This window comes from Bufo bufo, chromosome 2, assembly GCF_905171765.1.
Source record: "Bufo bufo chromosome 2, aBufBuf1.1, whole genome shotgun sequence".
Taxonomy (NCBI): Eukaryota; Metazoa; Chordata; class Amphibia; order Anura; family Bufonidae; genus Bufo; species Bufo bufo.
In genome coordinates, this window is record NC_053390.1 from 389,719,937 (window position 1) to 389,864,115 (window position 144,179).

Consider the following 144,179-nt stretch of genomic DNA (forward strand, 5'->3'; position numbering starts at 1 on the left):
GTATGTGAACCCTTTGGAATGATATGGATTTCTGCACAAATTGGTCATACAATGTGATCTGATCTTCATCTAAGTCACAACAATAGACAATCACAGTCTGCTTAAACTAATAACACACAAATAATTAAATGTTACCATGTTTTTATTGAACACACCATGTAAACATTCACAGTGCAGGTGGAAAAAGTATGTGAACCCTTGGATTTAATAACTGGTTGAACCTCCTTTGGCACCAATAACTTCAACCAAACGTTTCCTGTAGTTGCAGATTAGACGTGTACAACGGTCAGGAGTAATTCTTGACCATTCCTCTTTACAGAAATGTTTCAGTTCAGCAATATTCTTGGGATGTCTGGTGTGAATTGCTTTCTTGAGGTCATGCCATAGCATCTCAATCGGGTTGAGGTCAGGACTCTGACTGGGCCACTCCAGAAGGCGTATTTTCTTCTGTTTAAGCCATTCTTTTGTTGATTTACTTCTATGCTTTGGGTCGTTGTCCTGTTGCAACACCCATCTTCTGTTGAGCTTTAGCTGGTGGACAGATGGCCTTAAGTTCTCCTGCAAAATGTCTTGATAAACTTAGGAATTCATTTTTCCTTTAATGATAGCAATCCGTCCAGGCCCTGACGCAGCAAAACAGCCCCAAACCATGATGCCCCCACCACCATACTTCATAGTTGGGATGAGGTTTTAATGTTGGTGTGCTGTGCCTCTTTTTCTCCACACATAGTTTTGTGTGTTTCTTCCAAACAACTCAACTTTGGTTTCATCTGTCCACAGAATATTTTGCCAGTACTGCTGTGTAACATCTAGGTGCTCTTGTGCAAACTGTAAACATGCAGCAATGTTTTTTTCGGACAGCAGTAGCTTCCTCTGTGGTATCCTCCCATGAAATCTACTGTTGTTTAGGGATGTTAGCATATGCCAGAGACATTTGTAAGTCTTTAGCTGACACTCTAGGATTCTTCTTCACCTCATTGAGCAGTCTGCGCTGTGCTCTTGCAGTCATCTTTACAGGAAGGCCACTCCTTGGGGGAGTAGCAGCAGTACTGAACTTTATCCATTTATAGACAATTTGTCTTACCGTGGACTGATGAACAGCAAGGCTTTTGGAGATACTTTTATAACCCTTTCCAGCTTTATGCAAGTCAACAATTCTTAATCGTAGGTCTTCTGAGAGCTCTTTTGTGCAAGGCATCATTCACATCAGGCAATGCTTCTTGTGAAAAGCAAACCCAGAACTGGTGTGTGTTTTTTTATAGGGCAGGGCAGCTGTAACCAACACCTCCAATCTCATCTCATTGATTGGACTCCAGTTGTCTGACACTCAATTCCAATTAGCTCATGGAGATGTCATTAATCTAGGGGTTCACATACTTTTTCCACCTGCACTGTGAATGTTTATATGGTGTGTTCAATAAAAACATGGTAAAATGTAATTATTTGTGTGTTATTAGTTTAAGCAGACTGTGATTGTCTATTGTTGTGACTTAGATGAAGATCAGAACACATTTTATGACCAATTTGTGCAGAAATCCATATCATTCCAAAGGGTTCACATACCTTTTCTTGCAACTGTATATTGCTTCTTCTCTGTGCTTCCATATATATACTGCCTCTTCAATGTGCCCCTTATGTACACTGTCTCTTCACTGTGCCCCTTATATATAGTCAATTCTCTGTGCTCCCTCATATGAACTGAATCTTCTCTGTTTAAGGATAGAAATGAGCATGTGAGTCCACCTAACTGAGGTGGACAGATAAATTAGAAAGAAAACAAACAGGTGGTGCTACATGGATGTATTTCATTAGTTATTCAAAACTCAGCAGCTATGAGAGATTTTTAATTGCGCGCAATTACAAAGGTATTCAGATCCAGGTGCTGTTTCGAAGAATTGAGAATATTTTTCGTGAGACAACCTCTTTGATTTAAAATACAGCAACAGAAAGAAACTTAAAACATAAACACAGGACCAGAACCAAGTTCATAATGCAAAAACACCACCTGAACCAAGCTAATAATGCAATACTGTTTGGCTATTAGGGATGAAAGCCCAGGGCCAGCAACACTACAGCATGGCGTTTCTCCTAGCAACCAGGAGGATGACCACTGCAGGAAGGAAGGGAAAAGAAGTGTAGCAAAGGTCAAACATTTGCTGGTGGTAGCGGACTGTATTATTAGGAGGACAGACAGGGTTATCTGTCTCTGATACCGTGAATGCCAAACAGTGTGTTGTCTTCTGGGTGCTCGGGTTTGGCATATTGCAGATCGGATTGACAGATTGCTGGGTGGGGCTGGGGAAGACCTGGCGGTCATGGTACACATTGGCACCAATGACAAAGTCAGAGGGAGATGAAAGGTCCTTAAACATGATTTTAGGGAAGTAGGAGAGATGCTCACATCCAGGACCTCCAAGGTAATGTTTTCAAAAATACTTACAGTGCCACGAGCATCACCAGACAGACAACGGAAGCTTAGGGAGTTAAATAAGTGGCTCAGAAGCTGGTGCAGGAAGGAAATGTTTGGGTTCATGGAAAACTGGGCCGACTTCTCGGTCGGTTACAGGCTCTACAGTAGGGACGGGCTGCACCTTAATAGGGGGGGTGCAGCGGCTCTGGGGGAAAAAATGGTCAGATGGCTGGAGGAGCTTTGAAACTAGGATCTGGGGGAGGGTGGGGGGTCATACTAATAAGGGGGTAGATAGTGTAGATAGAGAGTGGGATACAGGAGGGGACATTGGGGATTTAGTGGGGGCTGGGGTCAGTGAGGGAAGTAGGGAAAAGAATGGACAGAACAATATACCGATGAAAAAAAGAACTGCTGGTAACAAGAACCCGTTACATACAAACCTCAACCAAGGTAACCCAAAAATTCCAAATATTCACTTTACAGGTATTAGCAATTTTAAATGTATTTTCACAAAAAATGCCAGAAATCTAGCTAGCAAAATGGGGGAGCTGGAGGCTATGGTACTAGAAGAACACATAGATATAGTTGGTGTGGCTGAGGCATGGTTGGACTCTTCGCATGACTGGGCTGTTAATATTGAGGGTTTTGCACTATTTTGGAAAGACAGGGTAAATAGAAAAGGCGGTGGCATGTGCCTATATGTGAGTAGTGATCTGAAGACAAGTGTGAAAGAGGCAATTGTGGGTGAGGATGGTGAGGATGTGGAAACCATATGGTTGGAATTTCAAAGGGATATAAACACTGAAAAAATAATACTTGGTGTAATCTATAGACCCCCTAACATCACAGAGAAGACAGAAATACAACTGTATAACCAAATAGAGAAGGCTGGTACAGTGGTTATAATGGGAAATTTTAACTTCCCAGACATTGACTTCCCCAATGTCCGCAAAGGGAAGAAGATTTCTCAACTTGCTGCAGGACCACTTTATGGACCAGTTTGTAGAAGCTCCCAATAGGGGCAATGCTCTGTTGGATCTGGTAATTTCTAATGATGCAGAGCTTGTTTGAAATGTTACTATTCGAGAAGCACTAGGTAATAGTGACCACAATATAATTATATTCCCCCTAAACTATAAGAAGCAAACTCTGTTAGGCCGAGCAAAGACACTGAATTTTAAAAAGGCAAATTTCCCTGTTGAGGGCAGCATTTCAGGGGATAGACTGGGTGCAGCTACTGTCACATAATAATACTGAGGATAAATGGGAGAACTTTAAATCCACATTGAGTAATTGCACAAAAAAATATAATCCTTTAGGTAACAAGTATAAATGGCTAAAATTAAACCCCCATGGCTGTAAAAGGGGCAATAAAAGACAAAAAAAATGGCATTTAAAAATACAAATCTGAGGGATCAGCTGTAGCATTCGAAGTTTACAAATGGCTTAATAAAATCTGTAAAAAGGAGATAAAATTAGCAAAAATACTAAATAAACAGCAGGTAGCAAAACAAATCCCCAAAAATTATTTAAATATATAAATGCTAAAAAAGCTAGGTCTGAGCAGTTAGGTCCCTTAACCCCTTAAGGACTCAGGGCGTACCGGTACGTCCTAAGTTTAAAACGCGATTGCGGCACGGCGGGGGTTAATCGCAACAGGATGTCCGCTGAAATCATTCAGCGGGCATCCTGTCACAACGCCGGGGAGGGGGGGGGGGGTCCCGTGACCCCCCCGTGTCGGCGATCGCCACAAACCGCAGGTCAATTCAGAGCTGCGGTTTGCGGCTTTTACCTTATCCGGCGGTTGCGGGCGGCGGTGCCATCGGGTCCCCATGCGGCTGTAGGGGGGACCCGATGGCATGGAAGGCAGCGCGATATCTAAGGAAGGCATCGCGCTGCCTTCCGGTGATGAGCCTGTGAGATCCAGCCCCCTGGATCTCACAGGCCGGAAGCTGTATGAGTAATACACAGTGTATTACTCATACAGCCAATGCATTCCAATACAGAAGTATTGGAATGCATTGTAAAAGGGATTAGACCCCCAAAAGTTGAAGTCCCAAAGTGGGACAAAAAATAAAGTTAAAAAAAAATTGAAAAAATAAAGTTTTCCCCCCAAAAAAATTTAAAGTTTCAAGTAAAAATAAACAAAAACGTCATTTTCCCCAAATAAAGTTAAAAAAAATTGGTAAAAAATAGGGGGAAAAAAAGTATACATATTAGGTATCGCCGCGTCCATATCGACCGGCTCTATAAACATATCACATGAACTAACCCCTCAGATGAACACCGTAAAAAATTTAAAATAAAAACTGTGCTAAATAAACAATTTTTTTGTCACCTTACATCACAAAAAGTGTAATAGCAAGCGATCAAAAAGTCATATGCACCAAAAAATAGTGCCAATCAAACCGTCATCTCATCCTGCAAAAAATGAGACCCTACCTAAGATAATCGCCCAAAAACTGAAAAAACTATGCCTCTCAGAATATGGAGACACTAAAACATGATTATTTTTTTTGTTTCAAAAATGATATTATTGTGTAAAACTTACATAATTTAAAAAAAGTATACACATTAGGTATCGCCACGTCCGTATCAACCGGCTCTATAAAAATATCACATGACTTAACCCCTCAGATAAACACCGTAAAAAATAAAAAATAAAAACGGTGCTAAATAAACCATTTTTTGTCACCTTACATCACAAAAAGTGTAATAGCAAGCGATAAAAAAATCACACGCACCTCAAAATAGTGCCAATAAAACCGTCATCTCATCCTGCAAAAATCATACCCTACCCAAAGTAATCGCCCAAAAACTGAAAAAACTATGGCTCTCAAGCTATGGAAACACTAAAACATGATTTTTTTTGCTTCAAAAATGAAATCATTGTGTAAAACTTACATAAATAAAAAGAAAGTATACATATTAGGTATCGCCGCATCCGTGACAACCTGGTCTATAAAAATATCACATGATCTAACCTGTCAGATGAATGTTGTAAATAACAAAAAATAAAAACTGTGCCAAAACAGCTACTTCTTGTTACCTTGCCTCACAAAAAGTGTAATATAGAGCAACCAAAAATCATATGTACCCTAAACTAGTACCAACAAAACTTCCACCCTATCCCGTAGTTTCTAAAATGGGGTCACTTTTTTGGAGTTTCTACTCTAGGGGTGCATCAGGCGGGCTTCAAATGGGATATGGTGTCAAAAAAACCAGTCTAGCAAAATCTGCCTTCCAAAAACCGTATGGCATTCCTTTCCTTCTGCGCCCTGCCGTGTGCCCGTACAGCGGTTTACGACCACATATGGGGTGTTTCTATAAACTACAGAATCAGGGCCATAAATATTGAGTTTGGTTTGGCTGTTAACCCTTGCTTTGTAACTGGAAAAAAATGGACAGATGGAATCTCCAGCACAGGAGCATAACTCCAGCACACACCAAGGCTGGAGTACAACTAAATTCCTGCTACCAGCCACAGGCAATATAAGCACCTAGTGACCACACCCAGCCAGGTAGTTAACCCCAAACACTCCAGACAGGGAAGGGAAACCAACCATTTTTCAAAGGCTTTTGATACTGTCCCTCATAGACGTTTAATAGGTAAAGTAAGGTCTATAGGCTTGGAAAGTATAGTCTATAGGCTTGGAAAGTATAGTCTGTAATTGAATTGAAAACTGGCTGAAGGACCATGTCTAGAGAGTTGTGGTCAATGATTCCTATTTAGAATGGTCCCGGTTTATAAGTGGTGTACCCCAAGGTTCAGTGCTGGGCCCTCTATTATTTAATTTATTTTTCAATTATATCGAGGACGGGATTAATAGCACCATTTCAATTTTTGCAGAAGACACTAAGCTGTGTAGAACTGTACAGTCTATGATAGATGTCCATAAACTACAAGCTGACTTGAACACTCTGAGTGATTGGGCATCAACTTGGCAAATTAGTTTCAATGTGGATAAATATAAAGTTATGAATCTTCGTAGTAATAATCTCTGTGCTTCATATGTCCTAGGGCAGGGATGCTCAACCAGCGGCCCTACAGCTGTTGCAAAACTACAAATCCCAGCATGCCCTAATAGCTGTAGGCTGTCCAGGCATGCTGGGAGTTGTAGTTTTGCAACAGCTGGAGGGCCGCATGTTGAGCATTCCTGTCCTAGGGGATGTAACACTGGGGGATTCATTTGTAGAGAAGGGTGTCCTTGTAGATCATAGATTGAATAACAGCATATAATGTCAATCAGCTGCTTGTAAGGCCACCAGGATATTGTCATGCATTAAACGAGGCATGGACTCACAGGGCAGAGATGTAATATTATCACTTTAAGAACCGTTGGTGTGGCCTCATCTGGAATATGCAGTTCAGTTCTGGGCACCAGTCCATAGAAAGGATGCTCTGCAGCTAGATAAAGTACAAAGGAGATCAACTAAACTGATAAGGGGCATGGAGGGTCTTAGTTATAAAAAAAAATTAAAATAATTTTATGTATTTAGTCTTGAGAAGAGATATCTAAGAGGAGACATGATTAACCTATACAAATGAATAAATGGGCATACAAAAAATACTGAGAAAAACTGTTCCATGCAAAATGCCATCAAAAGACAAGGGGGCACTCTCAGACTAGAGAAGAAAAAGTTTAGTCTCCAGAAGCGTCAAAACTTCTTTACTGTAAGAACTGTGAATCTGTGGAATAGACTTCCTCAGGACGTGGTCACAGCAGGAACAGTGGACAGTTTCAAAAAGGGTTTAGATGAATTCTTAAAAGTAAAAAACATTAATGCTTATGAAAACGTGTAGAAATCTGAGTCTCATTTCCTTCTGGGATTCGCGCCCCCACCTATCTCTTGGTTGAACTTGATGGACGTATGTCTGTTTTTCAACCGTATTAACTATGTAACTGTGTAACTAAATACAACACCAGAACCAAGCTCACTATATAAATACGGCAACAAAACCAAGCGCCTACATAAATATGGCACCATAAACAAGTCTAAGTCAAATACAGCACCAGAACCAAGTTCATGCCATAAATACAGTGCTAGAATTAACCTTAGCACATAAATACAGCACCAGAACCAAGCTTAGGCTACTTTCACACTCGCATTTTGTGCTGATCCGTTCATATAATACAATCGTCTGCATCCGTTCAGAACGGATCCGTTTGTATTATCTTTATCATAGCCAAGACGGATCTGTCTTGAACACCATTGAAAGTCAAAGGAGGACGGATTCATTTTCTATTGTGCCAGATTGTGTCAGTGAAAATGGATCCGTCCTCATTGACTTACATTGTGTGTCAGGACGGATCCGTTTGGCTCAGTTTCATCAGACGGACACCAAAATGCTGCAAGCAGCGTTTTGGTGTCTGTCTTCAAAGCAGAATGGAGACTAAATGGATGCAAACTGATGCATTCTGAGCGGATCCTTTTCCAATCAGAATGCATTAGAATGCAATCGGATCCGTTTTGGATCTCACAAACGGAAAGCCAAAACGCGAGTGTGAAAGTAGACATCACCAGTTTAAAAAAAGTGTTTTTAATAATTAGGCTAGACCTTGTCATATAAGCTTATACAGTGTGGAACTACAGCTCTCAGTATGGCCTGAACAGTTGTAGATGTATGCTGGGAGTTTTTTTCCATTAAGCAGAATGCTACCACCTATCATCAGCAGTAGATCATACAAGTGATCAGACGCAGTCAGTGGCAGATTAAACATTTGAACTAAGTGACTTATAGGTGATATCTTCCTGGGGACACAGCCATGATTGAGGGCATCATCCCTGGAAACCGGGTAAATCGACCTTGTGAGTGGAGACCCACCTCCAAGTAAAGGTGTAGAACGGGACCTCAGTGGCTATTCAAAATTTTTAATTGCATACAATTACAAAAGTATTCAGATTCATGTGTTGGATTAAAAAAAATACAATATTCATGGAACCTGGGAATCCTGTTAAGGGGATATCATACAAAATGTATGTCTATGCAATAAATAGGGCATTTTAGAGATGGGACGGGGGATTCGTCGAATCCACGAATCCATCGAATCTTGCCGGATTCGTGGGATTCTTGGACTCGAATCCCGCCGAGCCTGCGACGTCATCACGTCCCCGCGCCTCGCGAGAGCAGTGTCTGCCGCTCGCCGCCAGAGAGAAGAGACGCCAGCAAGCCCCGGACTTCCTGCACTGCTGGAGCCTGCCTCAGCCTCACTGAGCACCCCAGCCACACATACGAAGGTACTACAGCCTGGAGCGGTAGCTTTTCAAGTTGAAGGAGTGTAGTCCGTAGTCCGCCTGCAGGTTCAGAGACTTCACCGGCACATGGGGACACTGTACGGCACATGGGGACACTGTACGGCACATGGGGACACTGTACGGCACATGGGGACACTGTACGGCACATGGGGGCACTGTTCAGCACATGGGGGCACTGTACAGCACATGGGGGCACTGTATGGCACATGAGGGCAATGTGGGGCACTGTATGGCACATGGGGGCACTGTATGACACATAGGGGCACATGGGGGCAAGGAATGGCACATGGGGCACTGTATGGCACATTGAGGCAAGGAATGGCACATGGGGGCACTGTATGGCACATGGGGGCAAGGAATGGCACATGGGGGCACTGTATGGCACATTGAGGCAAGGAATGGCACATGGGGGCACTGTATGGCACATGGGGCATTGTATGGCACATGGGGGCAAGGAATGGCACATGGGGGCACTGTATGGCACATGGGGGGCATTGTATGGCACATGGGGGAAAGGAATGGCACATGGGGCACTGTATGGCACATGGGGGGCATTGTATGGCACATGGGGGCAAGGAATGGCACATGGGGCACTGTATGGCACATGGGGGGCATTGTATGGTACATGGGGGCAAGGAATCGCACATGGGGCACTGTATGGCACATGGGGGCATTGTATGGCACATGGGGGCACTGTATTGCACATGGGTGCACTGTATGGCACATGGGGGCAAGGAATGGCACATGGGGACACTGTATGGCACATGGGGGCATTGTATGGCACATGGGGGCTAGGAATGGCACATGGGGGCTAGGAATGGCACATGGGGGCAAGGAATGGCACATGGGGCACTGTATGGCACATGAGGGCACACAAGGGCACTGTATGGCACATGGGAGCGTACATACAGGGGTCGCAGTTGCAGTGGGGGGGTGGCTTTGACGGGGAAGAGGCACCATGGATCAGTTTCGCACTGGGGCCCCATGGAATGTGTGTACGCCACTCGCCTGGGCTAACCTATACTGGGGCACTATACCTGTCTAACCTATACTGGCTAACCTATATTTATTGGGGTACTATACCTAGCCAACCTATACTGGGGTACTATACCTGGCTAACCTATACTAAAGCACTATAGCTGGCTATTGTCTAACCTATACTGGGGCATCTATATCTGGCTACCTAATACTGTGGGCAACTATACCTGGCTACTTATCCTGGGGGCAACTATACCTGGCTACCTACAAATGGGGGCATCTATACCAGGCTCCATATACTGGGGGCTACTATACCAGGCTACCTATACCAAAATTCAAGTGATATAGCTAAGCTTGCTGTTGCTAACTGCACTATTCTCAATTGCATATTTTGACATCTTCTGTGCAGGGCCCGCTCAAGTACCGCTGTTGCCTGCAGTGGAGACCAGACCTTGTTTGGAGCCGCCGAGCAGGACATTAACCTTGCCTGGAGCAACACAGCTGGTCCTTCTGGTTTGTTGTGCAGGTAGGTACTTTTGACAACACCAATGCCTGGCTACCTAATACTGTGGGCAACTATACATGGCTACCTAATACTGTGAGCAACTATACCAGGCTACCTAATAGTGTGGGCTACTATACCTGGCTACTTATCCTGGGGGCAACTATACCTGGCTACCTACAAATGGGGGCATCTATACCAGGCTCCATATACTGGGGGCAACTATACTAGGCTACCAATAACAAAATAAAATTCAAGTGATATAGCTTACTACTGCACTTGAATTGCAAATGCACCTCTTCTGTGCAGGTCCTGTTTAACTACCAGGGTATATCTTATGTGTTTTAACTGGGAGGTTTATATTGCTGTGTTACTTACTAGAGGGGGTTCTATACTGAGGGGCAGTATCTAGTCTACTAAGGGGGCATTATATTGAGGTGGTAGGCATGAGAAGAAGGGAGCAGTGACATGGAGCAATACAAAGTGTAGGGTTAAAGACTTTTTTTTTTCATGTCACTTTCAGGCAGAGTGGGCAAATAGCACCCCATATGATGGCATCATCTCAAGCAGCATCAAACATCTAGAACTATTTCAAAATATCACTGAATGAAAATTATGCAAATTGCAACCTGTGCCCGGCTAAAATATCCAGAGGAAAAGACTCCCATACCACCTCAGCTATGTGGAAACATTTGAAACAAAACATTTCTCCAAATTTCAGGAACTCAAAGGCACACGTTCACCATCCCCTCTATTGCCTCCAACTCCACCCTCAGCCCCTCGGTCTGTCAGTGAGGATTTAACATCCGAAGACCTAGATGAAGAATTAGCTTTTGTTCACAGTCCGGCATCAACGTCTAGTCCAGCTCCTAGTCCAGGATCAGCAGAGTCATCGTTTACTGAAAGTCCGTTCAAACCACCCCCGGTGAAACGCAAATCAGTAACACCACCTTCTCAGCAATGGACTATGCCAGCCTTTCTAGACAAAAAGCACATTTTCAAACCAGTAGACAAAAGAGCTAAAACAGTTACACGATTAGTCGCTGAAATGATCTGTCAGGACAACCAACCACTATCCATAGTAGAGGATAAAGGTTTCAGAAAGATGATAAACCACCTAGAGCCAAGATATGTCATCCCAAGCAGGAAACACATTGCAGAAAAGGTAATTCCAGAAATGTATGAAGAGGTAAAGACAAAAGTTCAGGACCTTCTAGAGAAAACCAATTTTATTGGAGTAACAACAGACATGTGGACATCTACATCTTATGATGATTATCTCAGTTTGACAGTTCACTTCATAGATGACAACTTTCTGTATCATCACCTGTGCTTGGAATGTATTCCCTTTCCTGAGGTTGCACATACAGCATCTGCCATAGAAGCTTTCATCACCAGCACTATGACAGAATGGAATCTGTCACAAAAAGTTGTCTGTGTCATGAGAGACAATGGTCCTAATGTGGTAGCAGCTTTACAGCGCAGTCCGTTTCACCACTTGCCTTGCCTGGCTCATACCTTTCAATTAGTTCTGAAAGATGGTTTATTGAACAAGAGTGAAATTAAGGAAATTATGGCATCCTGCCGGAGTATTGTAGGACATTACAAACACTCTTCAAAAGCCATGAAAACCTTACGATCCGCTCAAGACAAGTTAAATCTGAAACCTCATCGTCTCATACAAGACGGACCAACTAGATGGAACTCTTAGCTGCACATGCTAGCTCGTTTCCTGGAACAAAAGCCAGCTGTTTTACTATCTGCTTCTGACCTAAATTTTCAGGTAGATCTTAGTGCTCGGCAGTGGACAATTATAAAAGTGATACGAATCCTTGATGTGTTTGATAGAGCTACTTTTGTGGCCAGTTCAAGCCAAGTGACAATCTCTGAAATAATTCCTTTAGTCAACAGTACAATTTGTGCTTTGCAGAATTTCAAATCCACTATAGCTTCCATACAGGGATTCAGAAATGATTTGCTTGCATCAATGAAAAGGCGCTATCACTCTGTTAAGTCTGAAAAATTCTATGCTCTTGGTACTTTACTGGATCCCCGATTCAAGGGAACTGTGTTTATCAATAGAGAAAAACTTGAGGAAGCTAAATCCACACTGGCCATTGAGATTACAGATTCAGATCTAAGTATGCAAGGCGAGGACACTGATCGACATTCATCAGCACAAGGACTAGGAGCAGATAACAGTCAAACATCACAAACTGAACAACAAGGAGGTCATAGCATGTGGAGTTATTATTCTCAATTGATGGTGGTACCATCTTCCAGCAGCAGCGAGCATTCTCTATCTCCGGAGGAAGAAATAAATGCCTACTTAGCAGAACCACTGATTCAACCATCCTCTGATATTTTCAAGTACTGGAAAGAAAACAAAAAATATCACAATTTGAGAACAATCTCTAAAAAGTTCTTAATTACACCTCCTTCCACTGTAATTTCAGAAAGACTATTCAGCACATCAGGCTTCATAGTTGATAGGAAACGAAGTAGACTGGACCCAGAACGAGTTCGTATGCTGGTTTTCCTGAACAAAAATCTTCCTTGAACGAACAACTTTAGTAAATTGGGATATGGAGGAGGGTGCATTGTTTTAGCTTGAGGCCGGGATATGGAGTGTGCCATGTTTATATACGGGTTGCCTGTTGTCCTGTTGATCTTTCCTGCATCTCTTAATTACATACCAGTAGGTGCAAACATGATCTTTAAAATTCCTGTAAAACTTCAGTCTCAAGTAGATAGAAAATCCAACTGCCTGCTTCCTCAGGGCCTATGTCTAAATAGCTGAGGTGGTATGGGAGTCTTTGCCGGGCACAGGGTGCAATTTGCATTTCAGTGAAATTTTGAAATAGTTCCAGATGTTTGATGCTGCTTGAGATGATGCCATCATATGGGGTGCTATTGGCACACTCTGCCTGAAAGTGACATGAAGAAAAAAAATATATAAGTGAAGTCTTTAACCCTACATTTTGTATTGCTCCCTGTCACTGCTCTCTTCTTCTCAGGCCTGCTACCTCAATAAAATGCCCGCTTAGTAGACTAGATACTGCCCCTCAGTATAGAACCCCCTCTAGTAAGTAACACAGCAATATAAACCTCCCAGTCAAAACACATAAGATATACCCTGGTAGTTGAACAGGACCTGCACAGAAGAGGTGTATTTGCAGTTCAAGTGCAGTAGTAAGCTATATCACTTGAATTTTTAGCCTGGTATAGTAGCCTGTAGGTATAGATGCCCCCATTTGTAGGTAGCCAGGTATAGTAGCCCACACTATTAGGTAGCCTGGTATAGTTGCTCACAGAAGCATCACAGGCAGAGGATCAGATGGACAGTCAGGCAACTGGTATTGTTTAGAAAACATGTCAGCCTCCAAATCCCCCTAACTTCAGGTGCTTTAAAGGACAACTGAAGTGAGAGGTATATGGATGCTGCCATGTTTTTCCTTTTTTAAACAATACCAGTTGCCTGGCAGCCCTGCTTGTCTATTTGGCACCAGTAGTGTATGAATCACACCAGAAACAAGCATGCAGGTAATCTTATCTGATTTGACAAAAATGTCTGATAAACACCTGATCTGCTGCATGCTTGTTCAGGGCCTATGGCTAATGTTTTCGAGGAAGAGGATCAGCTGGACAGCCAGGCAACTGTTATTGATCAAGTAATGGTAGCCTCCATATACCTCTCATTTCAGTTGTCCTTAAAGGGAACTTGTCACCTGGATTTTGTGCATAGAGCTGAGGACATGAGTTGCTAGATGGCCGCTAGCACATCTGCAATACCCAGTCCCCATAGCTCTGTGTGCTTTTATTGTGTAAAAAAAATGATTTGATACATATGCAAATTAACCAGAGATGAGTCCTGTATGTGAGATGAGTCAGGGACAGGACTCATCTCAGGTTAATTTGCATATGTATCAAATCGTTTTTTTGACACAATAAAAGCACACAGAGCTATGGGGACTGGGTATTGCGGATGTGCTAGCGGCCATTTAGCAACCCATGTCCTCAGCTCTATGCACAAAATCCCGGTGACAGGTTCCCTTTAAGGCTACTTTCTTTCTGTGTTGACGAATACTTTGTTAAAAAAGTAAGGACTCTTTATTTTTTCATATTAAAAGAATATTGAGTTTGGATCAGTTTGTTTCTTACACCGTTCACACAATTCTTATGTACAGGATTCGTAGGATTCGAGATTCGAAAGATTTGAAAGATTCGAGAACCTTTTCGGATTCGGATTTGAAAAAAATTGGATTCGTCCCACCTCTAGGCATTTTATTTTAATTAAGTACTATTGCAATATACATACAATAAAATACTGTAAGTTTTTTATAATGTACATTGAATTTCCCTCTCTGGTAGCTCCACATGTTGTCTATCCTTATGGTCCACCTTCTCCTGCATTTAAACATGGACTAGCATGCTAATTACCTTCCTGGCTCCCTTCCTCTCCCCTCGATGCTGGAAGGTGAAGCTGCCCAAACACTTTTTTATTCATTCATTCCTACTTCTAAATGCATAGAAATATATACAGTCAGGTCCATAAATATTGGGACATCAACACAATTCTAACATTTTTGGCTCTATACACCACCACAATGGATTTGAAAGGAAACGAACAAGATGTACTTTAACTACAGACTGTCAGCTTTAATTTGAGGGTATTTACATCCAAATCAGGTGAACGGTGTAGGAATTACAACAGTTTGCATATGTGCCTCCCACTTGTTAAGGGACCAAAAGTAATGGGGCAATTGGCTTCTCAGCTGTTCCATGGCCAGGTGTGTGTTATTCCCTCACTATCCCAATTACAATGAGGATTGGGCATTATGAGGAATGAGCATTAGGAATCTGTTGCTGTCAACTCTCAAGATGAGATCCAAAGAGCTGTCACTATCAGTGAAGCAAGCCATCATTAGGCTGAAAAAACAAAACAAACCCATCAGAGAGATAGCAAAAACATTAGGCATGGCCAAAACAACTGTTTGGAACATTCTTAAAAAGAAGGAACGCACCGGTGAGCTCAGCAACACCAAAAGACCCGGAAGACCACTTAAAACAACTGTGATGGATGACTGAAGAATTCTTTCCCTGGTGAAGAAAACACCCTTAACAACAGTTGGCCAGATCAAGAACACTCTCCAGGAGGTAGGTGTATGTGTGTCAAAGTCAACAATCGAAAGAAGACTTCCCCAGAGTGAATACAGAGGGTTCACCACAAGATGTAAACCATTGGTGAGCCTCAAAAACAGGAAGACAAGATTAAGGTTGGCCAAACAACATCTAAAAAAGCCTTCACAGTTCTGGAACAACATCCTATGGACAGCTGAGACCAAGATCAACTTGTACCAGAGTGATGGGAAGAGAAGAGTATGGAGAAGAAAAGGATCTGCTCATGATCCTAAGCATACCACCTCAGCAGTGAAGCATGGTGGTGGTAGTGTCATGGCGTGGGCATGTATGGCTGCCAATGGAACTGTATTTATTGATGATGTGACTTCCGAAAAAAGCAGCAGGATGAATTCTGAAGTATTTCGGGCAATATTATCTGCTCATATTCAGCCAAATGCTTCAGAACTCATTGGACGGCGCTTCACAGTGCAGATGGACAATGGCCCAAAGCATACTGCAAAAGCAACCAAAGAGTTTTTTAAAGGGAAAAAAGTGGAATGTTATGCAATGGCAAAGTCAATCACCTGACCTGAATCCGATTGAGCATGCATTTCACATACTGAAGATAAAACTGAAGAGAAAATGCCCCAAGAACAAACAGGAACTGAACACAGTTGCATTAGAGGCCTAATGCATCACCAGGGATGAAACCCAGCGTCTGGTGATGTCTATGCGTTCCAGACATCAGGCTGTAATTGACTGCAAAGGATTTGCAACCAAGTATTAAAAAGTGAAAGTTTGATTTATGATTATTATTCTGTCCCATTACTTTTGTTCCCTTAACAAGTGGGAGGCACATATGCAAACTGTTGTGATTCCTACACCGTTCACCTGACAGTCTGTAGTTAAAGTACATCTTGTTCGTTTCCTTTCAAATCCATTGTGGTGGTGTATAGAGCCAAAAATGTTAGAATTGTGTTGATGTCCCAATATTTATGGACCTGACTGCATATATTTCTATGCATTTAGAAGTAGGAATGAATGAATGAAAAGTGTTTGGGCAGCTTCACCTTCCAGCATCGAGGGGAGAGGAAGGGAGCCAGGAAGGTAATTAGCATGCTAGTCCATGTTTAAATGCAGGAGAAGGTGAACCATAAGTATAGACAACATGGGGAGCTACCAGAGAGGGAAATTCAATGTACATAAAAAAAAAACTTACAGTATTTTATTGTATGTATATTGCAATAGTACTTAATTAAAATAAAATGCCTAGAGGTGGGACGAATCCAATTTTTTTCAAATCCGAATCCGAAAAGTATTAAAAAGTGAAAGTTTGATTTATGATTATTATTCTGTCCCATTACTTTTGGTCCCTTAACAAGTGGGAGGCACATATGCAAACTGTTGTGATTCCTACACCGTTCACCTGATTTGGATGTAAATACCCTCAAATTAAAGCTGACAGTCTGTAGTTAAAGCACATCTTGTTTGTTTCATTTCAAATCCATTGTGGTGGTGTATAGAGCCAAAAATGTTAAAATTGTGTCGATGTCCCAATATTTATGGACCTGACTGTAGCTGTATATCTTTAGAACATAAAGAAAGAAATTGTGAGGGAATTATTATTATTATGTGGGCTATTATTTTGCATGCAGGGGAGAATGTAAGGCATCCTGGGAGATGCAAGTGGTTTATTGTCTCATGTGATCTCCTGCCCACCCACAGAAAGGGAAGAAAATCTTTTAGATTACTGAGCAAAAAAGTTTTTAATTGGTGGGATAACTCCTTTATGCTTTATTTGTATCAAACTCTGTAGCAGAAGATTATTTATTTTGTGCAGCCAGACTTAGAGCATATAGCTATGTCATATGACATACTATAGAAAATAAAAATGTAGATAGCTCATAGAAAGCACCTTACGCATTAAATGCTACTATTGATCTCATGTGTGAATAGCAGAGAAATTAAACCAAGAGTGCTGAAAGTCCTGTATTTAATTTTCCATTCCATGCCAAACTCAATTGGCTTGATTTCATGATAGAAAATAGATTGCTAACTTCCATTCTCATTCCATCATAATTTACTTTAATGTTGTGACTAAGGAAGATGAATCACGTTCCCCACCATTTCAAAGAATGCCATTTCCTCTTCTTTATTTCTACTGTAATAAATCTCAGTATTAATATATCCACATATCTTTATCTGGATAAATGTAACACACTTCTCATTTTCTGTAATTTCTTGGGTTCAAGTGTAGTAAAGAGTTTGTAATTGAAAAACAAATATCTATATTGCAGTTGCTTTTCTTAAAGTGAAGCTGTCACCATGAAAATGCTACCAGCAGCATGTTGTTAAGCAAGAGGATTGGAGCACATTATAAGAGGAAATTTATCATTCCCCTTGTGCCTTTTTTTTGGTTTAAAAATGCCATCCAGTTTTATAACTTTTTAAATACATCGCAACTTTTTTAGTTGCAACTGGCATTTTTACACAGCCTCCATTGGTTTCCAAAGAGGGACATGGTGAGGAACAGGTGTGGGCAGCCAAGAGCCTCGCCCCTGGTACCTTGGAACTAAACCCGAGTTCGGGAAATGATTTTTTACAGTACAAATTAATTTATAAAGTTATTGCGCAAAGTCTCATGAGACTTCGCGAAGCAATGACTTTGGCTCATCGGAGCAAGTACATTCTATTAGAACAAAGTTTTATGCAAATCAACTTTGGATGTTTTATCCGAAGTCGATTCGCTCATCCCTAATGGTCAGTATACTCTAAAACTTTTAATATTTGACTTTTTTGGGTATTAAGTTCAAGGATTAATTATTAAAAGAACATTATTTTTAATGTGACTAATGCACCAGACTGTACTAACGCATGCAGAGGGAATAGTAGGCCTGATATTTTGTGGGTTCCTATATTGCTTGACTTGGTCCTGTAATTGGCTTCTGAGGTCCTCAGAACTAAGTCTTCTTAATTTTGAATTGTGAAAAATTTAAAGGACATTGTGTACCAGAAAAACAAAATATACTGTAATTGCAATTATACACAAAAAAATATTGTGTTAAAATTTTAATACATTATTAAACACAATAATATGAATTATTAAAATATCTTAATCAGTTTATTACATATAATTCTAATTTCAGGTTACATTCTGTAAAATATTGATCAATCTTAAACTGGTTTAGAAAGTTGGATAACTTATTTCAGGGTCATTAAGTTACAAATGTCTCTAAATGATATTTAATGTACCTTTTTAAAGTAATTTAAAACCTCAATTTACTCATATGTTTGGAGATGTTTTGTAGAACTCATTGTATTCTAGAAGACAATCTTCCTCCATGAACAAGTGCTCTTTAGAAAGCTTCTTTTCCTGCTTCATACGTAATGACTCAGTGACCCTTCTCTTAGCATTTCAATGAGCGCTCCCTGCCTCTCGGTATGATGTTAAACCACAGAGTTTAGCATATAAGAATAAAATAAAAAATTCTTCTTATGCATGACTTTGGACAGAGGTGTTATGGAAAAAAATCTTCTGGCTGAACTGTACTTCCTAATCAAATGGGTGTAACAGATGGCTGCTGGAGGAACCCATCACAATGGAAATATCTCCAGTTCTCATGGTAACGAAATCTGTCAGGTCTGAGGGATTTGCAGTTTTTTTTTTTTTCCAGAACATCTGAAATGCAATCGCTTTAGAGCTGTCTAGCAATCATTCTCCTTTTACACCTCCTATTCAGCTTCATGAGGACAAAGATGAGATGCTTTCTCAATAAAGAAAGCCATACAGAATGTAATTATATTATAAGCACTTAATCTAGCTTGAGTGTGAATATGTGGGAACATCTAATTATGCTACCACAAAACAAATATCATAGTTCATATTAAGCTTCATCTCGTGACTATGCAGATTATTTTATCTAAACATATTGCTGCACATGCTATGCTAGATAAGAGATGTTCTGTCTGTAGATTTCTCTAACCCAGAGGATGGAGCATGGGTATTAGGGGCACATAAAGGTTTTTTAAAGAGAGGTCTCCAAATGCTTAGTTCTTAAGCCAAATTACAAAAAAATCCAAACTAAGCATACAGTTTACACATCTACTGCACAGAAACAATTTAAGGCAGTGTTCAAATCTGCATTGAAGGCTCTGTTGCAGATTCTGTCAACAATGCCAGATAAAATAGATCATTATGTTGTTCTATTTAATCCCATAAGTTTATGGACACCATGGCAGACACTAACAGACTCCAAAATAGTCAAAGGCATCCACTGGGTGCCATTGGTGTCTGTCATGTGGCAGTATGACACACTCATACTGCATTGCTGTTGTTATCATTGTTCTGCTCCTGTGACAGAGCAGACTAATGGAATTGACCGTTGCTGATGTGAACAGGGCAGGGCACCTCCTGGTCAATCAAAAGTCAACATAGTAAATTTAGTTTGTAAGTATGAAAAAAGATAGATGCCAATATATCTAGGTCAGCCTGTTATCCTGCAAAATTGATCCAGAAGAAGGCAAAAATAAACCATCATCAGGTAGAGGCCAATTTTCCTCATTTTCGGGGAGAAAATGTCTTCCCAAGCTGCAATGTTTTTGATTGAGGTTTGGTGTTTCAATAGTTACTATAAGACAACACCCTGAGTTCCACACTGTTTCTCGGATAGTCATATTCATTGTCAGTGCTCTTCAGCATAGGCATATTGCTGAAAACAATAGTAGTCATAGGTCAATAGTAGCTGAATCTGTGTAGTCTATTATTAAAGAAATGTCAATACTGCACATGGACTTTGTTTAGTATTGCAGCTCAGCCCTAATCAAGACAATGTGGGTTAGCTGCAATACCTTACATAGCCCGTGAACAAGATTAGTGTTGTTCCTGGAAAAATCTTATTACCAAAGGCAAAATTGAAAATAGAATGGAATTAATGCTGCCAAGAAGCTTTTCTCCTTTGCTGGCAGCACAGAAACAGTCCTTTTACCCTCTAGGGAGACATTGCTTCACCAACCGTTCTTTAGAGGTGTTGCCAGACAGTATGTCTAGATCAATTGCTCACTGCTCAGGAATTCAGCTGGAGGGCAGGGAGGAAGTATGAAGTAGAACTGCAGTACTGGAAACACACTCATACTGCCAATAATATTTTATGGTAAAATAAATCTAGGTGGAAAATGCATGAAGTAGTATAGATTTACTTCACTTTTTTATGCATGATTTTTTTTAACTAGGAGATATTTTTCAAGTTTTTGTGGCAACAATTCCATTCTACATTCTAGTCCAATGAACTCTTCTAATATTTCATTCAAATCAGTAGGGGTTTCACAAAGAATATGAAGTAAGGGCAAAACACCCAGGCATTTTGCCCCATAGTGCTGCACAAATGTGTTTTTCAGAGCTTTAGTTTCTGATGCTGGCTCAGAAAGTGCAAGAATAAAAGAGGGGAAGGCAGTGTAGCATGTGTCCCTGAGTGGAGTGCCAGTAGATAGTGTTGGGCACTACATCGTGGGACAGTGATATAACATGTGAAATTAGTGTGACATGACGGCTCTCAAATCCATTTGCTTGCTCCCTAATTAAACATTGAAGGTACCTCTGCATGATATCATGATGTTGTGCAATGTCATGATATCACAAAATTTAAGCACCTGTAAAAGTACATCCAAAATTATAGGTGCACATCCATAAAGCTAACATACAAACAGCAAACAAAATATGGCAGCACACGGTTATACATGCAAACAATAGAACTAGAGATTAGAGACTATTCTGGACTACAGAGATACTATATCTGCTACACATGAAAAATAGAAGCTCTTTGCGCACATTTTTGATCATACACGCGTTGGGCCCATCTACCAACGTCAAGGTAGCTTCTAAAGATAGGTACCTAACACTAACAGAACTGTCTCTCCTGGGCCTAACTTAAGCCTAGTCGAGAATAGTCCCTAATCCCTAGTTCTATTGTTTGCATGTATAACACTGTGCTGCCATGTTTTGTTTGTTGTTTGCATATTAGCTTTATGGATGTGCACCTGTAATTTTGGATGTACTAGTCAAAATTTTCTTGCAATGTGTTTGGAGGGTAGCTACCTCCTTATAGATTAAGCACTCCTCACGTATCTGTCCAGAGCTTCTAAGCAGAGTATAAATATAGCTGGTTACAGGCTTAAGTTAGGCCCAGGATGGAAAGTTATGTTAGTGTAAGGTACCTATCTGCAGAAGCCACCCTGATGTTGGTAGATGGGCCCGACACGTGTTTGATAAAAAAATGTGTGCGAAGAGCTTCTAATTTTCATATGTAGTAGGTATAGTACTACTGTAGTCCAGAATTGTCCCTAATCGATAGTTCTATTGTTTGCATATATAACAGTGTGCTGCTATATTTTGTTTGCTGTTTGTTATGTTAGCTTTATGGATGTGCACCTGTAATTTTTGATGTGCTAGTCTAAATTTTCTTGCACTATTCTGAGAATAGGTCATCAGTTGTAAAGTCTTGGAAAACCCCTTCAATTTCCCTGTAACTGTCTTTCTAAGCTTCAGATAACTTCCTTATCCTATAACTATATTGGAGTATAACAATCAATACAGTTCCCTAATGTATATTTAAAGGTCTCCTTCATAAAGATATCCAGTCAACAAAGACACTATTAATTTGCAAGGTAATCTTAAAATATCTTCTGTGCTAGGATAATTCAAATGAAAACTGTACAGTATGAACAGCATAAACATTGAGGTCTGTAAAATAGCACTTTCAATACATAGATACAACAACGACTAGTGATACCTGAACAGAATTAGAGGATATATGGATATAGACTGTAAACTCTGAATTTTGCATCAGTCCTCTCTTATACAAATTTGGTTGATGCTTTCTGTATATATGAATTGTTAGCATGATCACATTTTGGTGGAAGATTACAATGTGTGAAAGTTACCAGGTGTATTACATCTATTGAAATAGTAAAGTGTTAACACATAAGATTTCCCCGGCAAATAAAAAAAAGACTTTGAAATTGATGATGAACTTTATCCAGCATGTCTTCTTCTTAAATCTCATTACCTCTTGGGAACAATTGATTGTAAAATAGGTTTTGATGCCACGCTGAAAAGAAATATCAATGTGTTTAAAGGGGTTCTCCGGGAATTAAGAAAATGAAAACACATAAATATTACTTTATTATAAATATATTCCCAAATACATTCATTAGTTATAATGGCTCGTTTTGTCTGGGGAGCAATCATCAGGAGAGATAAAATGCCGGCTGTCCTAATCACACAGGAGGACAAGTTACTTCAGAACACTGAGCTAAAAAACTGCCTCATCCTCTGCTCTGCTTGTCAGGGATTATGATCCTGAATACAGCTGGTAAGATCTTCAGCTGAATCTCTGAATGGTGTTCATGAGGAGACCTGAAGTAAAGAGAGGAAGGACAGGACAGACTGTGGTAATGGAGACTGTATACAAATGCTGCTGCTCATTACCACATCCCGACCCTCTACATCATCCCCATCATCTGTATTCAGGATCACAATCCCTGACAAGTAGGGGATGAGTATGAGGCAGCTCTTTACCTCAGTGTTGTGAAGTAACTTGTCCTCATGTGTGAATAGGACATATTTTGTGTGTACTAACAGGACAGCGGCCATTTTGTTTCTCCTAATGATTACTCCCTAGACAAAGCGAGCCATTATAACTAATGAAAGGTAATTGGGAATATATTTATAATGAAGTAATATTTAAGTATTTTCATTTTTTCAATTCCCAGAGAACCCCTTTAACTATTGTAATAGTAGAATATCCTCTGTTGTCTTCTTTAATTAGATGGTAGCAAGTATTCTAAAAGCTCAATCTGTAGGAAAACCTTAATATGCCTTTCAGGATACCATAGTCAAATGGCTGAATGGGAACTGGATACAACAAATATATGCTTCATTACTTATTACTTATTTATGCAAATTACCAAAATGTCTCCACTGCAGCCATCCCAAGTAATACAAACTAAAATAGTATTTAACTTCTTTAACATAGTATTGTAAGCTTTATATCTCTGTAGGATGGGATTTACAATTTAAACCATTTTAGGGCATTTTCATTAGCGTGTTTTACTTTTTAAAGTTTAAAACTAGCAAGCTATTGAAAAGTCTACATACACACTTACACAGCATTTTGATTTTGGTATTCTTGCTGCATTTTTGGGTCATCTGTGTTTTTGGTTTTTGGTTTTCAAAATGCAGTATGTTGCGAGTATTTTGTGTTTTTCAGGCATTTTCCCATATACTTTTCTATAGAACTTTAAAATGCTAGAGAGAAAAAAGTTAAACATACAAAACATACTAATGTTTTAAAATGCTGAAAGAAAGTGCGTGTGTGTATCAATTACCCCTCATACTGTCCCGAAGGTATACAGAGAATAAAATTGGAAAGGATTCACACTTTCAATATGTTCCAGAAAAGAGAAGATTTCGAAGCAGAGATGTCATTTCTATTTTACTACATGAAAAATATTCCTTTTTACATGTGAAATTTTTTGACCACCTTTCCAATTGATCCATAATTTTGTAAGGTCTTAGAACTTTATTAACTTGCTAGGGCTCTTGTCTAGACGTTAAATCATTTTGTGATAATTTGGGCCACACATGGTGTTGCTTTTATACTCTTACACACTTACCCTCAATGGCCTTGACCTCTCTATAAAGCTTACTGAGCACTGAAAACAATGGTAGCCTGCTTTCACAAAGCTCGAGAAGCTTATAAAAATAGTCAAATGTTTCTTGCATTCAATTTCTACTTTCTGGAATGTCATTCCAGAATTGATTTCAAGAGGTGATCTGCTACACCAAGAGAAATTACTCATAGACTGGTCATCAGACAAAAACCTTCACTGTGCTCTGTCCACAAAGCTTTTCAAGTATGCCACATTAAAGTTGAATAAAGTTGCTTTGATCCCTTGAAACTCTTTGCCTATAATCAGGGCCGGTGTGACAGGTGGAAGCGCTCATCAATATATTATTAGAGGAGGTCCAAGGAGCATTGAGTATGTGTAGTGCCCTGGAGCAAGGGTACTTTGGACTATGGAAGTTTGTGGCCCTATTACTACTATGCAAAGCTATTAACTCACTACTTTAGTGCACTTCGAAGGATTAACTTGCATTATGATGTATGTCATTGTTTACATTTTACTGTTTTATATTATTGAACTGCATTTTATGTTTATTTTAATATATCCTGTTCATTTACACGGTTATTGCATGATATCTGCACTGCACTGTTAAAAGGGTTAATGTATAGCCAGCTAACACTGAGAGACTTTGAAGCTTTCTATCTATGCACTGAAAAGTTAGAAATCTTCCACAGTTACTGTACTATGCAAAGTTTCAGAGGGGGGAAAAAACAGACACAGTGAACTTTTGATTGGTTTAGCTTTGTTGTATGAAGAAGTGTTTTTGTCTGGAAAAACTGCTTTGTCAATCCCATAGACTTGTATTAAAACTCCAGACTATACAAATTTATAACAGACTGAAATTGCAACACTGTTTTCATTTAGGTTGTGTTTCTCCTCTCCACTTCTCCCACTAAAATGTTTTAGTTCAGGTAGAAACAGTATATAAAGAGAGGAATCAGAAAGTTGTCTGTGGACAGGAACTAATGTTTAGTAGAATAGACTCTGCCAGACTGCCTAAGTGACCAGAAGACGCTGAGATGGTCATACTGAGCCACAGACCCGGGTAACCAGCCAATTGACCAGGGAGCCAGCCAGATGACTGAGCCACAGACCCTAGGCTACATCCTTTGTCCACAGTACCAACCTTCTGAGAGAGAGAGAGAGAGAGAGAGAGAGAGAGGTGGACAGCTACGTAGCTCAGACTCAGACTGAAGAAGCCAGCTTAGTGCCTTGCCTGCATTATTTTTCACTTGAGAAAATATGCACACTGGTTTACTGCAGTCCATGACTTTATGGATTTATTTCCCATTGGGGTATAGCATACCTTACCATCCCTTTCGAGGGACCCAGTGTAGCATTAAGGCCACCCCAAATCCAGCCACTGCATATGGTGCTCCTAACGCTGGCATTACTCACCACTCCACAGTCTTATGGGCGGCTGCACTGTACTGCACTGTGTCCTAACCGCAAACTGACGCTGTGGGAAATCACAGTGCTGCACCAAGAGTGTGTGGATTGAGAGTGGGGGAGGGGAGAGGGAAGTATTTATTTTGTCTGGTAAAAGGTCTTTATTTAGAAAACGTAGGGGTGAGGTGGGGTTATATGGGCAACAAGAGCCTGCATGAATTTGGGGTCTGTATACATTTAGGGTCTGACCTGGGTCTGTATGAATTTGCGGGCTGATCTGAGATCTGTATGAAATTGTGGACTGATTTGGGGTCTGTATCAATTTTAGATGTGAATTCCAAGACTGATCTGAAGTCTGAATGAATTTGGTAACTCATCTGAGGGCTAGCCTGGGATCTGAATAATATGAGAACTGATCTGGGGTCTGTATGAATTTGGGGGCTGATTTGCGGTCTGCATTATATTTGGGTTCTGGTCAGGTGGTCTGTGTTAATTTTTTACTTTTAAGGTCTGTTTTAATTTTGGGCACTGTCTGGAGTCTGTGTATTAAGAAGGGGTTGCCCAGCCATGTAAAAACATTTTTTTAAAACAATGGTGACACCTGTCTGATGCCCTGCTGCTTTCCTTCCACTGATTCCCATGTGCTTGCTAGTCTCTGCACATACAAGATTCTCTCAACTTGAACATGTAACCACTTGTAAGGTATCACTACTTTTATTAAGCAGTTTTAAAAAAACTGAATGTGGGCTCATGGGGCAGCAGCATACACAGTATTGGTGGAAGCTACAGGATCAAAGTATTAAAGAGGGCAGCTAGATAGAGGTTTCTTTGCTGTAGAGGGTGGGGATAGACTGCAGAAGGAATGAGTCGGAGGTGTAACCTGAATCTCCCGGGGCCTAATGCAAAATCTGTAATAGTCCCCTATCTACCATGTTCTATTTACAATACTGGCGTCTTCTTGGCAGAGGGGACTGCACAACACTGGCCAAAGATGTCTGTGCAGTAAACTCTGTAGTCGCCAGAAGAAATTGTCATGATGGTCTGGAGAAGAGAAGGAACGTGAACAACTGAAAGCAGTGGAGACGTCACCTATGAGTGACTGGATTTGAATTTGTTCTGTCTGTGACTGCTTCTTTTAAAATGTGGGCCAATGTGTATATAAAGGAAAAATGGATAGTACAAAACTTCAGAAAAACCATGTAGCCATCATCCCAGTCGAGAAGGCTAATTGTACAGAGGTTGTGTTAACTCCTCATAAATTAGGAAATCATTAGAATGTGTATTTTGTCAAGGGGTAGCCAAAACCTATGCACTAGACTTTTATTCCCACTTGTTCTTAAAGCTCCTGTGATGTGTCTGTTTAGTAAATAACTGCATGAATTATAAAAAAAAACAATTCTGGAGCACCTTCTCTTTACATTGTGCTGTTCCTCTGGTATTCTTCCTGGAAATGTATGAATACATTGACAATTGTGTGTTACCATTCCCCTAAATTTAAATGTGGGCCCTACACAGTTCTCACCGTCAGCACTGAATGGACAGAATCAGACTGAGTAGTGAGAGGAATGGTAACATCTAGTTTCTTAAATTATTCATACATTTCCGGAAGGAATAACAGAGTAATGGTACAACATAGAGTTCTAAGAAAATGTGCTCTAGAGTTGTCATTTTATGGCGAATACAAGTATTTACTAAAACATTCTACTTAAAATCCCCCTAACTAGTCATACATTTATGTAGGAAAAATTTCAGAACACAGTGCTGGTTAAGTGTCATAACCTTCATAATATTTCCTAAAACTTCTCTAAATTCATCTGTGAAAACTAATGTACAATGTAGTATTCCTAGTGCCTGTTGTGTTATTTTATCAATATCTAAATTAGCTGTTCTAGATCTATCAAACATTGCAACTATGACTGCCGGGAAAATGAAAGATACAGGTCTTCTTTCTAGTTATCATTCTAAATATTTTGTGGCTGGAAATCATGTTGTAATAATCTGAAACCGTCAGAGATTTCAGTCTAATTTCAGATTACTTGAAACCTTCTGAAGAGCTGCCATCTGTTCTTGCACAATTCAAGACATAGTTTTGTGTAAGCCAAGTGTCCATATGGCTGAGTCTGGAGTAAAGTATGAATGCTCAGCTTGCTACAGTTCTTGATGTCATGCAGTCTTGAAATCGAAAACCAAACTACTATTTAAGGCTTTCTTAGCCCTATTTCCGTATCACTAATACATTTCAATGCATGCCATTTTACTTTTGTTTCATATATGTTTTCCTCCTTTTTACATGGTTGTCCATCAAATGGATAATATGTAATTGGGTAGAAAAGTGTAGTGATGTCTCTACAAAGTCTTTACAATGACCAATAATGCAATTGACATAGGATATTAATGTACATTTTTCCAAATTCAAAAGAATTGGGTTAGTTTAGCAGAGAAATTGGTTGAAAATGTAGAAACATTTAACCTCTTCAGGACACAGAGCGTACAGGTACGCCCTGATGTCCTGGTACTTAAGGACACAGGACGTACCTGTACGCCATGTGTATTTCTGATCACCGCCGCACGGCGGGCGGTGATCGGAAGCCGGTGCCTACTCAAATCATTGAGCAGGCACCTCGGCTAAATGTGTGGCGATCGCCGCAAACCACAGGTCAATTCAGACCTGCGGTTTGCGGCTTTTACCTATTGCGGTGGCGGCGGGGAGCGGTGCCATCGGGTCCCCATGCGGCTGTAGGGAGGACCCGATGGCATGGAAGGCAGCGCGATGCCTAAGGAAGGCATCACGCTGCCCTCCGGTGACGAGCCGAGATCCAGACCCCTGGATCTCACAGGCCGGAAGCTGTATGAGTAATACTCACTGTTACACAAAACAAGCAATGCAACAGCTCACTGCAAACCAAATAAAGTACAAAATTGCATCATAATTGCAAATGCTGAACTAATAAGTTAGAGTTACTTAAATTTAAAGAGACAGGGGGCACACCATATACTTAAAGGAGTGCAAAGGGTGGTAAAACTACATATGACACATGATCTGACCCAAGAGAGAGTCAAAAGCGCCACCCCATAAATGCACATCCAACCATAAAGAATATAAAAATATATATAAAGTTTATTAGACACAACAACACACACGCATTAAAAAATTGTATACAATATAGAACAAAGTGCGGTATGCAATAAAATATATGTAACCGACACACACAGGTCCACTGAATTGTCACATATAAATGTATGCGTTATCAACCAGTATATAAAGCAATACAATAAATCACATGTAGCAAATGTAAGGTAAGGTAAGACCACTAGAATAAAAAATTCAGACAGACCAACATAGGATCACATGTCAAGCGCCAAACCTACATAGCCAGCTGGTGCAGTGGACCTGGGCACTTTTTATGTTTCCAGGTCCACTGCACCAGCTGGCTATGTAGGTTTGGCGCTTGACATGTGATCCTATGTTGGTCTGTCTGAATTTTTTATTCTAGTGGTCTTACCTTACCTTACATTTGCTACATGTGATTTATTGTATTGCTTTATATGCTGGTTGATAACGCATACATTTATATGTGACAATTCAGTGGACCTGTGTGTGTCGGTTACATATATTTTATTGCATACCGCACTTTGTTCTATATTGTATACAATTTTTTAATGCGTGTGTGTTGTTGTGTCTAATAAACTTTATATATATTTTTATATTCTTTATGGTTGGATGTGCATTTATGGGGTGGCGCTTTTGACTCTCTCTTGGGTCAGATCATGTGTCAAGTTAGTTACTTGGCAAATCGTTTTGTACAAAATTATTTGAGCCCGTCTGCCGAACGTCAAGGCAATCTCTAGTTAGACGGGTTCCTAACACTAAATATACCTGTTATGTGCCATAGCGGCTATCATATAATTCAGAAAGTGCATTTGCAATTATGATGCAATTTTGTACTTTATTTGGTTTGCAGTGAGCTGTTGCATTGCTTGTTTTGTGTAACAGTCTTGTTCTCAGCCATAGCAACGTGTCCCTGCGCTTTGGGATGTGCTGACTGACCCCCTTTTTCTTTGCAGTTTGTACTGGAGGTGTGGCTGCCTCCCCAGTCGTGCACTCCTGACCAGCTCGTCTGTCCCACAGGTTGATTTTAATTAGTGTTAGTATATAGCTTGGCCCGCTCCCCCTCACTTACTGAAGCCATCTGGCACCATGAGAGAGTGTGTGGACTCTCATTGCAGTCCTTGGTGACCATGTGGAGCCGGGGGTGGTGTGGAGTGGGCCCAGCGTGCATGCTGGTAACTGCTTTCCCTGGATATAATGGAGGCCATTTTGGCACCGAAAATGACAGATTCAGGCGGATCCAGCATGTAAGTAGAACCTGCACTTTCTGAATTATATGATAGCCGCTATTGCACATAACGGGTATATTTGATGTTAGGAACCCGTCTAACTGGAGATTGCCTTGACGTTCGGCAGACGGGCTCAAATAATTTTGTACAAAACGATTTGCCAAGTATCTCTAACTTATTAGTTCAGCATTTGCAATTATGATGTAATTTTGTACTTTATTTGGTTTGCAGTGAGCTGTTGCATTGCTTGTTTTGTGTAACAGTCTTGTTCTCAGCCATAGCAACGTGCCCCTGCGCTTTGGGATGTGCTGACTGACCCCCTTTTTCTTTGAGTAATACTCACTGTATTACTCATACAGCCAATGCATTCCAATACAGAAGTATTGGAATGCATTGTAAAGGATCAGACCCCCAAAAGTTCAAGTCCCAAAGTGGGAGAAAAAATAAAGGGAAGAAAAAGTTGAAAAAATAAAGTTTGTCCACCAAAAATTTTAAGTTTCAAGTAAAAATAAACAAAAACTTCATTTTCCCCAAATAAAGTTTTAAAAAATTGGTAAAAAATTGGGGGGGGGGGGGGGGGTAAATAGACATATTAGGTATCACCGCGTGCATATCAACCGGCTCTATAAACATATCACATGACCTAACCCCTCAGATGAACACCGTAAAAAATAAAAAATAAAAACTGTGCTAAATAAACAATTTTTTGTCACCTTACATCACAAAAAGTGTAATAGCAAGCGATCAAAAAGTCATATGCACCCCAAAATAGTGCTAATAAATCCGTCATCCCATCCCGCAAAAATCATACCCTACCCAAGATAATGGCCCAAAAACTGAAAAAATTATGGCTCTCAGAATATGGAGACACTAAAACATGATTATTTTTTTGTTTCAAAATGACATTGTTGTGTAAAACTTACATAAATAAATAAAAAGTATACATATTAGGTATCGCCGCGTCCGTATCAACCGGCTCTATAAAAATATCACATGACCTAACCCCTCAGGTGAACACCGTAAAAAAATAAAAAATAAAAACGGTGTAAAAAAAGCCATTTTTTGTCACCTTACATCACAAAAAGTGTAATAGCAAGCGATCAAAAAGTCATATGCACCCCAAAATAGTGCCAATCAAACCGTCATCTCATCCCACAAAATATGAGACCCTACCTAAGATAATCGCCTAAAAACTGAAAAAACTATGGCTCTCAGACTATGGAGACACTAAAACATGATTTTTTTTGTTTCAAAAATGGTCATTGTGTAAAACTTACATAAATAAAAAAATTGTATACATATTAGGTATCGCCGTGTCCGTGACAACCTGCCTTATAAAAATACCACATGATCTAACCTGTCAGATGAATGTTGTAAATAACAAAAAAAATGTAAATATATAAAAATGGTGCCAAAACAGCTATTTCTTGTTACCTTGCCTCACAAAAAGTGTAATATAGAGCAACCAAAAATCATATGTACCCTAAACTAGTACCAACAAAACTTCCACAATATCCCGTAGTTTCTAAAATGGGGTCACTTTTTTTGAGTTTCTGCTCTAGGGGTGCATCAGGGGGGCTTCAAATGGGACATGGTGTCAAAAAAAACTGGCTAGCAAAATCTGCCTTCCAGAAACCGTATGGCATTCCTTTCCTTCTGCGCCCTGCCGTGTGCCCGTACAGCGGTTTACGACCACATATGGGGTGTTTCTGTAAACTACAGAATCAGGGGCATAAATATTGAGTTTTGTTTGGCTGTTAACCCTTGCTTTGTAACTGGAAAAAAAATATTAAAATGAAAAATCTGCCAAAAAAGTGAAATTTTGAAATTGTATCTCTATTTTCCATTAATTCTTGTGGAACACCTAAAGGGTTAACAACGTTTGTAAAATCAGTTTTGAATACCTTAAGGGGCGTAGTTTCTAGAATGGGGTCATTTTTGGGTGGTTTCTATTATGTAAGCCTCACAAAGTGACTTCAGACCTGAACTGGTCCTTAAAAAAGTTGGTTTTTGAACATTTCTGAGAAATTTCAAGATTTACTTCTAAACTTCTAAGCCTTGTAACGTCCCCCAAAAATAAAATGTCATTCCCAAAATGATTCTAACATGAATTAGACATATGGGGAATGTAAAGTAATAACTATTTTTGTAGGTAGTACTATGTATTATAGAAGTAGAGAAATTGAAACTTGGAAATTAGCAAATTTTTCCAAATTTTTTTACTCCATTTTACCAGTGTCATGAAGTACAATATGTGACAAAAATACAATCTCAGAATGGCCTGGATAAGTCAAAGCGTTTTAAAGTTATCACTACTTAAAGTGACACTGGTCAGATTTGCAAAAAATGGCCTGGTCCTTAAGGTGAAATAAGGCTGTGTCCTTAAGGAGTTAAACCATTACATTTACTAAACATTTTATCTTAAGTGGCTGGTTATAGAAACATAGGGGCACATTTATTTAGACTGGCGTTTTAGACACCAGTCTTAATAAAGCCCTAAGCTGTCAGTGGTTCTGTTGAAGTTACAAAGAGGCGCCAGCCTCTTCATAACTTTGGCAGATCCTCCACCAGTTCTAAATGTAAGACAGCTTCCTAGCTTTCTTAAATTTAGACCTTTTTCTACACCTAAGACAGGTGTAGAAAATGGTAACTAAGATGGGCCTGTCCCCATCCACACCACACCCACAATTTTAAACCTGGCGTGAGGGGGAGAAGTCGCAGATTGCAGATGAAGTCTGTGATTGTGCTAACTAGTTACATACAAAAGAAACACAATTGTATATGATTATCCCTAGTTAGTGTTCAATGTGTATAATACATTGCAAATATGACTCATTTTTATTATAGCGATCACACATTATACTTCATTTTCCTTAATAACTTACCTATAAAAGAATAATTAAACATAGATACATCATCAAATCTATTGTAAACTAAACAACCTATACTTGGCTACTTAAAAAAAAATAATTGCGCTGCAGACCCCACGAACCGCCGAAGCTTGGTGGATGTCTCGCCGTCTCCTACCCACCCTGGACCTACGACAAGGCTCCAGGCTCCAGTGAGTAAACCTCTCCTAAATGCAGAGAGCAGGAACCATGAACAAGCTCTTACAAGAGCTTATACTCAGGGGAGTATTGTGATATCCAAAAATCACCCAGATCCGAGCAGTGGTTCCCGAATTCCATGGAAGTCTTCTCCTTCAAAGTTAGTATGGGCCATAATCCTGGGACAAGAGGCTAGTAGCCAGGCCCCTCCAAAACCCAGTGGCGAGGTTGGTTTCGCCACACATGTCCCCCTCCCAGGGAAGACTAACCAGATACCTGACCTCACGGTCAGTACCTGAGTTAGTCTGGCAGTCCAACCACAACCCAATACTGGACCTGTTGAATTTTGGGGCCTGGCTCTGTTCTGTATTTCCCCAGCTGTTGAGTGGGCATCTGCGACTCCTTGCTTCCTTGTGGTTCTCTAGCTTGGAGCTGTAGGTACTTGGTGGGCAGAGGCCGACTGCGCTCTGCCCAGGTGCCAGCTCTTCCGCTGGGGTAGCCAGTGGGGAGTCAGCCTCTGGACAAGAGGATAGGGGAGGGCAGAGGCCGACTGCGCTCTGCCCAGATGCCAGCTCTTCCGCTGGGGTAGCCTGTGGGAAGTCCGGCTCTGGAGAAGAGGATAGGGTAGGGCAGAGGCCGACTGCGCTCTGCCCAGATGCCAGCTCTTCCGCTGGGGTAGCCTGTGGGAAGTCCGGCTCTGGAGAAGAGGATACGGGAGGGCAGAGGCCGACTGTGCTCTGCCCAGATGCCAGCTCTTCCACTGGGATGGGGTCAGGGAATCCTGCCCCCAGGACCTTGTTGCGGATCAGCTGTGGAGAGGAGGGATCGTTTACCTCCTCCTCCTGGCATTCCTGCAGGGTTGGTGGGGGATCCGTACCGATCAAAAAGTCATATGCACCCCAAAATAGTGCCAATCAAACCGTCATCTCATCCCACAAAATATGAGACCCTACCTAAGATAATCGCCTAAAAACTGAAAAAACTATGGCTCTCAGACTATGGAGACACTAAAACATGATTTTTTTTGTTTCAAAAATGGTCATTGTGTAAAACTTACATAAATAAAAAAATTGTATACATATTAGGTATCGCCGTGTCCGTGACAACCTGCCTTATAAAAATACCACATGATCTAACCTGTCAGATGAATGTTGTAAATAACAAAAAAAATGTAAATATATAAAAATGGTGCCAAAACAGCTATTTCTTGTTACCTTGCCTCACAAAAAGTGTAATATAGAGCAACCAAAAATCATATGTACCCTAAACTAGTACCAACAAAACTTCCACAATATCCCGTAGTTTCTAAAATGGGGTCACTTTTTTTGAGTTTCTGCTCTAGGGGTGCATCAGGGGGGCTTCAAATGGGACATGGTGTCAAAAAAAACTGGCTAGCAAAATCTGCCTTCCAGAAACCGTATGGCATTCCTTTCCTTCTGCGCCCTGCCGTGTGCCCGTACAGCGGTTTACGACCACATATGGGGTGTTTCTGTAAACTACAGAATCAGGGGCATAAATATTGAGTTTTGTTTGGCTGTTAACCCTTGCTTTGTAACTGGAAAAAAAATATTAAAATGAAAAATCTGCCAAAAAAGTGAAATTTTGAAATTGTATCTCTATTTTCCATTAATTCTTGTGGAACACCTAAAGGGTTAACAACGTTTGTAAAATCAGTTTTGAATACCTTAAGGGGCGTAGTTTCTAGAATGGGGTCATTTTTGGGTGGTTTCTATTATGTAAGCCTCACAAAGTGACTTCAGACCTGAACTGGTCCTTAAAAAAGTTGGTTTTTGAACATTTCTGAGAAATTTCAAGATTTACTTCTAAACTTCTAAGCCTTGTAACGTCCCCCAAAAATAAAATGTCATTCCCAAAATGATTCTAACATGAATTAGACATATGGGGAATGTAAAGTAATAACTATTTTTGTAGGTAGTACTATGTATTATAGAAGTAGAGAAATTGAAACTTGGAAATTAGCAAATTTTTCCAAATTTTTTTACTCCATTTTACCAGTGTCATGAAGTACAATATGTGACAAAAATACAATCTCAGAATGGCCTGGATAAGTCAAAGCGTTTTAAAGTTATCACTACTTAAAGTGACACTGGTCAGATTTGCAAAAAATGGCCTGGTCCTTAAGGTGAAATAAGGCTGTGTCCTTAAGGAGTTAAACCATTACATTTACTAAACATTTTATCTTAAGTGGCTGGTTATAGAAACATAGGGGCACATTTATTTAGACTGGCGTTTTAGACACCAGTCTTAATAAAGCCCTAAGCTGTCAGTGGTTCTGTTGAAGTTACAAAGAGGCGCCAGCCTCTTCATAACTTTGGCAGATCCTCCACCAGTTCTAAATGTAAGACAGCTTCCTAGCTTTCTTAAATTTAGACCTTTTTCTACACCTAAGACAGGTGTAGAAAATGGTAACTAAGATGGGCCTGTCCCCATCCACACCACACCCACAATTTTAAACCTGGCGTGAGGGGGAGAAGTCGCAGATTGCAGATGAAGTCTGTGATTGTGCTAACTAGTTACATACAAAAGAAACACAATTGTATATGATTATCCCTAGTTAGTGTTCAATGTGTATAATACATTGCAAATATGACTCATTTTTATTATAGCGATCACACATTATACTTCATTTTCCTTAATAACTTACCTATAAAAGAATAATTAAACATAGATACATCATCAAATCTATTGTAAACTAAACAACCTATACTTGGCTACTTAAAAAAAAATAATTGCGCTGCAGACCCCACGAACCGCCGAAGCTTGGTGGATGTCTCGCCGTCTCCTACCCACCCTGGACCTACGACAAGGCTCCAGGCTCCAGTGAGTAAACCTCTCCTAAATGCAGAGAGCAGGAACCATGAACAAGCTCTTACAAGAGCTTATACTCAGGGGAGTATTGTGATATCCAAAAATCACCCAGATCCGAGCAGTGGTTCCCGAATTCCATGGAAGTCTTCTCCTTCAAAGTTAGTATGGGCCATAATCCTGGGACAAGAGGCTAGTAGCCAGGCCCCTCCAAAACCCAGTGGCGAGGTTGGTTTCGCCACACATGTCCCCCTCCCAGGGAAGACTAACCAGATACCTGACCTCACGGTCAGTACCTGAGTTAGTCTGGCAGTCCAACCACAACCCAATACTGGACCTGTTGAATTTTGGGGCCTGGCTCTGTTCTGTATTTCCCCAGCTGTTGAGTGGGCATCTGCGACTCCTTGCTTCCTTGTGGTTCTCTAGCTTGGAGCTGTAGGTACTTGGTGGGCAGAGGCCGACTGCGCTCTGCCCAGGTGCCAGCTCTTCCGCTGGGGTAGCCAGTGGGGAGTCAGCCTCTGGACAAGAGGATAGGGGAGGGCAGAGGCCGACTGCGCTCTGCCCAGATGCCAGCTCTTCCGCTGGGGTAGCCTGTGGGAAGTCCGGCTCTGGAGAAGAGGATAGGGTAGGGCAGAGGCCGACTGCGCTCTGCCCAGATGCCAGCTCTTCCGCTGGGGTAGCCTGTGGGAAGTCCGGCTCTGGAGAAGAGGATACGGGAGGGCAGAGGCCGACTGTGCTCTGCCCAGATGCCAGCTCTTCCACTGGGATGGGGTCAGGGAATCCTGCCCCCAGGACCTTGTTGCGGATCAGCTGTGGAGAGGAGGGATCGTTTACCTCCTCCTCCTGGCATTCCTGCAGGGTTGGTGGGGGATCCGTACCGGCCGTCCAGCATCCCGGTAGGCCTGGTGCAGAGACTGCGGTCCCATCTGCACCATTGGAGTTAGGGGTGCTGTCCCCCTGTGGTTGGGGAGAGAGACCGGTTGTCTCCTCTCCCTTCAAAGTACACTGCCGCTGGGGAGTGAGACCGACTGTCTCCACTACCCGTGATGCTGGTTGTTGCAGGGGTGAGGGACCGACCATCTCCTCCCCCTGGACTCCCAGTGGCAGTTGGGGATCTGGGCCGCCTCCCCAGCCACCCTGTTATGCCGGTGGAGTGACTACGGTCCCATCTCCACCTGCCGACTGGGGTTCCTCCCAGTACCAGTCTATGAAGTCCCCTACCTCCACAGTTGGTGAGGAAGTAGGGGATACCTCAACTGTGACTTGCCAGGGGAAGGGCTACAGGTCTGGGCCTGGTATCCAACTGTCTTGTATCTTGCGCTGGGCTTGAATGGAGCGAAACAACTGTTGATAATCCTGCTCCAGCTCCCTCTCCCTTTGGACCAGAAAGGTCAGATCTGCCCTCACCCCACTAGTTGTAGGCCAATTGTGCAAGTCCCACCTGTAGTCAGTAATGTCCCAAAATCTAGACTCTTCTGTGCTCCCAAAGTCAATGTCTTCAAAAGACTCCCACAATAACCCAGGGAAATTATATTCCTCACCTTCGGGCTTGGCGTACTCCTCCATCCATGGAGACTGTCGTACTGTGTCACACCATAGTGCTTGGTAAGCGTCATCCAGCCAGGTTTCCTGCCATACCAGTGTCTCAAGCTCTGACACCCACTCCGTCAATGGTTGCTCTCCCAGTAGAGGTAGTCACAGCGCCAATCGCATTCGCAATCTCTGCTCCTCACTGGGAAGACTCTCACCCCTCCGACGCTGCACGTCCTCCTGGTGCCATACGCCTTTCCGCTCGGTATCCCTGTAATCCGGGTGATCTTCCTCATGGAATGCTGTGCAGGAACCAACGGCATCCATATTTCTGTATCCAGGGGCGCTGTACGGATACTAGCATTGCTCTCAATATACTCCACGAACGGTGTCTCCGAGTTGCTTCTCCTCACACTAGGACGCCATCCCACTGCTTGCCACCAATGTAACGGAACGCCTAGCACCCCGACCGGGTACCTCCGTCGATAGATGCTCCTAGTGCTTCCAGAGGACTCCAAGCACTCCACTTGACACCGTCAGCGCTGCAGACCCCACGAACCGCCAAAGCTTGATGGAGGTCTCGCCATCTCCTACCCACCCTGGACCTATGACAAGGCTCCAGGCTCCAGTGGGTGAACCTCTCCTAAATGCAGAGAGCAGGAAACATGAACAAGCTCTTACAAGAGCTTATACTCAGGGGAGTATTGTGATATAGCAATCCCCAAGAGTGTAGTTATCCCATTCCCCAAACATGAGCCAAAACTTCATGAAGGTATAAAAACAGGAACTCTCTTTATTTGAACACACAAGCATTGATTTATACACATCTTCCAACAAGGTTACCACCCACAGGGTTTTGTAAAAACAGGCAATCACATGCATTTACAGTATTCAAACCTTCCCAGCAATTGTACACAAAATCCCCTTTCCTCTGTCTGTAACGCAATCAACAAAATACAATAAGCATTGTCTGTGACGCAATTAACTAACACACTGCATTGTCTGAGACGCAATCCACAAAATACAATTACCAAACATAATGGGCTTACTTAATCACTACCAGACAGAAAGCACACATTTTTCCCAACACACAGAAAACACCTCAAAACCCCACACATCCCCATAATGTATACATCCATGGATAGCTCTGATCTGGGTGAACAACATATCCAAAAATCACCCAGATCCGAGCAGGGGTTCCCGAATTCCATGGAAGTCACATTTGGCCGGCCGCAAGCATGGCTTTCCTGCCCAAAACAGTTCCACAGATTTAAGCTGTGCGGCCGGTCTGTCTTCTCCTTCAAAGTTAGCATGGGCCATAATCCTGGGGCAAGAGGCTAGTAGCCAGGCCCCTCCAAAACCCAGTGGCGAGGTTGGTTTCGCCACAGTGCTCCACCACCATTTTTAACCAGTTTTTCTTCTTCTCTGGAGATCGAGCATAGGTTAGTCAAAGGGTTCATTTTATATTTCCTGGAGATCTAGGTCAATGAAGGGTCATTGGAAAATTCAGGTTGCTTCTTGGGTCCCATTCTCATGAGGCTCACCAAGAGAAGTTTGTCTCGGCAACTGCAATTCACTTATAGCACAAAAAGTCAAGGAATTGAAGTCTGTTATAAAGGCACATCAATTTTAAATAACCACTTCCAAACCGGGCCATTTACCCCCTTCCTGACCAGGCCTAATTTTGCAAATCTGACATGCGTCACTTTATGTGGTAATAGCTTTGGAACACTTTTATTTATCCAAGTCAATCTGAGATTGTTTTCTCGTGACACATTGTACTTCATTATAGTCATAAATTTGAGTCAATATATTTCACCTTTAATTAGGAAAAAATCCAAAATTTACAAAAAATTTCGAAAAACTAGCAATTTTCAAAATTTCGATTTCTCTGCTTTTAAAACAGAAAGTGATACCTCATAAAATATTTATTACTTAATATTCCCCATATGTCTACTTTATGTTGGTATCATTTTGTAAATGTCATTTTAATTTTTTAGGATGTTAGAAGGCTTAAAATTTTAGAGGCAATTCTTAAAAATTTTCTGAAAATTTTCAAAACCCACTTTTTAAGGACCAGTTCAGGTCTGAAGTCACTTTGTGGGGCTTACATAGGGGAAACGCCCCATAAATTATCCCATTGCAGAAACTACACCCCTCAAATTACTCAAAACTGATTTTACAAACTTTGTTAACCCTTTAGGTGTTCCACAAGAATTAAATGAAAATGGAGATCAAATTTCTAAATTTCACTTTTTTGTCAGATTTTCCATTTTAATCCATTTTTTCTTTAACACATCGAGGGTTAACAGCCAAACAAAACTCAATATTTATTACCGTGATTCTGCAGTTTACAGAAACACCCCACATGTGGTCGCAAACTGATGTAAGGGCACACGGCAGGGAGCAGAAGAAAAGGAGCGCCATATGGATTTTGGAAGGCAGATTTTGCTGAACTGGTTTTTAGATGCCATATCCCATTTGGAACACCTCTGATGAACACCTACAGTATAAACTCCCAAAAAGCGACCCCATTTTGGAAACTAGGGGATAAGGTGCCAGTTTTATTGGTACTATTTTGGGGTACATATGATTTTTAATTGCTCTGTTATATTTTTTGTGAGGCAAGGTAACAAAAAAAATGCCTGTTTTGGCACTGTTTTTATTTTTTATTTTTTTTACAACATTCATATGACAGGGTAGATCATGTGCTATTTTTATAGAGCAGGTTGTTACAGACACAATGTATTCAAATATGTCTACTTTCTTTGATTGTTTGTTTCAGTTTTACATAATAAAGCATTTTTGAAAAACAGATTTTGTTTTTGTGTCTCCATTTTCTGAATGCCATTTTTTTTATTTTTCTGCCGATCATCTTGTGCAGGGGATCGTTTTTTGCAGAAAGAGTTGACATTTTTATTGGTACCATTTTTTTGTACATATGATTTTTCGATCATTAATTATTACACTTTATGGGGCAAGGTGACCAAAAAATTTGTTGTTCTAGCACAATTTTTATTTATTTATTTTTACAGCGTTCACCTGAGGGGTTAGGTCATGTGATATTTTTATACAGCAGGTTGTTACGGATGCGGAAATACCTAATATGTAAACTTTTTTTTAATTTTACTTTAACACAATAATAGCAGTTTTGAAGCAACAAAAAAAATCATATTTTAGTGTTTCCATTGTCTGAGAGTCATAGTTTTTTTTATTTTTTGGCCAATTGTCTTAGTTAGGGTCTAATTTTTTGCGGGATGAGGTGAAAGTTTGATACTATTTTGGGGGCATGCCTTTTTTGATCGCTTGGTGTTGCAATTTTTGTGATGTAAGGTGACAAAAAATTGCTTTTTTTGGCATTGTTTTTACTTTATTATTTTTATGATGTTCACCTAGGGGGTTCGGTTATGTGAGATTTTTATAGAGCTGGTTGTAACAACCAGCTCTATAAAAATATCACATGACCTAACCCCCTAGGTGAACATCGTAAAAATAATAAAGTAATAACAATGCCAAAAAAAAGCAATTTTTTGTGGCGACACCTAATATGTATACTTTTTTTTAATTATTTCACTTTAACACAATAATAGCATTTTTAAAACAAAAAATTTATGTTTTAATGTCTCCATGTTCTGAGAGCTATAGCTTTTTTATTTTTTAAATGATGTTCTTATGTAGGGGCTAATTTTTTGCGAGATGAGGTGACGGTTTTATTGCTACTAATTTGTGGAACATATGCCTTTTTGATCACTTGGTGTTGCACTTTTTGTTATGTAAGGTGACAAAAATGGTATTTTTTTTACACATTTATCTTTTATTTTTATGGTATTTATCGAAGGGTGTGGATCATGTGATATATTTATAGAGCCGGCCATCACGGACATGTCATTACCAAATATGTCTCTTTTTTTTTTTCTATTTTTAAATTTTTTTTTAAATTACTTAATTGGGGATTTTTATATTTAACATATGAAACCTTTTTTTATTTTTTTTTATAAAACACTTTATTTTTTATTTTACATTTTGCATCCCCCATAAGGTCATACAAGAACTCTGGGGGACATTTAACTTCCCATTTTTTTTCACTATTGATTTTTCCTGTAATTGGGGCCGACATAGTAGCCCCAGTTACAGGGGAAATACAACCCCCCAGAGAGGCTGTACAGCCTCCCCCGGCCCTGGCGGTCACATGATCACCGGGCCGGGACAGGAAGCGCATAGCATTTTCTGACCTGTATACACAGTGCTCGTTGAGCGCTGTGTATACAGCGATCTAGAAGGCAGGGACACCTGGGAACTGTCCCTGCCCTCTCTCTGGGGTGCCCTGCTGTCACTGACAACGGCACCCCTGCTCTGCAGCTGCACAATTAGCGTGCAGCTGACATCTCTGAAAATACGTTCTAAAATGTCCATTTAGAGATAAACAACCGCCCATAGGACGTTTATAGTCTATGGGAGGTCATGAAGTGGTTAAACAGTAATTATTCCTCAGAGTAAGCAATCTTGTAAGACAGTAAATTTTATGTTTGTTCCAATGTATGTTATGGTTGGCAAAGTATGAGTTGCTGTACTTCCATGCTTTTAAAGGGTTATCTGCATTAGAAAACCCATTATAAAAAGCTGGCAATTAGTAAAAAAATGGAGTAGGGTAGACAATGACTAGAAAGTGCATCTCTTGCTCTGGAGGACCCACCACATCTGTGCATTACATTACAGGGAAAGCCCATTTCAATGGAAACTGTATAAAACTTGCTAAAAGTTCCATCATGTATTCTACAGGATATCCTGTGATCAGCTTTTTATCAGAGAACTTTTCTAGCAAAGTAAGATTGTCCTAAGTGGACAACCACTATATATAGCAGATTACCTTTACTATTATCTATTTACTAATGGATTTACTAGATTTTTTTGTTTTTTTGTTTGTTTTTTGGGGTCTTTTATTAGAGGTTATTTGATTGACCAGCCACATGTGTCCCTTACATTAGAAAGTTACTTGTATCATGTGAACCTTTTATTTTATTTCAAAAGTAAAAGAAGGAATTGAAAGATGGCGAATGAATAAAGGTTTTCAGCAAGCATCATGTTTTAGAAAAGATCAGAGAAAAATTCCACTGACACTTATTTTTTACTTGGCTATCAGAATTATAAGTGACATTCTTTTATAAGATAACAACTGTATTTTATAATAGTCATGTTAAAACTGAGTAGATTTACAGAACCCTCAACATACAGATTTGTCCTTCTTTACCTTTCCTCTTGCCTCTACACATCTCAAGATGAGCAGTGTATGACGCAAAGTTGATCTTTTTCCAAAAAGAAAAGAAAGCTAAGACCTGTTTAAAAAGCATAACATGACTTATAGGATAGCTACCTTATATCTGGTAGCATTAGAGGTTTAACTTTTATAAATTTTTAGAAATAGAGCTAATTTGCCTGGCCTATACGTATTGCACGACTTATAAGGCTCCTAAAATCTACTAGGCACTCTCCGTAAAGAGAAATGGTACCCTTTAAATCCAAACAAGGGCCTCTCATCCAGTTAAACCAGCTTTCTCTGTTCTGTACTGCTAAGAGACAATCCCCCTAAACAGCTTTCTGCAGATGAGGTACTGGCTTAGCTATAATATACTTATAGCATAGCTACCTTGCATCTAGTGATATCAGAAGTTCAGCTTTTTTCTTATTGGAAAGAGAGGTAATTTTCATATATTTTTCTCGGAGGAGCATTGTCTGGCCTATAAGTCTCTTTATGCCTACTAAGGGTTCTCCATATGGAGAAATAGTACCACCTGAATCAGTGTGAGACGATAAGCTTTGAAAAAAAAATCACAATTTCACATTACTTTGTTTGGAGATGTGTCTCTATATGTGACCATCCAGTGGTTGTGATGTGTGTTTCAGTCTGTTGTGTTTTTTTTTTTTTAGAATTTCACAATATTGTTAAGTTAGTTTTAGTTAAGGTTGAACATATCTGTAGGTCTACAATGAGAGTAGTTAATAGATAACATAACTGTCACAAAACCTCTTCTCAAACATATTACTCATACAGGTGCATCTCAGTAAATCATCAAAAAGTTAATTTATTAACTTTATTAACAAAGTGATCTATTTCAAGCGTTATTTTTTTAATGTTGATAATGAAAACCCAAAGTTAGTAAAATTTGAATATTGCCAGAAACTTTAATATTGTAGACTCTTGGTGTCACACTCTAATCAGCTAATCAACACAGAACATCTGCAAAGGATTCCTAAGGCTTTAAATGGTCCCTCAGTCTGGTTTAGTAGGCTACACATTCATAGGGGAAGACTGCTGACTTGACAATTGTCCAGAAGACGGTTATTCATCTTCTCCACAAGGACGGTAAGCCACAAAAGGTCATTGCTAAAGAAGCTGGCTGCTCACATAGTGCTTTATCCACACATATTAATGGAAAGTTAAGTGGAAGGAGAAAATGTGGTAGAAAAAGGTGCAAAGGCAAAAGGGATAACCGCAGCCTTGAAAGAATTGTCAAGAAAAGGCCATTCAAGAATTTGGGGGAGATTCAAGAGTTAACTGTGGCTGCAGTCAGTACTTCAAGAGCTACTACACACAGTTGTATCCAGGACATGGGCTACAACTGTTGCATTCTTTGTTTCAAGCCACTCATGACCCAGCGACAAAGTCAGAAGCATCTTACCTGGAGTAAGGAGAAAAAGGACTGTGGTCCAAAGTCCTTTTTTTAAATTTCATTTGGAAAACAAAGTCCCAGAGTCTGGAGAAGGAGTAAAGAGGAACACAATATGAGTTGCTAGAGAACCAGTGTGAAGTTTCCACAGTCAGGCTTGGGGAGCAATGTCTGCTGGTGTTGGTCCACTGTGTTATATAAAGTCCAAAGTCCGCGACACCATCTACAAGGAAATTTTAGAGCACTTCATGCCTTTATTTGTTGACAAGCTTTATGGAAATGCTGATCTCATTTCCCAGCAGGACTTGCCCACACTGGCAATACCTGGTTTAATAACCACGGTATCACTGTGCTTGACTGGCCAGCAAACTCGCCCGACCTAAACCCCATAGATTTTATGGGGTATTGTCAAGAGGAAGATGAGAGACACCAGATCCAACAATGCAGACGAGCTGAAGGCAGCTAGCAAAGCAACCTGGGCTGATTTTCCTTTATGCCACACCACATTAATGCAGTAAGTATTGAGTGCATATACTGTACATACTTTTCAGTAGTCCAACATTTCTACAGGGTGGGCAATTTATATGGATACACCTTAATAAAATGGGAATGGTTGGTGATATTAACTTCCTGTTTGCGGCACATTAGTATATGTGAGGGGGGGAAACTTTTCAAGATGGGTGGTGACCATGGCAGCCATTTTAAAGTCGGACATTTTGAATCCAACTTTTGTTTTTTCAATAGGAAGAGGGTCATGTGACACATCAAACTTATTGGGAATTTCACAAGAAAAACAATGGTGTGCTTGGTTTTAACGTAACTTTATTCTTTCATGAGTTATTTACAAGTTTCTGACCACTTATAAAATGTGTTCAATCTGCTGCCCATTGTGTTGGATTGTCAATGCAACCCTCTTCTCCCACTCTTCACACACTGATAGCAACACCGCAGGAGAAATGCTAGCACAGGCTTCCAGTATCCGTAGTTTCAGGTGCTGCACATCTCGTATCTTCACAGCATAGACAATTGCCTTCAGATGACCCCAAAGATAAAAGTCTAAGGGGGTCAGATCGGAAGACCTTGGGGGCCATTCAACTGGCCCACGACGACCAATTCAACCTAGGAATGCTCGGACCTGACACTCATAATGTGGTGGTGCACCATCTTGCTGGAAAAACTCAGGGAACGTGCCAGCTTCAGAGCATAAAGAGGGAAACACATCATCATGTAGCAATTTTGCATATCCAGTGGCCTTGAGGTTTCCATTGATGAAGAATGGCCACACTATCTTTGTACCCCATATACCACACCATACCATCAATTTTTTTGTTCCAACAGTCTTGGAGGGATCTATCCAATGTGGGTTAGTCTCAGACCAATAGCGGTGGTTTTGTTTGTTAACTTCACCATTCACATAAAAGTTTGCCTCATCACTGAACAAAATCTTCTGCGTAAACTGAGGGTCCTGTTCCAATTTTTGTTTTGCCCATTCTGCAAATTCAGTGCGCCGATCTGGGTCATCCTCGTTGAGTTGCTGCAGTAGCTGGAGTTTGTAAGGGTGCCATTTGTGAGTAGCTAATATCCGCCGAAGGGATGTTCGACTAATGCCACTCTCCAGTGACATGCGGTGAGTGCTACGCTGTGGGCTCTTGCTGAATGAAGCTAGGACAGCCACTGATGTTTCTTTATTAGAGACAGATTTCATGCGTCCACATTTTGGCAAATCCAACACTGAACCAGTTTCACGAAACTTAGCAAGCAGTTTGCTAACTGTAGCATGGGAGATGGGTGGTCTCGTAGGGTGTCTTGCATTGAAATCAGCTGTAATGACCTGGTTACTGCGTTCACCAGACATCAACACAATTTCTATCCGCTCCTCACGTGTTAACCTCAGCGACATGTCAATGGCTGTAAACAAAGAGAAACTTGTAAATAACTCATGAAAGAATAAAATTACGTTAAAACCGAGCACACCATTGTTTTTCGTGTGAAATTCCCAATAAGTTTGATGTGTCACATGACCCTCTTCCTATTGAAAAAACAAAAGTTGGATTCAAAATGGCCGACTTCAAAATGGCCGCCATGGTCACCACCCATCTTGAAAAGTTTCCCCCCTCACATATACTAATGTGCCACAAACAGGAAGTTAATATCACCAACCATTCCCATTTTATTAAGGTGTATCCATATAAATGGCCCACCCTGTATATTAAAATTTATTTTTTAATGGGTAATATATAGAGATAAGCGAAGTTTTCAAAAATTAGATTTGGTCACTGAAGTTTTCCCAAAAATTTGCTTAGTTATGCGTGCTAAATCAGGTTTATCCTGGCCTGCAGTTCAACTTTAGGGAGAATGTATCCTGGTGTACATCACTATGCAGTGCAGCAACATGATTAGGTAGTCTTTTCTGGTAGCGAAACAGTTACTGTGCGTCAGAATAACAGGCAGGTCACATATATGGACATGTGCATCGTGCAGGCCACCAACATTACTAGCTAAACCCTAGCTAAACAAAAAAAAAGCATACAGTATCCATCAATAAAACAAAAACAAAAAAAACACTCTGTGCACCTGCAGGTTTCCCAATGACTCTTTAGGGTCCATTCACACAACCATAGTGTATTGCGGATCCGCAAATTGTGGATCCACAATACATCTGGCCGGCACCCCCATAGAACTGCCTATTCTTGTCCGCAATTGCGGACAAGAATAGGACATGTTCTATATTTTTCCAGAGCCGTGGACCGGAAGTTCGGGGCCGCGCTCCGTAAATGCGGACAGCATACTGTGTGCTGTCCGCATCCATTCCTGCCCCATAAATAATGAATGGGTCTGCTCCCGTTCCAGATAATTGCGGAACGGGTGCGGACACATTCTACGGACGTGGAACCCTTAGTGGAACAAAGTAAGGACATGGAGGTAGCGCCAATAAAGTAGTGGAGATTTTTATTTTATTTTAATCTATGTTGTTGCAGGGCAAACACATGCATTTGAATCCCTTCTGTCAGCTGTACAATGACTGTAATGACTGTGTGTCACTACTGGGCTTCGTTCACACTCAACTTACTTGGTCAGTTATTCTCATCAGATATTGTATCCCCAAAGCAGGTGCGGGTCAAAACCACAGAACAGGTGCAGATCTATTCATGATACCTAATCAGAGAGTAGGCTTGGCTTCTAAAGTGATGGAAATAACTGACCAAATAACAGAAGTGTGAACTCAGAGTCAGCTGTAATTTATCTGCGTGAACTTAACTGTGCAGTGGCCACAGATTCGAGTACTAGCCCCATGACAGTGGGGAGGGAGTCAGCAGTAAGGCTGTGTTCACATCACTGTTAATTTTTCCATTCTTCTGATCACTCAAAAGAACAGGCTTTCAAACCATCAGTATTTGGTCAGCATTTGATCAGTATTGGTAAGGCAAAAACAGGAGTTAGTTTAAAACAGAGATAACATGCGATGGAAATATTTGCATGTCTTCTGTATGTTGGACCAACTCCTGCTTTTGTCTTCCAAATCATGATCAAATCCTGCTGAAAAATACGGACCAGCCTTATGGATGCTCAAACGAAGGATCCTTTTTTGGTTATTTTTCTGTTCTTCTGGCGGTTTAGAAGAATGGAAAAATAAATGGTGATGTCAACACGGCCAAACAGAAACACTAGTGGCCCTTTAAAAGACTGGTGAGGGTGGCAACAGCATGAAGAGTCGCAATAGTGGTCCCGGAACAGACTAGTGAGGGTGGAAACAGCATGAAGAGTCATGAGGATTGGACCATGGCACATTCAGGCAGTGACCAACCGAGTACAAAGTATGTCTCAATAGTAGTTGTGGAGAGCCAGTAGTCATCCCTTTGCAGAATGGTGATAATGCGGCTGTCACTAAGCAAGCAACTCAGCATGCATCTGGCCAATTGTGCAAGGGACTCAAAGGGACTCCTGGCTTCCATCTCCACTGCATATTGCCATGGTCTGTCAGGATCATCTGCTTCATCTTTGTCATTGCCCTCTAGATCCTCATGCTCTCCTCCTGTTGCTTGGGCAGATAAACCACCTAGTTCTATATAGAATTCATGGGCATTTATGTCCTCCTCATCTTCCTCCTCATCCTCCTGTGCCAATTTAGCCTCCACAGGGCTCAGCCCTCCCTGACGCAGCACAGAAAGAATGTTCTTCCTGTTATCAGTGACCATGGTTCCTATAGCAGTTGGATTCCATTTCTTGCTTGATGACACGGAGCAGTTCCTCCCCGGTGTGACTCTGTTGCCCTGCTTTGTATAGGTGGTATGCTTTAGTACCACTTTGAACTCTGCCTACAGTGGAAGCTGAGGACAAGTTGGAGGATGAGGAGGCAGAGGAGGACATTGACGCAGAAATCCCATGATTACAATGTGGAGGTGGCATTGCCATCACCTGGCCAAGTTGCTCGTGTGTCCTGGCCAGAACCACATTTACCCAGTGGGCTGTGAAAGACATATATTGTCCATGACCATAGTTACAGCTCCACATGTCAGCACTGGCATGAACTGTACCAGACACCGACAGGCTTAAGAACTGGGCTACCCTCTGCTCAATTTACAGTACAGACCAAAAGTTTGGACACACCTTCTCATTCAAAGAGTTTTCTTTATTTTCATGACTATGAAGGCATCAAAACTATGAATTAACACATTTGGAATTATATACATAACAAACAAGTGTGAAACAACTGAAAATATGTCATATTCTAGGTTCTTCAAAGTAGCCACCTTTTGCTTTGCACACTCTTGGCATTCTCTTGATGAGCTTCTAGAGGTAGTCACCTGAAATGGTCTTCCAACAGTCTTGAAGGAGTTCCCAGAGATGCTTAGCACTTGTTGGCCCTTTTGCCTTCACTCTGCGGTCCAGCTCACCCCAAACCATCTCGATTGGATTCAGGTCCGGTGACTGTGGAGGCCAGGTCATCTGGCGCAGCACCTCATCACTCTCCTTCATGGTCAAATAGCCCTTACTTTCAAAGTTTTCCCAATTTTTCGGCTGACTGACTGACCTTCATTTCTTAAAGTAATGATGGCCACTCGTTTTTCTTTACTTAGCTGCTTTTTTCTTGCCATAATACAAATTCTAACAGTCTATTCAGTAGGACTATCAGCTGTGTATCCACCTGACTTCTCCTCAACGCAACTGATGGTCCCAACCCCATTTATAAGGCAAGAAATCCCACTTATTAAACCTGACAGGGCACACCTGTGAAGTGAAAACCATTTCAGGGGACTACCTCTTGAAGCTCATCAAGAGAATGCCAAGAGTGTGCAAAGCAGTAATCAAAGCAAAAGGTGGCTACTTTGAAGAACCTAAAATATGACATATTTTCAGTTGTTTCACACTTGTTTGCTATGTATATAATTCCACATGTGTTAATTCATAGTTTTGATGCCTTCAGTGTGAATCTACAATTTTCATAGTCATGAAAATAAAGAAAACTCTTTGAATGAGAAGGTGTGTCCAAACTTTTGGTCTGTACTGTACGTGTGCAGGGCTAATACAGCTTTTTGGGTGGACACAAGCCATCATATTCAGAGTCCACGATATGGAAAGGGTGGGACTGTAGTACTAGCTACTTAGCCAGGAGCATCAGGAGCAATAGATGATGAGAAGGAATGACAGCTTCCTTCGCCTGAGGTTGAGGAGCCCTGACTGCTTGAGAAGGGGTGCAGGCTGCTGGGATATACAGCATTTGCTGCATTAGGCTGTACCACTACATTAGTGCCACGTTTTCCCAGGCCACTTTATGGTGATGCTCCATGTGCTGACGCAGGGCCATGGTGCCAACATTAGCACCCTGACTGCCCTTCACCTTCTGCCCACATATCCTGCATACCACCACGCTAGCATCCTTCAGTGATTTGATTACAAATTCCCACACTGCCGAGTATAGCATTTTACCCCCACCATTCCAGACTGACTGCCTGCCACTGCCTTTATGAACCAGTGCACTGCTAGTTGTTTCCTGAGACGTAGCCGCCTGAGTGGCATACAGTCTACCCTGGATGCGTTTGACTCCAGATTTCCTACTGCTTCCACCCTGCTGTCTCATGGGTCTGCTGCCACCCTCACCCACAGATGATGTCTCCTCTTTACTCGTATGATTACCCACATATGATTGGCTACACCATCATCCACTACTGTCTGTTCGTCACTTATGTCACCCTCACCAGTCTCATGGCCACGTCCGTGACCACTCACAACACATGCTTCCACACGGCTGTCATCATTGCTAGTTGCGCACCTAAGGGAGGACACAGTATGTTTTGGCCTGTTGCTGCTGACTGTCCTCACTAAGCTCATCCTCACTGAAAAGCGGAGCAGACGCAGCTTCATGCATTACAGGTGAGAGCACCGAGGTTGTTCCTGGGCCATGCCAACTAAGTGTGGAGAAATCCACCAATTCCTGGCGAGTCAACCATTACAGTACAGCTGGAATGTTGGTCAAAACACGACCAGAGGATAAAAGTGGCAGCTCTGGCCTGTTGCTGCGGCTGCTGCTATCACCACTTTTACATCTGCTGCTACTTGTGCTGGCTACAGCAAAATTTTTGCCACTGCCCATTAATTTTGAGGGCCCAGGCAACTGTCTGTTGGCCATACTGTACAGTAACTGAATCGGTAATATAACATATTAAGTATGAATGATGCAGCAAGGGTCAGATCTCATTCCTGGGCTTCTTGCTTTCACTTTGTAACACATTTAGCCACCATTTTAGGAAAAAAAAAAAAATTTGTTACAACGAAGCGAGAGGAAATTCGTATTCATGGTGAATCTAACCTTTCCTGAAATTCATATTGAATTCAATCCATTTCACTCCACTCAACAGTAGTGATATACTGTGTCATTTTCAAATTTTCTGAGATACTGACTTTTGGGTTTTCATCAACTGTAAGCCATAATCATCAACAGTAAAAAAAATAAACACTTGAAATGGATCAGTCTGTATCTAATAAATCTATAGAATATGAGTTTCACTTTTTGAATTGAATTACTGAAGAAAATTTGCTTTTCAATGGTATTCTAATTTATTAAGCTGCCCCTGTATACCCTTATTTTAGACACCATTTTTTATTTAATTTCATTTTTAGAAGAAAAAAAAAGCTATATTTTGAATAATAGTTACTATGAATTGCTATTGAGTCATTCTTCAGAAATCAGGTATGGTAAGCTATACTTTTTCAGTGAAGAATAGATGTAGCCTTTTTCACACTTTGTCTATGTGTGCTACAGATTGATCTTGAACTGACAGTGCATAGTACCAATTGACTTGTTCTTTTTGATTTTACAGTGTATTTCAGTAATTTTGAGTAAAAGTGGACTGTTAAGACTTTGATGGTAGTTTGAATGAAAAATATGCAAAGAAATTGATTGTTAATGACTATAAAGCTAGAAAGGAAAGTACAATTAACAAAGCCTCAGAAAAACCCATAAATGTTTCACACAGGGCTTCATTATTCTTCATGCCTTTAGGCTTTGCAGTTATGTAAGGAGAACCTGAATGTCTCGAACAACATGAAAGCCATTCTGGCTTTTAGCTGTGGAATTATGGCAGAAACATATTCTGTCCCTGCCTTTCACAAGATTAAAAAAACAGAAATAGAACAACATGCTCCAAGATATCATAATTCTGCATGCACGTGCCATGTGCTAGTTTTTAGTTGTATATTTGCTTCTTTTTTTTTTACAATTAATTGATTCAGTTGTTCCTCCTCACTAAACCTGCATAAACAGAGGACAAAACAAAGGATGAACAAAATCTTAAAATGTTAAAGAAAACAATGGGAACAGTCTGAGATAAGAAGCTATCATTTAATGAAAAGCAGGAATAGTTTTGTAGGAATGGTGCAATTTGCTAAGCATGCCTGATCTTTACCTGTCCCACATGAATAGCAACGTACATTGTTGTAGCTCACAGGAGGCCTCTGATTTCTGCCAGCTTAAACAGAATGGTTTGAATCATTTCCGGCAATTTAATTCATAGCTGAATTCAAGGTACAGAAAGATAAGGTCATACAGACAACGATCTGTCTCCAGAAAGCTATCAAAATCGTAATGCTGCTATAGGAGGAAGCTTAATTGAAAGAAATAGGTTTTGTTACTGGGATGAGACAAGACTGCAGAGTTGGTGAAGGCCAGTAGCCATTGTCCACTGGTTTTGTAATGTAGTTATGCTGAAATTCTAATAATAAACTATGCATTCATACTGTTTTATATGTATATGTATTGTACCGAATTAGATCAGAAGAACAGCTGCAGACTGAAAGCTTCTGTGCTGAAGAGGTAATTTGAAGCTCAAACTCAAAAGAGCCTCTAAATGAGGACATTTGAGGAACATCGATGTATAAAACATCTGTCTAGTGCCAAGCACTGTATGCAAAATGTATCTGCATATTATTCAACTGCTCACATAACAATGTCTACTATAATATAAAACATCAGATGTAATAAAGAGCTTGTATTATTTATTATGGACTAAAAGTAATATATAAAAGTTTTCTAACTGTATCCGTAATATACTTAGGTTACTTTGTATGTTGGGGTTACTGAAAAATACATAAAATACATCAGACACCATGTTAAGCTTGGTGTGTAAGCTGCAGGAAGCATGTTATAAAGCAGGAGGAGCTGAGAAGATTGCTATATAGTTTTGTAGGGAAATATTCATAAAAATTTATATTTCATTTACAGTATAAAGCGACTGGTTAAATTTAAAATTCACAACATTTTTCATAGATCTTTGCTTAAGAATTATGTTTCACCTATCATGCCACCACAGACTCCTCCTTCTCCCAATGAGGTGCGGGGACAATTGGAGGATGAGATTTAGAAAATCCTAGACTCTATTTAGTACCTTGTGCAGTGGAAGAGATATGGCCCAGAGGTTTCTGCTAAAGATGGTCATGCAGATAAATTGTTCAAAAACTTTCATGCTATGCATTCTGAGAAACAGCCCCTAGTAGAAGGGGGTACTGTTATATCCGTACCGGTGGGCGCACTTTTTTACTGGCAGCACCACTGGCATCAGTTGCTGGCGGTAGCAAGGCTGACCTCCACAAGCAGAAGAGCTGGCCGCGTCCGGCGTAGTGACATCAGGGGTCATGCGAACCCGGCCGCATCACGTGACTGGTAGCACAACCTATTTTAAACTGGCAACTACAGGCCACCATTGCCTATGATTGTTTTTTTTTCTCTGGAAAATCAAAACTAGCCTTGCTAAGCTGCTCAGGACTATTGGATTTTGGATCTTTGCTTTGGATTCTGACAATTCTTTCCCTTTTTCTGATGCTTTGGACCTTGATGTGACTTCCTGGTATCAACCCCTGGCTTGGTATTGTTTCTGATTATTGTTCTCTAATTTAGTCCTGTCTGTCTCTCCTGGTATTGACTTTGATGTGAGTTAGTTACCGATTTATGTCTTCTGATTCAGTGCGTTTTTGTCTCTCCTGGTTTGAACCAGCTTCTCTGTTTCAGCTTTGATTCTACTCTGTTTTGGATGATCAGTTACTAGTTATTTTGTCCCCATTGTACCTTCCTGTATAGGCATTTAATTAAGGAGGGACTGTTGACTAGTTGTGGGCTGTCAACTAGGACGGATCATGCCACCAGGTAGGGATGGTAGTTGGGGTAGATCAGCATCTCACTTGTCCCCGGCATGACATATAAGTACCTGATGCTTTCAGCATTGGAGCATCAGATTATTATGTACCCGGCCAGCGGCAGTGAAGATGGCTAGGGCGGCCCCCTGGACATTGGCCCACCAAGAAATTTTGCTGTAGGATCTAAGGTCAGTCCACCCCTGCCTTTAAAGTTACTGCCACGCTGTCTAAACTAAATGAAATAAACTACACATCACTATTGAGGTTCCTCTGAGTAAAATTAGAGGAATCGTCTAAGTACCTCCTGGCTTGGCCAGATACAAACTTTAAAAATATCCCATCTTCAAAAATGTTCTACATATGCCCTAGATCTCCTCTTCAAAACTTTTAAACTTCATTGGCCACCTAAGACAAGACTCCTCTTCCCTCCTCCTTTCCAGTAACCCGGTTATCCCCAGGTTTGCAAGCTCCATCCTAGTTTATGTGATTTGTTAAAAAAGCACTCCCACAATAATTTTAAATCTCTGACGTGTTATAAAGGTGCATGATGTAAACTGTAGTGAAGGTAATTTTCTTTTGAGGTTCTTCTGAGTAAAATTAGAGGAATCATATAAGTAACTGCTGGCTTGGACAGATAAAAATGTATAAACTGTAGTGAAGGAATTTCCTTACCAGTGACTTAATATTTGTTTTATGCACTCCCTTCTGATCTTCAGCTGCGTCATGTGACCAAAATTCTGCCTGACACAGGACAGGAAATCAGTTACTTCTCTAATCATTCCTATGAGAGTGAAATAGAGGCTCCCATATAAATACATAGAGAAACTAGCTTTCTGTCCACACATAAGAGGCTATGTTATTTGGCGAGTGTTGGTCACATGACACAGCTGAGGATTAGAAGGGAGGTTATAACTAGTGTTGATCGAATCAAGCTTCAGATGCTTCCTCCGAAGTTGCTGTGTTCAAAACTTTGGAATAATACTGTACGGAGATTCGTCTCCGTACAGTATTAGAATGTATGGGCTCCGATGAGCCGAAGTTAGTTATTCACGAAGTTGCACGTGACTTTGTTGAATAACTTTGGTAATTGATTTTTAAAGTGGAAAACCACTTTAAAACTTGAAACCAAACTGGTTTTTGGTTCCGACTAGTACCTCGGAACTGAAGCCAAGTTCGGTTTCAAGTTTTAAAGTGGTTTTCCACTTTAAAAATCAATTACCGAAGTTATTCAACAAAGTCATGCATGTGAATAACTAACTTCGGCTCATCGGAGCCCAGACATTCTAATACTGCACGGAGACGAATCTCAGTACAGTATTATTCCGAAATTTTGAATTAAGCGACTTTGGATGAAGCATCCGAAGTTTGCTTCGCTCAACACTGTTATAACTCACAAATACAGTCACTGTTAAGAAGATTACCTTCCCTACACTTTACATCATGTACCTTACTAACAGATCAGACAATAAAAGTTTATGTGGGAGTGCTGCTTTAATTTCTTTTATACATCTTCCTCTTTTGGATGCATCTTGATATTGCTATACCCATACTTGTCTTATCTCTTTATTGGGTAGCTTACCTCTTTTACTTGTTTGAAACCTATGAAAACTCAATAAAGACATTGTACAAAAAAAAAAAAAAAATCTAACTTAACAACTTTACAAATCCAAGAGATTTCAGCTGGAATTGTGTCTTACCATGAAGCCAAGACTGACCAGTGTTTGTTAAGGATAAACTTTCCATACTTGCTGCATGGAGTTTGTATGTTCTCCCCGTGTTTGCGTGGGTTTCCTCCGGGTTCTCCGGTTTCCTCCCACACTCCAAAGACATACTTACAGCGCATCGAGGCCTGAAGGGTAAGACTGCGTGTACACAAGACTATACATCATCATCATCATCATCATAAAATCTCATAAACCCATAGTCTTACTATCTACTGTACATATAGAAACATGCACAATGTTGTCTTCTAAATAAAATTCAGCTCAGATTTGTGATCTATCAGAATTTTTCCATTATTTTTATTTAGAACAATAAGCCTGTATTGGGTTTCCAGTCAATAATATGTGTCTTTAAAATCTTCCACCACTGCAAGACTATATTGCTTATTTTCCAAGGCTGAGCCGGAGGGATGCAAACACTAAGATCTTTGTCTCATTTAAGGGAGAATGCAGGATCAAGATACCATGCCAGTAATCTTACTTGGATTAATGGTTTCTCTTTTATCTTCTGTATTTCTGCTTAGATGTTTCTGCTTTCATTGAGTCAGAGGAATGCAAATGATGACTACAGTCACTCTGGAAATATTTAAATCTCTCCTTCACTGCATTGCAGGGTTCCTGAAAAAAAAAAAAAAAAAACACTATACATGTTAAAGAAAACAGGAAAGACCAAAAATGTCTCTATAGAACTATTTATCTCATTTCATAAAGCATTGACTGCAGATTGAGCTATAATAGCAGAAGACATTCTACTATAAATTTGGTGCATTGTCTCTGTCATTTTTTTGCCTTTTCTTGTCCTTATGACTTTTCATTTCAAACCTGTTCTCACTGGGAATTTCTGGTTTACCATTATATATTATGGATAAAGAATGTACAGCATTAGAAAAAAAATAAAAAATATATATTTTTTTTTCTCACAAGACAGCACCGCTCCTGTTTGTGGGTTGTGTCAGGTATAGCAGTTATTCTTTTGCATGGGAATAATCTGTCATACCAGGTACCAGGGCTGGCCTTAGGTTACATGGTACCCTGTGAAGGTGTCCATCCACACTTAAAGGACAGTGCACAGGGAGCAGCTTTGGTTACAGATACAGCATACCAAACAGAGGAAATCCAACAGCACGTTCATAAAATCTTCTGCTTTATTAGATCACATTAAAAGCATTACATCCAAGTAGTACATCATGGCCTATTAATTTCAGACACATGCTATCCTTTGTTATGGCATAACCACTGGCATTATATCATGACTAAGGATATCATGTGTCGGTGTAAAACATATAGGCCAGGATATACTACTTGGATTTTATGCTTTTAATATGATCTAATAAAGGAGAAGATTTTATGGATGTGCTGCTGGATTTCCAGCATGGTACATAACTTAAGCGCCAGAACCAAGCACATTACATATATACAGTACCAGAACCAAGCTTATTAAATAAACATGGCACCAGAGCTGAGCACATCAAATAAATACAGCAGCAGAAACAAGCTCATTACATAAATACAGCGCCAGAACCAAGCACATTACATACACACAGCACCAGAACCAAGCTTGTTACCTAAATACAGCACTAAAACCAAGTACAGAACATAAATACAGCACCAGAACCAAGCTCGTTATCTAAATACAGCACTAAAACCAAGTACAGAACATAAATACAGCACCAGAACCAAGCTCGTTATCTAAATACAGCACTAAAACCAAGTACAGAACATAAATACAGCACCAGGACGAAGCTTGTTATCTAAATAAAGCACTAAAACCAAGTACAGAACATAAATACAGCACCAGAACCAAGCTCATTACATAAATACAGCACCAGAACCAAGCTCATTACATAAATACAGCACCAGAACCAAGCACATTACATACACACAGCACCAGAACCAAGCTTGTTACCTAAATACAGTACTGAAACCAAGTACAGAACATAAATACAGCACCAGGACCAAGCTCATTACATACACACAGCACCAGAACCAAGCTGGTTATCTAAATACAGCACTAAAACCAAGTACAGAACATAAATACAGCCCCAGAACCAAGCTCATTACATACACACAGCACCAGAACCAAGCTTGTTACCTAAATACAGCACTAAAACCAAGTACAGAACATAAATACAGCCCCAGAACCAAGCTCATTACATACACACAGCACCAGAACCAAGCTCATTACATACACACAGCACCAGAACCAAGCTCATTACATACACACAGCACCTAAAACCAAGTACAGAACATACACACAGCACCAGAACCAAGCTCATTACATACACACAGCACCTAAAACCAAGTACAGAACATACACACAGCACCAGAACCAAGATTGTTACTAAATACAGCACTAAAACCAAGTACAGAACATAAATGCAGCACCAGAACCAAGCTCATTACATAAATACAGCACCAGAACCAAGTACATTACATACATACAGCACCAATACCAAGCTCATTACATACAAACAGCAGCAGAACAAAGCTCATTACATAAATACAGCACCAGAACCAAGATCATTGCATAAATACAGCACCAGAACTAAGCACAGTATATAAATACAGCCCTAGACCCAAGCCCATTACATAAATACCACACCACAACCAAACTCATTACATAAATATAGCACCAGAACCAAGCAGATTGCATAAGTACAGCACAAGAAGCAAGCATGGTACAGTGTGAAACTACAACATCCAATATGTCCTGAACAGGTGTAAAGGTTTGCTGGGGGTTGTTCTACAAAAGAGAATGCTACCAACCATCATCTTGCTATAGATGACACAAGTGACTACGGAACTGATCAGACACAGTAATTGACAAAATAAACATTTACATTTAGTGACTAACAGGTGACGTCTCCTCCAGAGGTCTCCTCTTTCTTTTTTTTTTCCATCCAGTTCAGACCACCATAGTTGGCTTCTCCAGGCCACAAGTCATCTATGCAGAGTTTGCTGCCCAGATGTCGTCAACTTCTCGCTTTATCAACACATCAAATGCACCCTATGAACTAACACACGATGTTCCTAAATATATTCGCAGCATATACTGTGCCATTAATGGTAGTGCCCCCTGTAGATAATGCCACAGTCTGTGTCCCCATAGTGACACATGCTCTGTGCCCCCATACAGAGCGCACATATGCTCTGTGCCCCTTATATAGTGCTACATGTTCTATGCACCCTTACATAGTGATACATGCTTTATATCGCTCTATACATGCTTTATAACACATGTTCTATGCCGCTCATGCTCTGTGCCCCTTATGCTCTGTGACCCCATGCTGTGTGCCACCTATGCTCTGCAACCCCATGCTCTGTGCCACTTATTCTCTGTGCTACCATGTTCTACTCCATTTATGCTCTGTGACTCCATGCTCTGTGCCCCTTATGCTCTTTGAACTGGCCCCATGCTCTGTGCCCCTTATGCTCTGTAATGCCATGCTCTGTGCCTCTTATGCTCTTTGACCCCATGTACTGTGCTACCATGCTATGTGCCCCTTATGCTCTGTGATCCCATACTCTGTGTTATTGTGCTCTGTGCCCCTTATGCTTTGTGACCCCATGCTCTGTGCCCCTTATGTTCTGTGCCCCATGTACTGTGCTACCATGCACTGTGCCCCTTATGCTCTGTGCCCCCATGTACTGTGCTACCATGCACTGTGCCCCTTATGCTCTGTGCCCCCATGTACTGTGCCACAATGCTTTGTGCCCCTGTGCTCTATGTCCCTTATGCTCTGTGCCCCATATGCTTTGTGTCATGCTCGGTGCTACTTATGCTCTATGCTCTGTGCCCCATGCTCTGTAACCCCATGCCGTGTGCTTCTTATGCTCTGTGACCCCATGAACTGTGCTACCATGCTTTATGCCCCATGTACTGTGCTACCATGCTTTGTGCCCCCATGTACTGTGCTACCATGCTATGTGTCCCTTATGCTCTGTGATCCCATGCTCTGTGCCCCCATGATCTGTGCTACGTATATATACTTCTATATACCTTCCCCTGTCGTATGTCCTCCAATGAGGCTGGCATCAGTGTAGCATCGCAGGTGGCACATAAGAGAAGTTCCTTTGTTCTGCCAGGCCAGTGCTGAGGCGGATGTTCAATTGTATCTGTGTCTATCCTGTGGATGCATAAGAATTGAGTGCAGGGACACATGGAAACCGGGTAAATGGACCTGGTAACCAGGTGCCCAGGAGAGGGGGCCACCTGGGACCCCCTTCAGGAGTGTGGCCACTCAGGTTACACACCCCTAAGGCCAGCCTTACAAGGGACAGCCCAAACACAAGTGTGGCACTGTTTCTGGAAAACATGAAAGCAAATTTTCGAATCCTAGACAACTCCTTCATACCGTAACACACATAAACTGAATATCTCCCATAACCGCTGCTACCATTATTATTATATATTCAAGCTTGCCGTTAGGTAAGTCATTTTCTTAAATATCTATCTTTATTGTTAATATTTTAAGATTGGAATACATTAAAAATGCAAGAAAAATGGGTTGTCAGTCTCAATGATTCAGGGACAGTACCTGTCTTCATAGATTTGGTATATTAGCCATATTTTTCAAAGGACACTAGCTAGAGGTAAACCTCAAACAGCACTGAAGACATGCTGCTTCTTGTCTCTAATCAAGACTCGATCTTGCTATCAAGAGGCTTTATAAGATGTTACAGCAATAAGCTGCTCGAATGTTACTGCCATGGCAACAAGCTACCATGACGTTCAGAGAAACCAAAAGATCTTCTCAAATTTAAAGGAGTGTTGACACTTCTCCTAAGGATCTTATTGCATTTACAATGCACTGGAGATGGATGTCCATCTAATGCTATTTCTTGTAGAAAAGAAAACAATCAATATAATATCAATTTTTATAGCCATATCATTATTTCGTACAATAAAATCTGCAGATAACCCTTGTATTTCAGCTAAATAATATGAAAGAACATTTTAGTAAGTTGGATATGGGTATAAATAAAAGATCTATACAATGGACTCATGTGAATAATATGTACACTTCCAGAATTGTACCTAGACTCCAGCCAGTTGACATAATAATTCTAAATATACAGTAAACATACAGTACAAAATGCAACCACTTACATATACTTACATACTTCAACTGGTTGGGACTAACATCCATGATTACACTTTAGGTTTAATGTAAATAACTTCCTGCTCCATTGAAGAATATTATTTCTTTCTTTTCTGATCCTCAAGAAAACATCAGTGATTCATGGTCATCATAATGAACATCTTGGCTAGCTGTCCAAGGAATCGATACTGACATAGCTGTTTTATTGTTTATTGTTACTGCACAAATTGTACATATTTATTATTATAGCATGTAGGAACCTCCTTCACATTATCTAGTAGGATATGATAGTCGTAGGGATAGAAACTTGAAAACATACAAACACATTATTGTAGTTTATCAATTATGAATCTTAATATGTAATGAGACACAACATAATCCACCATGTATCAGCCGTTCCTAAAACAATTAGCAATTTCATTCCACCTCTGGAAGACAATTCAGACAATGTCACAGTGTCTGCATTCTAATGCAGAGATGGAAGTGCAGGAAAATTATCTCTTTTATTTTTTTATCCAAGGGACACATGAAGATATAATAAAGAGAACAAATTGTAGCTGAATTTCACCTCAATTTAATTTAACAGGGACATAGACATGATGAGAATTGTCTGGAGGAGCTCTCAAAAAATCATTTCACAGAGGCGATTGCAAAAAGTTCATAGACAAAATGCTTCATCATTGTCTAGCCAGGTCTGCAACATTTTTCTCTTGGTCTCAGACACACCTACACATTCCACAGTGAAGGCGTATTGCCCTCTGGTGCTCGTTTTTTTGTGTGAATCTGAAAATACTGATGTATACTTTCTTCTTCCACAAATGAAAGAGTAAGCTTAACCTTCCATATACCTTCATAGTACAGACGATTTCCAGCCTGAAAATACAGGGAATTATTTAAGATCCACAGTGTATAATATTTTACATTGAATAACACATTGAAGACTGTAGTGATATTAAGTGATATGTGATATAGAGAAACAAAATGCTGAAAGCCAAATGTTTGGATCACAGCCAAAGAACCTAACATCACAGAACCAAAATGTACAATTTTTACTCTTCAGAGGTGGTTATGCTTCAATTTTAGCTTTTTGTTACAGTAAATAATGTTCCAAGTCATTGGCAGAAAACATTTGAGGGATGATATATCTTGCCCTGTCAAGCATGCAGGAGCCAGGCCTGTAGTACTTATGTTTCTTTTGATAAGATGGTGTATCCTTAGACTGTAACTGGTTTTCTGTTGGTTATACTCCAGTGCAGAGTCTAAGCGATGTCCTGGGCTTCTTCCTTAACCACCACAAGAAATGTTGGACTATGTACCTGTAGGATGCACAGGTCATGGTCACCAGAATACTTCCCAGTTGGCAGCTAAAAACAGGAGGAAGGACAGGAAAAAAACAGATGTGTAGATTGAAACAGGACCATACATAGATGTGGAGCAGGACCAGAGCAAACTAGGAGCAGGAAGCTGGAACATTATGACCAGGAGCACAGCAGGGGCAGGAATGAGGTCACAGGAAAGGAATGTGGTCACAGGAACAGATTACGACTCGAGTAGTCCTACAGATACCAGGTGGTTTGAGGCAGTACACAGAACAGAAACTGAAATGGAACCAGATGTAACTGCACTGAAACTCAGGCAATGGATGAGAGATGTGGCTGAGTTTTAACAGCTAACCTTTATGATCCCATGACAGAAGGCACTGCTGCTAACAGAGCTTATTACCAAAGGACTGATTCAGTGCTTTGTGGAGTGGTCTCATATCAGACATATAATAAACAATAACATCTCAGCATTGCTGCAGGATCAAATGATGTCCTTCAAGCAATAGTAGCGCTGCTCACAAACTGTCTAGCAATAGTGATGAGCGGCATAGGAAATATTCGTGAATTGTGAATTCTAGAATTCGAGATCTCCAGTCATTATTTTCGCGATTGCGCAAATAGGCACTAATGATGCGCATATTTTTTAAGCAATACATGCAACTTCACATTTTATCAGGTCTGAGTAGATATTACTGATTGGTGCACTAAGTATTGTTGTGACATCACAGCACTATGTCTGATGTCTGTAGCATGTATGTATGGACAGCAGAACCTATCACACTACTTAACACCTTGCACTGGAACCTATCAGCTACACCATATCAGTATATCTATCCTACACTGACTATCTCACACTAACTATCTGTTTTATATATATAAGCTAACTAACTATCTAATGTAATTGGATACAGAATAGGTAACAAAGGTAACAAAGACAAATAGCTTGGTTAATTTTTGATTAGCTAGCCTTCCTTTAAATCTTCTGAGTTTCTGAGCTTTTTTTGCTGGGTATACCGAAAGCTCTGTGCATTTGTTTCCAAATTCTTGTATCACAGTCTAGTCCAGGGATCAGCAACCTTCAGCACTCCAGCTGTGGTGAAATTACGAGTCCCAACGTGCACACTTGATTGGCTGTTCTCTGAACTCCTATAGAAGTGAATAGAGCATTCTGGAAGTAGTAGTTTCACAACAGCTGGAGTGCCAGAGCTGACCCCTGCTCTAGTCTATTTGTATTGTATCTGTGTAGCCTGGGACCTGTTGTTCTACTTATCTTTCATTAATGGTAGCATAGTAGTTGTGTTTCTTGTGGATTCTGTTTCCATTTTCTGTTTTGTTTTAAATTTGTCTTGGCTGTCATGCAGGGATGTATTGCAGAGCATGATTAGTTCAGCTTTGTCTTTATTTCTGCTCACTGTCATTGATTGCTTTCTATCTGAATCCCATTACCATCTTCCATCTGTTCCATTACTGGACTACCATCTCCTTCATCTGTTACAGAGTTATTTGTCTTTGTTGCCTGTCAATGTGAGCTCTGGGGAACCTGAGTACCAAGAGACACTATGACCAGGGAAAGATGACTGCTATAGGTGAAGTCCAGTTCTGCAGTGAACAACTGATTTCATTACAGTGGGTTCATCTCTACAAATCTAGAAAATGATCGTGTATTAATCCCTTTCCCACTTTGAGAATATTAAACTGGTTGAAAGGTCAATGCATATTTTCTGCTAAAAATTCAAATATTTTATAGGGGCTGCAATATTGTATGGATAGGAGATCAATATCTTGGAAAGCCTCATTTAAATATGACTTCATAAGGTATTTTTTTTTACCATACATAACTTTGGAATTAAAACTATGTAAACATCTAAAATAATAATAATAATAATAAGAATAAGAATAAGAATAACAATGTAAACATCTAAGTGCAAGCGCCATATTGTAATGGCTTCACACTTCAACAGCAGTACAGCATACATCATATATGACACATCAGGGAGGAGGGTCCTCTTGGAACTTAAGTGAATAAGGCGTTAGCTGAGAGCTGGAGGATATGGGGGCCATCTTACTTAATCAAGAATGATATCCACATCTCTATCCCTCTCCCCTTTGAAGCCATTTCAATTGGCCGAACGCTGTCCCTAATCTAAGTAGGTTCTACAATCTGTTCCATTGTACCTGTTGGTTGTTTCACCACTTTGGAGACAACCTATCCCTATTGGATAGGCTCTCTCGTAATGGACTTATACAATGGGAATCAGATTCTCACCTATCCCTAATACAGAATATATGGGGGTGATGTTGAGTGGTGGATGTTTAGTTGGGTTTCAGTCTTCAACTTCTTGATTATTGTGAACATAAAAACTATTAATACTGGGAATCTTTGGGTAATACTATCTATGGGTCACTGGGCTGGAAGTATCGGACTGTAACAGCTTTGTTCTTCCTTTTACACAACTTTTTCATGGCCCAGAAACCTATTTTTACTATCTCATTTGAAATCCATATTCTTTGAGTCATGATCAGCAGTCACACAAGGGAGAACAAGAAACACCATAATTTCAAGTCTCCAGAATCAACATTTTTTGCAATGACTGGCGTAGATCCAATTGGGCTTTCCCTTAAGCTTTACTGATGTGCAAGTGGGTGGGTTCCTGGTACTTTATCAGGATCTGGAAGTAAAGCAAAAACTCGAGAATGTATTTTTGTCAAATGCTTGTGCAAACTGATCACATAATCTGTCAGACAACCATGTTGCATCTGGATCTGGTGTGGAAAATACAATCCTATCCTAGGGGCTGACCCAGAAATGACCATATAGGGACTAAGGCCTGTCTTACGGTTAGGGGTATACCTTACTGAAAAGAGGGCTACCAGCAGGCACTCTGTCCTTGGCTTACCAGTCTCTGCCATGGCTTTTTGAATCTTTAACTTCAGTGTCCTTTAGTTCCTTTTTTCCAACCCTACTGCTGCCTTGTGGATGGTCCGAAGCATGTAAAGCCTGTTCTACACCCAAACCCTTCATCATCTCCTGCATCACTTCACCTGCGAAGTGAACACCTCTGTCACTTTAATGGTCTCAGGTACCCCATACCTGCATACAACTTCGTAACAGGCTTAATCTTCTTTGCTGTTGTCTTGGTTGTGGCCTTAGCTATCAGGTATGCTTCTGGCCATCCTGAAAACAAGTCATCACATACCAATACATACTCATACACACCCACCTTGGGTAGTTGAATGTAGTCTGCAAGCGTTGAAACAGATACAAAGGGCAAGATGAGTGTTTCTGGAGTACCTTAACCACCTTGCCCACGTTGTTCTGGGCACAAATCATATATCCTTGAGTATATCTGGCTGCTACAGTGCTGAACCCTGGGGCGTACCATGTACTAAATCACACAAAGCAGTTTTTTGACTGGTGCGTCACCCCATGGGTTGCCTGTGCCATCGTGGATTAGAGGGACCTGGGAAGGCAGAGTTTCCCTTGAAACTGTATTAGGCCTTCCCCCTTTTTACATCCACTAGTCCCTTTCCTCCTTCCCCGCCTGGTTCTGTAAGGCCTTAAGAACTTCCAGGGAGACAGGAGGAGTTATTTAAGGGACCTCAGCTGTGTCCACTTAGGCTTTGGTCTACCTAGGCAATTTGGCAGCCATTGTTGCTGCCTGATCTGCCTTGGCTTTTCTCTTTGCCTCCTCTGAGTCTGTTTTACAGTGACCTTTGTTTTCATCACTGCCACCGAAGTAGGCGACATGAGGGCTTCCATCAGAGACCTCACTGCTTCCCCATTTTGATGGGTTTACCTGAAGCGGCCAGGAAGTCTCTGGCTTCCAAATGGGCCCATAGTCATGGGCTATACCTGGAATCGGCGTAAATGTTGGCTGCTTTTTTCCTCTGCCTATCTGCAAGCCATCTCCAGAGCCCTTAGCTCCGCTTCTTGGGCAGACATGTGTGGTGGTAATGATTATGTTTTTTTAGTGCCATGTTTAGTCACCTCTGCCCAACCTGTGTAGTACCTGCTATCCTGGCCATACCTCGTTCCATCCACAAAGAGTACATAATCTGGATTTTCTAATGACTGATTTACCATATGGTCCAGCAATAGAATTAAACCTTATAAAAAAAATAGGTACTTTTATTAAAGATCAAACACATATGACATACTCCACTAAACTGTTTAAGGTAGATCCTCCAGTGGCTGGGTAAGCTGATAATGGGTGGGGAATCTATCCCTACGCTGATACCCTAAGCTATAACTCAGCCCAGGGACGCCCCCTGATGGTGGGGACTCCCTGTCCTCGAGCTTAGACTACCACCTCCTACTATTCCCTCGATACGTGACAGGTAGTGGATTCTGGCTATGTGGGGGGCTACCAAATAAATAGACAGACCAACATATATATAGAGAAGGTGCCCTATGTATACAGCCCTGTTGATGTGGTAACACATCAAGAGGTACAAGGTGCACCAAAAAAATCTAAAAACACCCAAAGAATTAGTGTGATAATAACAACGGTAATTTGAAAAACCCAGACGCGTTTCCCCCACGGTGTGGGATCATCAGAGGGTGAATGAGGATAGATAAATAGGTAAATAATGAAAACAGATAGAATTAGATAGTTAGATGGCGGAGAGCAGGTATATAATCTGAACTCTGTAGAAAGGGTGTGGAGCACCGTTATTGATACCACGGTGTCGTTACATACTATATTGGACCCAGCAGTATTATTTAGAGGAGGAGGAGGCACACCCGGTCCATTGACCACTCAAAGAGCGGATAGTAGTCTCGAAGAGGTCATACATTCAGGGAGAGCCTCTGTGGAAGAAAAAGACATATATATACAAACTCATATATTGGTAATGCTGACTGTGATTGGTACACTTAAAGTATGGCCGTCACCGATAAGCACCATGGTCAAAAAGGCAACTTACTGTGTCCACAGAGTGCCCGATATCCAATTCAATGCAGCATAATAGACAATTGATAAGGTGGAATGGAGTAACTATGATGGTCGAATGGCATCCATTTATGATGCCCTGCGGGTCGGTTTTCAGACCAAGTAGCGAGATTAAGAATTATGGCTGTAGAATGAAAGCATATATACTTGCTAGTACAGCCAGTACATACATCCAGCCTGTGAAAATCACTACATCAAAACAAAATCACAAAATCACAAAAAGCTACCTTGTAGTGCGCCCCTCAATGGGCAGAGTCAGACCGATGCAGGGCAGCTGATTGCGTTATGTCGCCTGTGTTACAAAAGGTGCCCGATTACTAATCATCTATATCCTTAGAGTAAAAACGAGGTGCCAAAAGCATACTTACATTCAATGTTTGCACAGTCTAGTCCTCCACAGAGTATCCTCCTCTGGGTCCAATACTCTGTTCACCAGCACTCTCCCCGTTTAAATATCCCTCCTATACTGGTTTACTTCCGCTTGCAGGCGATGATGCTAGATAGACGCATGCGTTCCACTGTGGGACGCACGCAGAGGCGCCTACTTCCGGTTAGTGAAACCTATCTGTCACATGCCGTGACGTGTATCAGGCTGTTGGACCGCACCGCACTTCCGGTCTCTTATCGTATGCGCTCCATCCCTAAAGCAGAGGGCAGGTCTACCGACGAGTGGGCGTTGTCGACTAAAAAGAGAAAGTTTATCACCGAAACAGAGCGGCAGCATTGTCCTCTCATGGGGCAGAAGCAATTTTTATATGGGAGGTGTAGTAGGAGTACCTGTGTGTAGGCCAGATGGGAGGGAGATAATAGAGAGGGGGGGGAGGGGGCTAGTAATAGAGAGGAGAGCATCAGGTTCACTGATACATGCTGACCCTTCATGATAAGAAGGGGGCATACTAGTGCAAAATGAACCAGTTCATGTCCATTTTTTTAGATAGTTAAACATTAGGGTGCTTCGCGCACCCAGGCTAAGTTAAAGGGGCATTGCATTCCTGATGGCCTCACACGCTGACGGGACTAAGGGAAGAAGGGAAGGGGGAAGAGGGAAAGGGAGGAGGGGTAAGAAGGGCAGGGATATCCCGCACACGGGCCAATGGTCAGCCACAGAGAATGATGGTTGATAATAGGAAGATGTGGGGGAAAGGGGGTTAATTTAGAAACAGATATGTGAATGGACCGGAGAGAAGGGGGTCAAGGAAGAGGGGGAGGGAACTTAACCCCAGCCTTAATCGTCAGAGAAAACACGAGAATGTAAGTCTCTCATTTAGGCCGCGGGGGGACTGGGACCGGAATCTATGGATCCATTCGCTCTCCTTCTGTAGGATCCTCCTGTCCCAATCACCCCCGCGAGGGGAGGGAGGTACCAATTCCAAGACTGTGAATTGGAGGGACGTAGGATCACCCCCATGCAGATCATTAACATGGGTGGCTACTGGTGTAACCTCCTTCTTGATCACATCATTTACGTGCTCAAGTATCCTCCTTCTTAACTCTCTCACGGTTTTCCCGACATAGTCCATTGGCATAAATACACAACACCTTTTGACCTACAGTTGATAAAGTCTCGGACATGAAAAGTTTGCCCCATCGCAGAGCAGGTAATAATTTTGGCAATGGACATGTAGTCACACGCCTTGCATCTGCCACATTTAAAAACACCCACGGGTTTACGGTCTAGCCAAGTACACGTTTTCGTGGGTGGTGAGTAGTGGCTACAGACGAGACGATCCTTCAGGCTCCTGCCACGTCTATAGGAAACAGCGGGGTGCTCAGTGACTATGTCTGAGAGGTCTGGGTCCATACATAAAATCGGCCAATATTTGTCAAGCACCTGCCTGACTTCACGGTTAGCGACATCAAAGTTGGAGATGATCCGTACCGGCTGAGGGCAGTCCGCGGGCCTGCGTCTAGGGACTAAGAGGTCAGTCCGAATGCTTGCCGATGCATACTTAAATGCGTCCCGCAGTACTGGTTGTGGGTAACCCCTGGCCCTAAATCTCTCCTGCAAACTCCTTGCCTCACTGAAGAACGATGCATCGCTAGAACAGTTCCTCTTCACCCGGAGGTATTGGCCCCTGGGTATGCCTCATTTGAGAGGGGTCGGGTGGTGACTGCTCCAGTGAAGCAAGGAGTTTGTGGCCGTGGTCTTCCTATAGATGTTTGTGGATAACTTATCCCCTAACTTGGTGACTCTCACGTCCAGAAAGGTGATACTCTCCGAATCAAGTTCGTAGGTGAACTTAAGACCTATCTCGTTTTTGTTGAGATCCGAGACAAACCGCTTGAAGTCTGCTTGTACACCCTTTCATACCACGAACACGTCGTCAATATAGCGCGTCCAAAACTAGATGTTATTAGACCACCAGACGACGTGATCGGGAAAGACGTGGGTGTCCTTTCACCAGCCCAGGAAGAGATTGGCATAGGTTGGGGCACAAGGGTTGCCCATTGCCGTCCCCCTGAGCTGGTGGTAGAAACGCGCGTTTTAAAGGAAAAAATTATGGTTCAGGGTGAACTCCAGCAGTTTCAGAATGAAGTCATTGTGTGAAACACACTGTATCCCCCTGGTGCGGAGGAAATACTCAACGGCTCTAAGTCCACATTTATGTGGGATGGAACTATACAATGATTCGACATCAATACTGGCCAACAGACACTCTGGATCAAGGTTAAGGGTATCAATTTTGTTGAGGAAGTCCATTGTGTCCCTCGTGTAGGCCGGGAGGGACACAACGAACTCACCCAACACCCGATCCAGATACACCCCGCAGTTCTGGGTTAGGGAATTAACACCCGAGACTATTGGGTGGCCTCTAAGGGGGGCTGTACCCTTATGTATTTTGGGAAGCCCGTAAAAGGTAGCTATCAGAGGTTTAGCCGGTAGAAGAAAGTCGAATTTGGTCGTACTGATGACTTTATTGTTTAAGCCGGTTTGCAATATCTGTCTCAGATCTTCTAAAAAGGACTGAGTCGGGTTAGTAGGTAAGATCTCATAGCCCTCTTTGTCCTTCAGGAGATCCAGGCACATGCGCATATATAGATCGCAGTCTAGGACAACTAAATTGCCGTCCTTATCCGACGGTTTGATGACGATGGTGTCGTTTTTTTCAAGTGACCTCAGTGCCTGCATCTCCGTGGCGGAGAGATTAAAGGATTTGGGTCCCATTTGTCCTAGTTGTTCCAGTTCGCTCGTGACCATCTGAAGGAAGATATCGACGTGTTCATAGTTGGCTGGGGGTGGCATCCTTTTACTTTTGGATCTCAATGTGGTGAAAGGGCCCGTACCAGGGGCACGATTATGATCCCTACTCAGATCAGTAATTGTTTGCAAGTCGCCAAAATCCCCTTCGTCCAAACCCAGCCTATTACACGTCTCCCTATTTGAAACCCTGAAGAACTTGTGCCACTTAAGTCTCCTGCAGAAGAGGTGGAGGTCCTTAGTCCAGGTAAAGAGGCTGAAACTCGCAGTCGGTACGAATGACAGTCCCCTCTTAAGGACCCCCACCTCTTCCGGACTGAGACTCCTGGAGGATAAATTGACAATCTGGAGGTCGGCTACTGCCCCCTGTCTAGACGGTCACGATCCCGAAGTTGGTATGGGATCACGCTCTTCTCTAAAAAAGAAGGCTGTTGTTGCGGCATGGTGTTGTTGAAGGGACCAGAGGGAGGCGAGGAGGAGGAGGAGGTATTTTGATAGCCCGGTCCTCGTGTTGCTCGTCCCCTGCCTCTGTAGCCTCCGCCTCTCGGCCATCCTCATCAACCTTGTCGTCTAGAACCAGATCGACCCCGGTTGGACGATCCTCCGTATGATTTAGAATACGAATCAGTATCAGATGAATCAATCTCAGAGGAAGAGGGTTCCGAGCCCACAACAGGTCCCTGGCCTACCGTATATGCACGGTTTTCCTTAAATTCACACAGGTCCCTAACAAACTGTCTGTGTTTGCGTTCCTCTATTAGCCCCTGAAATCGATCAACAGAGGATTGTAGTGACGTCTTGCGTCTTGCAAACTCAGGATCTTCTCTGAGCTTCAGAGCGGCCTCAATTTGTTCCTGTAACTTCTTAGAGGAGCGATCAAACACCTGTTTCTCCTCCTCTAATAACAGGCTCATAAGAGCTAGTGAGCTCTGGTCAAATCCCACTGTCTCCATGAGCCTCTTCCTCTGGATCTGGAAGAAAAGTTTTTTAAGTGCCCTAACTCTTCCCTCCCCCCTTGCTCCAGAGGCAACAGAGTTACTGGATTCAAAGTATTATATTGGACAGTAACATTGCCAGGCAACAAAATGGAACACTGCATTCTCAAATGGCGGGCAACAAAATTATTTCTGGGTTGTACTTTCATGAGGTACTGTCACTTTGTGGTTCAGGACTATCTCAGAGCTTTTATCATGGCTTGTACAACTGCTATAGCTCTGATGCAGAAAATGCATCTCTTGCCATGGGTCAAGTCTGGATGAATAATATGCCACAGGGTGTTGTTGCTGGCCATGCAGTTGGGTAACGACAGATGAGGCATGGCCATTTACTTCTGTACAATACAAACCAAATGTAATAATCTGATGGGCCCAGTGCGGTGAGAGCACAATATTGCCAGGTTCAGGGCATAAAAGGTATCTACCACCTCATCTGTGTATCTACCACAATCATAAAGAGGCTGCATCAAACTTGCGTATCCAAGGTCTGCAATAAGGAACAAGGCCCAAAAAAAGTTTTTCGTTTTTTTCCCTCTTCTTTACCTTGCAGCCATGATCAGCTAAAAAAGGACAGAAGCAGTGGCGTATGGCAATATAGGCAGACCACGCCATTGCTATGGGGCCTGCGGCACAGGGGGGCCTGGAGCGCACGGAAGGCCCCACCCTCTCCGTCTACTGGGCACAGACATTTATTCAGAGAATCAAGTTAATATGCGGCAGCGGCACTTATTCTCCCTCGGGCCCCCCCCTCCCCGTCTGACCTGATTATCCGGGCTGCGGGCGTGCCTGCATTTCACACCGGCTAATTAGCGCAAATCAGCACAAAGAGGCTGCTGCTGATTGGCAAGTGTATTGCTGGTAGGCATCGCTCAAGTACACACAGAGGCATGCGTGCTGCACCCGGCGTAGCATCCTCCGTCTCTGCGCTCACGTCTGCCAGTCATCAGCCAGTGGCAGTGTATGCAGGTTGTATTTTGAGTATTCTAGAGGGCAGTAGCAAGCGGTGGGGTTTTGAAGGGGGGCTCATAGGGGCTCATAGAGGAATCGGGAGGACAGTGTGCTTTCCTCCTACTCCTCACCCCCCCCGGGCATTTTTGAGGCATTAGGGGTTGGATAACCCCTTTAACTCCTTGCTGCTTATGTTGATGCTGAGTGTGCAGATAGCCACCAATCATATTCCCCTAACCCTCCCAGCACATCAGTCACTTTTAGGGAGGGGGGATGAGGGGGGGGATATGAGGGGGGGATATGTGCACACTCAGTATCAACAGCAAGGAGTTAAAGTTTTTTTTTTTTTTTTGAGTAAGAGAAGTGATGAAAAATGGCGCTGGTAGCAAAGGAGTTAAGATGTGGAGGATGCCCTATGTCAGGCTTTAGCACAGTGGACACAGGCAGGAGGAGTGATGTGTATGCGGGCTCCTGCCCTACACTCGTTCAGCTGTGCTCGCATACAGATCGCGTCCTGTGTCCACTGTCCAATATCCACACTGCTAAAGCCTGCAACAAAGCTGGTTAATAACAAAAATAAAAAGATTTATCCCTAATGGCATGGGAGGAGACAGGAAAGGAGGTGGGACAGGCCAGGGGTGGGTAGTGGGTGGGGTTAGGAGGCCCAAATCAGATTCTTGCTATGGGGCCCAGTGAGTTATATGTATGCCCCTGGACAGGAGTGTCATGGCTGCAGTATACAGTTGCAAGAAAAAGTATGTGAACCCTTTGGAATGATATGGATTTCTGCACAAATTGGTCATAAAATGTGATCTGATCTTCATCTAAGTCACAACAATAGACAATCACAGTCTGCTTAAACTAATAACACACAAAGAATTAAATGTTACCATGTTTTTATTGAACACACCATGTAAACATTCACAGTGCAGGTGGAAAAAGTATGTGAACCCTTGGATTTAATAACTGGTTGAACCTCCTTTGGCAGCAATAACTACAACCAAACGTTTCCTGTAGTTGCAGATCAGACGTGCACAACGGTCAGGAGTAATTCTTGACCATTCCTCTTTACAGAACAGTTTCAGATCAGCAATATTCTTGGAATGTCTGGTGTGAATCGCTTTCTTGAGGTCATGCCATAGCATGTCAATCGGATTGAGGTCAGGACTCTGACTGGGCCACTCTAGAAGGCCTATTTTCTTCTGTTTAAGCCATTCTATTGTTGATTTACTTCTATGCTTTGGGTCGTTGTCCTGTTGCAACACCTATCTTCTGTTGAGCTTCAGCTGGTGGACAGATGGCCTTAAGTTCTTCTGCAAAATGTCTTGATAAACTTGGGAATTCATTTTTCCTTCGATGAAAGCAATCCGTCCAGGCCCTGACGCAGCAAAGCAGCCCCAAACCATGATGCCCCCACCACCATACTTCACAGTTGGGATGAGGTTTTGATGTTGGTGTGCTGTGCCTCTTTTTCTCCACACATAGTGTTGTGTGTTTCTTCCAAACAATTCAACTTTGGTTTCATCTGTCCACAGAATATTTTGCCAGTACTGCTGTGGAACATCCAGGTGCTCTTGTGCAAACTGTAAACGTGCAGCAATGTTTTTTTTGGACAGCAGTGGCTTCCTCTGTGGTATCCTCCATGAAATCCATTCTTGTTTAGTGTTTTACGTATCGTAGATTCGCTAACAGGGATGTTAGCATATGCCAGAGACTTTTGTAAGTCTTTAGCTGACACTCTAGGATTCTTCTTCACCTCATTGAGCAGTCTGTGCTGTGCTCTTGCAGTCATCTTTACAGAACGGCCACTCCTAGGGAGAGTAGCAGCAGTGCTGAACTTTCTCCATTTATAGACAATTTGTCTTACCGTGGACTGATGAACAGCTAGGCTTTTGGAGATACTTTTATAACCCTTTCCAGCTTTATGCAAGTCAACAATTGTTAATCCTAGGTCTTCTGAGAGCTCTTTTGTGCGAGGCATCATTCACATCAGGCAATGCTTCTTGTGAAAAGCAAACTCAGAACTGGTGTGTGTGTTTTTATAGGGCAGGGCAGCTGTAACCAACACCTCCAATCTCATCTCATTGATTGGACTCCAGTTGGCTGACACCTCACTCCAATTAGCTCTTGGAGATGTCATTAGTCTAGGGGTTCACATACTTTTTCCACCTGCACTGTGAATGTTTACATGGTATGTTCAATAAAAACATGGTAACTTTTAATTCTTTGTGTGTTATTAGTTTAAGCAGACTGTGATTGTCTATTGTTGTGACTTAGATAAAGATCAGATCATATTTTATGACCAATTTGTGCAGAAATCCATATAATTCCAAAGGGTTCATATACTTTTTCTTGCAACTGTACATACTGGACGAGTTCTGGGATCCTTGCAGCAGTACCACCGAGGTATCCTGTTTACCCTCATGTGTGAAGGCAAACAACTACCAACTGTCTCAATGTAGTGGTACTGAAAAGAAAACATTTGTCAAATCAATCACAGTGGAGTGGGTAGGGGTAGTGGGAACCTGAGCCAACAAGGTGTATTTATTGTGCACAATGGAGCTGTTACAAACTGTGGCTTCATTGACAGCACATAGGCCATGTACCATCTGGTACTGGGTGGGTTTCCCCTTCTCACTTTTCTTTTTCACAGGGTACAAAAGTTTCTGGTCATTGAGGGCACCTGTGAGTTTTACAGTACCATCCTCCTGGTATGAGATGCTGGCATGTACTTTTGCAAGCAAGTCTGCACCCGGGGGCAACAGGGGGCATTATCACTGACCAGCAAACGGGCAAGCGCTTCCTGGTTAAGGGCAAATCTAACACGGATGGGCTTTGTTAAAAGGGAGTGTACTATTTTCCACACTCCACCATCCACTTCTACACAAGAACGGGTGTCCGTGGAGATTAAGTCAGGGGAGGACATGTTTGCTGTGCACAACTGTCTTGGCTGCTCAATTATCAATCAAAAACGGGACTACTTCTTTATCAGTCAGAGTGAGGGATATCATTTGGGCCGGACTTGAATCTGCTTGAATCTGCTTGAATGTTTAGGGGCACAGCCGATACTGGATTGCCTGTTTGCTAATCTTGGTCTAACTTTTCCCCCTCACCTGTCTTTTTGTCATCCTCACTGCCTCCCCAGCCATCCCTAAAAACATGGGTGTCTGTGGGGATGGACAGTGATCCGGGCACGGTCAACAAAGAATACAATCCTCTCATGTGGTGTGGACGAGGAGTACCACACACAGCACAACACTTTCTCCAATCTGGGTTCTGGGTCCCGCAGACTCTGCAGGTCCATCCCCCAGGACCAATATAGGGTGGCAGACTTACTTTTTCCTTTCTCTGTTGGGGAGGTGGTTTAACAATATCATGACAACATTCATAACCCGACTTTCTCTGTCTCTCTAAATCTCCTCTATACACTTTCCTTACTGCTCACAGCCAGACTCCTGCCTGTTCTGTGAGCTTGTTATCTTTCAGCCACCCTTTATTTCCCTACATGCTTTTTCTCACTACTCTGGATTCAGTTTACCATCGGGGGGGGGGGGGGGGGGGGGGCACGTCTACACCTTTCATTAGCTTGCTGATGTCCTTCACTGCCTGTCTACATTCTTTCTTCCTTACTACTTCTACAGCATCTTATCTCAAGGTTAGCATACTTCAGCAACATCATATGAAAGACAGAAAGAACAGAATCTGTTCCATCACAATCCCCTCTTTTTGTGATTCTAGTAGATGGGCAGGAACCCCAGGGCCGAGTACTTCACTTGACCTGGAGTCCTGGACATCTGCACCAACCGCAACACAGTGTTATGAATCAAGATGAAGTTGCTCCAAGTGCTGACTTAATCCTACTAAAGCAAACAAAAACATAGAAGTTAAGGCATTTCATATAATTAAACAATTAAACAATACTACCAGTAATAACTAATTACAGGTATATGTATATCCTGCACTTACTGAGTTTAGTACTCTATATGGTGCTACTTAGATCTATGTGTATTTTCTTGTGTTTGTAGCCTTATCAGGAAAAAATACCAGTAACTAAGATGGCTGTGCAGGAAGTTCCCTCAGTTAAGATGGCCGCTGGGCCGGCCGGAAGTTGCAGGAGTTAAGATGGCAGCCAGGCCGGAAATTGGATTAGTTAAGATGGACGCTGGTGAAGAAGTTACCTTAGTTAAGATGGCTGCTGGGGGTGTGGTAGGGTCTCTCAGAGCCATCTTGGAGGGTAGTATCAGCGGCATGTAAAAATAATTACTTGTATATTCGTCATACATTTCTGTCCAGCCTAATTTTTTATACTAAATTATTTTCATGCTGATGCTTGCATTGTTATTCATAATATCTAGAACAGAATGCTCTAAATTCAAGGCCGAATGTCCTGTGTTCACTCCTGTGAGAAACTTTGTGATAATTTCATTCCTTTTTGGCCTAAAACCAGAGCACACACCTCCCTATGTCTCTCTGTGATGATTTCTTTTTCATCCTCGATTTAACTTTTAATTTGGCCTCATCATCACATCAGTAGAGGTGATTTCGCTCACAGTAAACTTGGCTGTCCTGGTCCACACAGACATAGAAACAGACAGACATAAAGGACCATTTCCTATACATTAACACACATAAGTCTTTGAACTTATTGACAAATAGAAATTTCTGTAGCTCCATACACACACACTCAGTACCTCACACACATTGCCTTGTTATTATCTCTTAGTATTACAGACATTGTACTCGCTATCACACATTCCAATATCGTGAGATCACTCCACTAGCAGCTATGGCCCCCGCTGTCTCCCTCCATACAACTCAGCAACCAGCTGCGGGGCCGTATATTCACCAGGCAACAGATACACGATACACCCCATGGTATATAGACAGGCACATAAGACACGACACTCCCTGAGGACCACAACCGGACTCAACTCTTGACAGCCCTTCCTCTCAGAGACACACAATCAATAATCTTAACCACTCAATCACAAACAAGACAAAAACAACCGGCACCTTTCCCTTTTTAACACCAAGCAGAACTCACCCCTGTGCAGAATATTTTCTCTGGCTCCCACGTCTGGATTGCCAGATGGGATTAATCCATCCGCCACCGCAGGCAGAAATTGCCAAAACAGGCAGAAATTTATTGCAGCCCTCTCGGAGCTCCTTGGGACTAATCCATCCACCACCGCAGGCAGAAATTTATTATAGCCCCTATCTTGATCTCCCCCCTGCCAGGGGAATTCTCTTGCTCTGCTTAATTGTTAACCGTGAAGGTGCCTGACACAAAAACACAGGAAAGAAGCACCCACAGTAGAGCAAATCTTTTTTCTCAGTCTAAGGTTCTAGGGACTAGGGATCTCAACATCAGCCGAAGCTGCTACTTACAGTGTAACCATTGTCCAGCAGAAATATTACCACAGCACGGCGGGGTAGAGCAAGAGGCAGGCAAGATAACCATCCTCAAGTGTCATCCACCGTGCTCTGGGAACCCAAACTTTCGACTAGCGATGCTATCTTCTCCCGAGCCCCACGTTGGGCGCCAAACTGTTAAAGATGCCCTCTATCAGGGCCAATTTTGTTTGCTCTACTGCTCCAAATTAGTAGTAATCCTAGGATTTTACATGTATGGAAGAAATAACAGTGTACACAATAATACTTTCAAGAGAGCTCACCGGCATATAGCTCAGCCTGCTATACCACCTAGCTGTTATCCTGAAAAATGTAATTAAATGGATGGCTTATTATACGGAAAAAAAGAAAAAAAGAATTAAAAAGAAACAATATATATATATATAAATACATATACAGTACCTGTTTATTCCTATCTTACAATACACATTTATCTCTATAAGGTACCAATGTTTTTTATATATATACAGGGAGTGCAGAATTATTAGGCAAGTTGAATTTTTGAGGATTAATTTTATTATTGAACAACAACCATGTTCTCAATGAACCCCAAAAACTCATTAATATCAAAGCTGAATATTTTTGGAAGTAGTTTTTAGTTTGTTTTTAGTTTTAGCTATTTTAGGGGGATATCTGTGTGTGCAGGTGACTATTACTGTGCATAATTATTAGGCAACTTAACAAAAAACAAATATATACCCATTTCAGTTATTTATTTTTACCAGTGAAACCAATATAACATCTCAACATTCACAAATATACATTTCTGACATTCAAAAACAAAACAAAAACAAATCAGTGACCAATATAGCCACCTTTCTTTGCAAGGACACTCAAAAGCCTGCCATCCATGGATTCTGTCAGTGTTTTGATCTGTTCACCATCAACATTGCGTGCAGCAGCAACCACAGCCTCCCAGACACTGTTCAGAGAGGTGTACTGTTTTCCCTCCTTGTAAATCTCACATTTGATGATGGACCACAGGTTCTCAATGGGGTTCAGATCAGGTGAACAAGGAGGCCATGTCATTAGATTTTCTTCTTTTATACCCTTTCTTGCCAGCCACGCTGTGGAGTACTTGGACGCGTGTGATGGAGCATTGTCCTGCATGAAAATCATGTTTTTCTTGAAGGATGCAGACTTCTTCCTGTACCACTGCTTGAAGAAGGTGTCTTCCAGAAACTGGCAGTAGGACTGGGAGTTGAGCTTGACTCCATCCTCAACCCGAAAAGGCCCCACAAGCTCATCTTTGATGATACCAGCCCAAACCAGTACTCCACCTCCACCTTGCTGGCTTCTGAGTCGGACTGGAGCTCTCTGCCCTTTACCAATCCAGCCACGGGCCCATCCATCTGGCCCATCAAGACTCACTCTCATTTCATCAGTCCATAAAACCTTAGAAAAATCAGTCTTGAGATATTTCTTGGCCCAGTCTTGACGTTTCAGCTTGTGTGTCTTGTTCAGTGGTGGTCGTCTTTCAGCCTTTCTTACCTTGGCCATGTCTCTGAGTATTGCACACCTTGTGCTTTTGGGCACTCCAGTGATGTTGCAGCTCTGAAATATGGCCAAACTGGTGGCAAGTGGCATCTTGGCAGCTGCACGCTTGACTTTTCTCAGTTCATGGGCAGTTATTTTGCGCCTTGGTTTTTCCACACGCTTCTTGCGACCCTGTTGACTATTTTGAATGAAACGCTTGATTGTTCGATGATCACGCTTCAGAAGCTTTGCAATTTTAAGAGTGCTGCATCCCTCTGCAAGATATCTCACTATTTTTGACTTTTCTGAGCCTGTCAAGTCCTTCTTTTGACCCATTTCGCCAAAGGAAAGGAAGTTGCCTAATAATTATGCACACCTAATATAGGGTGTTGATGTCATTAGACCACACCCCTTCTCATTACAGAGATGCACATCACCTAATATGCTTAATTGGTAGTAGGCTTTCGAGCCTATACAGCTTGGAGTAAGACAACATGCATAAAGAGGATGATGTGGTCAAAATACTCATTTGCCTAATAATTCTGTACAGGGTGTATTGTTTCTTTTTAATTTTTTCCGTATAATAAGCCAGCCATTTAATACAAAAAATAACACTGACACCAGGCAATGGTCAAAACATTTCTAATTTATTACAGGAAGTTAAGCAGTTTTTACAAGTATATCAGAGGGGGCATCCCCTTGAGGCTTGTGGCATTGTTCCATTGGCTATAATACAAGAATAAGAAAAGAGATAACACTTGGCATCTGCGCATTGTGCATTGTTTTACTAACTTTGGTATGCGAACTATGTAAACATCTAAGTGCAAGCGCCATATTTTAATGGCTTCACAGTAACAGCAGTACAGCATATGTCATGTATGACACATCAGGGAGGAGGGTCCTCTTGGAACTTAAGTGAATAAGGCATTAGCTGAGAGCTGGTGGATATGGGGGCCATCTTAATTAATCAAGAATGATATCCACATCTTTATCGTCACCATTAAAGGACCACCAAAAAAGGAAAATTAAGCATAACCTGCTCTGGAAAGTTTGTCTGTAGCCCATTCTTCTTGGACTTCTGCAAGTGGCTATACAAAGCAGTTAAATAGATATCCTGCAGTCAGTGAAGGGTCTCCTTTCTCTCTTCATGTCCATCTTTGACTGGAGACTGACTCTGTGCATGAACAGAACTCGCAGGCAGGTCTTAATACTGCATTCAATTTAACAGAGTGTCAGACACCATGAAAGAGTATGGAAGCTGCAAAACTTCAGCAGCTTCACACAGAACCTCCCAGTCTTTTCAACTTGCTCACTCCAATCCAGCCAATTTCATTTTAACCCATTTACCCATTGCATGTGGTGAAGGACCTGAAAGGACCTTAGTGAGTTCATGATGTGAGCAGAGCTCCTGTGCTGTGTGTATGTGACATGTTAGTGGTTTCGAAAACCAAACACGAACAACCGTACAACAAAAGCTCATGTGTGGGGACATATCTATAAGACCAAATTACAAACACCACACATGTAATGCAAAAACATATTTATTATGTCATATCCAAAGGGACATACAATACATAAATAGCAAAAATGGTAATAAAAAAATCTGCAGATCGGTGCTGTGAGGATGATAGCCCCCCCAGTCTCTAGGTCCACATGTATTTATCTCTCTTGCTTATACATATATAATTACTAGTGTTAAATCTTCAATCCATTGTACAAAGATATAGACTAAATACCTCACCAATACCAGTGCCATGTATCCCCATAAGTGGTGTTACAGTCCATTCCCCAATATGTTATCATACTACCGCATGTAACGATATGAAATAGGGAAATACTCAGACCAGACCGTCACCAAAAATTATCTAGAGAGGGTCTGAAACACCTCCTAGTTGATTAAAGCCCAAAGGGCATACAAGGAATACCTTAATAAGCAAGCATTGGAGTAGATGAGACATACAGACCACGAGTTGGGGGGGGCAGAAAAAACCCTGGCGTATGTTTTGTCTAGCTTCCTCTCATTCTATGTAATGTCCACTGATGCCCCATAATACCAGTCTGAACATACTGGGAGTTGTAACTCTCTCCTCTTATACCCCCCTCCATGTAATGTCCACTGATGCCTCATAATAGCAGTCTGAATGTGCTGGGAGTTGTAGTTATTTCCTCTTATACCCCTCTCCATGCAATTTCCACTGATAATAACAGTCTGAACATTCTGGGAGTTGTAGTTTTCTCCTCTTACACCCCTCTCGTTTAATGTCCATTGATGTCCCATAATAACAATCTGAACATGCTGGAAGTTATAGTTCTCTAGTTTATTCCCCTGTCCACTGTTGCCCCATAATAATATCCTTACACGCTTGAGTAATAATGACTAGAGAGGAAGATCTGATAGATTTCTGTCTGATGGGGAAGGTTTCTGTCAGAACTGGAATTTTCTATCACTGACTGTCACTACAAACCATTCTCTGTGTTATACTTGTATATATTTGAGTGGGAGGGGGATTTATCTTGATAGATTTAGTATTCTGTAGTCTCTACTACAGGTCCAAATGGTGGGACCCCAGCTCTACCAGGAGAGGAAAATCTGCCAAGTTGTGGCACTATTTAGGAGTGGGGAGCGGTATTTATCTTGGTAGATTTAGTATTCTGCCTTCTATTACAGTTCCATATGGTGTAATCAAATCTATTTTGTACCATTACTAACTAGGAGATTCCTTACAAAAAATAGCCACTTTCGTTGTGTGTGACAAAAGTTATCCAGACTGCACCCATTCCCCTCCTCCTAAATGCCCTGCCTCACATGCAGTAGCATGAGAGTATTTTGTATTTTTTGTGGTCTGCAATTGTGATATCTAACAAAACAAGAGCAAATAACAAATACACACAAGCAGATTATGTTATTTTTTGTTTGTGTATTCTGGCTTTACCTCCCCCTTAAATATATAATTACTGTAATTACTAAGTTGATATCAGTTATGGCTGTGGTCGCTCTTTATGGACCAAATATGAAAGTTCAAACAGTAAATTGAAGAGACAGTCCTACAAGGATAGTTAAAGTCTGTGTGATGGGAGCAAAAGTAAAATGAAACACTGAAGAAGTACTTCAACCTATTGTTTGCTGTTTCTTTTCCTTTTTTTGTTTTGCTGTTTTTGTAAGTTTGACTGAATTGTTTTAATGTGCTTGAATTCTTTTATATTTACCTGCTAAGCTGAAATGAGAAGTCTGCACTACTTTATACAAAATGATATGTTCATATTATGTCATTATTTTTCCCATCCAAATTTTAATACAGAGCTGAACATCAGGAAATAAAACATCACAAACCTTTTGTGTTGTTTGCCTTACATATACTCACAGTGTGTTTCTTTAGGGAATGCCTGTCTGTTGAATTTTTCTCTAGTTAATGACTCACAAACCTATTTCCACATGACTTGTTTAAATATATCAAGGTCAACTTCAAGGATTGTCTGCACTCATGAAAAAGTAAAGGTAACATGAGCTCATTAGAGAAACTTTATAGTTTTTCAGTACATTAAAACCTATAAGAAATTCCAACTTTGAGAAATCCATAAATCCTTAAGATATATTTCCTTCCCTTTATCAATAATGACTTTGCCCACTTTTAAATTAAATTATTGGGTGAGGAAATGGGAAAAAAAACCTTATAGAAACATAGAATGTGTTGGCAGATAAGAACCATTTGGCCCATCTAGTCTGCCCAATTATTAGCATCATTGTGGAATTTAGATGCATATCAGGGTCAATGTTAGTATCAAGCAATCTTTGGAAGATTGCCAAGTACCACTTGGCCTAGGGAGGCCATTGTGACTCTACATGTGCTGGCTCTGAAAACACTGGTGACCAGGTGTGGATATTTTGAAAATCTTTGCAAAGAACATTATTGGTAAATCTTTAGCCACTTGTTTTTATATTACAATAGTGCTCCAGTTGTGAGATATTCTCTTCATTATAGTGGTTTTCCCAGTGTTTAATCTGTATAGTAATGTGCATGTCTACCTACTGAGGAGGTCGCACATGCTCAGTTTCATCGTTCAACTGCCGCCAGCCATATCTACTGTTAGAAGTGTGACAGTTATAGGAAAAGAGCTGTAGCAGAACAGATATGTACCCTAAGGCTTCGTTCACATCACCGTTCTGGCTTTCCGTTCTCCTGCTCCGTCTAGGAGCAGGAGAACGGAAAGGACGGAAAAGGCACATAACTGACGCCAAACTGAGTCAAACGGAGCCCTTAGGACCCCATAGATTATAATGGGGTCCGTTATGTTTCCGCTCAGAAGATGATTTTTAAGCGGAGACAAAAGTCCTGCATGCAGGAGTTTTGTCTCCGCTTAAAAATCATCTTCTCCGCTTAAAAATCATCTTCTGTATGGGGTCCAAAGGGCTCCGTTTGACTCAGTTTGGCGTCAGTTATGTGCCTTTTCCGTCCTTTCCGTTCTCCTGCTCCTAGACGGAGCAGGAGAACGGAAAGCCAGAACGGTGATGTGAACGAAGCCTAAGCTGTGATCATGAAAAAAACTCTAAGGGCTGATTCACATGACCATGCTCAGTCCAGGGAACACAGTCCATGTGTCTGCCGCATCTCCCAGACTGATGGCAGGTCCATAGTACTGTACTCACATCATCATGTGAGCACAGTACAATAGACCCACGATGCGAAAGGAACTGAATGTATCATAAAACACTATGGTGCATTTAGTTAGGGTCAGGACAGCCACGGTCAGTCCAGGTGATGCAGCTGATACACGCACCACATTTCCCAGATTAATAGCAGTTGTGTGAATCAGCCCTTACAGAGAAATTGGAGCAATGAAAGGGAGGGCTCTGGATCCCCCTGAGCTGGTTGTAGCTTTGTTAGAAAGAAATTGTCATGTATGATGTGGTGTTATTCTCATTTTTTGCATCATTCAGGGCATAAGTCCTTTAATTATTAATGTATGTTCTCAAATTTAACTAGGAAATAGGGGCTACTGTTTCTGAATTTATTTTTTCCCCTTTTCAAGGTTTAAGAAGTGCTTGCTCTAGAAGAGTATCAAAATAGTTAGCACTGCAGCCATAACTCACAACTTTGGTTGGCTATGCTGATGGTTCAATCAAGGTCACTGTAACCATTTATAGTGTTCACTTTAAAGATCTTTCATTCATGTATGGCTTTTGAGGAGGATTATATTAAGATCCTTAACAGATCTTGTGAAAAGTGATGTCCTGCAGGTTTATAATAATTTTCTTATAGTGTGTTTGCAACAGTAGGTGTAGACCCACTATGTCACTGAACAGATTTGACTTAGGGCTACTCTTAAGGGCATTGTCTAAATGGCCCCTTGGTCTTAAACTCTGCAAAAGGGATCTGGACTCTGCTACAGCTGAACCACCAGATCACCAGCTCTTGAAGGAGTCGGTTCAATGAAAGCTGACTTACAAGACAACCTAAAACCTTATTACTAAGGCAAATTCCCATAAGGGAAGGTGCCTTAAATAACCCAAGGAAGACAGCAATTGGCTGGGAACAAATCAGGCCACTCGTGCTGCCTTTTAAGACTAGGGGATAGCAGGCACAACCTGAAGTAGAAGTGTAACTTTTGTAGGTAGGGACAGACAAGGACAGTGACCTCTAACCTAGAACCCAACCCGCTTTCCCTAATTACTTGCAGTATAAGCCCTACTTGGCAGAACCGCAACTGGACAAGTGTCCCTACATAAATAAGTGCAAAGATGAACAAACACCAACAGACAAACACCAAAGCAGAGTCATACAGAAATGGGTCAGAACCATACAGGATATGCAGTACCAAATGAGAAACAGGGGGTGGTCAGAAGACAAATCGAGGTAAGAAGCACAGAGGAATCAGTACACAAATGCAGGAACAGGATGCTCTTCCCCTCAAACTCATCTTCAGCACCTACTGGAGAAGGTGAAGACACAGGGGACCTGGAATAATGGTTGAGAAACAATAGCTTCAGATTAGAGACGTGGAAGAAATTGGGTATATCAAGGAAGTGATACATAACTTGTAGCATACAGTGACACAGATAAATCTCCAGCACTTGGTTAATACGTTCCATACCTCACCGAATTATCTCCAAAGGAAAGTCAAGATAGGGAGATAAAACTTAACTTTTACTAGTATCAAATATAAAATCGGTACACCATGGTATGACATACACAAACACCAAAAAAAAAGAAGAAGTAAATGATACTAGTAAAAGTTAAAGGGGCTCTGCAGTCCTCTGGATAGATCATCAGCATCTGATCGGCGGGGGTCCGACACCCGGGACCCCCGACGATCAGCTGGTTGAGAAGGCAGCGCCTTATCTTCACCTTCCTTTTGAGGTGATTCGGTGTGGTATTTATCAATTGTGGGGCGTATTATTTGGGAACTTGCAAATTCTGGTTCCCTTTAGAGTTGTTACGTTCCATAGCCTATTGCACTAAGGGTGATATGCCAACTAGAAATCCAATTTGACATTCAACAATCTTTAGAGAGACCTACAGAACCTGGATGTGAATTGAACTTCCAAATCAAAAATTATGTGATGGCGCAAACCATGCAAATGGAAAATATGCTTGATGAACAGGATGGCAAGATTGACAGCAATAGAAAGTCAAAGGAACAAAATGAATTATTTTAGAAAAACGGTCCACAAACACCCAGATCACAGTACATTCAGAGAATAGAGGCAGATCCGTGATAAAGTCCTTAGTAATATCCAAATATAAGTATATAATAAAATTAGTGTTAGTGTGTTACAGGCAAACAGACACATGGAAAGTCACACACAAAAAAAATGGAAAAGTACTGTGCATAACTAAGACCATGGTGTGGTGTCATGATCACCCATCACCACAAAGCTCTCTTCTTAAATAGTAAATTTTTCAAGCTGCTAGAAGTTTCCTGAGACTGGAGAAAATGGTTGACACTGCAGAACATTACAATAGCTTTATATGCAGATAGAGTGCTCCAATATATTTGCAATTGCAAAATCGGCACTAATGATGCGAATATTTTGGCGCAATACATGCAACTTCACATTTGAACAGGTCTGAGAACTTATTATTGATTGGTGCACTAAGTATTATTGTGAACTTGTGACATCACAGCACTATGTATGTAGCATGTACAGTCGTGGCCAAAAGTTTTGAGAATGACACAAATATTAGTTTTCACTAAGTTTGCTGCTAAACTGCTTTTAGATCTTTGTTTCAGTTGTTTCTGTGATGTAGTGAAATATTATTACACGCACGCGTTTCAAAGGCTTTTATCGACAATTACATGACATTTATGCAAAGAGTCAGTATTTGCAGTGTTGGCCTTTCTTTTTCAGGACCTCTGCAATTCGACTGGGCATGCTCTCAATCAACTTCTGGTCCAATTCCTGACTGGTAGCAACCCATTCTTTCATAATCACTTCTTGGAGTTTGTCAGAATTAGTGGGTTTTTGTTTGTCCACCCGCCTCTTGAGGATTGACCACAAGTTCTCAATGGGATTAAGATCTGGGGAGTTTCCAGGCCATGGACCCAAAATGTCAGCGTTTTGGTCCCCGAGACACTTAGTTATCACTTTTGCCTTATGGCACAGTGCTCCATCGTGCTGGAAAATGCATTTTTCTTCACCAAACTGTTGTTGGATTGTTGGAAGAAGTTGCTGTTGGAGGGTGTTTTGGTACCATTCTTTATTCATGGCTGTGTTTTTGGGCAAAATTGTGAGTGAGCCCACTCCCTTGGATGAGAAGCAACCCCACACATGAATGGTCTCAGGATGCTTTACTGTTGGCATGACACAGGACTGATGGTAGCGCTCACCTTTTCTTCTCCGGACAAGCCTTTTTCCAGATGCCCCAAACAATCGGAAAGAGGCTTCATCTGAGAATATGACTTTTCCCCAGTCCTCAGCAGTCCATTCACCATACTTTCTGCAGAAGATCAATCTGTCCCTGATGTTTTTTTTGGAGAGAAGTGGCTTCTTTGCTGCCCTTCTTGACACCAGGCCATCTTCCAAAAGTCTTCGCCTCACTGTGCGTGCAGATGCGCTCACACCTGCCTGCTGCCATTCCTGAGCAAGCTCTGCACTGGTGGCACTCCGATCCCGCAGCTGAATCCTCTTTAGGAGACGATCCTGGCGCTTGCTGGACTTTCTTGAACGCCCTGAAGCCTTCTTAACAAGAATTGAACCTCTTTCCTTGAAGTTCTTGATGATCCTATAAATTGTTGATTGAGGTGCAATCTTAGTAGCCACAATATCCTTGCCTGTGAAGCCATTTTTATGCAACGCAATGATGGCTGCACGCGTTTCTTTGCAGGTCACCATGGTTAACAATGGAAGAACAATGATTTCAAGCATCACCCTCCTTTTAACATGTCAAGTCTGCCATTTTAACCCAATCAGCCTGACATAATGATCTCCAGCCTTGTGCTCGTCAACATTCTCACCTGAGTTAACAAGACGATTACTGAAATGATCTCAGCAGGTCCTTTAATGACAGCAATGAAATGCAGTGGAAAGTTTTTTTTGGGATTAAGTTAATTTTCATGGCAAAGAAGGACTATGCAATTCATCTGATCACTCTTCATAACATTCTGGAGTATATGCAAATTGCTATTATAAAAACTTAAGCAGCCACTTTTCCAATTTCCAATATTTATGTAATTCTCAAAACTTTTGGCCACGACTGTATGTATGGACAGCAGAACCTATCAGCTACACTATATCACTATCTAGCCTACACTGACTATCTCCCACTAACTATCTGTATTATATATATAAGCTATCTAACTATCTAATGTAATGACACAGGAAAGCAGAGAGTACAGCAATAACACTGCTGTCTCTCTCAGATCTGCAAAATACTGCATACAAGGGCTGCTGGGGAGGTTCTTATATAGTAAGGGGTAGGCAACTTTCCTATTGGTTGCTAGGGATGTTGCTAAGCTCAGACAAAGATATTGCAGCCTTCTCATTGGCCCACAAGCAAGAAGGGAGGTTACTGATGAAAAAAAAAATCTGGAATATTCAAAATTCCGAATATATAGCACTATATTCTAAATATTTGTGAATTCTCGAAGTGCCGATGTTCGCGATTAATATTCGCTATTCGAATATTTGCGCCCAACACTACTCTTAAATCCTAATAGAAATACAGATGGTAGTCAATAAAAAAGGACAAACAATAATGTTATGTAGCAATAAAGGTATCCATTAGAACATGTGACATTATATATGTAGTACCAAAAGAAAAGTACATGAATTAGAGCAATACGACCCAGTGAAAGAGGAGATACACTGGCCTCATGCATATTGCCACTATATTGTGGTTTCTCAGTGATAGCAGTCAATGCTAACCATGTATATTATATTTCTTAAATAGTTAGCTAATTATGAACAGTAGTGGAACAATGAAGCTAACATGAAGTCTTACTTCACAGAATTTCCATCTCTGAATACTGCTAAAGCAAGCACAAGCGCACAATAAATTATCAGAGCTACACAGGCTTATCGGTGCACATAAAGAGTGTCATAGTCCATTCACACAAATAAATGTCATTGAATTACATATTTATAAGTCACCAAAAATTCAATATATGTAAAGTTCCCAGAAACCTACATAAAACAATCAAAGTTAATTTATACTCACCCTATGCAATGAAAATAATAGTCCACACACACTTTAGGTACAAATTCAGTTCCAGAGGCAGACTACTTTAGATTCTCTTCACACATTATATCACTTGCATGTTATTTTGTGTGTGTTTTTTTATTACTAATGATTGTATTCTTTCATACACTTAAAGGGAACCTGTCATGTGGATATTTGATTATAATCTAACTAATTATATACAATCATTAACTACTAAAAAGTGCCTTAGATGTATTCACTTACTGGTGTGACAGATGGTTATCTCATAATATACACACAAAGATGCCACATGCTAATGAGCTGATTTGAGTCCAGCGTGATGTCATTGAGTCCAGCGTATATTTAATTCAGAGCTATAGCCACTCCCCTGCCCACCTGCTGCTGATTCATATGGAAAATAACTGTCATTCAGCAGCAGGTAGGCGGGGAGAGTCAGGAGCTCATGAATATTCATGACTCATCATTATCAGCTGAAGCTTTTCAATACAAGATGTTGGCAGATTGACTGGGTCAATTAAAGAAAGTGACCCAGCATTGTGCTAAGAGAATCAATCACTTATTTATGTTGCCCTTAGTTAGGACACCATAAAACTGGTGACAGGTTCCCTTTAAGTAAATAAGTAATAGATTTTTAGTGTTTGTCCACCGTCGAGTGACATTCAAATCCCCCCCCCCCCCCAAAAAAAAAAAGAAGACTTACTAAATTAACAATGAAAGACAAATAATCAACAAGAATAAAGCTATATCAATAACAGGGGCGGAATTAGTCATATGAGCACCAAGACAAATTTTGGACATGCCCACCATCAATATGTTGCCAGGATACTCAAATATGCAAGACCCTGGAGTATTGCTACAGTCTATAAAGATATGCGTCCCATCCTCCCAAAAAAGAATATATATTTTTCTACTTTTGATAATAGACCTCTGAATAATACTGTTGTAGACTTAACATATAACTACTTATACAAGTAAAACATATTACCATCATGCTGTTGTTACCTTACAAAATAAATAGCATACTAAGGATAATGTTACCAATAATAACACTAGATAAGAGCCCAATAATACTGCCAGACAGTGAAGACAAATTAACACCATACTAATACTGAAAAATAAATATGTACTCAGAACAAAAGGACCACCATAAATTGACCGTATAGTGGTAAATACAAGTTGTACATAGGTAATGCAGTATACTGTAAGTGATTACAAAACAGTTATATCTAGTAACTTACAAGTTACAAACTATATAATTAGAATCATTTTCATTTGGTTTTCTTCTCTATCCAACACAGACCACCATGAAGACTTCTTTCAGCTTCAACTTCTTCCCTGCTCTCCAGGCCTCTCCCCACCTTTTTCCCATACTTGCCATCCATAATGTTCCAAATGGAAATAATGATCCCCTTTTGTGCTCCACACAGTAATAATGCTACTTGTGAGTTCCCCACATGGCAGTGCCTCCCTTTGCAATTTTCCACAAACACTAGTAATGCCCCACTTTATGCAATATTAATGCCCCTCAATGGCTCCTATACAGTAGGGATGTCCCCTTTTTGTGCCCCATACAACAGAAATCGATCCTGTATTTTTCCACACACAGTACTAATTTCCCTCTTAATCCTCTTGTTAAATATATAGAAACATAGAAACATAGAATGTGTTGGCAGATAAGAACCATTTGGCCCATCTAGTCTGCCCAATATACTAAATACTATGGATAGCCCCTGGCCCTATCTTATATGAAGGATGGCCTTATGCCTATCCCATGCATGCTTAAACTCCTTCACTGTATTTGCAGCTACCACTTCTGCAGGAAGGCTATTCCATGCATCCACTACTCTCTCAGTAAAGTAATACTTCCTGATATTACTTTTAAACCTTTGCCCCTCTAATTTAAAACAATGTCCTCTTGTAGCAGTTTTTCTTCTTTTAAATATTCTCTCCTCTTTTACCTTGTTGATTCCCTTTATGTATTTAAAAGTTTCTATCATATCCCCTCTGTCTCGTCTTTCTTCCAAGCTATACATGGTAAGGTCCTTTAATCTTTCCTGGTAAGTTTTATCCTGCAATCCATGTACCAGTTTAGTAGCTCTTCTCTGAACTCTCTCCAAAGTATCAATATCCTTCTGGAGATATGGTCTCCAGTACTGAGCACAATACTCCAAATGAGGTCTCACTAGTGCTCTGTAGAGCGGCATGAGCACCTCCCTCTTTCTACTGGTAAAGCCTCTCCCTATACACCCAAGCATTCTGCTAGCATTTCCTGCTGATCTATGACATTGTCTGCCTGCCTTTAAGTCTTCTGAAATAATGATCCCTAAATCCCTTTCCTCAGATACTGAGGTTAGGACTGTATAACTGATTTTATATTCTGCTCTTGGGTTTTTACGTCCCAGATGCATTATCTTGCACTTATCAACATTAAATTTTAGTTGCCAGATTTTTGACCATTCCTCTAGTTTTCCTAAGTCCTTTTCCATTTGGTGTATTCCTCTAGGAACATCAACCCTGCTACAAATCTTTGTGTCATCAGCAAAAAGACACACCTTACCATTGAGGCCTTCTGCAATTTCGCTGATAAAGATATTAAACAATATGGGTCCCAGAACAGATCCCTGAGGTACCCCACTGGTAACAAGACCTTGGTCTGAATATACTCCATTGACTACAACCCTCTGTTGCCTGTCCCTCAGCCACTGCCTAATCCATTCAACAATATGGGAGTCCAAGCCCATATGTGCCCCCTCCTCCACCCTGCTGTTCTTGGCATGGCACAGACGAAATGATGCAATGTCATCTTCTGCGAGAGCACAAACTGTGGCATGCAACAGGCCTAAAACAATTGGTTGCTTGCCAGAGGAAGTGGCAGAGTCCAATGGCTCAAACTACTGTGGCACTATAGGAGGCATTATAACTAGTGCAGACACTATGACGGGTATTAGACAGTAACAGTGAACTGTTTAATTTGAAGGGCACTATAAAGAGGCCTTATTACTACTGGATGCAGTATGGTAGGCATTATCATTGGGCAGAATATGGAGGGCATGAGCAATAGGAGCAGTATTCTTGGGGAGCGTTATCATTATTGAGGCATTGTAGGGGTGTTCTGAGGCATTTTTGCAGTGTAGTATTTGAGGTCATGGGTGAGCACAATGGACACAGAACTGGGGGTAGGAACAGGGTAACAGTGCTGGGGTACCAGAAGAGGTGTAACTACCATAGTGGCAGACCATGTGACTGCTATAGGGCCCAGGGAAGGAGGGGGCCCAGTTGGGATCATCCCCTCTTCTACTGGGGGTGAAAACTTGGTCAGGAATCTACCCTCTAAAGGAACAACTTTTAGCAAATGAGGCAGTGGAAAAAATGGCCCAAGGGCCATTGGAAGGAGTTTAGGCGGAAACCCTTCTGTACTGTGTGGGGGGCCTGGTTTGATCCTTGCTATGGGGCCCTTACTTCTCTATGTACGCCACGGGGTACCAGTGTATGGAGGATGATGGAAAAGTGAGGAACCTGAGATGTCTGTTTGACAAACTCTGCAGAGACAAGATGTGGCTAAAATAAGTTGTCATGGCACAAATTGAGAAGTGGAAAAAAAATGTCTAGATCAGAGGAGAGATCACCTGTGAGGCACTGGATGTCTTAGGTATGAGGTGCTGTATAGTCCTGTATGTTTGGTAGTGTCCATTCAGCACGTAAAATATGTATTTCGTGCTAGTGTGTGAGTGTGTGTGTGTGCGCAGAAGGTGGTTACTTCAAGAATCTACCACATAATCATTGGGGATGGGCCCCAGAACTTTTGAGACCCTAGCAACGTCCCTTCTTTGGTTTATTGATCAGTTACTTGAGATTATATAGATCAGGGGTGCACAACCTTTTCTGGTTGGGGGCTACATTGTCAGACTGAAGGAATCCCAAGGGCTGAAAACAAAATTTAAAGGGGTATTACCAACTGAAATACTGTATATACTAGAAATGTCTGGTTACACCTACAGGATTCCCATCTAATGGAAGAATACATGAAAAATGCATGTGAGCAGCCCCAAGACATAGACATACAGTACAGACCAAAAGTTTGGACACACCTCATTCAAAGAGTTTTCTTTATTTTCATGACTATGAAGGCATCAAAACTATGAATTAACACATGTGGAATTATATACATAACAAACAAGTGTGAAACAACTGAAAATATGTCATATTCTAGGTTCTTCAAAGTAGCCACCTTTTGCTTTTATTACTGCTTTGCACACTCTTGGCATTCTATTGATGAGCTTCAAGAGGTAGTCCCTTGAAATGGTCTTCCAACAGTCTTGAAGGAGTTCCCAGAGATGCTTAGCACTTGTTGGCCCTTTTGCCTTCACTCTGCGGTCCAGCTCACCCCAAACCATCTCGATTGAGTTCAGGTGACTGTGGAGGCCAGGTCATCTGGCGCAGCACCCCATCACTCTCCTTCATGGTCAAATAGCCCTTACTTTCAAAGTTTTTTCCAATTTTTCGGCTGACTGACTGACCTTCATTTCTTAAAGTAATGATGGCTACTCGTTTTTCTTTACTTAGCTGCTTTTTTCTTGCCATAATACAAATTCTAACAGTCTATTCAGTAGGACTATCAGCTGTGTATCCACCTGACTTCTCCTCAACGCAACGGATGGTCCCAACCCCATTTATAAGGCAAGAAATCCCACTTATTAAACCTGACAGGGCACACCTGTGAAGTGAAAACCATTTCAGAGGACTACCTAAAGGTGGCTACTTTGAAGAACCTAGAATATGACATATTTTCAGTTGTTTCACACTTGTTTGTTATGTATATAATTCCACATGTGTTAATTCTTAGTTTTGATGCCTTCAGTGTGAATCTACAATTGTCATAGTCATGAAAATAAAGAAAACTCTTTGAATGAGAAGGTGTGTCCAAACTTTTGGTCTGTACTGTACATGTCTGTCACCACATGGTTGGGGGCCGCACAGAATGATATTGAGGGTCGCTTGTGGCCCGTATATAGAGTATATCTCTGGTCTCTAAAGACTTGTTTGCATTTCTGTGTCCATTTGATGTCCGTGATAAATATGTCTGTGTTCCATCCATGAAGAATCTGTGTTTGATCCGTATATCAATTTTTTGCCCTCACTGTCATCCATATTTTACAGGCAATGTTCAGCTGAAAATTAATTTCTAGAGCATCTCCTACCAATGGTCCATGAAAAAACACTGACAGAACACAGATGCCATCCGTGTTGTGTCAGTGGTTTTTCACGGACCCATAGACTTCAAAGGGCATGTTTGGTCCACATCATGGACCAAAATAGGGCATGTCTTTTGACATGAATTAATACATTGAAAGTCAATATGTACAGTCTATGATATCCCCTGCACTGCCAGAAGATGCGCCAAATTTATGACAACTGGCACGCTTCATCATAAATTAGGCGCATCCTCCAGCAAACCGTGTGCCTAAACTCAAGGCAGATGGTTGGCAAGGGTAAGCTTGGCATTTCTGGGGCTCCAAGCAAAGCTATGTCTAGGGGCTCTAATCAGGACAGCCAGATATCTGTCCACTTCAAAAGGAAATCCCAGCGGACGTCAATTGTAAATAAGGATATTCTTTTTATTGTTCAGTCATAAAAGTATGTCTTATGACGCATTTCGGCTATGGCAGCCTTCATCAACGAAGGATACATGCAAGTGTTCAATACCATCTTATATAGCAAGTATACAGGTGATTCACTGGTGACGTCAGACGCCCAAATCAAAAGCAGCTGAGATTGCACCAATCAACAGCTTAGTTTCACAATATGCAAATCAAGAAACACAAACCCTGACAATTCAATGAATAATTAAACAGAAACTTTTTCAAATAGATGAGGATACCGTATCCATCCGCAGCATCAACGAGAAGATGTCTATAAAATAATATAATACAGTGATAAGAAGTTAGAACCAGTGATCGAAACAAAAAATCATAAGCGCATGACTTCATAATCACGATTCAAACCTCTAGGTTGTAAGGTGTCTAAAGTGTGAATCCAGTAAGCTTCTCTCCGTAAAAGGAGTTTTTTAATGTCACCACCTCTCCTAGGTCTCTTGATCTGTTCTAGAACCTGAAACCTCAATTGTGATACTGTGTGTCCACATTTATCAAAATGATAAGGTAATGGTAACAATAGATTCTTCGTTCTAATTGTGGACTTATGTTTCCCTATCCTATCCTTAACCGCCTGTATGGTTTCACCTATGTAGGCCAAACCACAAGAGATTCCTTACTTTTCCATCATCCTCCCCCTCCTGGTTCCCCAACAGTGTTATTCTTGTCCTACCCCCAATACTGTGCCCCTAATAGTGATAATGCTCTACTAAAGAGTGTCCCCATTAGTAACAATGGTCTCCATATTGTGCCCAATGACAATGCCCCCACAGTGCCTGAGTAGTTATAATGCAGCTATTTATAATGTCCCCCAGCAGTGTCCTCTTTTTCATAATGTCTTCCAGCAGTGCCCTGTTTATTTAGAATGTCCCTCTGCAGTACCCTCTTTATTTATAATGCCCCCCAGTTACCCTTTTAGTTACATCTTCTCCTCTTCTGTGATAAGAAGTGCTGACCGGAAAAAAAAAAGTACTCACCTCACTTCTGTTCCATCTGGCTTTCTGCGTTTCTTTGCCTGTGTCCTGACGTCATTCCGACCACCTATGATGATGCCATCACATCAGCCTGCACGATGACAGATGGATGATGTAATTGCGATGCCTACAACCTGGTGTGGGAGGTTGTGTTGACTGCGACAGCATGTGCTGCCTCATAGGCTTTAGGCCTGGTGGCCCACAAGAGTGAACAGCGGGGACAGGAGCTGTAGGCTCTCATGTCCTGCAGAAAGATGTGGCGTCGTCTGACTTGCAGTCAAGGGTCCTGCAGGGGCTCCACACAATTGCACTGACCGTGGGTATGTAGTAACGAGTAACTAAAGCCTTATGCACAAAGTTGACAGCAGAGCCAGAGCCCAGAAAGGCCTGTGCAGTGAATTGGATGTTACTGCAGGACAGAACTATGGGAATAGTTAGTTTTGAAGAGAGTCGATGTTTGCCTGAGGTTATCTCTCCTACCAACTTTAGGTACTGGAGTTTTCCGATTTGAGAGGGCAATTCTTCACATAATGGGCCCAAACAACATATTATAGGCACAAATTGTTGTGGCATATGTGCAGGCAATCTTCCTCAGACACTTTGACTCATTCTAGTTCAGGTGATCCTCCTGTGAGGCAAATGAGGAGGGGAGTAAGGGCTTCTGGAATGAATACAAACTGAAAAGACTAACGTGGTATTAGCAGGAGGTGCTCAAACCCACATGCAGTCGTGCATATATATAGGGGAGCAAATCCTGCACTTGTGGCCCGTTGCTAATGGCGATCCCCAGCAAAAATGCATACGGTGGAGGATGCCCGCAGCGAACCACAAGTACCACAATAGACATCCTACACAAGGTAGCAATTGTGTGGATGTCATAATCAATATAACAATATAACAAATTAATAGCAAAGACAGGTGCACTCAGCATCTGCTGGCCCTTTAAGAGCCAGGGTGAGTGCACTTTCAGCCTAATAGAGCAGAGCAGCAACAAATGTAGTGCCCTGGAGCAGGAGTACTTTGAAGTACGGACATTTATGGACATTTGCCCCTGTTTTCCCTATACAAAGTTATTAATTCCTTACTTTATTTCACTTTAAAGGGTTAACTTGCACTGACTTAAACTGTTTAATATTGTGTAACTGCATTTTATATGTTTGTTGCGATATATATTCTGTTCTTTGCAGAGCACTGTGGAAAGGGTTAATGAATACTGAGAGACTTTTGTTATTTCTAACTAATAATGAGAAGCCAGTAATTTTCAGTTACCATAAAGGTTAAAGAAGAGCATGTTTTGGGGGGAAAAATCTAGACTTGTTTACCACCAAAACCAGACAGACTGACCATTTGGATGTCTGGTTTAGCTATGTTATTATATCAGAAGACTTGTTTGTGTCTCAAAAAACTGCTCTGTCATTCCCATTAGGTATTATTGAAGTTCTAATGCAAGTCTATGACAGACAGAAACAGTAACTTTGTATCCATTTGGATTATGTTTCTCCACTCCACCCCTGCCACTAGAAGGTTCAAGTTCAGCTAGAAATGGTATAAAAGCTTTTTTCTAAACTCAAAGGGGTTCTGCACTTTCATTTAACTGATGATCAGCTGTTTGAGAAGTCAGCGGCGCTCCAGCAGCGCCGCGGCCTTCTCACTGTTTACCATCGGCCCACTGACATCACGACTAGTATCAACTAGCGTGGGCGGGGCTAAGCTCTGTTCACTTGAATGGAGCTTAGCCAGAGGATAGATCATCAGTTAAAACAAAGTGCAGAACCCCTTTAATAAGCTTATTGCCATACAAATTACATTTTTCCAAACAGAGCAATTGGCCCCTTGTTTCTACCAGTTTCTATTTACTGTTTGTAATTGGGCATCTCAGTGTTTTATAGTTTTAGATACAGCAAATGTATTTTACATCAGCATCGCAAATTATAACCGTGTTACTGAAGACATTACTGCATCAGAGCATGTAGTTCAAAGACATTTCACTGCAAAACAAATCTGCATTGTCGCATATGTGTTTTAGTGAAGATGCTTCACTGCAAAAAAATATCATTGTCACACACACGTTTTAGTGAATTCTCACTATTACTGCATCGGACCATGTAGTTAAAATGTGTTTCACTGCAAAAATTGCAGTATTACCATTAAATATTTTAAATACCAGGGTGCATTAAGTTTCTGGAAAGGGGAGGAACTCAGGGCATTTAACTGCACCTCTGTCTTAAAATACAGAAAAAACACTTGCAATTTTGCTAGTACCAAATAATCTGTGTATCAAACCCGTCTTATCCTCCTCTCAGTCATAGTAGGATGACGTGCAGGTAATCCTCCTGCTTTTCATCCTTGGAAACCTAGAGAAGCCTTTCATTTTCAGTTGCATCCTCTCAGTCTTCACTGCCCCCTCCTAATGGGGCACCTTCTTTTTCCTAAGAAGAGCCAACAAAACCCCACCACGTGCTATGGAAGATACTAAAGAGTGTCTCCCTGTTGATGAGTTGTGTGAAAACAATCAATGTTTGGACTTCTATGACAAGGAGTTTCAAGGGGAGGCAGGGGGACCCCATGCATAGCTCTGCTGGTGGTGGTAATAGTGGTTGGACAGGACCTGGGATCCGGATCAGGGTGCTGAGGAGAAGTTAACATCAGAAGAGGAACAGAGGCAACATATGGCCAGAACCTCTCCAAAAAACTGCCAGTGCCAGATCTGCTTCTGTTAGGGTCAATTCAGGAACTGGTGTTGCCGCTGATACTATGGGCACAGGCTCAAAATGTGCGAGACCTAAGCCAAGCTTGTCTGACGCTATCTCTGTGCTAGTATGTCCCGTCTGGCAGTTTTTCTCCACAGTGCTAGCGTTGCTTTGTGCAAGATCTGCTGGATTAAAATAAGCTTTATGAATTCAAACACAAACATAGGTACAACAACTCTTGATTGTAGAAAATAAAAGTAGACAGCACTCACCACTGTCAGAAGTTTCTTATTTATTCCTCCATAGAGGTACAAACATACATAGGGCTGGGGCGGACACACATGTCTCGGAACGCTAGACTGCAGCTACAGCCTAGCATTCCGAGACATGTGTGTCCGCCTCAGCCCTATGTATGTTTGTACCTTTATGTAGGAATAAAGAAGAAACTTCTGACAGTGGTGAGTGCCATCTACTTTTATTTTCTACAATCAAGAGTTACGTAAGCTGTCTGATCTTTTGGCTGAGCACCACTAACACTCTGTGTGACTGGGTATCGGAGGACGTCCCATCACATGAGGAGTGGCCGAGCAGTGCTGCCCGCTCTTTTTGATTTCTTTCTTTATAGGTACAACAACTCTACTCAACCACATGAATCGGCATGACCAGTTACTGTGGGAAAATAGAAGTGGGCATGAGCTAGCACAATAAGAATTTCCTCCTTTCTCCGGGTCGCCATTGCGGCAGTCAGGCCGCATCCTCATCCACATGTACCTGGGTGTACTCTTCAATAATAAGCTGGACTGGGCAGATAACATGGACGCACTATACAGAAATGGCCACACCTGCTTAGGCGGCAGAGAGCTTTTGGAGGCACTTCTTAGGGCCTTTTTCAACTCTGTGGTGGCATTAGCCATCTATTTCGAAGTTGGCTGCTGGGGCAGCAGCATCTCAACTAGGGATAGGAAGAGACTTGACAAACTGATTAGAAGGGCCAGCTCTGTGGGGAGATCCCTATATCCAGTGCAGGTAGTAGGTGAGTAGGTGAGGTGGGAGAAGGATACTATCCAAGTTGATCTCCATGCTGGAGAAAAACTCCCATCCCATGCATGAGCCTCACCCCAAGAGTGAGAAGGAGTGCTATCGGAACTCATTCCTCCCTGCTGCTGTTAGGCCGTACAATGGTCAATAGTAGTCTATGAGGTTATTCACACGTCAGTTTTTTAACATGTTCTAGCCCCCATACAATGCCCATTTCTCAGAAAGGCCTCAGTGAAAAAAAAAGTCCATTAAAACTAATCAACTGTCCTTTTTTCATGGCCATTTTGTATTAGTGTGTACATTCATTTTTTGTCAGTCTCATCTTTTTTAACATTCTTTTTACATCCATTTTTAATGTTCGTTAAAACCAGACGTTAATAACTGATGAATTTCATTGGCTTTTTTTAACCCCAACCCCTGCAGTGTTCTCAGTATATATTATGCCCCCCACAGTGCCCCCTGGACATATAATGGGCCTCATAGTGCCGCCAGGATAAATTATGCTGCTCAATAGTGTCCCCAGGATAAATTATGCCCATTAATAGTATCCCCAGGATTAATTATACCCCTCATTTGTGCCCCCAGGATCAATTACGCCACTCATTTCTGCTCCAATATAGATAATAGAATGTAAAAAAAATTCTCACCTCACTTTGCAATGATAGCAGCAGAACCTGACATTGCCAGATTAATAATGTGACATCATAACGCTGGGAGAGTCGGGTCCTGCTGCCTCCAGGGGGAGCAAGTGTTGCTGTGTTTGCCTTTGGTAAGGTGAGTGTATCCATTTCTAGCAGCTGTTAAATGGGTTCACTTCTGTCTAAACGGCCATTAAAAAGGGGCCCCATTGGGGTCCTATTTTTTGATGGCTGCTATTCACTGGCCATTATAAAAACATCCATGTGAATAGCCCCATGCAATGGTTGTGAAAATGGCTGTGTGAGGACTATAAAAAAAAAATTCTAGTGTCAACGCACCCTTAGTCTTCTCTTTAGAAACATATATGATCTGGTAACAAGCAAGTCAAAGCCACTCAAACCCATTGATTTCAAGGGCAGTAGCTGTCAATCTAAAGTTTATTGGGGCAGCCCATCAGTCCACTGATAGAAGAGGTTGGGGTAAATCAGGATCAGACATGTTGAATCTAAACATATAGGCCCCGTTTTATCAAGACTGGCTTGTGCTACTCTGCTCTTGATGGGCCCTGCTCTGTTGGAGCAGCCATTTAATTTATGATGAGGTGCAGGCGTCCGCCTGCAAATAGTGAGGATAAGCCTGGTACGTCACCGGCAGTAAATAAACAGACTTTTCCCTGCACAATGCAACGCAATGCAAGGAGGAGCATTGGAGCAAGGAAATGCTCAGATGCTCCACTCATACATAGTAAAAGAGTAAAGAAGAGGTCATATCTAACTGTTTAAATGAGAGTTCGCCATTCTACAGTATGTCATTTGTATAGTCATTGGTTTGCAATGACTTCCACACTACGCATATAGTGTTGGTATGGTCGCTATGATAGCTTGCTAGGACTGTATAACATGACCATGCGCGATGCGCGAGCTAGCGCATGCGTAGTTCATTCCCTGTGCTGATGCCAGCACAGGGAATGAACATGATGCCGACACTGCGCATGCGCTAGCTCACGCATCGCGAGATTTCGGCGCTCCAGCTCTGTGACGTCAGCCAGCAAGGAGGAGATTCGGAGGACGCGGGGCGGTGCTGGGCTCCTTTCTGCTGGACTCATCTCCGGACACAGGACACATATCAGGTTCATTTGCATATTGATCAAAACGTTTTTTTAACACAATAAAAGCACACAGAGCTATGGGGACTGGGTATTGTGGATGTGCTAGCGGCCATCTAGCAGCCCATATCCCCTATGCACAAAATCCTGGTGACAGATTCCCTTTAAGATTTTGTGTGTTACCCCTGCTTCATCTGTATATTACACACTAATATTGTCCGTAAGTAGAACTAAATCTTTAAAGGCATTGTCCAGCTTTGGGGGCCTTTCTGCCAGACCCTACCACCACGCCCAACCTGTGGTGGGAAGCATGCTTACCTACTTCCCGCCACTGGGTTCTGACTCCTTGGATCCCCTGCTACCATTGATGCTGGCCAAAGTGGTGATATTTCCCCCATGCATAATGTTACCCAGTGACGTGATGAATGAGACACATGTGACCCCCATCAAACCTAAAGTTTACAATTGGGGACCAGAGTGTGTCAATGGCAGTGAAGGACCGAAGGCAGGGTGCAAGTAAGCATGCTTACTTCCACAGGTCCGTCAAAGTGTGGGAGGTTGGGGCATCTTGCAGAAAGGGCCCCAAAGTTGGATAACCCTTTAAAATATTTGGATGCAGAAAAAAGCATAGACATTAGAAACATCAGAGACAACAGCAAAGCAAGCAGAACCTGTGAATATACTTACAGTATATTATACCATATGTATGACCAGAATTTGCATTAAACAAAACAACATACACAGCATAAGCCTGTAATTACTTACCATGTAATCACTTTTATGAAATGTAGAACATCCAAAAATAACTATGTGACAGTTTCTACTTGCAACTGACTTATTCAAGATAAGGCGCTGATACACAGATCTGATTACAATGCATAGTTTCAATTGCTTTGCATTTTCAAAGCACTTTCACAAAGAAACTCATTTTCAACTGTAAATATATAATGTAGAACGAAAAGGTGAAAAACATGAAACGTTACATTATGTCCCACATTTTTTTTCCCAGAAAATAGCTCAATTTGCTTTTTTTTAATGCTAGAATACCATTGAGGTATGTACAGATTTGCTTTCCAAACACCCTGAAAACTCAAATCACACATCAAATGGCTCCACACGATACATGTACCCGATACTCACATTTCACAAATGGCTGCAGCATCAAGCATTGAATATTGTCTTCAACTCTTGTGACCACTTAAAAGCTTAAGGCCACAGGCTGAACGCATTCATGTATAAGGTCTGTATCATCTGGATGTCATATATCTTGACTCTTCCAAAGCATTTTATACTGTGCCACATAAAAGGTCAGTACTGTATATAAAATGAGAATGGAGCGAACCATATTGTAAATTCAATGTGGGGAGCCATGATGTCATGGCACCTAACATTGAATTTAACGGTTTAATAAATATTAATTACTTACCTGCTTAGGAAATGGTTTAATCCTGAAGCTGTAGATGCTCGTGTAGTTTTGAGAAGTGTTGATTGGAGAACTCAGTAACTGAATCTTCTTGAACCTATAAAAGAGCAGAAAATAACGGTTACAGCGCATTCACGTAAGTATATCTCAAGATACATACCTGCAGTCTTCATCGCGATGGAGGATCTTCTAAAGCAACTTATACTCAAAGCGGAGAGTCAAGGAGGGGAAGCATGGTTGAAGAAATGCTTACAAAGTGCTCCGGTACAGCAAGATGATCTTCTTCTATCCACAGATCCCGTCTGCTGCGTAGGACCTGGCGCGAGCTCCGATCTCATCGATTCTTCTTACGTTACTGGCGCGCGCATGCGCAGTAACACAAAGTCTTTATCTCCAGCCGGAAAACGACAGAGGAAGGACAAGAGGGCATATTCTCCTTCTCAATATGCGCCTCCTCCTAAAAACAAAAAGATTCTTTCATTAGATAACCGAGTGGGCAGAAATTTCAAGCGTCGTCATCTTCAAGCAACTGTCACACAAGATTCATCTCATGCCACAGCTCCAACTGCCGATCATCCTCAGGCAAGATCCGTTTCTGGTGAGCAAAATTCATTAAAAAATTTAAGTGACTGCAATCTGCAGGGCACTATCATTCAGGATACCAATTCTTTTAGCATCGATTCTTCACATCCGAAGATTCGCTTGTTTAATGAATTTTTATTATATTTATCAAAACAGGAAGAATCTCCTTCTAATGTCTGGTCTGATGTCATTAATGTCAGCCAATTTAATACAATTAATAGTGTAACTGAAGATAATTCAAACAGTCAACCTTCATTTAATATGTGTAAAGTATCTAATTTGAACCCGGATGCGTCAGTTGTTCCTGAACTTGATTTTAGTTCAGGAATAAAGGAGACATCTGTGAAGGAAGCTCTCACTTGTCAAATTTCTCCTTTAGGATTTCATTTGCCTTTAAGTTTGAAGGAAAAAATATGGAGAAAAGAATATATAGACATATTTTCTTTGCTTCCTTCTTCAAACGAAAACGTAAAAAATGAATCAAAGGACAAAAAATCAGATTCTGAAAATGAAAAAAGAAAAATTTATCAAAAATCTTTTTTCAACTGGCTGCAGGCATTTGGTATATACGCAGCAGTTTTAGGTGAAAAGCACCCTAATTTATGTACTGGTTTATTTTACCATCTCGACTGTATTTTAGAAGCTTATAAAAATTTTGGCGGTATGGGATGGTGTAATTATGATGAATCTTTTCGTCAGAAGCTTGCTGTTTATCCAAATCTTACTTGGGGCAGCAAGGACGTTGGACTTTGGTTAAACCTCATGCTTCCTAACAAAAATCATAATTTTCGTCAATCCAATTCCCATACCGTCAAAAAAGGTATTTGTTTCGCATTCAATGAATCAACATGTAAATGGCAACATAATTGCAAATACCGACATGAATGTTCTTTCTGTTCCGGTGCTCACTCAGCCACCAAATGTTTTAAGAAACAGGGAATACATTTCCCAAATTCCAACAAAGAACTTCAATCATTTAAGCAAGGTGACACCTCTGAATTTATCAAGACTAATTCAGTGGCTAGGTCATTATCCAAACAAAATGATGGCTAACCTATTATCTGACAGTTTTTCAAATGGTTTTTTCATACCTGAATTTGCTGGTCCGGGTTGTATTTTAGTTGACAATGCATTATCTGTAAAACATAATATTGATATTGTTAAAGAAAAAATTTTATCTGAAATTTCAGCAGGTAGAATAGCGGGTCCCTTTAAATTTCCACCATTTGAAAATTTCCGTATTTCTCCTTTGGCATTAGTCCCCAAAAAAGAACCAAATTCTTTTCGTCTTATTCACAACTTATCTTACCCTAAATATAGTTCTTTAAACGATGAAATTGATAAAAATAAAGCAAGCGTGAAATATTCATCTTTTGACCATGCTTTGTCATTTCTACATAAAGCAGGACAAAATTCTTTTCTAGCTAAAGCTGATATCAAATCAGCTTTTAGGCTATTACCCTTAAATCCTATTGGTTATAATTCACTAGGTTTTATTTTCTGGATAGATTCTTTTATGATATGGCCCTTCCCATGGGATTCACTCTATCATGCTTTTATTTTGAGGCATTTTCTACTTTTCTGCACTGGGTTGTAGATATTCATTCAGGTAGTGGATTCATGATACACTATTTAGATGATTTTTTATTTATTGGTCGTAAAGACTCTGATGATTGTTTGAATCTTTTGAATAGATTCATTAGTATCACTAATTATTTCACATAATCATAAACACCGTAACGATGGAATTTAGTATACCAATGGAAAAAATTCAACAAACAACTCATCAATTAAACTGCATACTCAAAAAAGAAAAAATTACGCTAAAACAACTCCAGTCACTTTTGGGTTCTTTAAATTTTATCTCTCGGGTGATTCCAATGGGAAGGGTCTTTTCTAAAAGACTTTATGCTGCCACTTCAGGTAAGTCCACTCCAAAATCTCATATTAGGATCACAAAACCACTAAAAGACGACATTTATGTTTGGTCGCAATTTCTATGTGAATTTAATGGTCATACCATTTGGCAAAAAGAATTTGTTGGTTCTGACACTTTATCTCTATATACCGACGCATCTGTGCTATAGGTTATGGAGCTTATTTTAATAATCTTTGGTCCGCAGAACGTTGGCCAAAAAATTGGATCATTAATTCAAAATATTCAAAAAATTTAGTTTTCCTAGAATTATTCCCTGTTTTAGTTTCTTTAACAATTTGGTCCAAAGATTTCCAAAATAAGAGAATTCTTTTAAGATCTGATAACATGGGAGTAGTTTTTTCTATAAATTGTTTATCTTCCAAATCTCCATTAGTTTCATCTTTATTACGCAAGTTAGTTTTACTATGCTTACAAATGAATATTTGGATAAAAGCTAAATTCATTCCTGGTAAAGCTAATTATCTTGCTGATTATTTGTCCCGACAGCGCTTCAAGGAGTTCTTCTCAATGGCACCGAGAGCTTCCCGATTGGGAATTCCATGTCCCACTCAGCTTTGGGAGATAACAGACGATTAATTGATGAACTAATTTCGAGTTCATTAGCCAAAAATACATGGGCAGCTTATACTGCCGCATGGCTTGAATGGAAGTTTTTCTGTTTATCTCAAAAAATTTCCTTTATTGAATTTAATCCTGATAATTTCATCAAATTTATTCTTAATCTTTATAAAAATGGTTTACAGGCTGATTCTATTTCTAAAAAATTGTCAGGCATTTCTTTTTTCTTCAAACTAAATGGTCACAATTCTATTTTAAATAATTTCATGATTAAACAAGTTATTAAAGGAATTAAAAGAAATTCAGTTCCCAAGGAAAAAATTAGACCTTTATCTATCGAATTACTACAAAAAGTTTTAAGTAAGTTAGTGTCTGTTTGTTCTTCTGAATACGAAGTCTTTTTGTTTTCAGCAGCTTTTTCGTTGGCTTTTTTCGCTGCGCTAAGGATAAGCGAGATTGCTGCTGACAATAAAAATTCAAATCCTCCAATTTTGCAGACAGACATAAAAATAGAAAATAATATTTTGAAACTTCTTATTAAAAAATCCAAAACTGACCAATTTAACAAAGGAATTTGTTTAATTTTAAAAAGTTATCCTATTAATTCAATCTGTCCGGTTAAAAATATTTTAAAATGGCTCCAGGTAAGAAAACCTGATTCCAATTCTTTATTTAACCACATTGATGGCTCACATTTGTCTAAATACCAATTTAATTTTATTTTTCATAAATGTCTCAAAGATTTAGGTTATAAAAATCTTAAAATTTCTGCACACTCATTTCGAATTGGTGCAGCTACATTTGCAGATCAATTAGGTTTAGATAGTTCTATTATTAAACGTATAGGTAGATGGAGGTCCAATTGTTATAAACATTATATTCGGCCTAACCTTGTTATTCATTAATTTTAGGATCTTCAAAAGTTATATGGATCTTTGGGGACGAATTGATTCAATTGGCTGAGAGAAGATCTTCTTTTAGACTTTCTACGGTTAATTTAGGTTTCCCCAAGGACTTTTCTATAATTTGGTTTTCTTTCCCAGGCATAAAGATTTCTAATACTTATGAGAAAATCAACATGTATTCAAAAATGTCTAAACCTGATCTAATTATTTTACACATTGGTACTTCTGATTTGGGCAAATGTAAAACTCACTTATTAATTTATGAATTAAAAGATTTGTTAGGTAATATTAGTCAGTTACTTAATGACACCGTCATTATATTTTCGGATATCATCCCCAAGTTTTCTTGGTCAAAAAAGGAATTATCGTTTTTAGAAACAATTAGAAAAAGAATTAATAAAAAAATGGAGATTTATTTGAAAGGATTAGGACATAGTTCCTACAGACATGTTGAACTCGAAGGTTTTATTAGAGGAATTTACCATGATAAATATGATCAATTATCCGATATTGGATGTGATATATTTATTTCGGATTTACAGAACATGATTGATTTTGGTATTAATTAAAGGCTTGCAATGTTTATTGGGCCACTTGGTGTTTGATGTGGCGATGTGGGGGTTAAGTCACTCTTGTGAGTGGACTTTGTTGATATGGAGACTGGTTTAAATATTTATGATTATAATTGATGATTAAAAGTTTTATTATTTAACCAGTAATTATTTAATTAGTAAAGTAATAAGCATTGCGGCCTTTAAATACCCAACAATTAAATAAAGATACTTGTTTAATTCTAAATTGAGTAATGGCTTCTTTTATTCATTGGTTATATTAATGGGGCATATGACATCATGGAGCGAACCATATTGTAAATTCAATGTGGGGAGCCATGATGTCATGGCACCTAACATTGAATTTAACGGTTTAATAAATATTAATTACTTACCTGCTTAGGAAATGGTTTAATCCTGAAGCTGTAGATGCTCGTGTAGTTTTGAGAAGTGTTGATTGGAGAACTCAGTAACTGAATCTTCTTGAACCTATAAAAGAGCAGAAAATAACGGTTACAGCGCATTCACGTAAGTATATCTCAAGATCCCTCCCTCCCTTCCCTAATTTTCTGTCGCTCTGCTTATTGACGGGGGTTAAGTCACTCTTGTGAGTGGACTTTGTTGATATGGAGACTGGTTTAAATATTTATGATTATAATTGATGATTAAAAGTTTTATTATTTAACCAGTAATTATTTAATTAGTAAAGTAATAAGCATTGCGGCCTTTAAATACCCAACAATTAAATAAAGATACTTGTTTAATTCTAAATTGAGTAATGGCTTCTTTTATTCATTGGTTATATTAATGGGGCATATGACATCATGCTTGGACTGGGAGAAAACGTCTGTATGTGGGTAAGTAACTGGCTCAATGATAGAAAACAGGGTGGTTATTAACGGTACACACTCAGATTGGGTCACTGTCACTAGTGGGGTACCTCAGGGGTCAGTATTGGGCCCTATTCTCTTTAACCCTGTTGTAGAAATATTAATATTAGAAATCCGCTCGCATCAGGCTTTGTGTAAGGACAGGCAAATCCCTCAACCGCAGTCAGACAAAGGTGTTACCATCTTGAGTTCTTCTGAGCACTCCCCCTCCTCCACAGTCTGCTCACCTTTTATTTAGTCACAGTAACAATAGAAAGGGGCTGGCCAGTCACCCGACCACTTACTTCATGTAACAAGGATACAGAAAGTGAGGACACAGGAAGATTAGATAGTTCAGGTACTTGTCAAAGGACAGGGGAGGACATCAACGTGGCTGGACAGTGCAATGCACACACCCCATCCCTGTATAAGGAAGGATGAGTCATGTCCATTGTCTGATCAGCCAGGTGGCCGCCCATCCCCCATCACTGTCAGCATGGATCCCATTCAATACTGCTCAAAGTGACCAGTATCTAGTGAAGATCATTCTACTGGTACTTATAGGTTTTAGATTGTCTGCGAGACATTGCTACGGCTATTGTCAGTGTACGGTACGAGAATACCGACAAGGCAGATATGCATGTCTTAAAAGCAGATATGTATCCAGAAAGGGATAGCAAAGCCACAGCAGAGGTATATCTCTAGTTATGCAGACTTCACTTCTCTACACTGCGTGCAGTTATTAGGCAAATGAGTATTTTGACCACATCATCCTCTTATGCATGTTGTCTTACTCCAAGCTGTATAGGCTCGAAAGCCTACTACCAATTAAGCATATTAGGTGATGTGCATCTCTGTAATGAGAAGGGGTGTGGTCTAATGACATCAACACCCTATATTAGGTGTGCATAATTATTAGGCAACTTCCTTTCCTTTGGCAAAATGGGTCAAAAGAAGGACTTGACAGGCTCAGAAAAGTCAAAAATAGTGAGATATCTTGCAGAGGGATGCAGCACTCTTAAAATTGCAAAGCTTCTGAAGCGTGATCATCGAACAATCAAGCGTTTCATTCAAAATAGTCAACAGGGTCGCAAGAAGCGTGTGGAAAAACCAAGGCGCAAAATAACTGCCCATGAACTGAGAAAAGTCAAGCGTGCAGCTGCCAAGATGCCACTTGCCACCAGTTTGGCCATATTTCAGAGCTGCAACATCACTGGAGTGCCCAAAAGCACAAGGTGTGCAATACTCAGAGACATGGCCAAGGGAAGAAAGGCTGAAAGACGACCACCACTGAACAAGACACACAAGCTGAAACGTCAAGACTGGGCCAAGAAATATCTCAAGACTGATTTTTCCAAGGTTTTATGGACTGATGAAATGAGAGTGAGTCTTGATGGGCCAGATGGATGGGCCCGTGGCTGGATTGGTAAAGGGCAGAGAGCTCCAGTCCGACTCAGACGCCAGCAAGGTGGAGGTGGAGTACTGGTTTGGGCTGGTATCATCAAAGATGAGCTTGTGGGGCCTTTTCGGGTTGAGGATGGAGTCAAGCTCAACTCCCAGTCCTACTGCCAGTTTCTGGAAGACACCTTCTTCAAGCAGTGGTACAGGAAGAAGTCTGCATCCTTCAAGAAAAACATGATTTTCATGCAGGACAATGCTCCATCACACGCGTCCAAGTACTCCACAGCGTGGCTGGCAAGAAAGGGTATAAAAGAAGAAAATCTAATGACATGGCCTCCTTGTTCACCTGATCTGAACCCCATTGAGAACCTGTGGTCCATCATCAAATGTAAGATTTACAAGGAGGGAAAACAGTACACCTCTCTGAACAGTGTCTGGGAGGCTGTGGTTGCTGCTGCACGCAATGTTGATGGTGAACAGATCAAAACACTGACAGAATCCATGGATGGCAGGCTTTTGAGTGTCCTTGCAAAGAAAGGTGGCTATATTGGTCACTGATTTGTTTTTGTTTTGTTTTTGAATGTCAGAAATGTATATTTGTGAATGTTGAGATGTTATATTGGTTTCACTGGTAAAAATAAATAATTGAAATGGGTATATATTTGTTTTTTGTTAAGTTGCCTAATAATTATGCACAGTAATAGTCACCTGCACATACAGATATCCCCCTAAAATAGCTAAAACTAAAAACAAACTAAAAACTACTTCCAAAAATATTCAGCTTTGATATTAATGAGTTTTTTGGGTTCATTGAGAACATGGTTGTTGTTCAATAATAAAATTAATCCTCAAAAATACAACTTGCCTAATAATTCTGCACTCCCTGTAATGTGTATAGACATTTGAAGGGAAGAAGCCCAGTGCATTGCACTTAGTGCTCACAAACCGGCAAACGCCCCCCTACACACTGAGAACATGTCTCCAAGCCCACGAGAAGGTTTTCATACTGACAGTTTTACCACTGGTCCCGATTCAACCCAAGTACCCTCTGCTAGAGCGTTCTTCGGTTATATCCGACACACACATCCTAGGATAAAATGACTGCATAATAAAATTTCCAACAACAACCCCTTCCCACACAGCGCTGTACTATTATGCTAAGTGCAGTGAGTTAATTCTCAGTGCTCTAATAGTATAACATTGTAAACAGCATGGTCTCAGGAGCTGTGACTGCACCATCACTTATAGACGCCAGCTACATTATATAGCTTCACCACTGGCGTAACTATAGGGGTCGCAGCGGTCACAGTTGCGACCGGGCCCCCTTGCCAGTGGTACTGTACTTTTCCCTTTATAAGATGCAGTGCATCTTATAAAGGGAATACTAGTGAGTGCTTCCATAATGGCTCACTAGTCTGCAGAAGGAGGGGGAGAGAAGCGCTGTGAGCGCTGTACAGTACTTACTCCTCCTCTTGCTTGCTCTTCTCAGGGCCCGTGCTGCTGTGTCCTGGCTGCCTGCAGCGTCAGGACATACAAAACGCACTCTGAACTGAGCGCAGGCCCTACGAAGAGAAGACAGCCAGGACAGGGAGAGTGGCAGCAGGAAAGGTAAGTTACTTTATTATTTTACAGTCTGATCTATGGTCTGAAATGGAGGTCTAATGGGAAGTCAAAAGTGGTCTGACTGGGGGGTCTGGAGTGGTCTGGAGGTCTGACTGGGGGGGTCTGGAGGTCTGACTGGGGGGTCTAGAGGTCTGACTGGGGGTCTAGAGTGGTCTAATGGAGGTCTTATCTGAGGTCTGATATTGGGTTGGGGTCTTACATGGAGGTCTAATGGGGGTCTGGTCTGAGGTCTAAAACTGGGATCTTATATGGGGTCTGACATAGAGGTCTAAAGGGGGCTTGGTCTGAGATGGGGAGGATCACATTTAGGGTTTTATATGGGGTCTGATCTGAAAGGAAGGGGTTATTTTTTGTACTAGCGCATAATATAAAGGGGTGTTTTTGTACTGACGCTGTGTAGTACCAGTATTTTTAGGGGGACTGTTTCTGCAGGAAAGTATTGGGGAGCACAGTGGACACAGTATTGGGGGTGGCAGGATGGGGTGTTGAGAAGATGGGAGGAGGATAGAAAAGTAGGAAAGTAAGATGTCTGTTTGTTAAACTCTGCAGAGACGAGGCACAGCTGAAAGAAGTCACCATGGCGGTCTGGTCTGACAGGAGAAGAAGAGGAAAGAGAATGTCTACATCAGAGAAGAGAAATCACTGGATGCAAGAGGTATGTGGCGTTGTATGACCCTGTATGTTCTGTAGCGCTGTATGTAATGTTTTCCAAGTATGTCTTTAAAGGGGTTGTCAGTTAATTTTTTTTCGTACGAGAGCTGCCTTTTCTGCTCTGTTTACCTGCTTATCACTGCAAATGCTACGGCAAGCAGGTGAACAGAGCAGAGAAAGCAGCTCTCAAATAAGTGCTGCCCTCTCTTCAAACAGCTGATCGTCGAGAGTGCCGGAGGACCCCGGCCGATCGGATATTGATGACGTATACTGAGGATAGTAGAAAGTAAAAAGGTTCACAGCAGCATGTCCGGTGTGACTGTTTATTGGGAACCAAGAGTGCACACACAAAAGGATACGACGTTTCGGCTATGCAATAGCCTTTATCAAGTATACAGATACAAAAGAGGGAACAGTCATATATACAACAAAGTGGCCACCCATGTGGCATAGTGTAGCATTAGGCTGAAAGGTCAATCTCATCAGCACATGTGTTATAGTTAAAATGGTCTGAGCTCCAATCAGACTAATGATAAATAAAAGTTACGTATACCTGCACATCATTGAAACTCATCCACATCCCTCAGTCATATCGATTCCCAAAGTCGGCGTCTCAACAGACCTACTGCGCATGTCCGTGACGTCATCATATTTCAATATGGGCGGGCCGCCGTCACAAGCATCCGCAATGCCGCCACACCTCACTCTGTGACTACAGCACCCACAACCAATGAGCGCTTATACAGCAAATCACATGTAGAGCGCATCATCGGCCCACGTGATCATCACCTGACCGGCAAAAGGTCCTAGATCCACCTAATAGTAAATGGGTAAATCAATGACCATCTAATTGTCACTGAACCTCGGCTTAGGGAAAAAAAGAGGGCAATGGATGTCGGCATATACTATGGAGCTAGTGAACCTAAAAAATTGTACCACAAGGGGACAGCTAGTCAAAGTGCAAAAATACAATGTGAATCATATATCTTATAGTATCATGTAAAAACATTATATATCGAATCGGACAGTAGTAAATAAAAATATTCTACCTATCTACACTGTTAACATTGAATTCAATGTTAAGTCCCTGGGGTTGTAGGGATTGTATTGTGAAAATCCATTTTAACTCTTTCTTCCTCAACATGCACTCTCTATCACCTCCTCTCTTGGGGACCTGAACAGAATCGATGACCCGGAATCTCAGTTGGCTGACAGAGTGTCCACAATCAACAAAATGTTTAGCCACCGGCTTGTCCATCATTTTTTTCCTTATAGTGCTTTTGTGTTTGTTAATACGCTCCCTAATCTCCATGGTCGTCTCTCCCACGTAGATCAAACTACAGGGGCAAATGATCATGTAGATGACAAACCTAGACAGGCACGTGTAATATTCTGCAATATTGAATCTCTTGCCACTGTATGAGTGAACAAAAGTATTGCCTTTCAACATGTTCCCACAATTACAGCAACCCAAACAAGGGAAATTCCCAGTCTTTCTGGGCTTCAAATACGTCTGGCCCCCTCTATTAACATCCCACCTGTCAGTCTTAATCAGTTTGTCATGCAGATTAGTACCCCGTTTATATGCCATCAATGGCGGTTTGTCAAATTCACTTACTGTAGGGAGACCCCTATGCAAAATGTGCCACTCCCTTCTCAAAATCTGTGCTATATCAGCACTTTGATTGCCAAAGGTGGATACAAACGGGATGCGTCCCGTATTCTTTCTCCTAGGGGAAGCTTGAAAAGTGGACACTCTGTCAGCCGAGGAGATCCTGGTCCTCGTCCTATCTAGCAGCCTGCCTGGATATCTTCTATTGGAGAACTTGTTGCACATCTCATCAATGCGATCCATAAATTTGTCATCATCAGACACCACTCGTCTCACACGCAGCATCTGGCTCCAGGGTAAGGAGTCAAGCATGCGGCGTGGGTGATTACTGTCATATCTTAAAAGATTGTTCCTATCTGTAGGCTTTTTGTACAAGTCAGTTTTTAAAACACCTCCTTCACGGTATACCCTGACGTCAAGAAACTGCAACTCCACAGAAGAGGCCGTCACAGTGAATTGAAGCCTAAGTACCCCATTATTAAGATGTTGGTGGAACTCATTCAAGGAGTCCATCGAACCACTCCAAATCATAAAAATGTCATCGATGTAGCTCCACCAGCACAGGATCCACTGTTGAAACTGTGATGCGTATACCAATTTGTCCTCGACCTCCGCCATAAACATATTGGCATAAGTTGGTGCCACATTGGACCCCATGGCCACACCGCGTGACTGTTGGTAAAAGGTATTGTCAAAGAGAAAATAATTCCTCTTGAGGACCAACTCAAGGAGGTCGAGGACAAAACGGCGCACATGAAGAGTGAGTCCCGTGCCGGCCAGGGCCACATCGACGACATTTAGTCCATAGTCATGCATAATAGACGTGTACAAGGACACTACATCAAAACTCACCAAGTAGAAGTGGACCGGTAGAGTGATTTCACTCGACTTGGTTAAAAAGTGTCCCGTGTCCCTGACGTAGGAGGGAGCTGAGGTTGCATGGACACGGAGAAGTCTGTCTAAAAATATAGCGATGTTGCTGAAGATAGACCCCCTGCCTGACACAATGGGTCTGCCCGGGGGGTCTACCAACCGCTTGTGTATCTTCGGGAGAAAATAGATCAGCGGTGTGATGGGAAAAGGTACCTTGAGAAACTGGCATAAATCTAAATCAATAATGCCACATGCATGTGCTGTATCAACAATGTCAGTTACCACCCTGGCAATCTCCCATTTGGGATCCTGTTTCAATTTTTCATACACTTCTCCATCACCCAACTGCCTACGTATCTCCCCTAAGTATCTGTCCGTGTCCATGACAACCACAGCTCCCCCCTTGTCGGCTGGTTTGATAGTGATGTCCCTGTTTTGTGTCAATGCCTTGAGGGCTGCCCTCCCTTTGTAGGACATATTGGAATTATACTGTTGCTGTCTACTATGTTCTTGAAAATTCCTAATCTGTTTAGTGACTATTTGGATATACGATTCCAGAATATGATTATTATGTGGGGGCATGAAGTTGCTCTTGTTACTTAGCTCAAATTTGGCCAAAGACAATTCAGCAACTTCATTATTGGGAGTACCCCTGATGTTGACATTGTTATCAAAAAATGCTTTTAATCTAAGCCGCCTAAAAAAACGTTGTAAATCAAGTTCCATCTCGAACCAATCAGTGTCAACCATAAGACAAAAAGAGAGTCCATGTCGCAAAACATTGATCTGGTCACCATCCAATTCAATAGATGACATGTTGATCACCAACATTGAATTGATATGGCCAACATATCATCTATTGAATTGGATGGTGACCAGATCAATGTTTTGCGACATGGACTTTCTTTTTGTCTCATGGTGGACACTGATTGGTTTGAGATGGAACTTGATTTACAACGTTTTTTTAGGCGGCTTAGATTAAAAGCATTTTTTGATAACAATGTCAACATCAGGGGTACTCCCAATAATGAAGTTGCTGAATTGTCCTTGGCCAAATTTGAGCTAAGTAACAAGAGCAACTTCATGCCCCCACATAATAATCATATTGTGGAATCGTATATACAAATAGTCACTAAACAGATTAGGAATTTGCAAGAACGTAGTAGACAGCAACAGTATAATTCCAATATGTCATACAAAGAGAGGGCAGCCCTCAAGGCATTGACACAAAACAGGGACATCACTATCAAACCAGCCGACAAGGGGGGAGCTGTGGTTGTCATGGACATGGACAGATACTTAGGGGAGATACGTAGGCAGTTGGGTGATGGAGAGGTGTATGAAAAATTGAAACAGGATCCCAAATGGGAAATTGCCAGGGTGGTAACTGACATTGTTTATACAGCACATGCACGTGGCATTATTGATTTAGATTTATGCCAGTTTCTCAAGGTACCTTTTCCCATCACACCGCTGATCTATGTTCTCCCGAAGATACACAAGCGGTTGGTAGACCCCCCCGGGCAGACCCATTGTGTTGGGCAGGGGGTCTATCTTCAGCAACATTGCTATATTTTTAGACAGACTGCTCCGTGTTTATGCAACCTCAGCTCCCTCCTTCGTCAGGGACACGGGATTCTTTTTAACCAAGTTGAGTGAAATCAATCTACCGGTCCACTTCTACTTGGTGAGTTTTGATGTAGTGTCCTTGTACACATCTATTATGCATGACTATGGACTAAATGTCGTCGATGTGGCCCTGGCCGGCACGGGACTCACTCTTCATGCGCGCCGTTTTGTCCTCGATCTCCGTGAGTTGGTCCTCAAGAGGAATTATTTTCTCTTTGACAATACCTTTTACCAACAGTCACGCGGTGTGGCCATGGGGTCCAACGTGGCACCAACTTATGCCAATATGTTTATGGCGGAGGTCGAGGTCAAATTGGTATACGCATCACAGTTTCAACAGTGGGTCCTGTGCTGGTGGAGCTACATCGACGACATTTTTATGATTTGGAGTGGTTCGATGGACTCCTTGAATGAGTTCCACCAACATCTTAATAATGGGGTACCCGGGCTTCAATTCACTGTGACGGCCTCTTCTGAGGAGTTGCAGTTTCTTGACGTCAGGATATACCGTGAATGAGGTGTTTTAAAATCTGACTTGTACAAAAAGCCTACAGATAGGAACAATCTTTTAAGATATGACAGTAATCACCCACGCCGCATGCTTGACTCCTTACCCTGGAGCCAGATGCTGCGTGTGAGACGAGTGGTGTCTGATGATGACAAATTTGTGGATCGCATTGATGAGATGTGCAACAAGTTCTCCAATAGAAGATATCCAGGCAGGCTGCTAGATAGGACGAGGACCAGGATCTCCTCGGCTGACAGAGTGTCCACTTTTCAAGCTTCCCCTAGGAGAAAGAATACGGGACGCATCCCGCTTGTATCCACCTATGGCAATCAAAGTGCTGATATAGCACAGATTTTGAGAAGGGAGTGGCACATTTTGCATAGGGGTCTCCCTACAGTAAGTGAATTTGACAAACCTCCATTGATGGCATACAAACGGGGTACTAATCTGCATGACAAACTGATTAAGACTGACACGTGTGATGTTAATAGAGGGGGCCAGATGTATTTGAAGCCCAGAAAGACTGGGAATTTCCCTTGTTTGGGTTGCTGTAATTGTGGGAACATGTTGAAAGGCAATACTTTTGTTCACCCATACAGTGGCAAGAGATTCAATATTGCAGTGATCGTTTGCCCTTGTAGTTTGATCTACGTGGGAGAGACGACCATGGAGATTAGGGAGCGTATTAACAAACACAAAAGCACTATAAGGAAAAAAATGATGGATAAGCTGGTGGCTAAACATTTTGTTGATTGTGGACACTCTGTCAGCCAACTGAGATTCCGGGTCATCGATTCTGTTCAGGTCCCCAAGAGAGGAGGTGATAGGGAGTGCATGTTGAGGAAGAAAGAGTTAAAATGGATTTTCACATTACAATTCCTACAACCCCAGGGACTTAACATTGAATTCAATGTTAACAGTGTAGATAGGTAGAATATTTTCATTTACTACTGTCCGATTCGATATATAATGTTTTTACATGATACTATAAGATATATGATTCACATTGTATTTTTGCACTTTGACTAGCTGTCCCCTTGTGGTACAATTTTTTAGGGTCACTAGCTCCATAGTATATGCCGACACCCATTGCCCAATCCATTGCCCTCTTTTTTTCCCTAAGCCGAGGTTCAGTGACAATTAGATGGTCATTGATTTACCCATTTACTATTAGGTGGATCTAGGACCTTTTGCCGGTCAGGTGACGATCACGTGGGCCGATGATGCGCTCTACATGTGATTTGCTGTATGAGCGCTCATTGGTTGTGGGTGCTGTAGTCACAGAGTGAGGTGTGGCGGCATTGCGGATGCTTGTGACGGCGGCCCGCCCATATTGAAATGTGATGACGTCAACGACATGCGCAGTAGGTCTTTTGAGACGCCGACTTTGGGAATCGATATGACTGAGGGATGTGGATGAGTTTCAATGATGTGCAGGTATACGTAACTTTTATTTATCATTAGTCTGATTGGAGCTCAGACCATTTTAACTATAACACATGTGCTGATGAGATTGACCTTTTAGCCTATTGGCTACACTATGCCACATGGGTGGCCACTTTGTTGTATATATGACTGTTCCCTCTTTTGTATCTGTATACTTGATACAGGCTATTGCATAGCCGAAACGTTGTATCCTTTTGTGTGTGCACTCTTGGTTCCCAATAAACAGTCACACCGGACATGCTGCTGCAAACCTTTTTACTTTCTACCATTGCTTATGGGACTGCTGTGGATCGGTGGTCCTATCACGGCTGGTGCATTCCGGATTGGTCGTGAGGTCCATGTGTGCTGCTCTGCAACTTTCTTCTATCGCTATCCTGAGGATAGGTCATCCGTAAAAAAAAGAGGACAACACCTTTAACAGTAGGACTGGAGGGAAGGGGTTAGGTTGAGAATTTGGCATGGGAGGTGGGCGTTTCAATTTTTGCCTCGGGCAACAGAAAAGCTAGGTGCACCAGCGCTGAGTGAAGGGAAGGGCCCAAGCTGAACTCTTGCACCAGAGCCCATGAGCCTTTAGCTGCACCCTGCTCACTACCAGGATCAGAGATAACTGTTTAACCCCATAGATGCTGCAGTCCATATTGACCCTGCCATCTATGTGTTTAGAGAGAGGAAGACATCTTCCGTGATTGTGGGGTGCCAAGGAATTGCTATGGCAGCCAGGGGACCTAATAATGGCCCCAAGACCTGCCATGCGTAGGTGTCTATTGGGCATTATGTAAATTTGACAGTACCTGACACACTACACAGCAATTTAGTAGTATAAAATAAAAATATTAAATAAATGTAAAAAAAAAATGCCACAAATGTGCCATTCTCATTTTTACAAAGAGACATAATAAATTCTTATTTCCAGAATACCCTATAATGCCTATTTTTTTGCTGTCAAAAATTCATAAAAATACACTTCTACCATACTTGTGCCCCATTATTGCAGGGTCTGGGTGTCTCAATGAGAGGCTTAGTTCCTGGATGGATGATGTTTTGCAGCCCATAGTTCAAATATTGCCTGGGTATTTAAGAAATGGCAAGGAGGTTTTAATAGTGTTTAATAACTTTCCTTGGAAGGATAGTAATTTGTGGCTATTGTGTTACGTTAGTAGCTCATAATCGTGTATCCTCTATCATCTAGCACAGGTTCAGTTGCATATTACAAAAAATTGTTGTATACTAGAGATGAGAAAACTTGTTGAAATTTGTTTCGGGTACGATTTGCCAAATTATTTAAGTTCGATTTGGGTACAAATTGATCCTATACAGACGAAATCACAAAATAAATTGGTATAGAAGGCAAAAGATGCTCAAGACCCTCAGGTTTGAATGTGCCTTCATTTTGATCTATGGGTAACATTCAGGTGCACCTGGGCAGCCTGCATCACATGAGCCAGTTAAAGGTGGGACTCACAGCCTCCTCCCATTGTATGTGTGATTTCACGCTGGAGGTAACTGGGAGCTGCTGGCTGTGTGTCAGACTTTATGCACCTATCATAAATTGTCCATACGGCATAGGTAGGTTAGCGTTAGGTCCCGTGCCATTTTGAGATACCTTGACGGGGTGCACGGGCTCTGGTATGTTCTTGATATAAGAATATAATGGCAAAAGTCTCATTTTAATATCAGCGTAAGGGGTTAGCCATATATTGTCAATTGCATTTACCATTGTAGTGAACCATTTTCATTGATTTTCTACAAATTGATTCTACCTAAATCATATATGTATGATCCAATTGTATTTAAAGTTGGTATATAGCACTCTCTGGTCTCCTAGGACTTATATTTGTTCAGGAAAGACGAGGGAGAGAGCATAGTATGCTACTCTGGCTTTTTGAACAATATACAGTATATGTGTTGTCTGGGGGGGTACTCTTTCTCATTACGGAGAGCACCTAATGTGCATAGTGCATGTGAAGGGTATTGTAGGACAGGCAACACCCCTCTGAGTTTCTAGGAAAGATATTCAAATTAGCTTTCCTAATGACAGCAGATGTAAGATGTGCTAATTTTCATATATTTTTCTCAGAAACCAGAGGAGCGTTGAATGGCTTTCGATGGTGTTCGGCACCCTCCATTAGGAGAAATAGTAGGCCCAACCAAGGCCTCTCAGGAAGCCAAGCAAGTTTTCTTTCCTCAGCTCTGCTAAAGGGTAGTTACCTGGAAAGAGCTGGGTTCTTAGTATGAAATACTCAGTATTCTTTCCTCACTTTCTTTTTGGAAAGTTGACTAGCTTGCATGTCTTTTTTCCAGAGAGGCATTATGTGGGGATGAAAGCACAGCAATAGATAAAAAAAAATATTATGAAAAAGTACTGATTATACAGTTTGAGGCTACCACTAAAATATGGAAGATATTGGATTACACTTATCGGAAATCACTTTTCCATGAGTCCATGACAGCACCCTTGAGAGAACCGCATCCAATCCAGGACAGGAAACCGTAACTAACATGGAGAGCTTTAAAAGGAGACCCATCCCACAAAACCTCAGTTAATAGCAAGAACTCATCCTACTCCAATATATTTATACATACAGTACAGACCAAAAGTTTGGACACACCTTCTCATTCAAAGAGTTTTCTTTATTTTCATGACTATGAAAATTGTAGATTCACACTGAAGGCATCAAAACTATGAATTAACACATGTGGAATTATATACATAACAAACAAGTGTGAAACAACTGAAAATATGTCATATTCTAGGTTCTTCAAAGTAGCCACCTTTTGCTTTGATTACTGCTTTGCACACTCTTGGCATTCTCTTGATTAGCTTCAAGAGGTAGTCCCCTGAAATGGTTTTCACTTCACAGGTGTGCCCTGTCAGGTTTAATAAGTGGGATTTCTTGCCTTATAAATGGGGTTGGGACCATCAGTTGCGTTGAGGAGAAGTCAGGTGGATACACAGCTGATAGTCCTACTGAATAGACTGTTAGAATTTGTATTATGGCAAGAAAAAAGCAGCTAAGTAAAGAAAATTGAGTGGCCATCATTACTTTAAGAAATTAAGGTCAGTAAGTCAGCCGAAAAATTGGGAAAACTTTGAAAGTAAGGGCTATTTGACCATGAAGGAGAGTGATGGGGTGCTGCGGCAGATGACCTGGCCTCCACAGTCACCGGACCTGAACCCAATCGAGATGGTTTGGGGTGAGCTGGACCGCAGAGTGAAGGCAAAAAGGCCAACAAGTGCTAAGCATCTCTGGGAACTCCTTCAAGACTGTTGGAAAACCATTTCAGGGGACTACCTCTTGAAGCTCATCAAGAGAATGCCAAGAGTGTGCAAAGCAGTAATCAAAGCAAAAGGTGGCTACTTTGAAGAACCTAGAATATGACATATTTTCAGTTGTTTCACACTTGTTTGTTATGAATATAATTCCACATGTGTTAATTCATAGTTTTCTGTGTCAGCAGTCAAAGTGCTGGGGGGAGTAGTCAAAGTTCTGGGGGGAGTAGTCAAAGTGCTGGGGGGGTGACTACTCCCCATGGTCCAGACCAGGTTTTGACAGGCCTATAAAAAACAGCCAGCAGTGTCAGGTGGGGGGATTACTGCTCTCTGACACTGGAGCTGTGTGAAACTATGCTGAGATCTGAGGCCTGTGTGTGGGCTGAAAGCAAACAGGCCGCCTAAAGCCTGCAGGTGGAATTTCTGAGGCTGAGCATTCAGCGGGTGTGGATTAAACACCCACGATCAAAGGTGAATGTTTTTTCTGTATGAATTGTTTTGGTTGTGAACTAACACCAATACTGAAAATGGACTGTCATACTGAGAACCTGCAACTAGTGTGAATAAACACTGCAGTTTTTGAGTTACAAACATGTCTTTACCTCTATACTGCACCCGTTTGTCCTGTCTATCAGAGCGAAGCCCCACAATTAGTGGAGGATGCGGGCAAAGCAGTGAGGCTGGCGTTAACGGTGATATTTTTGGTTTCTGCATTTTTTCAGGCACAGTTGTATGTCGTACATTAAACCAGCTGTATTACAACCCGTGCTCCACAACAACATGGAGGCTGTTGTGAAGGCCCTCATGGCGGCTAATCTGAGCAGCGGGAGACAAACCTGCACCAACGCGAGGCTAATGAGCAGCAGCAAGATCCCAACCAGTTGCTGCTACAACATGTGATGGCTTCGCAGACAGCAGGAGCAACCCCGAGCATCCACAATGCCCGGAAGGCAGTACGTGCAGCGATTCCTAAGATGACACCTGCAGACAACATCGAAATCTACCTGGCAATGTACGAGAAAGTGGTCACAAGGGAGAAGCTACCCTGAGACCAGTGGGCCGAGGTCTTCGCTCTTTTCCTGGCATCCGATTCCCAGCGGGTATATTTTGACTTGCTGGAAGATCAAGCAGCCGACTACCAAAAAGTAAAGGGTGAGATTTTGGCCAGACTGGGGATGAATGTGTTGGTCCGGGCCCAGCGAGTACATCAGTGGGGGTTTAAGCCGGTTGAGCCCGCGAGACCCCAATATTATGACTTACTCCACATTTTGCAAAAGTGGCTACAGCCTGATGTGCTGAGTCCCATGGCTATGCTGGATAGACTATTGGCCGATATCTTCTGGAGTGCTCTGCCACCCCGTCTCCAGCACTGGATCAGCCAGGTGTCTCCTGGCAATGCCCTAGAGATGGTGGACCTGGTGGAGCGCTACGAGGCTTCTAAGAATCTTAAGGGGGTTCTTTCGAGAGGGGGGCAGTCAAATCCCATAAATCTCCACCCCAGACCCAGGGACTTGTGTCAACTAAGCCTGCCCGGGATGTACCCGCTATGGACCTGGCTCCGATAATCTGCTGGCGGTGTCAGGAGCCTGGCCATTTACAAGCTGACTATCCACATCAGGTGCAACCCATGGACCCGAACTATGGCTTCCATCAGACGTTATATGCCAGGAAGCTGTGTGCAGTGGGTACCCCAGAAACTCTAAATCACTTGTGCCAGGTGGAAGTGGGAGACACTCCAGAGGAGGCCCTGCTGGACTCAGGGATTTTGGTGTCCCTAGTAAGGGCTCCCCTGGTACAGTCCGCTGATTATACTGGCCGGAAAGTCGGGGTCGGGTGCATTCATGGGGACTTAAAAGACTGTCCCACTGCCCTGGTGTCTCTAAACACGGGGGCCAGCAGGTGGAGTCACGAAGTGGCAGTTTCCACCAACTTACACTACGAACTTATAATAGGGAGAGACTTCCCGGGCTTCCCGGCACTGTGGCCTGCCTCGAGAGTGACTATTACCAGGAAAGATTAAAGGACCTTAACATGTATAGCTTGGAAGAAAGACGAGACAGAGGGGATATGATAGAAACTTTTAAATACATAAAGGGAGTCAACAAGGTAAAAGAGGAGAGAATATTTAAAAGAAGAAAAACTGCTACAAGAGGACATAGTTTTAAATTAGAGGGGCGAAGGTTTAAAAGTAATATCGGGAAGTATTACTTTACTGAGAGAGTAGCGGATGCATGGAATAGCCTTCCTGCATAAGTGGTAGCTGCAAATACAGTGAAGGAGTTTAAGCATGCATGGGATAGGCATAAGGCCATCCTTCATATAAGATAGGGCCAAGGGCTATTCATAGTATACAGTATATTGGGCAGACTGGATGGGCCAAATGGTTCTTATCTGCCGACACATTCTATGTTTCTATGGTACAGTCCGCTGAGTATACTGGCCGGAAAGTCGGGGTCAGGTACATTCATGGGGACTTAAAAGACTATCCCACTGCCCTGGTGTCTCTAACCACGGAGGCCAGCAGGTGGAGTAACGAAGTGGCAGTTTCCACAAACTTACACTATGAACTTATAATAGGGAGAGACTTCCCGGCACTGTGGCCTGCCTCAAGAGTGACTGATACCTTTGAGACAGGGGTAGCCCCAGCAGAGTGGCCTTACTCCGGGGGGATGCCAGAACCCTGGGAACCGGAGGCCAAAGGGCCAGTGGTAGGGGTGACCCCCACTTTGGTGGAAGAGTGGGAGACAACCCCACTCAGTATAATGGTGGGAGACGTGGAGGACTTGCTGCCAGGGCCTGAGCTGGCAGACCTCAATGTCTCCGGGGATAATTTTGGTACGGCCCAACACCGAGACCCAACCCTATCCCGAGCCTGGCAAAATGTATTGATAGTAGATGGTGAACCACATCAATCAGGGGCAAAGTTGGTGTTCCTCCGTTTTGTGGTTCATCAGGATATGTTGTATTGGGTAAACCAACTGCAGGGTGAACATATTGAACAGTTGGTGGTGCCCCAGGCTTACTGCAAACTCATGTTAGAGTTAGCCCACCAACATGTTCTGGATGGATGAGCCAGGCCAAAGAGAGAAATGCCCGACTCACCAGGTGGTTCCTGTCCTTGCAGAACTTTAAGTTCTCTGTAGAACACAGGGCAGGCCGCTTGCAGGGAAATGCGGATGCCCTGTCCCAAGTGCACTGTCTGGCGTGTGTTCACCCCCTCAGGGTTGAACAAAGGGGGGAGGTATGTAAGAAGGGACAGGGAATCATCGCAGATGACAGGTATGTGTCACCGAGATTCCTGGCCTCGGTGGAGTAAGAGCCAGTTTTCTGTGTCAGCAGCAGTTGCTGTTTGACAAGTTGCTATCTAGTATGGCTGTAAATAGCTGATCCGGGATGGCTCTTACTGGGAGTAGTCAAAGTGCTGGGTGGGTGACTACTTCCCACAGTCCAGGCCGGGTTTTGAGAGGCCTATAAAAAACAGCCAGCAGTGTCAGGTGGGGGGATAACTCCTCTCTGACACTGGAGCTGTGTAAAACTCTGCTGAGATCTGAGTAGGGTGGCCAGACGTCCGGTTTTAGGCCGGACAGTCCGGTTTTCAGGCTCCCTGTCCTCCGTCCGGCGCAGTGCCTGGACGGACACAGGGATGTCCTCCTTTTCAGTTTCTCACGCTCAGACAGCAGCATTGTGCTGTCTGAGCGTGAGCTACAGCAACTGACCGAGGCTTCTCTCCCCCCCAGTCAGTAACTAGAGCCGCAGATATGGCTCCCTGTGGCTGACTGAGGGGGAGAGAAGCACCCCGGCTGCCCCTGCTCACCTTCCATTCACAAAGTTCTTCCCTCTCCTCCCCCGTGTTTTTCCAGCTGATGGTGGGGGTGTGGCTTCACTGATACGGGGGCGTGGCTGCATGTGGTTTGGAGGCGTGGTTTTGGTCATTGTGGGAGTGGTTTGGGCGTTGTGGGTGTGGTTTAGGTCAGTCCGGCTTTCTAGGGTGAAGCCATTGGCCACCCTAGATCTGAGGCCTGTGTGTGGGCTGAAAGCTGAAGACAGTGTGTCGGGCGAGCAGGCCGCCTAAAGCCTGCAGGTGGACTTTCTGAGGCTGAGCATTCAGCGGGTCTGGATTAAACACCCAGGATCAAAGGTGAATGTTTTTTCTGTATGAACTGTTTTGGGTGTGAACTAACACCAATACTGAAAATGGACTGTCATACTCTGAACCTGCAACTAGTGTGAATAAACACTGCAGTTTTTGAGTTACAAATGTGTCTTTGCCTCCATACTGCACCCGTTTGTCCTGTCTACCGGAGCGAAACCCCACAAAATATATATATATATATATATATATATATATACACACTGCTCAAAAAAATAAAGGGAACACAAAAATAACACATCCTAGATCTGAATTTATTAAATATTCTTCTGAAATACTTTGTTCTTTACATAGTTGAATGTGCTGGCAACAAAATCACACAAAAAAATAAAATGGAAATCAAATTTTTCAACCCATGGAGGTCTGGATTTGGAGTCACACTCAAAATTAAAGTAGAAAAACACACTACAGGCTGATCCAACTTTGATGTAATGTCCTTAAAACAAGTCAAAATGAGGCTCAGTAGTGTATGTGGCCTCCACGTGCCTGTATGACCTCCCTACAATGCCTGTACATGCTCCTGATGAGGTGGCGGACGGTCTCCTGAGGGATCTCCTCCCAGACCTGGACTAAAGGATCTGCAAACTCCTGGACAGTCTGTGGTGCAACGTGACGTTGGTGGATAGAGCGAGACATGATGTCCCAGATGTGCTCAATTGGATTCAGGTCTGGGGAACGGGCGGGCCAGTCCATAGCATCAATGCCTTCGTCTTGCAGGAACTGCTGACACACTCCAGCCACATGAGGTCTAGCATTGTCTTGCATTAGGAGGAACCCAGGGCCAACCGCACCAGCATATGGTCTTACAAGGGGTCTGAGGATCTCATCTCGGTACCTAATGGCAGTCAGGCTACCTCTGGCGAGCACATGGAGGGCTGTGCGGCTCTGGCAGTGCTCTGGAAGTGCTCCTCCTGTTCCTCCTTGCACAAAGCGGAGGTAGCGGTCCTGCTGCTGGGTTATTGCCCTCCTACGGCCTCCTCCACGTCTCCTGATGTACTGGCCTATCTCCTGGTAGCGCCTCCATGCTCTGGACACTATGATGACAGACACAGCAAACCTTCTTGCCACAGCTCGAATTGATGTGCCATCCTGGATAAGCTGCACTACCTGAGCCACTTGTGTGGGTTGTAGACTCCGTCTCATGCTACCACTAGAGTGAAAGCACCGCCAGCATTCAAAAGTGACCAAAATATCAGCCAGGAAGCATAGGAACTGAGAAGTGGTCTGTGGTCACCACCTGCAGAACCACTCCTTTATTGGGGGTGTCTTGCTAATTGCCTATAATTTCCACCTATTGTCTATCCCATTTGCACAACAGCATGTGAAATTGATTGTCACTCAGTGTTGCTTCCTAAGTGGACAGTTTGATTTAACAGAAGTGTGATTGACTTGGAGTTACATTGTGTTGTTTAAGTGTTCCCTTTATTTTTTTGAGCAGTGTATATTGTGAGACAGTGACAGGTTTCACTCAGGTTAGAGGCAAGGAAGGGGTGGATAGTGCGGTCCACACCCTTGTTCCACCACAGGTGAGAGAAGCTGGAGGTAATCAGCCTGGCATAAGGCACCTCCCAGAGTGTCAGAAAGGGGGTAGTGTGTTATCTGTGGACAGAGGCCTGGAGGCTCTGTCTGTGTGGTCTCAGCTGGGCAAGGCTGAGGGACCACAAGGCTAGGAGATAGCCTGGAGTTGGGGGACGCAGCGACGCCTGGGAGGGTCGCAGGGCCATAGTCAGGCAGACTACTGAGCTCCAATCCCCCACAAGAAATCCTGAACTGGAGACAGTGGGCGTACTGTGCTCTGTACAGCCAGGAGGCTGTGGGACATTGGCTGACAAAGCCGCACGAGTTCACAGGGTGTGAACTGGGACCTAGGTGAGTCAGGAAACTTTGTTTAGTTAGAGCCTGGACGGGCGAGTGTTTATTATTTTGTCATTTTATTGTTGCTGGTGTTGCACAATAAATGCACTGTTTGGACCTGAAACCTAGTGTCCTTAAGGTGTATCTGTGAGAATGACCTGTGAATGTATCTGTGAAGAGCTAACCCCCCACAATTGGTGTCGGATGCGGGCAGGTGTCCCTGCTGATAAGTAAAAGTGCTGGAAGCCTGCTAGTTTGCAGGAGAAGAGACTGCTGGTGTTAAACTGGACTTTTTTTTTTTTTCTGTGGTGCAAACAGTGCAGGATTTAAAGGGCCAGAAGCCCAGTACAAGAGACTGAGCAGTGGAAATGGCTGCAAAATGGTATAGCCCGTGGGAGAAATCCTGCGAGTTGGTGATCGGCGGAATCCCGCTGGGGGTCATTCTAGACTCCCGCCAGCAAGTGTCTCGGGTCCTGCCTGAAATTCTGGACTTTGTAACAAGGGGGCCAGAGACAAAAACTACGGTGTCACTGACCTTTGTGACGGACTATGGCTCTGTGCAATGGGAGCTGTTAAAATGTGAGACACTGGAAGTGGAATTTGTACTGGGCAAGGACTTTCCATTGTTTGGGCAGTTGTGGAGCGGAGTTCCTGATAAAAGGCAAAGATATGCCGTTGCCAAGGGCAACCGTCGGGAAGACAAAGAGGTGGAGAGTGATGCGGTTCTCAGGAGTGCATATCTTCCCTGCGACTGTGTCCGGAGTCCTAGAGAGGAAGTGCGGAGGTGCAGTAAAGCTGTTGCTAGGAGCAACCACAACCTTGATGAGTCCGCGGGAGAGAATGGCACTGCTTTACCAGAATGGTTGATTACAAAGGGTAAGACTGTTCCTGTTATTAACCATGTGGCAGACCCAGTGACAGTGAGCCGGCGGCAGGGGATACCTGCTGGGCCGGTAGGTAATAAGTCACACAGAGAAAAAACTGTGTCTGGACAGGCGGACAAGCCTGCTGTGATTGCTCCCTCGCAGAAATCTACAGGGGAGAAGGTTTCTGTGTTACCTCAGTTGCCCATGACCAAAGCTAGTTTTGAGATGACAAGGATCCGGGATCCCATGCTAGCCCGGGTAAGAGATAGCACAATATTGAAACCTGAGACTGGTAAAATATTAAAGGTGCTGGACAGTTGTGCGGATAAGGACTATCCGCTGATTTTCACTGAGCGTCAGACTCCAATGAGAACAGAGACTGATGAATTGGATGTTACAGATACGATCATGCATGAGGGAGTATTGGGCCGTGATATCGGTTTGTTGCTGTGGGGTAAGGTAGACACTTCTGCAGATAGTGACGAAACTCCTGCAGAACATGTACCTGTTCCTTTAAGTGAGGATCTAAGGGAGCTGCACTTTGACCTGCATGGGGAAAGAATATTGACCATTGGAAACAATGGTGCTGGTCAAGTGCAAAGCGATGGTGACAAAAGTGCGGAAATGCATAAGGAAAATATGATGTCGTATGAAATATGTGGTGACAGTGATATAACTTTTCCGTTGCAGGTTGTGGTCAGGGGAGAAGCGCCCCCTGGTGGTAAAAATGTAAATGATGATGAAACTTTATTTTCTGCATCTGCTATGTTTCATGAAGCGCGATATGACGTAATCAAAAGGTTTGAAGACATGCATATAAGTAGTGTGGAGCAAAGCCCAGCTCCAGCTCAGTGTTTGAAGGTGCAGGAAAATATGATGGGGCTAGAGGGTGTACCGCACGTACCAGAGGTGGAAATGCAGTCTCCACAATGTTGGTTGGTTACTAAGGAAGTGTCCCAGGTGGGTATTAGCTCATCTGTGCCCCTAGAGGTCAGAATTAATAATGACACGAGCGGTATAGGTGACGTATCTGCTGTGACCGGTAGCAACCCAGATAGTGAAGCTACCATGTCAAGGTCCTGTGAAACAAAGGTGGTTACTAGTAGCGACCAGACAGTTCTATCTGACGAGATGGGAATTAAGTCGGGTGACATCAGCCTAGGGTCTGAAGGCCATATCCAGACAGTTGTAGATGACCTGACACAACAGTACAACTGCAAACAGGAGGATGATCTCTCTTTCTCCTCACGCTCCCTAGAAACGTTAGAGACGGGACTAGCTGTCTTCACAGAGCAACTGAAGAAAATTTCAGAAAGGGCAAAGAAAGAGACTGGTGATACTCCTACATCTGCTGCAGCAGAGCCGAGCAAGGAGCAGCTGGAACCGGAGGCCCAAAAGCGGGGCACTTCCCTCAAGCTTGTGCAAAAAGCTGAAAAGAAACTGCTGAAAAACATGGAGTTGGTGGTTCAGCGCCTGGAGAAACAGGGTGTGACATACAAAAAGGTGGAGAAAACCAAGAACAAACTTCAGCGAGGATTGGATGATCTGATGGTAGACCTGGACCACCAGAAGCAAGTTATGTCTAATCCAGCGAAGAATCAGGAGAAGTTTGACCGGCTCCTGGCTGAAGAGAAATGCATCTCGGCTCGATATGGTGAAAAACATGACCAAACAGAGACGGATGCTTGGGAAAAGGAGACCAAGGCCCTCTCCTTGGCTAAAGCCCTGGAAAAAGCGCTTGAGGAGCATGCTGAATTGGAGAGGCTGAACAAGCAACTCAGAGCAGAGACTGAAAATCTGATGAGCTTAAAAGATGAGTTGGAGAAATCTAAGTGTGCTCTCAAACAGCAGGTGGAAGGTGAGAAACCTGAAGAGGAGAGTTCTCTGGAAGATGTCAAGAAGCCAGAGCCTGTTAAAAATGGGACTAGAGAGGGTGGCACTGTGGTGCTGGCTGTGGCAGAGAAGATGGAAGATGCTTCTGCTAAACCAGATGATGGGGCTGATGTGGATGCCGAAGACCACAGACCCGTGGTAGCGTGTAGCCTAGGCCTGGAAGACGTCCCCTCTGCATACAAGGCCTTCCAAATAGCCAGCAGGCTGCTGGGGAAGAAGTACAAGGAGGTGAACGATCAGTTTTCGGATCCGGGTTATTACAATGGGCTGTATCTCCTGACTCCTCCACAAAATGAGAACATGGTCCTGCGTGAGCCTCTGGAGAAAATGACAGAAGACAAGGAGTCTGCTGAAGACCCTGGTGCCTCCTGCCTCAATGAGAAAGAGGCGGAGGGGTTAACAGGGCAAGTGTATGGTGCCATGTCCGAGAAGGATGAGAAGGCGGTCAAAGAGACTGGAGACTTCAAGAAGACAAAGACTGAAAAAGGCTGATATGTTGGTTGACATGAAGTCCCCAGGTTCTACAGAGACCAAAGTTAAGCCAAAGGGAGCCGCGGCCAAAGTGGAAAAAGCCGCTAAAAAAGCAGAGGTCTCTAAAACTGCCATAGTAGCTGGAGTAACTACTGTTGGAAAGAAGGAAGAAGTGACCCAGATGCACGTAAAAGAAGCGAGTAGGGGCAAGCATGCTCTGCTGAAAGAGCCCTGCAAAGCAAAGGAGAAAGTGTCGGGATATGACCATGACTGGGAACAGTTCAGGCAAGAGCTGCAGCCGTCCAAGAAAGGACGTGAGGCGCATGTACAGGAGCCAGAGGATCTAATAAGAGAGAGAGATCAAAATATACGACAGCGCATCATCATCACTCGGGAAAGAGTAAGAAAAGAGTATCTGGCCATGAGATGGGCACATGAGGCCTTTAGGCAGTTCCGGTTAGGCAAGATGTTGGTTTTGGTGATAAACCAAGCTCTGCTGGCGTGGGTCTGGCAGAACAAAGGGAAGGTACGTGTCACCGAGGTTCCTGGCCTCGGTGAAATAAGAACGGGTAATTTTCTGTGTCAGCGGCAGCTAGTGCTCGCTGACACTGGGTTACTTAGTGTGGCTGTAAAGCCAATCTGGGCCGCTTCTTATTGGGAGCAGCCAAAGAGCAGGGTGGGTGGCTGTTCCCCACGTCCAGGCCAGGTCGATACCCTCTCACCAGCCTCCCGTGGTTATGCAGGTGTTCACCCTCACGGGCTTGAACAAAGGGGGGGGATATGTGAGACAGTGACAGGTCTCACTCAGGTTAGAGGCAAGGAAGGGGTGGATAGTGCTGTCCACACCCTTGTTCCACCACAGGTGAGAGAAGCTGGAGGTAATCAGCCTGGCATAAGGCACCTCCCAGAGTGTCAGAAAGGGGGTAGTGTGTTATCTGTGGACAGAGGCCTGGAGGCTCTGTCTGTGTGGTCTCAGCTGGGCAAGGCTGAGGGACCACAAGGCTGGGAGATAGCCTGGAGTTGGGGGACGCAGCGACGCCTGGGAGGGTCGCAGGGCCATAGTCAGGCAGACTACTGAGCCCCAATCCCCCAAAGAAATCCTGAACTGGAGACAGTGGGCGTACTGTGCTCTGTATAGCCAGGAGGCTGTGGGACATTGGCTGACAAAGCTGCACGAGTTCACAGGGTGTGAACTGGGACCTAGGTGAGTCAGGAAACTTTGTTTAGTTAGAGCCTGGACGGGCGAGTGTTTATTATTTTGTCATTTTATTGTTGCTGGTGTTGAACAATAAATGCACTGTTTGGACCTGAAACCTAGTGTCCTTAAGGTGTATTTGTGAGAATGACCCCCGGTGAAGAGCTAACCCCCCACAATATATATATATATATATATATAGTCTTTTATTTTTTTTATTTTGTGCATTTTGGTTTTTTGCATATACAAATTGTAAACCATACCACAGGGTGGGAATAAATCCTGGGTGCTGTCATGGGCTCATTGAAAAGCGTTTACCGGTAAGTTTAATCCGGTATTTCCTTTACACCCATGACAGCACCCTTGATAGAAAAGATTAAAATAGAAGCACCCTGCAAAACCTTTCTTCCATAGAATAAAAGGTCATTAGAGGCCAGGTGTAAGCTATAGTCTCTGAAAAAACGTAGCAGGTGAGCTCCAGGTGGCTGCCCTACAAATTTGTTCTATAGTAGCATCCTCTTTTTCTGCCCAGGAAGCTGATCTAGTGGAGTGAGCCCCGAACCCCGATGGGGGAAAACTGTATTTCTATTCAAGGGCAGTGATGGCCAGTTCGCAGTGTTCGCCCGCGAACACATGCGGGCTGCCATCTTGACTCACAAGTCCGGAGATGCACAGGTAAGCCCTTACCTGTGCCTGTGCCGCGAGCCGGTCTGAAACAAATGCGGTCACTGGGAGCAGGCAGTTCAGAGAACAGCCCGATAAAGGCCCCCGGCGGCTGTTCTCGGAACTGCCTGCTCCCGGTGACCGCATTTGTTTCAGACCAGGTCGCGGCACAGGCACAGGTAAGGGCTAACCTGTGCATCGCCGGACTTGTGAGTTACGATGGTAGCCCGCATGTGTTCGCGGGGAAACACAGCGAACTGGCCATCACTGTTCAAGGGCTTATTTCTGCTTACTGCCCTAAATAAACATTTGACCCAAGGATAGTTATCAATAGGTGTATCAAAAAAAGGAAATCTGTACTTTAAGAGTGCTTGGTCTCAGGTTCTTATTGAGACCTTTCTGTAGAATATCTAGAATTCTAGACATAGAAGGAGAGCCAAGAGGGTGTAATGACCGACGACACGCACAGGGAGGAAAACAGGGAAAGCCCTGCCCAAGGGAGAGGGAAAGGTGGTGACCCCTAACTCACCTTGCGGCTGGCACCTGACTGCCCTGACGTCCCTAGACGGGTTGCTCACCCGTGCGGCGATCACGTGCCTAAACCCTGGCTTTCCCTAATATGAGCCCTAGATAGTGAACAGGCCGGTGGGATCGCTAGTCCGCACCACTATCACTAAGAGGGAAACACCAGGGAGAGGACAGACAAAACAGACAAACACATACACCCAGGTGGGCGACCACAATAGACCAAAAAGGTCCAACAGGGATCCGGAGGGTAGCGTTCTGGACCAACTACCAGCGAACGCAGCAACACAGCTCCAGAAGGTCAGAATAGATGTCCAGGCAGGAAGCTCTATCTCTGGCAACCAGAGAAGTGTGAGAGAGGAATATAAGGAGGTCTGGGAGTGCTGGACAAGGAACAGCTGAGGAGAAGGAGCTACGGATCCCTGAGTGAGCCAAAAGGGTTTGCAAAGCAAACCCAGAAAGCTACCATAAGGAAAACAGCCCTATCTTAAATAGAGCGTGCAGCCAACCGCTGCGACTTCCTGACCCCGGGCATAACGGAGTCAGGCGTGGTTCTCGATACCCTCGTGACAGTACCCCCCTCTCTACGAGGGGCCTCCGGACACTCAGGACCAGGTCTCTCAGGATGAGAGGCATGAAAAACCCGAACTAACCTGTCGGCGTTTACCTCAGACGCAGGAACCCACATTCTTTCCTCGGGACCGTAACCTCTCCAATGCACCAGATATTGAAGAGAGCGGCGGACCCGACGAGAATTAACAATTTTGGATATCTGAAATTCTAGATTACCATCCACGACAACAGGAGGGGGTGGCAGCGGTGATGGTTCTAGAGGTGGAACATATTTTTTGAGTAACGACTTATGAAAAACATTATGAATTTTAAAAGTCTGAGGTAACTCCAGGCGAAAAGCCACGGGGTTGATGATGGCTACAATATTGTAAGGGCCAATAAACCTAGGACCCAGTTTCCAAGAGGGAACCTTCAATTTAATATTCCTAGTAGACAACCACACATAGTCATTCACTCCTAGGTCCGGACCTGGCGACCGTCTCTTATCATTTGTATTTACCTCCCATATTTTTCAAGTTAGCTTGCACCTTCTGCCATACCGATGAAAGAGATGACGAAAACCGTTCCTCTTCGGGAACCCCAGAAGACCCCCCCTCTTTGAAAGTACAGAATTGGGGATGAAAACCATATGCACCAAGAAATGGTGACTTGCCAGTGGATTCCTGACGACGATTATTTATGGCAAACTCAGCTAACGGTAAATATGATGACCACAACTCTTGGTTTTCAGACACAAAACATCTTAGATATGTCTCAAGGTTTTGGTTGGTACGCTCAGTCTGTCCATTCGACTGAGGATGGAAAGCTGAGGAAAAGGACAAGTGTACCCCCAAACGGGAACAAAAAGCTTTCCAAAATTTAGAAATAAACTGGGTACCCCGATCCGAAACAACATCGGAGGGGACCCCGTAAAGCTTCACGATTTCACTGACGAATACCTGAGCAAGAGTCTTAGCATTAGGTAGTGCGGGTAACGCAATGAAGTGTACCATTTTTCTAAACCTGTCCACTACTACCAAAATAACTGTTTTACCCGCAGACAAAGGTAAGTCAGTGATAAAAATCCATTGACAGATGTGTCCACGGTCTATTGGGAATGACGAGTGGTAATAGAGACCCTGCAGGACGTGTATGTGAAACTTTTGCGCGCGCACAGGTAGAACAAGAAGACACAAAATCCAATACATGCTGACGCAACCTTGGCCACCAAAAACGACGAGACAATAGCTCCAAGGTTGCTTTACTACCCGGGTGCCCAGCAAGTGCCGAATTATGATGTTCCTTTAATAATTCGAAACGTAAGTTCAACGGTACAAACAATTTCTCTGAGGGGCAAGAGACCGGGGCGTCCCCCTGGGCCTCTAACACCTTCCCCTCCAGAACAGAGTGTACCGCAGAAACAACCACTCCTCTTTGAAGAATGGGCACCGGATCACTCACATTACCCCTTCCAGGGAAACAACGAGATAGTGCATCAGCCTTGGTATTCTTTGCCCCAGGACGATAGGTAATCACAAAGTTAAACCTGGTAAAAAATAGCGACCACCTAGCCTGGCTAGGGGTGAGACGCTTAGCTGATTCGAGATACAGAAGATTTTTGTGGTCCGTAATCACAGTGACGGGGTGGACTGCCCCCTCTAAAAAGTGACGCCACTCCTCAAACGCAAGTTTAATAGCTAATAGTTCCCTATTGCCAATATCGTAGTTCTTTTCTGCTGCAGATAGTTTTTTAGAAAAGAAAGCACAAGGACGCCATTTGCCAGGAGACGGACCCTGAGACAGCACCGCCCCCACTCCCACCTCTGACGCATCGACTTCAACAATAAAAGGCTGAGAGACATCAGGTTGGACTAGTACAGGTGCTGAGGTAAACCTCTCTTTTAGAGAGGAAAAAGCAACTTTAGCGGCGTCAGACCATTTAGAAAAATCAGTCCCCTTCCTAGTCATGTCAGTAAGCAGTTTTACAATAAGTGAATAATTTTTAATGAATTTCCTATAGAAATTCGCGAAGCCCAAGAACCGTTGTAGTGCTTTGAGGTTCTCAGGAAGATCCCAATCTAAAATTGCCTGGACCTTCCTAGGATCCATACGGAAACCTGAAGCAGATAAAAAATAACCCAGGAATTGTATCTCCTGAACGGCGAAGACACATTTTTCAATTTTAGCATATAATTCATTCGTCCGTAGGACCTGCAGTACTTGTCTGACATGCACCTCATGTGTTTTCAGATCAGACGAATAAATTAAAATTTCATCTAGGTATATTACCACAAACCTGCCGATTAGATGACTAAAAATGTCATTAACGAAATGTTGAAAGACGGCAGGAGCATTGGTCAGACCGAAAGGCATAACTAGATTTTCATAATGCCCCTCAGGGGTGTTAAACGCTGTCTTCCACTCATCCCCCTCCTAAATACGAATCAGATTGTAGGCCCCCCTAAGATCAAGTTTGGAGAACCACCTAGCAGCCGCAATCTGATTAAACAGGTCAGGAATGAGAGGAAGAGGGTATGGGTCTCGGATGGTTATCTGATTTAATTCGCGAAAATCTAAGCAAGGACGCAGGCCCCCATCTTTCTTTTTAACAAAGAAAAACCCTGCAGCCACGGGTGAAGAAGAGGGTCTGATGTGTCCCTTAGCCAAGCTCTCGGAGATATAATCTTTCATGGCTTGTCTCTCTGGACCCGAAAGATTATATAACCTGGTCTTGGGTAATTTTGCGCCGGGAATAAGGTTAACCGGGCAATCATAAGGACGATGAGGTGGTAACTTCTGACAACCCTTTTCAGAAAAAACATCCTCAAAATCCGAAATAAATGTAGGTAGGGTAGTTATGGAGGCGACTAAGCAATTGCTATTTAAGCAATTTTCTCTGCACTGCTCACTCCACTCCAATATCTCCCTGGCCTGCCAATCCACCACTGGATTGTGCGCTACCAACCAGGGAAGACCCAGCACTACCGGAGTGGGAAGCCCCTCCAGAACATAACCTGAAAGCATCTCGTTATGGTGGTCCCCTACCCGAAGGTGTAAATTATGAACAATGTGGGTGAGGTTTCTCTGAGACAGGGGAGCAGAATCAATAGCGAATATGGGAATGGGTCTCTGTAAAGTACAGAGAGACAAACCCAAAGTGCGGGCAAAATGGGCATCTATCAAATTAACCCCTGCTCCACTGTCTAGAAAGAAAGAAATAGTCTCCGTCTTATCACCAAAAATAATAACCGCTGGCAACACAAATTGCGATGTACGTATGGAGGAAACGTATACCCCCCGGCTGACATCCTCCACACAGCCTGGGGTTAGTAGTTTTTCCGACGGTCTTTTGTTTCTGAGGAAAGAAGGACAGACATTAATGAAATGACCCCTCTCCCCACAAAAAAAACAAACCCCACGCCTACGGCGAGCCTCAGGAGGACGGACCTGACGAGTAGTTCCTCCTAGCTGCATCGGCTCGTCTAAGTCCGTACAGACTAACTGCTGCTTGGGAGGGGTTACCAATTGCTCCGTTTTTTCAACCTGTCCCTAAGGCGTCCATCTATTCGGATAGAAAGGGACATAACCGCATCAAGGGAAAAGGGGGTCTCATATAATGCAAGCGCATCCTTAACCCTTTCGGATAACCCAGAGCAGAACTGACTCCTGAGAGTCGGGTCGTTCCATTGGGTATCCGTAGCCCACCTACGGAATTCAGAGCAATACTCCTCTACCGGCCGCTCTCCTTGTAAGAGTCTCCGTAATCTTGATTCAGCCAGTGCGACTCGTCAGGGTCGTCATATATGAGACCCAAGGCTCCGAAAAACTCATCCACTGACCGAAGAGTCTGGGAATCAGTAGGTAAAGAGAACGCCCAGGACTGCGGATCCCCCTGCAGCAGGGAAATAACAACCCCCACCCGCTGATCTTCATTACCAGAGGAGTAAGGGCGCAGTTTGAAGTATAATTTACAGGCCTCACGGAATGTCAAAAACTTGTCCCTTCCCCCAGAAAATCTGTCAGGGAGAGGGACCTTGGGTTCCGCAACAACCTGGTTACCAGTAGCAACCGCTGGGCTTGCAGTCAGTTGCAATTGCTGCTGTTGCTGGAGGACCGACGCCTTCAATCCTACCACCTCCAAAGACAGGCCATGAAATTGTTTGGACAGAGCAGCAATTTGATCCATACTGGATTCTAAGTAGGTAAAATTTTATTATTTTTTTTTACCTACACAAAATAAGGGCCAGAGATAATGTAATGACCGACGACACGCACAGGGAGGAAAACAGGGAAAGCCCTGCCCAAGGGAGAGGGAAAGGTGGTGACCCCTAACTCACCTTGCGGCTGGCACCTGACTGCCCTGACGTCCCTAGACGGGTTCCTCACCCGTGCGGCGATCACGTGCCTAAACCCTGGCTTTCCCTAATATGAGCCCTAGATAGTGAACAGGCCGGTGGGATCGCTAGTCCGCACCACTATCACTGAGAGGGAAACACCAGGGAGAGGACAGACAAAACAGACAAACACATACACCCAGGTGGGCGACCACAATAGACCAAAAAGGTCCAACAGGGATCCGGAGGCTAGCGTTCTGGACCAACTACCAGCGAACGCAGCAACACAGCTCCAGAAGGTCAGAATAGATGTCCAGGCAGGAAGCTCTATCTCTGGCAACCAGAGAAGTGTGAGAGAGGAATATAAGGAGGTCTGGGAGTGCTGGACAAGGAACAGCTGAGGAAAAGAAGCTACGGATCCCTGAGTGAGCCAAAAGGGTTTGCAAAGCAAACCCAGAAAGCTACCATAAGGAAAACAGCCCTATCTGAAATAGAGCGTGCAGCCAACCGCTGCGACTTCCTGACCCCGGGTATAACTGAGTCAGGCGTGGTTCTCGATACCCTCGTGACAGAGAGTCAATAGAGATTTTGGAGAAATTAAGGAAAGCTCTCCAGATTCTAAGGTAAATAGTGTAGGTAACAGATTTCCTACTACACAACAGCATGCAAATTACTTGATCTGACAAACCCGTCTTTTAAGATTTTTTTTTCAAGAACCAGGCCGCTAGGTGAAGGTTCTGTAATTCCGGGTGATTCACTGGCCCTTGAGACAGAAGATCCGTTCTTAGCAGAAGGATCCAAGGATCCGCCAGGGATATTACTCTTAACCACACGAACCACATTTTCTAAGGCCAAAAGGGGCTATTAGAATGACCCTTTCTTGTTCTTGTCTCAATTCATGCAAAAATCTGGGTTGAAGACTCAAGAGAGGGAAGGCATAAGGCCCCATTCACACGTCCGCAAAAGGGTCCGCACCTGTTCCGCAATTTTGCGGAACGGGTGCGGACCCATTCATTCTCTATAGGCTCGGATGTGAAGCAGAGAGCACACTATGTGCTCTCCGCTTCCACATTTGCGGAGCGTGGCCCCGAACTTCCGATCCGCAGCTCCGCAAAAGATAGAACATGTCCTATTCTTGTCCGCAGCTGTGGACAAGAATAGGCATTTCTATAGGGGGTGCCGGCCGGGTGTGTTGCGGATCCGCAATTTGCGGTTGCGCGACACACCACGGACGTGTGAATGGACCCTAAAGAAGTTGGTTCAGCCATGGAAGGGAAAAGGCATCTATTCCCGAAGGATGATCTTTGTGGTTCAGGGGAAAAAACTTCCTGCACTTTTAGTTTTGTTTTGTTGCAAAGAGGTCCAAGGATGGACGACCCCAAAGTCGGGCTATCTGGAGAAAAACATCCTGATTTAAACACCACTCCTTTTGGTTTAGCACGTGACAACTTAAAAAAATCTGCCACTCTGTACCCTTCAGGTGCACTGCCTTGATGGATGGAACTAGAGGCATTACCATAAAAAAAATCTTTGCGGCTAAGGACATCAAACCCTCTGATCTGGTTCCACCTGTCGCTTCAGATATGCTACCACTGTGGCATTGTCAGACATGATCTTTAAGTTGTTTCCTTCCAACCGGGATTGGAAACCTTTCAGTGTCACGTGAACAGCTCTCATTTCTCTCATGTTCTGCGATTCCTGGCTCTATGTCAGATTCCCTGTTCCCTGGAGTAAACCCCACTGACAGTGAACCCCCACCCAAAAGGGCTGGTGCAGCGAAACAGACTGCAGGGGAAACACGTGAGGTATGGTGTGCCGATGGGGGTAGTTGTTGTTTGTACTCACTGTTACCAGAGCCTCCCTGGGCCGGCGTGCAGTGATGGGGAAGACAGCACCAAATCCTCCGGGGCACTCTCTAGTACAGGGATCACCAGCCAGATGGTAGTTGAGGTGCCCTTGATGGTATAGGTGTTTAGGGTGCGTTTGAGGCTGGGACCCCAATTGTTCATGACGCCAGCACCGCTAGGTGCAAAACTTGGTAGTGGAAAAGATGAGGAGCACTAGAGCACTTATCTTCAGGTAGTCAATACAGTTCATTTAGATGGTAAAACAATAATATAAATATGGATTTGGCTGTATTCCTTGTAATAGGCTGAGTAATTGCAGCTTGAGGAGATTTCCTTTCTTTCAATATCTGCCTAGACTAGGTCCACATTCTAGCACTCAGGCACTGGATATAATAAGCTTCTTACTTGTAATCAGCAATCCACAGGGCGGTCTCCCTAACGGCAGGAAAAACTCTGCTCCATTATTTGTACAGGATGCCTTCAGAAACTCTGATCCACACTGTCCATAGAGGCATGTGGTAAAGGATAATTTTGCGCATTAATCATCTGGCTGTGTCCAGGTACTTTTAGGTTCCTCCTAGTCACTGTTGCTTGTGAAGTCTATTGGCTAACTTAGCTCTAACCTCCACTAGACTTTCTCTATGCCAGACGTACACTTACTGGTCTGTGCTGTGCTTCTACAATATTGTTCTTAATCTGTGTGCTCCCTTAGCCTGGCCGTATCACTTGAGTTTCTAGGTTTTCTAGGGCATGCAGAGCATAAGAGGACCCGTCCCATACTTGTACAATCTGCCACTGTAGTTTCCTGCAATGGAATAGTGCCCAGTTTATAGCCGAAATTGCAGAGGTCATCCTGCCTAAGACTGACATCCCTTTTCTGAAGGTCCTCTTTTGTGAGAAAGTAAGGTTCTGCACTTCTTCTCTCAGCAGTAAACCTTGTCTAGTGGAAGAACACATTGCTGATTCAGAGAATCTAGAGTGAAACCTAGGAAGATACACTTGTAGGAGGGCTGACGAGTTTACCACTACCAGGAAATCGTGCAAATAACGTATAATGAGAATATGTTTTTCTTTTATATGTACGAAAACTTCCGCCATTAATTTTGCGAATAACATGGGGGCCAGTGTAGTGCCTGGTACTGTAGATGAAGGATTTCTCCTCCTATCCGCACTGCCATTCTAAAATACTTATGAAAATCTGGGTGGATAGGAACATGATAGTAAGCATCCTTTATATCTAGGGTGGCCATTACACATTCCTTGAAGAGATATTTTATTGTTGTCTGAATGGATTCCATTTAGAATTTTTTGTAAACCAGGTATTGATTTAACTGTTTTAAGTTTATTATCATACAAAAAGACCCGTCTGGTTTGGGAACAAGAAAAAGGGAAGAATAAAAACCCCTTTCTCTTTCTGAAGTTGGAACTTGTACCTAAACCTGCTTTTCTATCAAAGAAAAAAATTATTTCTTTAAAGCCAAAGTCCTTACAAAATCTGAGGACAGGTCGGTGGTTTTGAATCAATCCATTGAAACTCTAGGCGAAAATCTTCTTTTATTACACCTTTTATCCAAGGGCTTGTGGTGATGGCACCCCAAGCCTGATAAAAAAAGAGAAAGTCATCCCTACACACACACAGGACTGCTGCCATCATTACTAACTGGATTTAGTTTTGGACTCAGACGGCGAATTTAAGAGGAAACCTTTGGAATTTTTGTTCCTATTTTCTCTAAATTAATTTTCTTTCCTGAAGCCTTTACTGGATTCCCTCCTGTTCCTACAGAAAACCCCCCCCAGCTTTTTAGGTGGCCTAAAAACCGAGAAGCCCTTTTTACTGTCAGAGGCTTTTTCTAAATGGTCATACAGAATTGAGCCAAAAAGAAAATCTCCTTGACAGGGAATAGAGCATAGTTTGTTCTTTGAACCAGTGTCAGCTAACTATCCTTTTAGCCACAAAGCCCTCATAGCTAAAGGGGAAAGGGAATCGGATCTAGCATTCATCTGACCGCATCTGATGAAGCATTTAAAATAAAATCTACTGCCTTAAAAATGGTGGGAAAAACAGACAATAATTGTTCCTTAGATGTTTTGTCTTGGATATCCGACTCTAATTCTTGCAACCAAAGCTTAAGAGATCTGGCAGTGGAGGTAGTAGCTATATTCGGCTTAAAGCCTGGGCAGATGCTTCCCAGACTTTTTTTTTTATAAACTTCTGCCCTACGTCAAACGGATTATTTATTGGACTAGGTCCTATGGATAAAGTTCACTAAATATCAAATATCAGAAACTGCAGGATTAGTGATTTGTTAGTTGTATTAAAACATAACTTTTACTAAAGAATTTAAGATAAATAGGCCCAAAATACATAAATAAATTTAATAATCAGGGCGGCGGTATAACAGGTCATTGTGCACGGCGGCACCCAATCAATCAAAAAATGGGGGGTACTCGGCGGCACCCAAAAAGAACCTGTACTCCTACCGCTCTGTTGTCTGTGTCCAGGGTGCAGGATGCGTCCAGATGATACCAAGGTGACTCCAAAGACGGACGCTCGGCTGCTAGGGGACGGCGGGGTTCAAGTTCAACCCTAATTTGGCCCTGTTAAGTGGTCTAAGGCTTGCCCTAATACTTATAAGGGATAGCAGCCTAACCACAGGGCACTCGTCCTAATAAGGGCGACCCCGTCCGGAACCTCTCCCTGTGACCTGGCCCTATGTGGCCCTACTCTAGTCCTGCTCCCTACGTGCATGTTACATCATCAGGGGAGATATATAGCTAGGACTCAATTACTTGATATCAGATATAACACACCCAAATGATCGTCAATGGACTACTAGATGAAGTGCTGGATAATGCTCCTCTTCCTTAGTACGGGCATCCTCAGATAAGCCACGGGCAATAGATCACACCCGCCTCAGATCACACCTCAGTTTTGCGCCAGTATTTAAATGCCAGATGAAGCTGTCACCTGTCCGGCATGCCGCGTCATCTATTCGATGCGTATGACGAAGCTAAGACCTATGCGCATGAGCACTGGCTAGGTGCTCGTGCACGCACGCGCCCCATCCCGGCCACTCGGCGCATGCGCTCTGGCCCCCCGCTCGGCAGGGATCACTGGGGACGGCGCTCAAACTAGATGACGTGAGCGTGTCCAAACGTCCTGTATTAGCAGGGCGGTCAGCTGATACTGGTTACCAGGAGTCCGGGCGCGTCCCCAGCAACCAGTCGCTGGATGGTCTAGTGATATAGACCATAATGAGAAAAAGGCATTTATAGCATTTTGATGTGTAAATATTAAAAATAGGATTAAAGATCCGGGGTTCAGAGCTTAGATCCTATGGAGGACCGAGCCAAAAATTGGGGCACAGTAACATATCACTTCTAATCATTAATTATAATCGCACAGTATATTATCCATTCATCAAGGTGAGGTAATAGCATATAGGCACGTCTACTGTAAAGAAGATATGTAGGATAATAATACGTGCTTATGATGCCTTATTTTTGTTGCCTCAATGTTGGGGCATGATTAAAAGATGCAGTCCTATTTTATGTGTGGGATTGACTGGGATAATGACATATAAGCACGTCTGGTGTAAATAAGAGATATGTAATATAATAATATATGCTTTATAATGCCTCGTTTATTAATGCCTAAATTTTGAGGCATAGTTCAACATGCTGTTCAATTTTGTGGGATTGACTGGGACATTTCAAACGAAACAACTGAAATTAAGTTGCTCGTTCAAACCGGTAGGTGATACTGTATGCAGCCTAAAGATCCATCGGGTCTCGTGCTGCAAAAGTATGCGGTCCTAATCGCCTCCTTTTATTGGTTGTTTCACCAGTTCTATCCCTATGGCACTCAGGCATTTGGGATTCCCGTTGTGGACCTCGTGTATATGCCTGGAGACTGCTGTGTCTCTCTTATTTGCTATGTCTCCCAGGTGTTCGCCTATGCGTCTACGCAACACCCTTTTAGTTTTTCCTATGTACTCTATTTTGCATATGCATGTTAGCTTGTAAATTACGCCACGGCTGCGGCAATTAATGAAGTCACGGATTTCGAATGAGCATTGTAGGTTTGTGCTCGCAAAAGTCTTGCAGGGTCTAAGCGTGCCACATGCCATGCAGCCACCTGCACACCTAAAGCAACCTAATGGCTTACGATCTAACCAGGTGCCTGTTGCTGGTGCCAACGGGAGATGACTGTGGACCAGGGTATCCCTCAGGCTCTGTCCTCTCCTAAACGTAATCTGAGGGTACTTGTGTACAGTGTCTCGGATGTCCGGGTCCATAAGAAGAATGGACCAATGTTTATGTAGAACTTCTCTAACACTGTTTGACATCCTATCAAAGGTGGCAATGAGGCGAATCTTCTGATCGCCAACAGTTTTTGCCTTTGGTGACAAAAGATTAGCACGAGGTACTGCCAAAGCTTTTTGATAGCCCTGTTGCAGCACTTTATTGGGGTAACCTCTTGAAAGAAACCTCTGTCTGAGCCCCTTTACCAGACTCAATAACAAAAGTAGAAGGATGCCCCCTATGATGGACGTATCATGCTTGGATGTTTTTCTACAGCTTGTCTTAGGGGACCTTTCTACATTGCCTCCATCTCACCAGACCCCAAATTGCACAAAGGAGGAACGGGAAGCCATCAAATCACTAAAGGATGACCCTACACTCATTATCAAACCCTCAGATAAGGGAGGCAATGTGGTGGCTATGAACCGGTCGGATTATGAGATCATGTGCAACCAGATCCTGAAAGACAAAGACAAAGACAATTATGCTGTCTTAACCTCCAATCCCACCAAATGATCTTTGTAGAAGCAAAGAGTAACCGTTTGATCAGCGAGGTTGAATATGAATTTCTATTCCCTAGGTTCCCTACCACAGCAACATTCTACACCCTACCAAAGATACACAAAGGGACCAAGCCATTAAAAGGTAGACCTATAGTATCGGGAATAGGAAGTATATTTCAGAACCTGGGGATATACATTGATAAAATCCTCATGCCATTCGTCACCTCGCTCCCTTCCTATACAAGGGACACAACAGATCTCCTAAAAAGGCTTGATGGCATCACTGTAGACGCAAACTCTTGGTTGGCCAGTATTGATGTGGAGGCCCTGTACTCATCAATTCCTCATGAGGCAGGCCTTGAGGCAGTACAATATTTTTTAGGTATGAGGGGACAGCAGTATATCCAACACAATAACTTTGTTCTCAAATTGCTGCGGTTTCTCCTTACCCATAATTTCTTTCTTTACAATGGCAAGATTTACCACAGCTCAGGGGCACAGCAATGGGTTGCTCCTGTGCGCCATCTTATGCCAACCTGTTCCTGGGCTGGTGGGAATCTACCATTGTATTAAGTGATGCGGGGTCGTCGAGTACCGGGGACATTTTAATATGGGCTCGATACATCGACGACATCTTCATCATCTGGAATAATTCTAAGGAGGCATTTACTGAGTTTGTGGACAGGCTGAACTGTAATCCAATAGGCCAGAGGTTCACCCATGAGATAGAACAGAGGTCATTACCATTTTTAGACATCTGCATTTCCAGGGGTGAATCAGAAGAACTAAAGACTACAATATACAGAAAGCCCACGTCCACAAACTCAGTACTTCACTGGTCCAGCGGACACCCTACATCACTGAAGATGGGTATTCCCGGTGGACAGTATTTACGCCTGCGCTGCAATTGCTCTGACCACAAAG

The 144,179-nt window shown here is 42.4% G+C and overlaps 1 long non-coding RNA gene across 1 annotated transcript in view; it reads right to left on the reverse strand.

Annotated features, from left to right (window-relative positions):
- The window catches only part of LOC120991545, a 10,522-nt gene extending 3,605 nt beyond the window's left edge, over window positions 1–6,917 (reverse strand). The window contains exons 1-2 of the long non-coding RNA XR_005776717.1: window positions 6,793–6,917; window positions 5,875–5,884 (exon numbers count right to left, since the gene is read on the reverse strand). This is a non-coding gene — a long non-coding RNA (uncharacterized LOC120991545). The remainder of the gene's footprint in view (window positions 1–5,874; window positions 5,885–6,792) is intronic.
- Window positions 6,918–144,179: the final 137,262 nt, after the last annotated feature.